Source organism: Triplophysa rosa, linkage group LG1 (assembly GCF_024868665.1).
Source record: "Triplophysa rosa linkage group LG1, Trosa_1v2, whole genome shotgun sequence".
NCBI classification, from domain to species: domain Eukaryota; kingdom Metazoa; phylum Chordata; class Actinopteri; order Cypriniformes; family Nemacheilidae; genus Triplophysa; species Triplophysa rosa.
Window position 1 is genome coordinate 11,288,727 of NC_079890.1, and position 144,179 is coordinate 11,432,905.

Here is a 144,179-nt window from a genome sequence, read left to right on the forward strand (position 1 = left end):
GCACACCGGCAGCAGGCGTATGGTCATCACGCCTTTCTACTGACGCACCCTGACCCCCTGATCTTCAATGACCTTCTTGCGGACAGGGTCCCTGTAGCAAGGTTCGTGTAGGGTGAGAAGGAAGAGATCGGGGTCAGGTTGACTACTGCAGAGAGAAGTAACGTTTATTCATACACATATGAAAGTTCAATGCTGACGCTGCGCGCCTCTGTTCCCAGTCTCAGTTTTCCACTGGAGCTGACGATCCTCTCGTGAAGCACTCCTCTCTCTCTCTCTCTCTCTCTCTCTCTCTCTCTCTCTCTCTCTCTCTCTGTCTCCGTCTCCACAGTAGTCTCTGCTGGCTCTCACACACCCGGCTTCTGTCTCCGAGCTGTTTATATGCGTCCCCACACCAATTACTGGAATAGAGGACAGCTGATCATCATTTGCACTTCGCACCCCATTTACTCACCGCCTTCTCTCAGCCTTCTCTCCCGCTGCAGACCTCGCTAAATCACACACCCCTTGCCACATACCCCCACCGCCCGACTCAGGCCGGGGAGCCCTCCGGCCTGCAGCCTCCCCTCTCCCCCTTCGCCTGGAGAGGAAATCGGCCACAGCCATCTGTGCCCCCGGCCTGTGGATCACCTTGAATTTGAACGGCTGTAAAGCCAGATACCAATGGGTGATCCGCGCGTTGGTATCTTTCATGCGGTGGAGCCATTGGAGGGGAGCGTGATCCGACCAGAGGGTGAAATCCCACCCCAGGAGATAATACCGGAGGGTGAGAACGGCCCACCGGATCGCCAGACACTCTTTCTCGATGGTGCTGTACTTCGCCTCCCTCTTTGAGAGCTTGCGGCTAATATACAGCACCGGCCGTTCCTCTCCCCCCATCTCCTGGGACAGGACAGCCCCCAGCCCTCTGTCAGAAGAATCGGTCTGCAGAAAAAAGGGAAGAGAAAAATTAGGCGAGTGTAGGAGCGGCCCGCCGCACAGGGCAGCCTTAACTTGGGTAAAAGCCTGCTGGCACTGCTCCGTCCACTGGACCGGATCTGGTGCCTTCTTTTTAGTGAGATCAGTCAGCGGGCTGGCAAGCTCCGAATAATTGGGCACAAACCTCCTGTAATATCCCGCCAGCCCCAGAAACTGTCTCACCTCCTTTTTGGTCTTAGGCCTCGGGCAGGTCGCAACCGCTGCCGTCTTGTTAATTTGGGGACGCACCTGCCCATGACCCAAGTGGAAGCCCAGATACCTGACCTCCACCCGCCCAACCGCACACTTCTTCGGGTTGGCCGTGAGCCCACCTGCCCATGACCCAAGTGGAAGCCCAGATACCTGACCTCCACCCGCCCAACCGCACACTTCTTCGGGTTGGCCGTGAGCCCGGTCTCCCTCAGCGTCCCCAGGACCGCCCTCAGATGCTCCATATGCCGCTGCCAGTCGTTGCTGTAGATAATAATATCATCGAGATAGGCAGCTGCATATGTCGCATGTGGCCGAAGGATGCGGTCCATAAGGCGCTGGAAGGTGGCCGGAGCTCCGAACAAACCGAACGGAAGGGTGACAAATTGGTGCAATCCGAACGGCGTGGTGAAGGCTGTCTTCTCTTTAGACACTGGAGAAAGGGGGATCTGCCAATATCCCTTCGTCAAATCCAGTGTCGAAAAAAAACGAGCGGTGCCTAGCCGATCTAACAACTCGTCAATCCTCGGCATGGGAATACGCGTCAAATTTCGACACGGCATTCACCTTGCGATAGTCTACACAGAACCGTATCGAGCCGTCCGTTTTAGGGACTAGAACTATCGGGCTCGCCCGGTCACTGTTAGACTCTTCTATTACTCCCAACTTCAACATCGCGTCCAATTCTGCCTGAACTACCTTTTTTTTGTGTTCAGGTAACCGGTAGGGTCTACTTTGTACCACTACCCCGGACTCGGTCTCAATGTGGTGCTGAATAAGGTTCGTGCGACCAGGCAGGGGGGAGAGCACATCCGCAAATTCCGCCTGCAGGCGGGCCACATCCGTGAGCTGCGAGGGTGAGAGGTGATCTCCCCCCGGGGCCAGGGCGAGAGATTGATGTTTAACATTCGCCTCCGGCCCGAGATCATCCTCTCCAGTTACCACCGTCGCCAGCATCACGGACTCGTCCTCACTCCATTTTTTTAGGAGGTTGAGGTGGTAAATTTGCCTTTGCCGTGCTCCCCGTCTGTCTGTTCGTACGACCTCATAATCGAGATCCCCTACCTGCCGTGTAACCTCAAAGGGTCCTTGCCACTTTGCAAGTAATTTTGAACTGGAAGTAGGGAGTAATACAAGTACCTTCTCTCCCGGAGTGAATTTTCACAAGTTGGTTCCCCTATTATACCCGCGGCTCTGCTTGTCCTGGGCCTGTAACAAATTCTCCATAGATAGCCGCCCCAGTGTATGGAGTTTTGTTCTCAGGTCCAGGACATATTGAATTTCACTTTTGCTCGTGGATGGTCCATCCTCCCAGGTTTCCTTCAATACGTCCAGCACCCCTCAAGGTTGCCGCCCGTAAAGAAGTTCAAACGGGGAAAACCCTGTGGAGGCTTGCGGGACCTCCCGTACCGCGAACAATAGGGGTTCCAACCACTTATCCCAATTTTTGGCGTCCTCGTGTACGAACTTACGAATCATGGTTTTTAATGTGCGATTAAACCGCTCCACCAGGCCGTCTGTTTGTGGGTGAAAGACGCTGGTACGGATCGATTTAATGCCCAATAATTCGTATAGTTCGCGCAGTGTGCGTGACATGAACGCCGTGCCTTGATCCGTGAGGACCTCGCCGGGGATCCCCACCCGGGAGATGATACGAAACAGAGCCTCCGCAACACACTTTGCCGAAATGTTGCGCAAGGCTACTGCCTCGGGATATCGGGTTGCATAGTCCACTACGACTAAAGCAAACCGATGTCTTCGTGCTGATCGTTCTAATGGCCTGATGAGGTCCATCCCAATTCGTTCGAAGGGGACCTGCATTAACGGAAGAGGGCGCAATGGCACTTTTGGAGTGGCCGGTGGATTCACCAACTGACATTCACGGCAAGACACGCACCACCTGCGCACGTTGTCGTGAATGCCCGGCCAAAAAAAACGGGCCATGAGACGATTTAATTTGTTAGTTTGCCCCAGATGTCCTGCCATTGGATTACAATGAGCCGCCTCAAAAAGCATTTCCCGGCGGCTCTTTGGAACTAATAATTGGGTTATATCCTCCTTGGTCTGAGTGTCTTGGGTCACTCAATATAACCGATTGTTCCGAAGCGCAAAATAGGGGTAGGCGAGGGGTCGGGCAGGCTGCACCGGCTGCCCGTCAATGGACGAGACATGCTCAAAAGCCCGTTTTAAGGTCTCGTCCTGGGCCTGCTCGAGGGGAAAGTCATCGCGGTCCGAGAGGATTAGCCTCTCGATCCCGCTTTCTCTTTCCCCGGAGTCAGACCCCTGCGAGCCGGGTTCCGCACTGCCCGCCTGCACGAGCCCTCGCCTTCCCCGGTTTCTCTTTCCCCAAGCAACATCCGTGCATAAAACCCTTAATAATTCTGGAAAAGCTGGCCAATTCGTCCCTAGAATTAACGGATGTCGGAGGTGCGGATTAACGGCCACCTCAACTCTATGCTTTTCCCCTTAAATTTTATTGGCAGCGACATGAGGGGATATTGAATCACGTCCCCGTGCACACACCGTACCTTAATCGTGCGGCCTTTATCCCATGCCACGGATCGAATCAGGCTTTGGTGGATCGAGGTCTGGTTACAACCGGAATCCACCAGAGCCCAATAGGTACCCCCCAATACTCACTGGTATCTGGTACCCGCCAGCCTGACTGGGGGCAGCCTGAGGTGCGTCCGGGACCCGGACCATTAGCCCCACATCCATCATGGGACATCGGTCGAGGAAATGGTCCGGGTCCCCGCAGCGCCAACAGGCCGGCCCAGGCCTACCCGCCGCCCGGGCGGCAGAAAATGGGGGCGGTGCTTGGCGTGGGGAGGGCGGAGACATGGGGTGGTGTTCCTCCAGCGCCGATCCACCGGAGAGTCCCTGCATCCCGCTGGATCCATCATCGGGCCGAGGAACAGTCCCACCTCGCCCCCGAGGCGGGAACCGCGGTGGACCCGGTGGCCGGGTTCGAGAAGCAGGCACTGGTCGACATAGAGGAGGTGTGGGGGTGTGTGAGAGCGAGGATGATGGAATTGCCTCCCCGACCCCGGGGCACGTGACCAAATGGTCCTCCGCCAGCTGGATGGCCGATTCCAGCGACGACAACCGGTGGCACTGGACCCACGCAGCTGTCTGCCGGGGAAGACGGGTGGCAAACTGCTCTAGCAACACCCGGTCGACGATCTTCTCCACGTCGCCTTCCTCGGCCCTCAGCCATCTGCGGCATGAGTCCCGGAGCTGTTGAGCGAGGGCGAAGGGTCTGCTGTAGAATGGCCCTCCTCAGCTCATCGTAAACCAGGAGGCTCTCTGGGGCAGTTGTTGTGCCGCCACCTGTGACTCTCCGGACAAGAGGGGGAGGAGCCGGATTGCCCACCTGTTCCTCGGTCAGCCGCTGGTCTCAGCGGCCTTCTCAAAAAGGCAGAGGAACGCCTCCGGCTCATCCTGGGGTCCCATCTTTGCCAGCCACAAGTGGGAACCCGATGCCGCCTCCGTACGGCCCCCAGCCTGAACCTCCTGGTCCACCCAGCTCCGGAATGCCTCGCGGTCCTCTTTCTGGGCCTGGAGGATAGCCTGGAAGCGGGCCTCCTGGTCTGCCCTCAGCTGCAGAAGCGCCTGGTGTTGCTCGCTGTGGAGGACCGCGAGGGACGAGATGACGTCCGCAAATGGCGTTGCCGGCGGAGTCTGTATCTGGCCACGGCTTCCTACTTCCTTCTCCCGGGTTTTGGCACCACTGTAGCAAGGTTCGTGTAGGGTGAGAAGGAAGAGATCGGGGTCAGGTTGACTACTGCAGAGAGAAGTAACGTTTATTCATACACATATGAAAGTATAATGCTGACGCTGCATGCCTCTGTTCCCAGTCTCAGTTTTCCACCGGAGCTGACGATCCTCTCGTGAAGCACTCCTCTCTCTCTCTCTCTCTCTCTCTCTCTGTCTCCGTCTCCGCAGTAGTCTCTGCTGGCTTTCACACACCCGGCTTCTGTCTCCGAGCTGTTTATATGCGTCCCCACACCAGTTACTGGAATAGAGGACAGCTGATCATCATTTGCACTTCGCACCCCATTTACTCACCGCTCTTCTCTCAGCCTTCTCTCCCGCTGCAGACCTCGCTAAATCACACCCCCCTTGCCACAGTCCCCCTAGGGCAGGTGTCAAGGCACATCGTGGTGACGACGGATGCCTCCCTGCAGGGTTGGGGTGCCATGTGCAACGGGCACGCAGTGTCTGGGCGGTGGACAGGCACCCGCCTGCGTTGCATATCAACTGCCTAGAGATGTTGGCCGTGATACTTGCACTGAAGAGGTTGCAACCTCTCGTGCAGGGCAAGCACGTGCTGGTCCGGTCAGGACAGCACAGCTGCCGTGGCGTATGTCAATTGCCAAGGTGGCATTCGCTCATGGCAGCTAACACGACTCACCCGACAACTCCTATTGCACGCTTTGGTACTCCCTGACCGAGGGACCCCTCGGCACGGATACTCTAGCGCACAGCTGGCCGCGGGGTAAGCGGAAGTACGCCTTCCCCCCAGTGAGCCTCATTGCACAGGTCTTGTGCAAGGCCAGGGAAGAGGAGCATCAAGTGGTACTAGTTGCGCCCTATTGGCCCAACTGGACTTGGTTCTCGGAGCTAAGGCTCTTGACAACAACTTCCCCCTGGCCAATCCCCCTGGCGAAGGACCTGCTTTCCCAGGGGAAGGGGCACGTTACGGCATCCCAGGCAGACCCCTGGAATTTCCATGTCTGGACGGGACGAGGATATCCTGGCATTGGGCGAGTCATGTTAACTGTCCGACTGGACCAGCACGTGCTTGTCCTGCACGAGAGGCTGCAGCCAGTACAGGGTCCTCTCCTTCGGTAGAGCACAGTAAGTAGCACAGCCAACAACTCTCCACCGCCCGTCCACCGCCCCGACACTGCGTGCCCTTTGCACACGGCACCCCAACCCTGCAGGGAGGCATCCGTTGTCACCACAACGTGCCTTGAGACCTGCCCTAGGGGGACTCCTGTCCGCAGAAAGGTCATTGAAGACCGATGAAGAGCGATGAGCGATGGTGGCCTCCACGACCTTCATGAAGACTCGTGGGGACAGGGACAGACCGATGGAGAGGACCCTGTACTGATATGCCCGCCCCTTGAAAGCAAACAGTAGGAACGGTCGATGACGAGGGAGAATCGAGACATGAAAGTACGCATCCTTCAGGTTGATTGCCATGAACCAATCCTGACATCTGACAGACACCAGGATGCGACTCTGTGTGAGCATCCTGAACGGCAGCTTGTGTAGGTGCCTGTTCAGGGTACGCAGATCTAGAATGGGGCACAACCCCCTCCCTTTCTTGGGAACAATGAAGTACGGGCTGTAAAACCCGCTGAACATCTCGGCCAGAGGGACGGGCTCGATTGCTTCCTTCGCAGGAAGGGTGGCGACCTCGGCCCGAAGCACGAAAAACTTGGGCGGGCGTCTGGCGAATTGGATCGATTAGTCAAGACGGATCGTCTTCCCTAGCCACTGTGATGGCCTGGGAAGCCGTAAACCAGGCTCCCAGGAACAGAGACAGGGGGACTAGGGGTTCGATCTGCTTCACCGTCACCCCGGGGGGTGGTTCGATGGCGGGCAGTGCGGATCCTTCACCGGGGAGGAGATCGGTTCTGCTGACTTACCTGCCCGGTGGACCTGCAGGATGGCCATGGCGTGGAAGGAGGAGGCAGCCTGACCCGCGGCAGCATAAGCCTTCGACACCAGAGATGCCGAAAACTTACACACCTTGGACGGGAGTCTAGGCCGACCCCTCCAGGTGGCGGCCGTCTGCGGGCACCAGGTGTACCGTGATGGCCCGTTCCACATGGGGGGTGTCGACATAGCCCCTGGCTGCCCCACCATCGAGGGAAGTGAGGGCGACAGAGCTAGTCTGATGGAAATGAGCCAAAAAGGGGGCGTTCCACGTCTTACTAAGCTCCTCATGCACTTCCGGAAAAAACGGGACCGAGGTTGGGCGCAGCTTGGAGTCGCACCCAGACCCGAGGTACCACGTACTGTATCCAGCCGCGAGCATTGGGGGAGAGGCGGTGCGGTGCACTGCAGCCCAATGCTCGCGGCGGCCCGGGAAAGCATGGTTGACATCTCGAAGTCCACCTCTTCCTGGGATCGACCCCCCGAGGGAGGGAGCTCCGAGGAATCATCGGGATCGGATGCCAAAAGGTCGCCCTCCGATGCTGCAAGCGACATCTCATCGTCGTCACGTACTTCCGAGTACGTGGTGGAGGAACAAGACAGGTTAGGACCGTCTCCTGGGGGACGGTCAGACGAGCGAGACAGGGCGTGAGCAGTCCGCGAGCCTGTGGCTGACGGTTTGCCGCTCACGGGGATCCCCATATCACCCCCGCCGCTCGCCGTCAGGGACGGCAGGGCCGTAGCCACTGCGGTCCTGGGACAGGAAGCTGACGAGGTGGCTGCTGCTTCCAAAAAGAACACAGCTACTCGTGACCGCAACGTCTGAATCGTCATCCGCCCGCAGTGCAACTCTGGTGGAGATAAACTTCATTTGTTCATATCCTCATACAGCGCAGACGCAGATAAATCCTCGACCATCACTCGTGTTGTATGTTAAAGGCCGAATATGTGAAGTGGCCGAATAAATTTTACCGAACATGACTCGTGATACGATCAAGCAGCAACTGATGTGGTAAAAGTCGATCTTGAAGTTCAAAAAATCTCTCAGACAAAGAAGGTTCAGGTGTCAAGGAGTTAACTTTATTTGATCAGGCCAAACAAAGTGAGATGTCCCAAGTCATCTGAAAACCAAGTGTTTTCCAGCCTACAGTTATAGTGAAACTTAGGAAAGGAGGTGCTTTCCTAAACCAATCAGGTAAATTCCCTTTATCTTTTATTTTTTATTATCCAATCATTCTTGTCTGCCACTATTATTTTCTAGGCAACAAGGTTTGTATCTAATGGTGGAATGTCGGCCTTCACTTGGTTTTTAAAAATAAGTTTTCCTGTTGGTACCAGTTTTCAGGCCACAAAGTGAACAACATGTTCGACCTTCTGAACTTTATCTAGGTCAGGCCTCAAACAGGCCTCAACGACATCACTGGATTTTATATTGCTGAAATATGTTCTATACTTAGTTAAAATGATTAAAAAATATACTTATAGTTCAAACAACACTCAATCATTGCTTAAGCATGCTGATTATATCATTAAATCATTAAATCATCTTCATATATTCACTTGTATAACAGTTATTGGTCTGATTATTAACACATCTATGGTAATATCATTCCTATGAATACTTCTTATAACTGGGGTGTACACAGAGCCCAAAAGTGCAATGTGCAAATACAACAATCAACAAAAATTATCAGAATTATCAAAAATGATCAGAATAATGCACAATACAACCAGCGCAGCTCTCTCTCTCTCTCTCTCTCTCTCTCTCTCTCTCTCTCTCTCTCTCTCTCTCTCTCTCTCTCTCTCTCTCTCTCTCTCTCTCTCTCTCTCTCTCTCTCTCTCTCTCTCTCTCTCTCTCTCTCTCTCAATTTCAATTTCTCTCACATCTTTAAATTGATCACAATGAAGGAGAAAGTGTGTCTCAGTCTCCACCTCACCAGTGTCATAGTGTGCACAGACTCGTTCTTCCTTTGGAAGCCATGTTTGTCTGTGTCTGCCTCTCTCTATGGCCAGACTGTGATCACTGAGTCTGTATTTGGTCAGGATCCGTCTCTGTTTCACATCTCCAACAGTGTAGAGATAATCTGCCAGATTGTATTTTCTGTTTAGGGTCCGATAGCATTCTAGTTTACTTTGGTTTTTACTTTCCTTTTCCCAATGATCTAAACATGACTTTTTACTTTCTTTGATCATTTGGTTTATTCTGATTTGGTTCTGTTCGTTTGTGCCGGTGTGACGTTTCAGAGCCAGCTGGCAGAAGGGACTGGCTTTAGGTCTCAGCTCTTGGGTTTTAAGTGCTTCATATTGAAGTGTGTTAGGAGGACTTGAGTTAAGGTGTGTCCAGAATTTGAGAGAACGTTTTTGGATGTGTATTATCAGGGGGTATCTGCCTAATTCAGCCCTGCATGCATTATTTGGTGTTCTTCTCTGTGTGTTTATCCCATTTGGAGTAATATGTCTCTCTCTCTCTCTCTCTCTCTCTCTCTCTCTCTCTCTCTCTGCGCTGGTTGCTGCTTGATCGTATCACGAGTCATGTTCGGTAAAATTTATTTGGCCACTTCACAAATTCGGCCGAACACCGCACTTGCGTTTTTTGCTATTTTCGGCAGAACATTTTCGGTGGCCAAACATTCGGTGCATCCCTAATGAAGGTGGAAAAAACATATCGGCCAAAAAATCAGCTTCATATATCGGCCATCGGCTGGCCTGATTTCTAAAAATCGTCATCGGCCAGAGAAAAACCCATATCGGTCGACCTTTAGTCATGAAACAACTTTGCTCTCCCCTCAAAATCATTTCACATAACATTCCTAAAGTGACAGTTTAGTTTAATTATGGGATTGTGGTGAAGAATGTTTTTTTAAGGCTGTTGACAAAAATTCCTTAGAACAACAAACAGCAGCCAAATTGTGCTCATGTTACATTCAGAGGAAAATTCTGTAGATGTCACAGTTGTCAGATTTTTTTATAGATGTCACAAATGTCATATACTGTAAATTATACTACACAAGCAGGTAACTACATAATTTTTTATCTAGCCTCTGTTCTAAGATTTTACAAAGTCAGATAAATAATATTTATTTTTTATCTACACAAAACAATAATTGCATCATACGCCTGTTCTGTTAATAAATTGTATTAGATCATGCATAAGCAGAGGTCTCAAACTTAGTTTATGAAAGGCCACTGTCCTGTAGATTTTAGATCCATCCTTAATTCTATGCCTGGTCCATCTTATCCGGGTCTTCAGGATTAACACAGGTGTTTTGGAGCGGTTTAGAGCTAAATTCTGTAAAACAGTGGCCCTCCTGCTACGACTTGATTCAATTCGATCACTGTTGCCAAATGAAAAAAATTAACATTGGACAGTCAAAATAAAAGCTTTTTTTAAATAAAAAATATTTTTTAGAGGGGCATGATTTGAAGGGGTTTTGATTTTGAAAATAAGTTTTGCTGCAGGCAGCAGAAGCAAAGCAAGGTGCACACACACACACACACACTGCCCTGCTGTACAATTCTTTCTAAAAACCACTGACATTCTTAAAGTGGCTGTAACTCAGACAGTTTCTGCATATCTCGTGTTAATCTTGAGTACTTACAGAATAGTATCGTACCCATCAAATATTCCGTAGAGTCTGTAGTTTGATCACATTTATAAAAGACAGATACAGCGGTACGATTATTTCCGAAAACATACAACGCGTGCGGGGGAGAGGGGGGAGGAAATAAAGCACGTGCGCACCCATGGCAAACAAAACACAGACATATGACTCAGTTTCACTTACCGCATGTGGTTCATGCCCGGTAGGGCGGGCTATTTCATTCGCCTTGCCATGGGTGTGCTTTTCCGGGAGAATTGCCCAATAAGGAACTAAGAAAAGTTGTTACGTAACCGTTTTTCATGTTCGAAAAAAACTTTCCAAAACCTATAAGAACCTTGGGGGAGTGAATCGAGCACAGAAATAATACATCCAACTCGTTTTTTGACAAGTTGACCATGTCAAGCATGAGAAGACAGCACGTTTAACATTGTAAAGAAGTTAGAATGCATGAAACACCGTTGCAGACGTGAACAGGTATGACAAAGCAAATTTAGGTATACAAATGTTTTGTCAGTGCAGTTCAGTGTCCACATGTAAAGTCTGAACTTTGTTTTTATCTTAATCTTTATTTTTCTATTTGGCTATAAAAGATAAATATAAGAAGTATAGAAGGATTCATAGACTTGAATCAGTCACACCAATAAAGCATGTGAATGAGTAATTAACTGTTAAGGTATGTAAACAAGAAGGTATGCAGCTCACTTTAAAGGCTGTTCATGTTAAATTCAGAAGAAACATTCTATAAATGTCAGATTAGCACAAGGCCGTAAACATGTCTTGAACATTGGGGGGACTAAACATTTTGGTTCCAGAAGGATATAAAATATACAGTTTTTCTACACACATCAAGTTTGTATGACACCTTCCAAACATCAAGTGTCCACGTGATTATATACCTCAGGCATGAAAACTCATGATTCTGTGTTTTAAAGTTTTAAACAATCTCAAAAAGTATGTGTTCGTTATTAACACATTGTTTGTGTTGTGATATTTAACGCGTATGTGTTATTTTAACACATTTTTTGTGAAATAAATGAAAGGAACAAACTGTCCCTCACACATGCAGCAAAATGTACTGTTTTATTAGCAGGATTTTCATCAGTGTTTGCTGCTTGACAGCTGGTTTTTTTTAAGTCTGATCTTTTTTATTTTTATGTTTTTTCTGACATTAAAAGGTGATTCTCATTTTTGTATATGATGCTTAGAAGAATTTTTCAAATTATGTGACCATGCCCTTTGATTTGACCTTACATCTTTTTTTATATGATTGGCCATCACATGGACAAGCAGTGCTGGGACACATCACCCTACTGAATTTAGCTTTTAAAACGTTCTTTCATCCCAGCAACATGCAGCAAAGCAGCAATAAAAAAATCTAATTTTGGGGGGACAATTTGGCCTTATATGAATATTGGAGTGTCTTGTCTTCCTCGATGTCAATGGTGGTTACAGCCCTGGATTAGCCATCTGTAACAAACCACAGATGATGAACTCAGGAATTACATCCAAACATCCCCGGACCAAAACAGTTAAACAGCAAAAACACCCACAGAGCAAAAACAGGGTAATCCAACGAGTAACTATCATCCACGGAAACATAGGGGTACGGCACTAGTAAACACGAATTTACAACTAGACCAGACAACATACAACAGGCGAGTGAAACATAAATAGTGTCCGGGTAATGGGGTGCAGGTGCAAGAGTCAATCAGAACTCGGGTAAGCGGGAACATGGGAGCGCTGATGCAGGGGGCGTGGTCGGCTGCGCAGACGTGGCTGTCACACCAGCAAACTGAGACTCGAGAAAAATATTTTTTTCTCTCCAGGGCAAACAAATGAATTAAATACAGTATGTTGCTACATGTCAAATACAGTTGATTACGTTTCAATCTGGGGCGACATAGTGATTATTTGTTGGGACTGTTTGGTTAATAGGATTTTACTATTACGATTTAACCTACAAAAGTGTACCTCGCTGTACGAGTATACAACACATAAAACGTTGTACCTTTTTTGGGTACATTATTACACCCTAAGGACCTATTGTGTACCAGTTAAATATTTGGGGTGCAGAACATTTTACTGTACCTTTGAAGGTACACAGTAGGTAGAGTCGATGTAGAGTTTGCATGTTCTGTGTGTTAATGTTTTGTTTCATATTATTATAGGCTTGGTAACCCCACTGCTAAAAAACAATACTTAACCCTAAAACAGTGAAAACCTACAATTGGTGTAAAAAATTGTTATACTGGATTCAGCAGTGAAAATTCCTCCCCTGCCATCGAAAAACCCTGCGGATGACGCTAACTCCACATCAACCATTCTAATTGCAGAACCTTGACTGGCATGAGCTTTTTTTCAGAATGTTATGCTACAAATGTTTTCCACCGAATAAATACCATGAATTTTTCATTTAAATAGGCGTAACTAGCCTGACCAGTTACTTTGAGAAGGTATTTAAAGTCAGCTACACCTGTGCCACTGTATGCATATACAGTACCAACAGGTTATCTCCATCCTTCTGCCTCTTCAGCGTGACTGAAAACAAATCTGTGTATCCTCAGGTAACAGCAGTTTTTGGGATTGCTGAATATGACGTTTTTTTATACATTTAGACACATTAAGCTTAAGTCTATTCTATTTATATTTGACTGAAGTATATTTGTTAAGTCATTTTTGTATTATATTTAATACTGAACATTATGCTTACTTATTTATCATTCTGTTTCCATGTGGGGGACATTGTAATACACAGCATGGCAAAGGCCAACCAATGGAACTCTGGACTCTTTGACTGTTGGGATAATAAGAAAGATTGTAAGTTGTTTTTTGAGTTAATTGTAATGACCTTTGATCATTCATATAACAACTTTTGCATTGGTTTCATACACTGACTGTCATATCATAATCTATAGGTTGCCTCTCATTCTGGTGCTTTCCTTTTTTCGCTTGTAAGACGTCTAAAAGGGTTGGCGAGAACTTTTTCTTGCCTGTGTTCGATTCATGCGGTGCCATTCCTGCAATGGCATTGTCCATGAGGGTATCCATGCGCCATCGTTACAACATACAGGTTTGGACAAATGTTTGTGTTTTTAAAGGCAATATCTAAAAGTTTTAGTTCATGATGTCCCACACTGTCACAAGACATTGAATGCATTTAAGACAAACATCTGAGCATCTGTGATGATGGATGACATTTTGAATCTCAGGGATATGTGTTTTTATTTTGTATTGTAAACCTTTAAACTTTTAATTCTAAAGTGTTAAGCTGAGAGCTTTACTTTTTCTTAAGTGCAGAGAGCAATTGAGAGAGCAAGATTTTATTTAAGATACACAGAAATGCGCTCAAGTGATATTTTACCACCGTGAAAGTAATAAACTAGTTACTGTATGTCTACCTCACAAACAGTCTTTCCTTGTTAAATTTACAGACATATTTTACTTTCTCCCTTAATTTCTAGGGTTCAATCTTTGATGACTGCATTCATACTGCCTGCTGTTGTCCCTGCATCTATTGTCAGATGTCTCGAGAAATGGACATTCGTGGGACTCCGTGACGATACTCACATTTTCCTTGTTACTTGTTGGTACAATATATTCCCATATATTAACACATTTTCTAGCATTATAGCATAATATTTTCTTGGTTTGTTTTATTCATTCTTAATGACATTAGATATTTTATGTTTGATGTAGTAATAAAAGGCAAATATTTAAACAAATGTTTTTAATAAACCTTACACCGTTTACCATAATATTGTACATTTAGATTCAATTTTAAGTATGTTTTCAGATAAAAGGTTATTCTTTGTATTGTGCAACTTTGTGAAACTGAAGAATTAATTAAGAAAGTGGTGTAACTAAGAAGTAATTAAATAACTTATAAATAAGTAATTGATATTGTTACTAACCTTATTGACTTTTTGTGAATGTACAGATGATGGTAGCAAAATAATAAGAAGAATAAAGTCACTTTGGGACAAAGACAAATCTGTATATTGTACATATTGTGTGCAGAAATAGAAGAAATTGACCAAATTACATTTTTAATTAAGAAATTGAAAAGTAATTATTTAATTATAATTCATATTTTAATTTAATGTAAGTTTCATTGTTTAAAGGGGTGGTGCAAATGTGTTCTTTACAATGTTAAACGTGCTGTCTTCTCATGCTTAATATGGTAAACTTGTCAAAAAAACGAGTTGATCGTATTATGTAGTCTGTACACTCCCCCAGCGATCAACAGGTTTCGGAAAGAATTTAACACCCAATAGAGTACCCACGAGTCAAATAAATTTGGGATTGTTTTGGAAGTAATTCAGTCTAATAAACATAGTACATAAAATGTACTTTTTGTTAACAGTAGTAAATGCATTAGCTAACATTAGCTAACAATGAACAATTTATTTTTTCAGAATTTATTAATCCTTGTTAATGTTAGCTATTGTTAACAGTTGTTCATATTAGTTCATGGTGCATTAACTAATGTTAACAGTGACAACGTTTGATTTTAAAAATGTTTTAGTAAATGCTGAAATTAACATATAATAAATTATGTGCCATGATACACAAACATATGTTGTGAAGATCAGACTTACAGTAAATAGAGCCCTGTTCTTTTAATAGAAGGGGCCCCCAAGTAAGATTTAGTATGGGGGCCTCCTGGGTTCACCAACTGACAATGAGACAAGGCTGGGCGATGCTCAGGAGGAATTTGTAAATTTTGTGCAATAAATGTGTTGCCCTTAATTAACACATCTTTTTTTCTTAGAGAACACATTTTGTGTTAGTTTTAACTAGTGCTGTCAATCGATTAAAAAAATTAATCGGATTAATCACACATTACAATAATATTTTAATAATTTCACATTTAATCTTCAAATTGATGTAGAATCAACATATTTATTTAACAGTGTCATTTCATGAATGAAAGAAAACATTTGGTATTAGTACTGTAACTGATGTCTCTATTAAATTGATTGTTTTAACATTAATTATAGCCATTCAACAATATAATTGAGAGCCATCATGAAATATACAGAAATTGAAGGAAGTTCTCAAACACTTTACAGTCTTTAATGCTAAATTATCAATTAAATGCAGAATAATTCTCACTAAAGCTATAAAATCACAGTGATTTCTTCTTTTATTTTGTTCTTTGATTAACATTAGTGACAGGAGTCACAGCAGCACGTTTAAGAACGCGGCCCCTTTAAGAGCTTACGCAGATCTGACCGTCACCGCACTCCCATTTTCACAACTCTTTGCATTCATTTAAGATTTTATTTTACACTTTGAAGTCTGTGCTTAAGAAAATGCTAGACAAAACGGGCTTTCTGACATAATGTTGTATGGTTTTATCCATTCAAGCACGAAAGAGAACTTAACACGGATGCGCTGTCTGACAGAGATTCACCGACGCAGCCTTTAGCCCATGACTGTTTACACCAGACTGGACCTCGCGTTGCGTTTTGCCGCGTCCCACAGTTTAGAAGCTGTCTATCTTCATTGAACGCCTCAAAGCAACTGTTTAAAATCGCGCTTAAGTGGTTTAAAAGCCTGTACACGAATAAGAGCGTGATTACATAATGTAACGCTAGACAAAGGATGTCAAAACAAACGGATGCTGCGTTAATTGCGTTAAATATTTTTCACGCGTTAATTTGATAAAATTAATCGCATGCGTTAACGCGTTACCGTTGACAGCCCTACTTTTAACTCAACTTGTCCCTTCCATTAGGGACAACAAAAAATCAAAACAACTACCAAACCCCAATCTTTCATTTCTCATTCCAGTAGGTGGCGGTATGCACCCAAACACATAGGCTATTGGTTTTGCAATTTACCATTAAATTCTGAAAGAGAGCACTGTTAATATGTTAATGTTAATGTTAATAGAAATGTTTCATACATTTAATTGGCTTCTCTTTGTCTATTTTCTAATAATCTGTTGATGTTTAGGTTATATTTATGCCAACGTTATATTTTAACGTTTAATATAAGAGCTTGACACAGGGGAGATACAAATGGCTCCACAATCAAGTACTAAAATGCTTGGCTGCAGCAGTAGAGACCAAGACCCAGGCCCACGCCCAGGCTAACTCACTAAAAAGACAACTGTTTATTCAGGAGGGGCAGAAAACACGCAAGCCCTTATCTCCAGATTCAGGTCTGCTGCGTATAGCCAGGGATTGGGAAATGCAAGTTGATTTAAACCACAGACTTACTTTCCCTTTGGAATCGCAGCGACCAACCTGCGGCCGGATATGGTTCTGTGTTCCAGCTCCAGTAGGACAGTCCACATCAGGGCCGACCCAAGCCTTTACGGGGCCTTAAGTAGAATTTAATTTGGGGGGCCCCCTGTGCCCCAGTACAATGACTATTGTCAATGTTTTGATTATTTGATTTCTATTAGTTGTACCTGTGTTTGGGATGTAGGAATGTCATAAAAACAAAAACACATAAACCTTGCATTACAAGTGTATTGTGATTGTCAAAACATTTGATAATTTCATTATTTCCAACTTTAGGTGAACTGTCCATTTAAATTATGAGCACAGACTATACAAAGGTTGTAGAATTTATTGTTCAATGCATTTAACAATTTGCAAAGATTTTATTTGAAAAATAATGTTTATTTTATTTTAACCACAACCAATAAACACCCTTTTAAAGCCACACAGCCCTTGAGGATAGATAATTATAAATTACATGAATCACATAAATTACATATTTTTTTACCAAATCAGCATTTTGTCGTTTGCTTCAGTGAATACTGTCTGATGTTCAACATTTCTATCGTTAAACACTAAACAATTTATTTTTTAGCCATTTACAGTATGTCATGTGTTGTAGTATGTCGATTTTCTTTGATTTGATTGGGCACTGCTCAGCTCTGTAACCAGTAACTCCCGCCTCCTTTCATTTGATTGGCCACCTCACTTATTTTGATATTGCATTGTTGCGTTTAGTCAGTAATTTCACAAATTTTCACACACACCACAGAAAAAATTGTGGCCCTGCGTGACAAAATGGATGTGTGTCGTGAATATATCACAAAAAAGCTGTACTGTACTTTTTTGTGCTCTTGGGGGCCCCCTAGTGGCCCTAAGCAGCCGCTTAGTTCACTTATAGGGAGGGCTGGCTCTGGTCCTCATACTTGAGTTGACTGTACCTTGGGAAGAGGCCATTAACGAAGCATTTGAAAGAAAGAATCTCTGGTATGCCAACTTGGCAGCGGAGGCTGAAGATCGGGGATGGACAGCAAAAGAGTTCCCGGTGGAAGTGGGCTGCACAGGGGCTTTGTTTCCAATTCCACTACAAGGCTGCTTAAGGAAGTGGGGATCAGAGGACAGGCCCAACGGACGGTAGTCAAAGAACTTGCCACTATTGCTGAGAGAAGCAGCCCCTGGCTGTGGTTAAAACGGAAGGACACAATATGGGCTGTCAAATGACCACGTAATAAAATGGTGTTGTGTGTTGGAATGTTATGCCATACGGAACCGAGGGCACTGAGCATGCATTAACGGTGCCAGTGGGGCCATAACAGCCTTAGGCCACGGGTTGGCATGTATGGTTACGTGGAGCAGTGGAGCAGAGGCGGACCTGGGCTGTGGTGCAGAGGCGGATCTGATGGAACTGGGGGCAGCGGCCAGGGTGGAATCAGCAGGGCAGAGTGTGGTACAGACAGGGCAGGATGCCAGGTCGGAGTTGGTAAGGCTGGAACAGAATGTATTATTTTGACGAGAAAATATGACAAACTCACAGATCAGTTTTCAACATGCCTTCTTTTACTTTTTTCTTCCGTAACCTATTTCATGCATACCCATGAACCCTCATATTCACTATTGCCCCCTAGTGCCCATATACAGGTATTACACACATATCACAGTTATACATTTATATTCAACAATTGAATGTTACACAGAAAGCGTAAACAGGTTAATAGCAGCTTTTGGGGCTGTAACAGTGCCTGCAGGGAAAACACAGACGGCCATCTTGACTGAGGCAGGGATCTCGGAAAGATCATTGGCGGCCATCTTGGACGAGGCAGGGATCGCGGGAAGATCATTGGTGGCCATCTTGGACGAGGCAGGGATCTCGGGAAGATCATCGGTGGCCATCTTGGACGAGGCAGGGAGCTCAGAAGCGGCCATCTTGGACGAGGCAGGGAACGCAGAAGCTGCCATCTTGGACGAGGCATGAAACTCAGAAGTGGCCATCTTGGACGAGGCAGGGAACGCAGAAGCTGCCATCTTGGACGAGGCAGGGAACGCAGAAGCTGCCATCTTGGACGAGGCAGGGAACGCAGAAGCTGCCATCTTGGACGAGGCAGGGAACTCGGTGGGTTCGGAAACAGCCTCTGGTGCAGACGAACAGCGCACAGCCCAGACACATAGCAGGGCAACAGCCACCACCAGCAGAGCAGACTCCAGGGGCAGAACCTCAGGAACGGGGATCACCGGACTTGGGACCACCGGAAGACCAGCCAACCACACAGACACCAGTGGAGTGTCTGCCAAACTAGAGACCAGACATTTGAACCTGGAACCAGCCATGTTGCCAACGGACTCTGGGCTGGCGGCCATCTTGCGAGTGGGCTCTGGACTGGCGGCCATGACGACTGGAGACGCTGGCTTGGCAGCCATGAGGACTGGAGATGCTGGCTTGGCGTTGGCGGCCATATGGCGAGCGGGCTCTGGATTGCCTCTCACAAAAAAATATTTAGGAGAACCAATTCCTTGAAGTTTAGGTGTGTCTGTTTGTTCACAGCATTTCAGTAATGGATGTTATATAAACAGTGGATATAACACTGGATTTGGAGATCATTTGAAACTGATAGATAGCGCAGTCCCAGTGCTAAAAGATGCCAGACATGAACTGCACGCGGTAAGTCAAATTTAGTCATACGTCTGTGTTTAGTTGGCAATCGGCGTGTACATGCATAATGTACAAAACACGAAGGGATTAATGTGTTGCTTGCTCGTGCTGTAGTTCCATCCCACTCTCCCCACTAATCCCACCTCTAGCATCTTGTGTTTTTCCGGAAATAATCTTACAGATGTATCTCTCTTTTATAAATTTGATCAAACTAAATACTCTTTGAAGATACGAAGTATGCAATACTACTGTATAGGCACTCAAGATTAATATGAGATTGTCAGAAACTGCGTGTGTTACGCGATCTTTAAGTATTAAAATGTAAAAAAGCAACATTTATTTTTGAAAGAGTAAAAAGTATGATATATGCTTTGTATAATTGTGAGGTTGTACAGCAGACGCAATAATACCAGACCGTGGCTGAACTCAGTAATTATTTATTCTTTTTCCTACCGTGTTTGTCGTGAACAACAGGGGAAGAACCCAATTGCAGGCAGGCGGGGTTGAAGGCGTTAACAAGACAGATTTTATTTCAACAAAAAACACAAAACAAAAACCCACGAGGGGGTGTAAACAAGACAGGATAATAATATGAGTAAAAAGGAACATAAACTAACTAAACATTAAACTAGACAACACCTTACATAGACTAAACTAAACACTTACTATGACAGGAAGACGGCAACATGGGGCACAGGCAACACGGAGGACATGAATACTGAATGTAGCACATACAGAACGCATACAAACAGAACTCAATCCACGAGCAACAAGACAATGAAACATGAGGACTATTTAAAGGGAAGACAAACGAGGGATAATCAATGAGGGGCAGGTGTGGAACATAAGACACGGCAGGGAGGCAATACATGAAATGAGAGGGGCGGGGCCAATGACAAGACACGAGAAAGCACATGAGATGTAAAACATAAACAACTCATGGCTTTCTCACATAAAACAAGGGATCCTGCTACAATATCAAGAAAGACATGACAAGATGGGGCAGAATCACGACAGTGTTCTCATGCATTACATACTCAGCTCCCTCTAGCGGCTTACCATAGACACCACATTTCCCTCTCTTTCAAGGAATTACATATCTACATACATCAACATATCTCAAAAGCCCGTACATTACAACAGTATCAGTAGGTTATGCATCCAATCTATTAGTGACATGCTATATTTGTAACATCAGTCACTTAACTCACAATCACAAGGTTATCTTGTTTCTTGGTTTCGTGTAGAAGGCAAGTGCATACCAGAAATGTTAAGCTTTGTGAACATGGATCGTCCATGCAGAAGTTCCGCCGGGCTGCACTGTGTTGTTGCGTGCGGTGTTGCACAATATGCCTGCAAAAAGTCTTTCGTAAAGTCCTTCCACTTTTTTCCTTCCAGTGATGCAGTTTGCAAGCTGTCCTTTAAGCTACGATTGAAGCGTTTCACTTCTCCATTGGCTCTTGGGTAATAAACAGATGATGTTCTGTGTATTATTCCTCTCTGTTGAAGAAACGACTTGAAGTCATTGGAAGTGAACTGTACCCCGAAATCAGATCTTTCGGGTTCCCCTCTGCTAAACAGAGTAGACAGAAAGCGTATCACTGACTGAGTAGAAGCATGTGAAACAAACGCAATTTCTGGCCATTTGCTGAAGTATTCAACCAATGTGATAACAAAGCGACAATCCACAAGCGCAGTGTCGAAAGGACCCATGATGTCAATGGCTACCTTTTCCCATGCCTCGGTGGGATATGGTACCGGTTGCAGTGGTGTGGTGTGAATGACAGCAGATTTGTCATGTAACTGACATGTGACGCAAGATTTGACAGCCATCTCCACCTGTGCATCCATGCCAGGCCACCAATAAAGTTCTCTCAGTTGCCTTTTCGTTTTCACAATGCCTTGATGTATGTCATATGCAAGCGAGATGAATTTAGCATGTAAGAATTCTGGAACAAGTAAGCGATTGGTTTCTCACACCACACAATCATCCTGTATTGAGAGTTCATGTCTTATTTGAAACTACGGACGGAACTGCAGCGGAGCGAAAGTATTCGAAGTCCGTAGTTTCAAACTGTATTTTCCCTCGGCGCCCTCTGCTTTGTTGTGATACCGCCTGCACTGTAGTTTCTGCGGCTGTTTATGGAATTCCAAAATTGACAATATTAAAAATAAATAAATACAAAAATAAATACATGAAGAAATGTAAAAAAGCACAAATAAATGAGTATTTGTGCTTTTATTTCCTTATTTATGTGTAATTATATTTTTTTCCACATTTATTTATTTTTTCATTTATTTATTTATACAATTATTTATTTCCACTTTTATTTATTTCCACATTTATTCATGTATATATGTATTTATTCCTACATTTATTTATTTTCACATTTATTTATTTCTACATTTATTTATTTATGTATTTATTTGTCTGTATGCTAATGAGTGGGGGCGTGTTTCACCTCGGACATTAGCAATCGATCTCAGAGCGGCGGTGCTGAAGCTTTGAGGCCACAGTGACACCGTGTGGTGTGACCAAACGAAACGAGTTTGGCTAAGTTGCATAGAGAAGGCAATCTAGTCATTTAATATCACCCTAACTGTATGTAGACAGGGTTACCACACATAGCCTACATATACTTTATTAGGGACATGGCCGTAAAAAATTATCCGGTGGAGATTTCTAAAATGTCTTGGCACACATGAACAGAAACTGCACAACAACAGGTCTGCTATGAGACACTTGGAAGAAGACACTTGGCAATGGAAGCGCGTGAAATTATCCAAATCACATTTAATGTAAATGCGCTGGATGGAGCTGATAAGAGCTTGAGTTGTTTGTCGATGAGACTCGCACCCACCAGCTCAGAACGCCGAGAGAAACCAGCGCATTTCACTGAAGTCTACGCAAGCATTATGATCCATGCGTTTGAAACGCGACTGCAAATACAGTTTACATTCGGGTTTCTTAATTTTGCAATGCATAACACGTGGCATTTCGAATGCTTAAAATATAACGCATATTTCATAGATGCTGCTCTTAGATACTGATTAATCAAAAGTCATCAATTGGATTTAGGGATCCGGGATTAAATCAAACAAAAGTGCATGCTCATGTTAATGCGGTGAGACACGCATCTCACGGCATGCGTGCACAGAACCATCATGCCCATTCAAACAGCACCGTTAGGTAGCCTATATTTACACAGACTGCTTAACCTTTACACTTTAGTTACAGTGGCATAAAATCCATTATGAGATTAATATTTTAAATGTAACATTCTGAATATATAAATATGAAATTGTGGAATCAATGAAATGATACTCGTTAAGAGGGTGACTTGCCGCCACCTACTGGCTGTTTTAGTTTCATATTTACACGTGAGTTGAATCATTGATTCAGCAAGATTCCTTAAAAGTACTGATTCGTTCAGCTGTGCAGCTGGAACTTAGGCGAAACAGCAATATATATATATATATATATATGTTTATAATATATAATATCTGATCTGTTTTATGATGTTTCTGATGACAAAAATTGTGTGTGTGTGTGGAAAATGAAACTACCCCGTGGCCTCCCCCTGGTGTTTTAATACTTATTTTTATACATTAAATGATAGCCTGCATTTATACTGATTTTTAAAAAATAGATTGATGTCTATTCATGATTCATGTCTATTTTTGCCTGTTACTTTATATAATTATCTACAATTCTTTGAATGCTATTAAACCACCTTCCTGTTTTCTCTTCCCATTGTTTCTGCCATTTATTCTTCCCGTGTTGTTTGATTGAAGACTTTATTTCATTCTTACTATACTTTATCTGCATTCCTATGTCTTTTTTGTGGCTTCCTTTAGCCTACATACTCAACTAAATTTCCTTTTACTCCAACATAAGCTGGTACCCAACAGAAAGACATTAATGCCCATCATCTAAATCCTGTTTAAAGAATCTTAATCAACATATCTGATCTGATTTCTGAATTACGTGTTTTTCCAGAGCGGAGAATGCACGTGCTCGAGCACACACATACAAACCCACTAAAGAAATACACGTGGATTTATGAGTGAATTTTCATTTCGCTTAACTAGTTTAGTATTTTCAGCAATTAAAGTGCACATTTATGATTTTCATTTGGTCAGTATAACGTGTTAATGTGATCTTATAATTTCTGTATTGCACGTCACTGACATTTACCAGACAATTGTTACCATTAAAAAATAACCAAAACTAACCATCAGGGAACATTATTCTCTGGTTGCAAAAAACAAAACCTGAAAAGAACATTCTTAAAACGTTATTTTTTGGTTTCCAAAAAATAACCAAAAGGGAACCAAAAACTAAAGTTAGGGGAACGTTCTGTGTTTGCTGGGAAGTTATGAAAAACACACACACATTCGTCACATTTTCATAATTTGCACGATCCCTTAGAAATTGCTCGTGAACTATAACAAATATTTCACTCTGAGGTCAGTTTATATGGCAGCATTTAAAGCGATGATGACCTTTGGATAAAAACAAATTTTCAGCTTATTTGTCCTTGTCTTAATTGTTCTGTACCTCCTGCCTATAGGCAGTAGTTCAAATAAAGAATGACTGGGGTGAGATGAGTTTTTTAGGATATTTCTTGCCTTCTTGAGACAGTGAGAACTGCAGAGTCTCTCCAGTGATGGGAGAGTGCAAACAATGATTCTCTGGGCTGTGGTAATGACCCTTTGGAGTGACTTCCTTTCCACAGCAGTGCAGCTGGCAAACCATACACCAATGCAGTATGTTAAAATGCTCTCTACGGAGCAGCAGTAGAAGGACACTAACAGTTCCTCACTCAGATTGTTCTTTTTAAGGAGTCTCAGGAAAACAGTCTCTGCTGGGCCTTCTTTACTAGTGCAGTGGAGTCCCAGGACAGGTCCTCTGCAATGTTAATGCCCAGGAATTTGAAGGCAGTCACCCTCTCCACACAGTCCCTGCTGATGTAGAGAGGCTGAATGTCCATTTTGTTCCTCCTGTAGTCCACAATTAGCTCATTGGTCTTTGTGGTGTCGAGGACAAGGTTGTTTGACATGTTAAATAAGGACAATAAGGATAAGTCAAAACCAAATGCTCAACATAACACATACATGTCTACATTGAAGACAATTATGGTTATGCTGGAATATTTTCTATGCTTTGAAAAAACATAGAAGTAGGTGTGACATACAGTGTCTCAGAATTTAATGTCAAAGTCAGTAAAAGAATAGTAAACAATTTGTCAATATTGTAGGGGATTTACAGTAAAAGACCCCGTAGACCAGTTATGATGAAAGAAGACTCAGAGTCAGGAATATAATTAATATAATTAAATTTAGTGAAGAAAAATAGTTTGTAGTTTTGCCAGCAGAAGTCAGCTTCAGCACTCAAGGAGTTCCACAGGCCGACCTGCCTTACATCCAAAATGCAGTATTTAAGCTAACAGAGTCAACTAACTACCTCATTACTTGGGTAAATTAAGCTCACATCAATAGATAAACAAGAACACAAAGCTCTCAAACACTTCTTGAGTCATGAGACAGGACATATAGTCCTATAGATTATCGAAGATGACAGGCATGTACTATAATATGAATCAAAACATGACGTTACGTCTGTCTCGTGATTTTCCACTCTTTCTCACTTTCCTGAAACAATAATATCACACATACACAACCTCCTCAAGGGTAGAGTGTGTGTTAACAGAAGATGTTTTTAAACATGATGATAAGAAGTCCCTTTGCACAGTCACACTGACCTAGCAGGAAGAGAGAGCCTAAGCATTCATTAGAGACTTAAACCATGAATTATTCTCTACTTTCTGTATCAGAAAAGGTTGGTGTTAATCGTGAATAATAATTGATTAATATTTATCAAAACCACATAAAAGTATTTATATTTGAAGTAAGGTGAAGCTACGGCACCGGTCCCTTCAATATAATGTACACTGGTGAAATGCGAGCAATTCTGCTGGCATTGCAGCATGTTGGAAGAACCCATTAAGGACACTTGTATGATCTGATCCAAGTTCATCTTTAATTACAATTAAAACACGTAATTCAGAAATCAGATCAGATATGTTGATTAAGATTCTTTAAACAGGATTTAGATGATGGGCATTAATGTCTTTCTGTTGGGTGCCAGCTTATGTTGGAGTAAAAGGAAATTTAGTTGAGTATGTAGGCTAAAGGAAGCCACAAAAAAGACATAGGAATGCATACAAAGTATAGTAAGAATGAAATAAAGTCTTCAATCAAACAACATGTGAAGAATAAATGGCAGAAACAATGGGAAGAGAAAACAGGAAGGTGGTTTAATAGCATTCAAAGAATTGTAGATAATTATATAAAGTAACAGGCAAAAATAGACATGAATCATGAATAGACATCAATCTATTTTTTAAAAATCAGTATAAATGCAGGCTATCATTTAATGTTTCAGCTGCACGTGCCGCCGAGCAACACGTGGTGTTTCCTAATGAACGAATCAGTACTTTTAAGGAATCTTGCTGAATCAATGATTCAACTCACTCGTTAAGAGGGTGACTTGCCGCCACCTACTGGCTGTTTTAGTTTCATATTTACACGTATCATTTCATTAATTCCACAATTTCATATTTATATATTAGGAATGTTACATTTAAAATATTAATCTCATAATGGCTTTTATGCCACTGTAACTAAAGTGTAAAGGTTAAGCAGTCTGTGTAAATATAGGCTACCTAACGGTGCTGTTTGAATGGGCATGATGGTTCTGTGCACGCATGCCGTGAGATGCGTGTCTCACCGCATTAACATGAGCATGCACTTTTGTTTGATTTAATCCCGGATCCCTAAATCCAATTGATGACTTTTGATTAATCAGTATCTAAGAGCAGCATCTATGAAATATGCGTTATATTTTAAGCATTCGAAAAGCCACGTGTTATGCATTGCAAAATTAAGAAACCCGAATGTAAACTGTATTTGCAGTCGCGTTTCAAACGCATGGATCATAATGCTTGCGTAGACTTCAGTGAAATGCGCTGGTTTCTCTCGGCGTTCTGAGCTGGTGGGTGCGAGTCTCATCGACAAACAACTCAAGCTCTTATCAGCTCCATCCAGCGCATTTACATTAAATGTGATTTGGATAATTTCACGCGCTTCCATTGCCAAGTGTCTTCTTCCAAGTGTCTCATAGCAGACCTGTTGTTGTGCAGTTTCTGTTCATGTGTGCCAAGACATTTTAGAAATCTCCACCGGATAATTTTTTACGGCCATGTCCCTAATAAAGTATATGTAGGCTATGTGTGGTAACCCTATCTACATACAGTTAGGGTGATATTTAATGACTAGATTGCCTTCTCTATGCAACTTAGCCAAACTCGTTTCGTTTGGTCACACCACAAGGTGTCACTGTGGCCTCAAAGCTTCAGCACCGCCGCTCTGAGATCGATTGCTAATGTCCGATGTGAAACACGCCCCCACTCATTAGCATACAGACAAAGAAATACATAAATAAATAAATGTAGAAATAAATAAATGTGAAAATAAATAAATGTAGGAATAAATACATATATACATGAATAAATGTGGAAAGAAATAAAAGTGGAAATAAATAATTGTATAAATAAATAAATGAAAAAATAAATAAACGTGGAAAAAAATATAATTACACATAAATAAGGAAATAAAAGCACAAATACTCATTTATTTGTGCTTTTTTACATTTCTTCATGGATTTATTTTTGTATTTATTTATTTTTAATATTGTCAATTTTGGAATTCCATAGCTGTTAGCATAGCTTTCGTCTCCGTTGCAGCAGTTTCGAGTTGGCGTGCGACCATCACAGCTTTCATTAGATCAAGTGGTACTTCCAGTAATAAGCGTTCTCTGATCCGTGCTGAATTGGTTTTCTCAACCAGCTGGTTGTGAATCAACTCATCCTCCATAGTGCAGAATTAGTAGTTCGAATAGTGCCATAGTGCCTCCACAGCGACATATTGATCTGTAGTCTCACCAGCACGGTGGCTCTGTTGTCGAAATCGATATCGTTCCGCCACCACGTTAACTTTAGGAACAAAGAAATCCTGAATCGCATCCAGAGCAGTAATATATGTATTATCTCCTCGCTCACTGACATTTAGGGTGTAGAACAGTCTTTGGCCTTCCGCTCCTAGACAATGTATAAGAAGAGCACGTCGTCTCGCATCAGAGAGCTCTTCTCCCAGCGCCAGCAAAAAGTTATCAAAAACTTTAATCCAAGCTTTGAACAGAACCGGAGGTTCACCCGGCATCTGCAAAAACGGAGTTGGCGGGCTCAAGCTCAGAGCCATCCTCGTCGCCAATATGTGAGGTTGTACAGCACAGGCATGTGCAGAGGGGGGTGGAGAGTGCTTGAGCACCTGCCTCTTTGGCCCATAATGCCGAAAGTGCCCTTTTGTCAAGGCAAAAAAATTTTTTTTTTTGTAATTTTGTGAAGGCCTGCTCAAGCTAACTATTAGTCAAATTAATTAATAATAATTTAACATTAAATAAATGACTCACGTGATGACCTTTCACCTGACGACCTCATCTGGGAGGACTCCTCACGTTCAGACGCCTTTAATAGATTAGCGCATTTCCAGGATCTACATACTCTTCGCTGCTGCCGGGAAAGTGGTGTTTTCAGGGGAGCGGTGTCCTTGTTTACTTATTAGTGTATTTATTATTATTATAAGTAGTAGTATTTCACAAGAACGCCGTGAAGAGAGCATGCATGCGTGTGTAGCCTGCTTTGACCTGACGTTGACGTTAGCTGCAGCTAATGTTACTTCTACACTAGTGCTGTAGACCGGACTCGAGGCGTTTTTTTATGGTCTCGGACTTGTCTTGGACTCGTTGGTATTTGAACTCGGACTTGTCTCGGACTTGGTCATTGGTCTCGCAAATGTTCTAGTCGGTCTCGTCCGAGTCCAGCGATATATGTTTTATTTTCTCCTTCAAAACAAAACATTGATAGACCAATATTCTTGTGATCCTAAAACCAATGATCCGAAAACTGTTGCCGACTCTCGACTCTAGAACGAGAGCTGCGCGTGCTCATAAGTTCTCTTTTCACACAGCAGTTCAGTTCAGTGTGTGCTGTTGTTGTAATTAAATAACTCCGGTATATTGGTTCAAGTCCGCGGGACTGTCATGCACGCCAGAAAGTGAATAACTGAATTAATTTGTGGATAATATTAAGTGTTTACGGGAGACGCTAAACGGGAACGATTCAGCTGAACTGGTTCGACCGGTTCACTAAAAAGAAAGAACCGGTTCGAATGAATGAATCGTCCGCGGCGCGAACCAGCATCAATCATTCATCAGGCACGATGTCAGCGAGCAGCGGCATAATACAGATTGGTTTTACAAACCATAATAAATGTATCGACAGTGCGCTTAAAAGGAAACTTTTTGCAACAAAACTTTCCCCGAAACATGTGGGACAACATCCAATTTNAAAGATAAAAGATCATTTATTTCATTGTGAGTGAACTGTATTTAGATGGCACCACTGCTTATAAACGACCGTGAGCCACTTGCCTTTCTAGCGGCTCCTCTATCGAAACCACTGCACGCAGGCGCACATCCGCACGCCCAGCCGCCACACGCACAAAAGTGTTCATTGCGCACAACCTTGCTTTAGGAGGGCTCCGATAAAACAGTCCTAAAAAGTAATTAAACAGTTACACTTCGGCTTGTGACTTGTGTCAAGTAAAAATAAATGTACCTTATTATCTGCTTTTTGATCATTACAAACAATAATAAAAATGATTATCATAGATAGAATATATGTGTCTCTTAGGAGTCAAAGTAGGGTCCCATATATTTGCAAACAAAAAAAATGTTTTGCAAAAAAAAAAAAAGTTTTGCAAACAAAAAAAATGTTTTGCAAAAAAAAAAAAGTTTTGCAAACAAAAAAAAGTTTTGCAAAAAATAAAAAAGTTTTGCAAACAAAAAAGCGTTTTGCAAACAAAAAAAAGTATTGCAAACAAAAAGAAAGTACTTTCCAAAGAAAAACTTTAGCAGCAATGATTTTGCAACACATCTTTTCCTTTGCAGTACCTACTAATTCATTTGCGCCGCCCCTTTAATTCTGCGTTTCAGCCACCAGTGCTTTTGCGACTCGGTTTTTCCTTTGCGCTTCACTTTACTTTGCGTTTGGCTTTGTGACCCTGTTTTGACGTGGGGGAGGAGTCAACGGATTGGGGCGTGTATAACGGGTCTGGGCATGCCTTCCTCGTTACGTCATCAGTGTGAGTCACAGTAGACAACAGTTGCAACGGATCGATCGTCATGGCAGAGCAGAGGAGGCAGATCTCAAGTATGTCTAGGTGATTGTTTTTACAATTAAATCTGTGTTTTGTTTCTGTTTGTTAACTAAAATGTATATTAACACGTTTGCTCAAGTTAAAGAACTTCGAGATCAATAAATGCGGGTTTTTTTTAAGCAGTATGAATGGCTGCTACATGTATTCTACAGGCCAACAGACAACGCAAGTGGTAATCAATCTGCCAAAAACGAAATGGTTATTACACTTTCACTGTATAAAATGCTGTATATATTTACCTGTTGTATTAGTTGTAGTACATATACCATGGTTAAACTATGGCTCCTGTAGTAAAACCATGGTAAATGGGTCGTATAACTTCACTCACTAGACTTATAAAATATACCTTGCTTTAACTTGCTGATTCTCTGTACTCAATGCACATCCTTGGCATTGTTGTGCATGTTTATATGAACTGTGTTATTTGCTCTTTACTCTGTGGCTCATATGCAGATGCCTCTGTTCAGACACAAGACACTTTACATAGCTTAGATATTACAGTAAGTATCTTTATGTTTAGAAAGGTTCCATGATTTGTGTAAACATGTTAATGCTCATATAAGGAGTAAATAATTCTGTTGTTTTTCCTTTGTTTTGGCTACAGGTGTTGTGCTCTGGAAGAAATGCAATGAAACATCCAAGGCTCAACTCACACGATCATTCTGTTGGATCATTTACATACACTGGATTCTTAATATACTGTATAATGTTACCTGATTGAGCATAAGTGAATGTTTGTATCTTTTGTAATAGTTGTTTATAAGTTTCTTAAAGTTCTTTACATCATACAGTCACTGTTTGAAAAGGCTTCAATTATTAGAACATTAGGCTGAAAGCTTACGCTGCTATTTTGCACAAATGATGGAACAAAATACAGTTGGATGACATGCTTTAGTTTAAATGTTTATTATTATTATGCATTTTTCCACATGTGTCTACACAGTAAGTAATCAACAGTCACGTTTTCAATATAAAAGTGAGATTAAAATGTGCTTTAAAAGTATCAAATGTGTTTGTTTTATTAACAATATAAATAAACAGTTAGTCAAGAATAAAACCGAAAGTTTTGTGATGGGGAATAGGCACATTAACATACTGTATCACTACAAGTAACCTTTAAACTGCTTTAAGATGATTTTACATTTCTGTTTTGATTCTGTTACAATTCTGCTAAAATCATATGATACCAAAAATTTTGTTGAGGTATAAAAGTTAAAATAAAATGATATGCTGTCTGAAAATGTGACCAAATGCTGGTTGTAGCAGATGTGTCCATCATACAGATATAGTTCAGACCAGGTAAATTGCAAACAAAAAGAAAGTACTTTCCAAAGAAAAACTTTAGCAGCAATGATTTTGCAACACATCTTTTCCTTTGCAGTACCTACTAATTCATTTGCGCCGCCCCTTTAATTCTGCGTTTCAGCCACCAGTGCTTTTGCGACTCGGTTTTTCCTTTGCGCTTCACTTTACTTTGCGTTTGGCTTTGTGACCCTGTTTTGACGTGGGGGAGGAGTCAACGGATTGGGGCGTGTATAACGGGTCTGGGCATGCCTTCCTCGTTACGTCATCAGTGTGAGTCACAGTAGACAACAGTTGCAACGGATCGATCGTCATGGCAGAGCAGAGGAGGCAGATCTCAAGTATGTCTAGGTGATTGTTTTTACAATTAAATCTGTGTTTTGTTTCTGTTTGTTAACTAAAATGTATATTAACACGTTTGCTCAAGTTAAAGAACTTCGAGATCAATAAATGCGGGTTTTTTTTAAGCAGTATGAATGGCTGCTACATGTATTCTACAGGCCAACAGACAACGCAAGTGGTAATCAATCTGCCAAAAACGAAATGGTTATTACACTTTCACTGTATAAAATGCTGTATATATTTACCTGTTGTATTAGTTGTAGTACATATACCATGGTTAAACTATGGCTCCTGTAGTAAAACCATGGTAAATGGGTCGTATAACTTCACTCACTAGACTTATAAAATATACCTTGCTTTAACTTGCTGATTCTCTGTACTCAATGCACATCCTTGGCATTGTTGTGCATGTTTATATGAACTGTGTTATTTGCTCTTTACTCTGTGGCTCATATGCAGATGCCTCTGTTCAGACACAAGACACTTTACATAGCTTAGATATTACAGTAAGTATCTTTATGTTTAGAAAGGTTCCATGATTTGTGTAAACATGTTAATGCTCATATAAGGAGTAAATAATTCTGTTGTTTTTCCTTTGTTTTGGCTACAGGTGTTGTGCTCTGGAAGAAATGCAATGAAACATCCAAGGCTCAACTCACACGATCATTCTGTTGGATCATTTACATACACTGGATTCTTAACCATGTTACTTGGACAATCAATGACTGTTTTTGTTTTGTGGTTGTTAAGAATAAGTACCTTGTTTGTCCTCAGCTGTTAACTACCCGCTGATCTTCAGAAAAATCATCCAGTTCTTGCACATTCTTTGCTTTACCAGCATCATATTATGATATATGGCTCAGCAAAATGTCTCCATACCGACGTTTACCTGGTCTGAACTATATCTGTATGATGGACACATCTGCTACAACCAGCATTTGGTCACATTTTCAGACAGCATATCATTTTATTTTAACTTTTATACCTCAACAAAATTTTTGGTATCATATGATTTTAGCAGAATTGTAACAGAATCAAAACAGAAATGTAAAATCATCTTAAAGCAGTTTAAAGGTTACTTGTAGTGATACAGTATGTTAATGTGCCTATTCCCCATCACAAAACTTTCGGTTTTATTCTTGACTAACTGTTTATTTATATTGTTAATAAAACAAACACATTTGATACTTTTAAAGCACATTTTAATCTCACTTTTATATTGAAAACGTGACTGTTGATTACTTACTGTGTAGACACATGTGGAAAAATGCATAATAATAATAAACATTTAAACTAAAGCATGTCATCCAACTGTATTTTGTTCCATCATTTGTGCAAAATAGCAGCGTAAGCTTTCAGCCTAATGTTCTAATAATTGAAGCCTTTTCAAACAGTGACTGTATGATGTAAAGAACTTTAAGAAACTTATAAACAACTATTACAAAAGATACAAACATTCACTTATGCTCAATCAGGTAACATTATACAGTATATTAAGAATCCAGTGTATGTAAATGATCCAACAGAATGATCGTGTGAGTTGAGCCTTGGATGTTTCATTGCATTTCTTCCAGAGCACAACACCTGTAGCCAAAACAAAGGAAAAACAACAGAATTATTTACTCCTTATATGAGCATTAACATGTTTACACAAATCATGGAACCTTTCTAAACATAAAGATACTTACTGTAATATCTAAGCTATGTAAAGTGTCTTGTGTCTGAACAGAGGCATCTGCATATGAGCCACAGAGTAAAGAGCAAATAACACAGTTCATATAAACATGCACAACAATGCCAAGGATGTGCATTGAGTACAGAGAATCAGCAAGTTAAAGCAAGGTATATTTTATAAGTCTAGTGAGTGAAGTTATACGACCCATTTACCATGGTTTTACTACAGGAGCCATAGTTTAACCATGGTATATGTACTACAACTAATACAACAGGTAAATATATACAGCATTTTATACAGTGAAAGTGTAATAACCATTTCGTTTTTGGCAGATTGATTACCACTTGCGTTGTCTGTTGGCCTGTAGAATACATGTAGCAGCCATTCATACTGCTTAAAAAAAACCCGCATTTATTGATCTCGAAGTTCTTTAACTTGAGCAAACGTGTTAATATACATTTTAGTTAACAAACAGAAACAAAACACAGATTTAATTGTAAAAACAATCACCTAGACATACTTGAGATCTGCCTCCTCTGCTCTGCCATGACGATCGATCCGTTGCAACTGTTGTCTACTGTGACTCACACTGATGACGTAACGAGGAAGGCATGCCCAGACCCGTTATACACGCCCCAATCCGTTGACTCCTCCCCCACGTCAAAACAGGGTCACAAAGCCAAACGCAAAGTAAAGTGAAGCGCAAAGGAAAAACCGAGTCGCAAAAGCACTGGTGGCTGAAACGCAGAATTAAAGGGGCGGCGCAAATGAATTAGTAGGTACTGCAAAGGAAAAGATGTGTTGCAAAATCATTGCTGCTAAAGTTTTTCTTTGGAAAGTACTTTCTTTTTGTTTGCAATACTTTTTTTTGTTTGCAAAACGCTTTTTTGTTTGCAAAACTTTTTTATTTTTTGCAAAACTTTTTTTTGTTTGCAAAACTTTTTTTTTTTTGCAAAACATTTTTTTTGTTTGCAAAACTTTTTTTTTTTTTGCAAAACATTTTTTTTGTTTGCAAATATATGGGACCCTACTTTGACTCCATAGTCTCTTGCATCACATAAATTATCAATAGTTAAGTATGTGGTCTTGTAGTCATGATTTTTTTCTGTCTCTCTTGACTGTCTCAATTGGACTCGGTCTTGACTTGGACTCGAACCTCTCTGGACTTGGGCTTGACTTGGACTCGAACCTCTTTGGACTCGGACTTGACTCGGTCTCGACTAGTCCTGGTCTTGGACTTGTCTTGGACTCGACAATGGTGGACTTGACTACAGCCCTATTCTACACACAGCAATATATAAACAAAGGTGCTTGTTAACTTCTTGAATCAATGTTTGCTGTTTGGGGGGGGGGGTTCATTTATAACCATTGCGTACGCACAAAACATGCCCTGAAAGAGGTGTACGCCACTTCCCACGCAAAAGATGGGATTTATAAAAACAAACTTGACGGAAAAATTTGCGCACCTGCACGCAAACTCTGACCCATGCGTACGGACATTTTGGAGACAGAGCAGTTTGGCGACACCGATGGTGAGTTAATGAACTCAAGTTAGATTACAGAAAGTAAGTGTGATAAAAACGACTATAAGCATTAATGCCTCACACACATCTAATTTTACCTTAAATATCATTATCACGAAGATTAAATCTGCAGAGTTATTTGCACTTGTATTGAGTGATACGTGTTTCATGCAGCTCTTGTCAAATCAAACTCAAATCTTAAATAAAAATTCAATCTAAATATTTAATCAGGGCTGTCTCACCATCACACAATGAGTGCATGAGGAGGAGATGATCCGACTGCATAGAATATAGGACAGCATCAAATAACTCGGTGTAAATAAATAGCTAAATATATTATCCTTACTGTGCATAATCATCGAATGTCAAAGTCTGGAAATACAGCCATTAAACTCTCGCACAATCGTTACTCTAAATGTCCTCGTTATCGGTTCTAACTAAGTTCATAAGAAAACCGGAATGAAGAAACATTCGTCTTTAACAATTATGTCTTCAAATTTTATCTCAGGTGGAGGACACCAGTAATTAATGATGTGATTTTAATGAGGTGTTCATGGTTGCTGTAAACATATAAATGCTAGAGAGACCTTCTTTGGCTTTAATATAATTATAATAATAATTATAACAATTATTAATATAGAAATCTCAGTGAATCTCATGTGTGGCCATTTGTGATTTCGTTATGGAGATAAAGGATGCATCGGGGGTTTTACACAAGTTTTTGTTATTTTTCTATGGCATCTGATAGAGGTTGAACCAGGAAACGGTATACGTCCATAATGGTGCGTGACGTCTGGCTTAACAAGCGGATTGGATGTCAGGCTTATTAATATACGAATAAGCATTCATGAGGTGCTTTGCATTGACTATTTATGGGTAAAAATGGGCATGTACAGGGCGGGATATGAGGCTGATTCACGTACGCACACTTGCAGGTGATCTGTGATTTATAAAGGGAAAATTGCGTGCAGGTGTGCGTGCGCAAGGTTTTATAAATCTAAGTTTTTGTTTGCGTACGCCCTTTTCAGCATTCTGGCGTACGTTCACTTTTAGGAAGGTTTCTATGCACAGTTTTATAAATGAAGCCCCAGGTACAGCAGACACAATAAAACCAGACCGTGGCTGAACTCAGTAATTATTTATTCTTCTTTCCTACCGTGTTCTCATGCATTACATACTCGGCTCCCTCTAGCGGCTTACCATAGACACCACAATAATGTACTGAAGTAAAAAGCATTCTAATAAAATACAGATAGGCTATTTAAAAAGGTACTTGAGAGTAAAAATACTTACAGTAAGTAATGTCCACCTCTGAGCAGTGATACATTCCTTCCCATGGCTTTGGTTAAGGCAGTTAGACAGTGGAGAGTACTGCTTTTTGAACATACTGCATGGGTTTCAATGGTTTTGGTTAAGTGATAAGGTAGGAGATGCATGCGCATAATTTCTGCATCCTAATTATTCACTATGGGGTGGAGACATGCATTGTTGTGGAAATGAAGGAATGCAGTCCTGACAATAATGATAGAATATCAGAAGTGAGAGATAGTCAAACATGAAATGAAAACTTAAGTTTTTGCTCGTATTGCTACTTTTGTTTCATCAGTGTATATTTTAAAGTATTTGTTTTAGTTTACTGACTGTTTGAGGAGATGTGCTGCATGTGCAGTATAAATATACCAAACACACATTTTAGCAAAATCAAAGAAATGAACATATCTTGCAGCAGCACCAGCCCAGCAGTCAGGACAGACAGTAGGGCGGAGCTTTCCATGTAGATTTTTTTCAAGGGTAGACCTACAATTCTTACTGGTAGTTGACTAATTCTTGACTCTTATCTTTCATCACATTGAGAGATAACTGCCATTCTGCAGTTTTAGATGTATGTTGCTACTAATAAAATAAGGTGACTATATTGCATTTATATTAGTAGTGCAGATTTGCCAAATCTTACATTTGAGGTGAGATAAACGAGATCAAGCTTTTGTCTGGCCCAGCCAAAGTGTAATGAATTCAGCATAGTCACAAATCTGGTTTATTATTTATTTTCCTTCTTTATTTATTTTATTCACTCATGGTGATACCATAAACAAAATGTTCTGGTGGCGGTTTTGTACTTAAACCTTATAGCCTAATTATTTAGGTGAGAATTGTGTTTCTTTGTTTGTTTTTTGTGTTACTTTATAAATCTCTCTTGACATCATTGTAGATGTGCATACTGTATACACAATGGCAAGGTTTGCAAAAGACAGGCAAAATTAAATATGTTTTATTTTTAAAAATGATCTAAATAAATGAGGTTCACCTTTTGAATTTAACTAAATCTATTGCCTTTGTGAAAAATGCAAGGTAATGCATTGATGCTATTTCATGATGCTATTTGTGAAGACCAGCAGCAACCTTAAAGGGATCATATGGCACGAATACGTGTTTTTGGTGTGTTATAAGTTGCCCATGCATGTATTAGATACGTAAAATTGCAAAAATGAAAGTGTCGGAACAAAAGATGCATTCTATCTAAAAGCGAATGCTCACCCAGACCTGCCTGAAACACCTCGTGTAACCACACCCCCACAAATCTACGTCAGTTCTTGGTATGATTTGACTAAGACCGCCCAAATGTATGCAAGTAAGGTGGGCGTACCCTTCAGTACAATTGCTTTGGAACCTGATGTTCCAAATATGGTAAGAGGTGTTACATTTCCATCACACGCTTGCAGTATTCGACCAATCACTACACACTGGCCAATCATAGCACACCTCGCTTTTCAGAGCGATGAGCTTTGTAAAAAATCAGCGCGTTTCAGAGAGGCGGGGCAAAGAGGAGATACAAACATGCACTGTATGTGGAAAATACAGCGTTTTTGAACCTTAAATCGTGTATACACATTGCATTACATCTAAAACAAATGACCCCTTTAACACATGAGTTTAAAAATCGGTTAAGGTCAAGATAAACAGATCATGGTAAGGGCATTTTACACTCATTTAAACGTGACCTTCCAGACATGCGACTTCGTGTGAAACCTCTGAACTGTTTTCAAAAATGCATTTTCCACATCATTTGAAATGTAATTTATAACAATAAAATATTATGGCTAGTTTTTTTTAAGGCACCTCACACAACACATTTTGCACAAACCTCCACAAAAACAGTGACGGTATGTAAAAAATAGAGAAAATTAGGGCTGTCTTGAAAGTGTTTTTTCTGACCTTCAGGTGGCTCTCACAGACTCTCGAGAATCCAACACTGTCGATTGTCAAAAACCACAAAGTTTGCAGTGCAGTTTGGCATAATAAACATTATGGAAATAAACCATTTTAGCCATTTGTATCACAGGAACAACTTGAAAAAATGAACGGTTACAAATGACTAAAACAAATGGGATAAAATCCATCATATCCATTATGTTCATATTTTTGCTGAATTTTCATAGTTTTTTATTAATAATGTATTGAACATTACACTGAAACCCTTGCTTGAAACTCTTGCTTGCTTGCGCTTGAAAAACATGCTTGAGGGGAATCGACTTCATTAGGTTTCACGTCAACAGAACTGTTAATCGCATAAAATCTATCGATAAAAAGAAAAGCATGTACCCAACTAACCTGCTCTGGAGCTGTGAAGAGGTTGTTTGATTGTTATCTACAGCTATTGTCTGTGTAAGTATGTATGTGTTTGCGTACGTGAGGACTCGCACTGTTTGGTCGGCGGCGGATCTGTAGAGGGTATGCAAGTGTCGTCACTTTCCCACCTGAACACGCTGGAACATGCCCGCTTGAGTGGTAAAACACTTGTCAAAATGAATGGTTACAATATCTGGAAACGCAAATCTGTGCATTATTTGAGTGTCCAAGAACACCTGATTCCCTTGTAAGTCGTAAGGTAGTCGTAAGGATCAACTTCGAGTCCAGCTGCTTGTAGTTTCAGCAAATAATTGTGTTTTACCACTCAAGAGAGCATGTCCCGGGGCGTGTCCCGGCATGTTCACGTGGGAAAGTGACGTCAATGCAAACGCTCTATGAAGACACGCGCTGTCACACCATCACTCATTCCTCTTCCATCTTCACACCTGTCTCTCTCTCTTCAGCCACGGTAAGAGCAGCCTAGTGCTAGAAGTGAAAGTCACTTTCACAATAAAACCTTGTCCTGTTTAGCTGAGATATGTTGCTTTTATTAGTTAAATAGGCCTATATGTTTTCAGAAGTGTCTTATAATTATTTATTGTTTTGTGTTTTATTTTAGACCACAACTCATCATGGCCACTAAGATGGTTATTCAGCAGCCTAAACCCTTGGTGGTGGCTCCTGGTGCTGATCAGTGGTCCTCCAGTATCTGTGAATGTGACAACGTCAATGACTGTGCGTGTGTTTATACTAATATGTCTTGAAAATCAGTTTGTTATTTATAAAATTGCTTATGGTAATAGAAACCTGAATGTGAATCTTGTATTTGTGCAGGTTGCTTTGCATGCTGGTGTTTCCCATGTTTCGCATGCATCACAGCCAGAGACCACGGAGAGTGTCTTTGCTTGCCTTTGCTGGACGGTTACGGCCTCATCCCACCCATCACCATGGCGATGAGAGTGTCTGTCCGACGTAGCTACGGCATTGAGGTAATGGCCTTTCCTGAAACTGTGTGTTTGACTTATTTATTACAGTAAAATGGATTACTGAGTTTGACTGCTGGATATGTAACTAGATGTGTTGAACCGAACTCAAATCAGCACTAATAATATCTCTGTTTAACAGGATTCCATTTGCAATGACTGTGTGTATTCCTTCTGCTGCGGGCCGTGCTCCTGGTGCCAGATTAGACGAGAGTTGAAAGCTCGCAACCATCCCATCACTCTGTTTTGCAACCGTGCAAAATAAAAAGTTTCTTCTTCATCATCATCATCAACTTTGTGATAGAATGAATGTCAGAGAAGCTTGGAAGTTTGGAATTCAGTTCTGTTTTGTGGGGGTGTGGAATTCAGTACTATAGTCGAACGAAGGCTGAAAACCTTTTGAAATGTATTTTAGTAAACATCATATCACTGTTTTGTTCCCGATATTTACTTGAGAGCGCATCCATTCTGAGATTATCACCTTGAATTGTAAGGTACTTGTTGATACTTATGTTTTAATTTGATTAATTATTTTAATATATTATAATGCCAACACATTTGTAAAAATGAAATAATTGTGATAAAAATAATTTATCCTGCATACTGTCCAGTTATGATTTATAACATTTTTCGAAGGTGATAGGGAGAAAATAAAAATCTGTAATTGAAACAAGCAGTCTGTTCACAAACATTGATCAGCACAGCTGAAACATACAGATGATGTGATGTGAGGCCAAGTATGGTGTTCCATACTCGGAATTTGTGCTCTGCATTTAACCCATTCAAGTGCACACAAACACCCAGAGCAGAGAGCAGCCATTGCCTTGCTCAAGGGTCTCATCTCAGCCGTGGTATTGAAGGTGGAGGAGAGCACTGATCATTCACTCCCCCCACCTACAATCCCTGCTGGTACTGAGGCTCAAACCGGCAACGTTTGGGTTACAAGTCCGAGTCTCTAACCATTAGGCCACGACTGATAACACAACAAATCACAACAACATCCCATAAATTCTAGAATTTAGATAAAAATTTGGTGATCATTTATTCACCTTCATGTTATTCGAAACCTGTGTAACACAAAAGAAGATATTTTGAAAAATGTCTCAATGGTTAGTCAATGGGCCACTGTTGTTTGGTTGCCAACATTCTTCAAAATATCTTCTGTTGTGTTTCCAGAAAAAAGTAATGACAGGAATGACATGAGGGTCAAAGAATGTTCATTTTTGGGTGAACTTCTTTAAGCAGTGTGCACGTACACAATCACTGTTAAGTATATGTATGTATAGCTTTCCTGTGGCTCAGTGGTTAGAGCATGGTGCTAGCAACACCAAGGACATAGGTTCGATCCCAGGGGATTGCACACAGTCAGAAACAAATGTATAGTACACTGCAATGTAAGTTGCTTTGGATAAAAGCGTCTGCCAAATGTAAGTGTTTTTTGCTAACTTTGTATGGGATAATGTATTTATTTGTCATCTTGGTTTTTAAAGGGATACTCCACCCAAAAATGAAAATTTTTGATATTTGGAAAAATGTCAAAAAATGTCGTGGCCTAATGGTTAGAGAGTCGGACTCGTGACCAGAAGGTTGCTGGTTCGATTCCCAGGGCCGGCAGGTAACAACTGAGGTGCCCTTAAGCAAGGCACCTTACCCCTACTTGCTTCCCGGGCGCTGCAGTGATAGCTGCCCACTGCTCCGGGTGTACGTGTGTTCACCACTTGCTGTGCGTGTGTTCACTACTCTCTGGATGGGTTAAATGCAGAGGTCACATTTCGGGTATGGGTCACCATATCTGACTAATAGGTCACTTTCACTTCACTTATTTATGTTTAACAGAACAAAAAATATTTTTCTCTACTATGGTTCTCAATGGTGCCCCGGTAATCTTGGTTGCTAACATTCTTCCAAATATCTTTCTTTGTGTACAACCAAACAATACAATTTATACAGGTTTTTCATGACAGAATTTTCATTTTTTGGGTGAACTATCCCTTTGTCATAGGTTTTGCAGCCAGTAAAGGTTTTAGAAGATTTTACCAGAAGGCAGTTCATCTATCGACATTCATTAATAAAATATTTGTAGTTTGTAAGATGTTTTTAGCACGCTATGCAAACTATACCTGTAAATTACCTTATAATACTGTACATTTCAAAGAATGGAGAAATGCAAATACTGAGACATGATGTAGCGTTAATAAATTCCTTATCTTTAACAAAACTTACTTAAAGTTACTTTGTTACTCTGTCCCATCAGCTGGGACTCAAACCCACATGTTTCTTGACATCTCACTGAGTGCGTTAAATGCTGGGTACTTTTTCAAAACCACAACGAGTCAAATTTAATATTAGAGATTGCAACACTTTAATGGTATGTTTACTATCACAGAAAAAGGCCCATATGTCTTGGAATTCCATGGCAATTTTCAAAATCTATGAATCTGGCATGCTTGTCATAACTGTCATTATCATCATGCTCCAGTCTGATGGGATAGAAACAAGCTGTTCTTTGATAAGAATCCAGCACTGTGTGCGTAAGTGTGTACGTGTGATGAGTGAAAATCTGTATGTAGACATTCCTGGCTTCCTCCCTCCCCTTGTAAATAAAATGACAGCATCATCCACTGGCAGCTTTCAGACACCTGCTCAACAAGACTCTGTCCAGGTAAGAGAAAATCCTCTACAGACGAAACGAACGCACATGTTAAGGATATTTAAACATCATTTTAGATAACTATGAGAAAGCAATGTATCAACTGTAGCAATGTAACAAATCTAATTAAACCAAATAGTCATTTAAAAGAACTGTTAGATTGTTGGAGACATCCTCAAAAACCCCAAAAATTTAAGTAGGGATGCACCGCAACCATTTTTTAAAGACCGAGTATGAGTACCGATATTTTTTCTGGTACTGGCCGATACCGATGCCTGTACCGATGCCTATACCTTTTCACAACGCAGTGAGACTAATAAAAATAGAATAGCTTCATAATTACAAACAACTCCACCTTTTTGTGAAAAAATAAATAATTTTATGTGCTTGTTGCAAACTTTCAAAGCAAATTTCACAACAAATTGCAGTCAGTTATGTCACATGAGTTATCGGTCTTTGGTATCGGTGCATTTTTACGAATACGAGTAGGCTACATTAGCTTATCGGGCCCGATACCGATACTGGTATCTGTGCTTCCCTAATTTAGGTAGGCTATTTAAAACTGTTATCAGTTCAAATCATATTGTTCATTTCAGATTCAATTTTGTGGAGTTTTACATCTGAGAAACATTCATCATGGCATCCAAGATGGTGATTCAGCAGCCCAAGCCTCTGGTAGTGGCTGCTGCCTCAGACCAGTGGAGCACCAGCATCTGTGAATGTGACAATGTTAATGAATGTGAGTTTAAGTGTGTTTTTCTATTTCTGTGTGTGTGTGTGCGTGTGTGTGTGCGTGCGTGCGTGCGTGCGTGACATTTTTTATTTTGAGGACATGACATATGTTCTTGTAAATCTAATGATTTTAATGGATTTAACTTTAAAAAAGCTTGTTTGTTACAACCCATGGTTGGGTAAAATATAGGTGTGCGTGTGTGTACACTAGGGAAAAAATCGATAGGGGGAAAAAATCGATATGGCGATTTATCGCGACATTTCAGCCCGCGAGACGTTATCGATACTCTGACACAAAGTATCGATTTTTTTTCAAATACAAAAGATCTAAATTCATACCTACACTGTGCTTACCAGAACGGCAGTACCCACATATTTCTTGTGGCGATGCTCCCAGATTACGGATGGTCAGATGAACGTAAATTGTAATACGCCCTTTTCACATGACGTCACGCATCTTCCGTTCTGCCGCGAAGCAGTGTATCATTACTTCCGCTAGCACTCCAGTTCATAAGGTGGCGATAATGCACCGATAAGCTGGTTTGCCAACTGCCAGTAAAACTCAAGAAGAAGAAGTTACTTCCGCTAGCGACTCGGAATGGAGTTTACCAAGTCCCTTGCACATCTGCCACAAATACGGCTAGATGATGTACAACGTTGTGACAAGCAGAGTGGGACGAGAGAGATGCTCGACAAGATCAAAGCTAGAAAAAGGATACAAATTCTTCGTTGAACAGTACCTATTTGATTATGAAGGTGTTTTCTTTTCTTTTTGTGTTAGCGAAGGTGCTAGGATAAGTAGGAATACGTGTTCTGTCAGTTTTTTTCTCACTATTGTTAAATTCCAGCACGACGGCAAAACGGAAGTTCTTCTTCTTGTTGTTGCTGTTTGTTGCAAGACGGATGTTATGATACACTGCTTTGCAAAAAGGCGGAAGTTAAGTGACGTCATCGTGAAAAGGGCTTATTCACAGCGGTGAAGAAATACGAGCATAATGGCGGACCAACAACAAATTAGAGATGCGCCAGCGTCTTTTAAATCAAAAGTTTGGGCGCACTTTGGATTTCGTAGTGAATGTAAATAAGTAGGTGTGGTAAACTCGGCGCTCTGCAAACTGGGAATACTCTTTTCACCTTCTTTCAGTCTGTAGTTTCGTGATTCGCTCCAGTCCGGCGCTTTCTCTCTCACCCGCACTGCTCGTGCAGGGGTGCAGGTATCTGCGCGTGCATATTAAAAAAGCTCATTCTCACATATTTCAGAAGTCAGATTGTTTTGTAAAGCTTTAATAGTTTTTATAAAGCTCAACTTTAGGCGAGCCGAGGCGAAACTTGCGTTGAAATCGGCGATGATCCTCATAGCGCGAGCGCTTTGACGTGACGCGCCGCAAACCCCCGTTTTGGGAGACGCGTGTGGAGTCACCAGAGACTCACAGTCCAAAGACAAGCGCAAGAATAAACAAACCTAAAGACAGAGAGTCGCAACACACTAAAAATGCTCATCTAATAGATCATTTTTTCCCTTCATTTACAGATGTCGTGATGTATTTTATAGAATTGCCAAGCGATATATCGATTGTCGCAGAATCGTCGCATTGTGATATTATCGGTATCGTGAGCCCTGTATCGCGTAAAGAATCGTATCGGGAGGTACCCTGCGATTCCCATCCCTAGTGTACACACAACTAATTTCATTAATAAAGGTCTTGCGCATACAGTCCGAAATTTTCGTATGCGTTTTTTCGTATTTGGCTCTCGTTTGTACGGTGTCTCTGAATTGTTATAAAAGGCCACTCAAAATGCTTGCTACGGATGCGAAAATGCAGAAAATCGAACCCGGCCCGTATTTTTTTTATGACGGACAAAAATATCGGAGGCAGTGAGTAAATGTGATTGACACAACGTGAGGTCGTATTTATTCTTTAACGTGGGGAAATTTCGGACGCAAATTTCGGACTCAATGTGCAATGGGCTTTACTCTGTCGTAGCTCTGCTGATTTACTGTGCGTGTTGTCTGTACTTCTGCAGGTTGTTTCTCCGTGTGGTGTTTCCCTTGCTTTGCCTGCATTACAGCCAGAGACCACGGAGAATGTCTATGTCTCCCCCTGCTGGACAGCTGTGGATTCATCCCTCCAATCACACTCTCCATGAGGGTGTCCACACGCAAACGCTACGGAATCAAGGTAAAGACACAAACATCTCTTTTATTCATTTATCAACTCAGTTTAACATAATATAATATACATAACCAAAGGTTAGATTAAACGGTGCTGTTAAATCCTGATGCTGAACAAATACTGTATTAAAGAGTTTAGTTGTTTAGTTGAAGCTGTTTTAGATATTTAGATTAGGGTTGTAGTCACACTCTGGACCCCTGGATCAGAAAGATGATCATAATCATTTACTTGATAGTATAGTATAACATACTAAAAATAAGTGATCAGTCAATCCTATTAAAAACTATATTGAGCACCATCACACATAAATAACAAAACAAAAAAATATAAAAGTTTATTTGAATTTTATACAACACAGAACCATTATATTTGACCTTTTCTTTTTTCCTTATGTAGGACTCTATTTGCAATGACTGTGTGTATGCTTTCTGCTGTGGACCTTGCTCATGGTGCCAGATCAGAAGGGAGATGAAGACAAGACTTCATCCTGTCACTCTGTTCAACAACAAGCCAACATAAAAGTACATCAACAAAATCATCATGCATTATCTTCATCACTACTTGTCATTGTCTTCCCCATCACCCTTGCCTTTGTTCGGATTCCTGTCATGTTAGTCATAAAGAAAGACTTGCTTGTTCTGCAGGTCAAATCTGGAGTTTTGATCTCCTCTTCCTCCCACACACACTGATCTGAGGTCTGTTTTTGCTGGGCCATTGTGGAATGTCCTGCAAATATTGTTGGCGTTCAGCTCTGATCTATGGGGAGTGTTATGGAGTGAAGAATACAGTCTTATTCACTTATAACCACTGGATCCTTCTGATAAAAAATTATTTGTAAATCTGAAACTTAATAGTAGGCTACACAGCACATTTTTGAGATCTATAGTCATGAAACCTATTTTTATTACTGATTGTTGTTTTCAAATTTTAATTGCTCAGCTTCTTTTATATTGTATATGTAGTATTTTTTAAATATCAGCTTAACAGTATTCTGCACACTGTAGTTGATTTAGTTATTTTTGAGACTATCATTTTGAAAAAAAGTTTTGTGTGAATGCTTTTTCACATCTTTATATGACTGAATGGATAAAAATGAATATGTTTGGAAACTCAATAAAGTTGTTTCAAAAGATAAGTGTCTGTCTTTTATGTAAAAATTAAACAACTTAATTAAATGTACATAACCTAAACCCAGTCTTTAACTGGTAACACCAATTACCTTAAATTTAACCCAGTTAGAAAAACATTTGAGCTTGTAAAAACATGCATGCTTTATAGAGACTAATTATTCACCAAACCAACACAAATCTCTACCTGTTTTCATTTCAACCATGCACATTTTACTGAATCTAAGAATGTTGCAGACGATTCCAGTGTAGATTTTTGTGATTTTGTTGTCTTAAAAATGCAACAGATAAAACAAGCACATTTAACAGTCATATTTATCATTTATCAGTCATAGAAGTCATAACTTAAAATGCTGTCAAGATAGTAGCATCACATATATACACATAATGTATAGAAAGGTCATATACCGTGGTGGCAAAAATGATTTCTAACTATGGAAATGTTTCTATTCACTATTCAAAATAAGATCTAGGCTTCTTAAACTGTGTTTTGAAAATGCTTGTGTTTCATACATGTGCCTGCATTGTCACAGTTATCCTGAGCTCAGCTTTAGGAATAATTTAAGGAGAAAAAACAACACATGTGCAACACATGCATATTTTTATGTATATAAAATACCCTGATCTGCTGTAGTTTGTATTTTTGCCAAATAATTCTGATCAATAAATACCTTTCAAATTAGGACTTTGTTTTTTGTCCATTTGGTACTACACCTCATATTGTGAAGCTTTTATCTAACACCCTGCGATGTGGCACGACGTGACACAATGCAACGCAACAAATGCCTTGTTCTTAAAGTCCCAGTGCAACGCCTTGGAATGCCCAGCATTATTTGATGTGTTGAAGTAGCCTAATTCAACTGAAAAATTTAGAGATTATTTATTTACGTTGGTGAGTGATTTTAATGTTAATGTTTACACTGTCTGGATCATCCTCTATATCCAATCTGATGCATCATGCATCTGTCATGATCCTGCCTCACCTTGTCATGATTTTCTAGTCTTGTGGCAGGGTCATGACAGTCCCACGTGTTTGGGTGGAAATGCATAATCATTGTTTGTTTATGATGGTCAAGCGTTCTCCAGGCTCGTATTTGACCCCGCCCCCCTCGTTTCCTCATTTAGCTTTCCATCAGTGTTTCATTCCGGACACCTGTCCCTTGTTAATTATCCCTTGTTAGTTTCCCCTATATAATTCTCTTGTGTTTGCTGTCTTGTGCTCATTTGTTGTGCTATTTGGTCTGTTACTCTGTATGGAGTCGAGTCGAGTCAGTTTTCGTGTATGTCAAGTATTGTTTTATTTTGTCTAGTCAATTATTTGTGTCCTGTTGAATCTGTTACCTTATCCCCCTGTTATGTTGTTTTCCCCCCTCATTGTTTTTTTGCTTTGTGTTTGTTCTATTAAAATCTTTGTTTCCATCATCGCTGCCTGCGCTTGGGTTCTGCCTCTCGATTCCTGACAGCATCAATGTCCATAATAAATGTGCCAACAAGTGGCTGATAGTCACTTCAGCAGCTCTCATAATGAAGGGGGCGGGACTCTTCGGATTCCAAAGCGGATTTGATTGGAAAAGAATTTTGACGAGAGGCTGAAGTGTAGCGTGATGTCATGGAATTTCTAGATTTGTTTGAGCGCACATGCCAGACTATCCGTCTTCTGAATGGGAATTTTGTCAGCGTGTAGGACCATATCAGTTTATTGATGTCCTTAAGGCTCACTCATTTTTAATAAAAGGAAAAAAAACTTTCATTTTGATTTCACTGGGACTTTGATGGGTTTGTAAGTGTGGACAACATTTCTAATTATAATGGGTTCTTTTGTCGCTCGCATGCGGTGTAGACAGGGTGTAACCTGAGGGGGTATTAGAAGCAAATATTGTATAAATATGCCCTCCGGATATTTGACTATATGGTATATGGGCAATTCTATGCAAATGTCAAAATTTTACCAAAGGTAAACCATACTGATAGGTCAGATGTCAATATTTGGTGGTTTAAATACCCATGTTAAATGCCCCTCACAAAAAACACTCACAAATATTTTTATATTTTATGTTCTATAAAGACACATTTTTTAATGGGTTCCTTCTTATATTCAAATAGGATTTGCTTGCGTTCTGTTGTACTGTGCATTGTGTAGCCATTGCCTTTCTGAGTGAGACGAAGCAGGTAAGCAGATTGATAAATATGTTCTATTCGATTTCTTTAGCTTGCCCATGAGACTTTTCAAAATTCTGTGACATTCCACCCTAAAGGGTGTAGATAACATCTAAAAAATCTATTTTAATCCTTTAATGCTAACTCTTTTTACTCTCCTTTGGACAATGACTGCCATAGCAAAAGATGATAGTTCAACAACCTCAGCTCAGACCTGTGGTACAATTGCAGTCTAACCAGTGGAGCACTGGAATCTGTGAATGCTTTGATGACTGCAGTGTCTGTGAGTATGAAGTCATATGATTTGTGCTCATGAGCTATGGTTTCATCAATTATTGATATTTGTCTTCTTTCTTTCAGGTTGCTTTGCCTCATGGTGCCCCTTCTGCTTCACCTGCACCACGGCATCAGATTTTGGGGAGTGTTTCTGTCTGCCTCTGATTGACCTCCCATGTTTTTTGTCCCTTGTCCTGGAGTCCCTACTATGTCAATGGCACTATGAGCTTCTGTGAGAAATAGGATTATTGTGTTTTAACTAATCTTTAGATTAGATTAGTGATTTAATATTCCATCTAACATCTTTTCAATCAAAATGAATAGTAAGATTTTACAGAACATAATAATAAACTTCCTTGGCTTATTATTGCATGCTACAGGGGGATTTGGCAGCCGACTGTTTGTATGTGACCTTTTGCAACCTGTGATCCTGGTGCCAAATAGCGAGCGAATTAAAGAATCGACGTACTAAATCTCATGGTTTTTAATGCTCAACCTGCTGTCATATAGGTTCCCCACCAATGGTAGTTCATCGCCCACAACCTATCATGACAACTCAGGTAACAACAGTGGGCCTTTAGCTGTTTCTCTCAATCAATTAAATCAAACTGGAGAGTTACTGGTAGATGTATTAAAATATCACCATATAAAGCAATTCCATCATCTTACAAGTTAATTACATCAGACATAAAATCTCACAGAGTTGACGTGTGACGGGGTTGACAAAAATGAATATTATGAATTAATTATCATTATTAAATGAATGCATGTTGTATAGTAAAGCCTTTTTTTTTATCCTTTGATAATGCTGTCTTGATAAACTAAAAGCCAAGAGTTACAAGTAAAAAATAACAGAGTTGACATGTTACAACTGTTACTGTAGAAATTCAAACATTGTTAATAATAAATGTATCATTTATAGGACCTCAAATATTATTTTTACTCTGGGACTAAGTCTTATGTGTGAAACTTGGCCTTAGTTTTGCAGTTTACCATTGTGACCTCATTCTGAGGACGTTACATTACGAAGTATACAATTAAAAGGTTCATACTGGAATGAAATTCCAATGTGAAAACAATGTGCACCAATTGTATGATTCATTCCTGTCAACTAAGAAAAAAATGTAATTGTTTTTTACTTTGCTGTTTGGTCAGGACAAAAATATGAGAAATCCTTAGGGTGACATTTGCCCTGAGTTCTGCATGGCCAACAACATTAGCCAGTATTCCCAAAGGCAGAATCTATTTGTACCAGGTAATATGAACTATAGAAAGTAACAGAGGGAAGAGGAAACTGTGGCTTTGTGATAAAGTCCATGAAGTGAGTCATAGCCTGGATTCAGTCACCAATTACACCTACTTCTGTTGTTTTTGGCAGCCCGAACTCTCTCACCACAGCAAACAAACCCCTTAAAATGTACGAGCACTTTTTGAGATAAAAACCCTATTTATTGCTTGTATTGTGTTATTATGAGGTGATCTGGAAGCTTGGCTATCTAACACTTCTGTTGATTTCGGTTTTCTTAACTACAGATCTGTTCTGAAAATAAGTTAAATCCATGAAACTGTTGCACTCTGTAGTTTTGAACTTAAAATATAATCTTAAACGGTGATTACCTTCAGTCGGTTCACTTCACTGGTTTCACATCAAAGTAAAACATCAATGTGTTCATATGAACTTTGAACAGCTATTAAACCCTCAGAGCAACACAAAGTTTTCAGAAAGTCACGGCAGTTGGCAGAAACAAGTAAGAGTTTCATAAATCTTGTAACATAATGGTTAATAGCACTTTGCAGTGTGAATATGTGTGTGTAATGGTGTTTAGACTAATGTTTTTAATTTAATTATGGTCCTGGCCGTGTATCTAATTTTTTCTTGTTTTGACACAATCTTAGTTAATGTTGTGAGCTTTATTTCTTTATTTTTTTTCATTTTCATTTCTGCAGGGTGCAACAACACGTGTGGGTGTTGGCAATACTGACTAGCCATCTATGGTTAAGTCCACTTCCTGGAAATTGCCAGAACAGCAGCAGAATTTTGGTGGTTCCTGTTGATGGCAGCCATTGGCTCAACATAGAAATAATCCTGAAGGAACTTCACAGTCAGGGTCATAACCTAACAGTGATGCGCTCCAACAGCAGTTGGTACATCCCAGAGAAATCCCTGTTTTACAGCACAATCTTCATGAGGTCCCTGCAGGATGAAATTGACCTTGACATCTATATTAAAATGCTTAGGGAAAACCTTGAGTACCGCAAAATGGCTTTGATCATCAGCACAGTCTACCAACAGTGATATCTTGCCAAACTATTTGCTAGCGGTCACTCTATACTTGCTAAAGAACTCATGTTAATGTTTGAAGATCATGCTTTCATGGCACGACTTAAAGAGGCTAAATATGATTTGATTCTCACTGATCCGGGAATTCCCACTGGAATTTTCTTTGGACACTACCTTAACCTGCCAATGGTATATAATGTATGGTGGATAAACACAGGGGATAGCCATTTCAAGTTTGCACCTTCTCCACTGTCCTATGTCCCAATGACCGGTTCTGAGCTTCACGATAGGATGAGCTTTATGCAACGGATTGAAAACACACTTCTTTACCTCAGTAGTGTATTGCAACAACACCTGATCATTAACCGTCCTTACAGGAAACTCCTTGATCGCTATTTTCAACCAGGCACCACCGTGATTTTCATGCAGCTTGCAGCAGACATGTGCTTAGTACGAGCAGACTTTGTCTTTGAGTTACCACGCCCCACCTTGCCTAATGTGGTCTACATTGGCGGCTTTCATTGTAAGCCTTCAAAGCCATTACCTGCTTATCTAGAGGAATTTGTCCAGGCCTCAGGAGAGCATGGGGTGGTCATAATGTCCTTGGGAACTTTAATCTCAGCTCTTCCACGGAAAGTTACCGAGTCCATTGCTGTTGCCTCAAATGGTGATCTGGAGGTATCTTGGTGAGAAACCCTCAACTCTTGGGAACAACACCTTGCTAGTTAAATGGCTTCCTCAGAATGATCTCCTTGGCCACTCAAAGACTCGTGCCTTTGTGGCTCATGGTGGCACTAATGGCGTGTATGAAGCCATTTACCATGGAATTCCTGTTTTGGGCTTGCCGCTTCTCTTTGACCAGTTTGACAACATTCTCTGCCTGAAGGTTCGAGGTGCAGCCCGAATGCTGGAGGTGGCCACTCTCACAAAGGATGACTTTCTGGAAGCCATAAAAGACATCCTTGAGAACCGTACTTACCATGAGAACATGCTAAATCTTTAGCATGTTGTTACATTGGGACAGCCTATAACTTCATTAGAAAGTGCCATTTTCTGGATAGAATACGTGATAAGGCACAAAGGAGCACCTCATTTACAGACTGAAGCATACAGAATGTCTTGGTATGCTTATTATAGCTTGGATGTGGCATGTTTTCTTTTGGCCATCTTGGCAAGTTGTCTCTGGATGTTTCTGTATCTCTGCAAGTTTCTCTTCCTCCACTTTTTTACAAAGAAGAACAAACAAGAGTAGAACTTGAGTAGATGATACAGGTCTCAAAACCACAAATGAACTTCAGTACATAAAAGAAAAAATAGTTTTGATTCTTATTATCTGAAAAAGGGTTAACAAAACCTTTATTTATCATTAGAGTGAGTTATACTACAATTGTGTACTGCCATTGTATTGAATTCAGCCAAAAGGATCATTATTTGTGTTCTATGCAGAAGAAAGGCATATGGGTATTTAATGACACGAGGGTGAGAAAATAATGACACAATTTGTATTTCTGTATCATAACTGCATGAAAATAACCACAAACCCTGTGTGCTGCCTTTTGCTTGGCACAACATAAATAAGTGCTTTTCCCTCCAAGAGTAACTGATCCAGGCTGTTTTCTGGCAACCCGAAACATGTGTGAGCTGAGTGTTGATAGCCCTCCTTCATTCTTTTCTGTTTGTGTGCCCCAGTTTTGCCCAGTACAAGAGACCTTCATACCTCAGTTTGGTTCTCAACAATGCAGAGAGAATGCACAGAGTTTGTTTTATGTCAACAACAAACAGAAAATCAATGAGTTTAAACAACATTTCTTTTCATGATTGAGAGTGGATTAAGCTGAACCGGCCACTTCAGGTCTCATGTTACAGAGAACATGAATCAGTCTTGACAATAAAATAGACAGCCTTTGCCTGATTCGTCACGTCTTAAACAATGTGGCTGGATATGATCATGTCTGTGTTGGAATCTTGCAAATAAGGCTTGGAAACCCAACGCTTGTTTTGGCAGCGTTCACATCAACTGGAGTGTCGACAGAATAGAAAGGTAAAGTTAACCTTTTTAAATCTTTACGTTCATCATGTTAACAGGAAATACAAAAGCCACTGCATATTTTTCCAAAATGTATGCAATAAAATTTGATTTATTGGTGATTATACAAACCCATGGATTGTTTGTTCTTATTTTTGTGAAGGATTAATGGAGTGTCTCACTGAATACAGATGTTTGTGCTAAAACTCCTCGGTGGTAGGGCAGATAGTTTGATAAAGCCAATGGGAGGAGCTAAACGGGATGTTGAGTTAAAGGCTTAGGGAAGTTAAGGAAGAGTAAAATTCTAACAGTTAGATCTTGGACATTGCGGATGACACAGATATCTGGCACTGAACATCGGAAAGCTACTAAAACGGTGCCATATTGTGCTGAATGCCGAAGAGCTGCAGAATATTTCTTGGTTTTTACCTCATGATTTCTTATAGTGAGATTAAGATCTTGGCATTGTTATCATTTTATCTGAAAGCACAAGCAGGTAATTTCAGTAGAGGAAAACATGCATGACAAGCACAAACCAATATTTCTTTACAACAAGCAGTGTTTTTTTCAGTGTGGTTTTATGAATAATCTCTTATGGTCACTGATTTGTTAATATTCTAATGGTAAATTAGAAAACATATTTATGTGGTCAGGACTAGAATTTAAAAATAAGTTTCTTAAGAAAAGCTTTGAGCGTTATACTTTAGTGCTTATTAATGTTTAAAATGGCAGTGTTTGTCTATTACAAGATGTGCAAATGTATAAAAATTATTTCACTCTCTGCATTTAGAGAAAAGACTTTCTTACGTACTTGCTAAATAATGAGATTTTCATTTTTATACCACCAATACTTACTCAAATAAAAATAAATGTTTTAGCTCTAAAACTGTTAACATCTCAAGTCTTCTGTGCTTTTTCAGTTATCTGAAGGATGGATGTGAGGTCAAAACAACTAGCTCCACTGACTTGTCTGCTCTTCATGGTCTGCTGTTGTCATGGTGGAAATGTCCTGGTGTTCCCTGAGGATGGAAGTCACTGGGTTAACATGCAGGTTATTCTTAGAAAGCTCCACACGCATGGCCATAGCATTACCGTGGTGCGATCATCTAAAAGCTGGTACATCCAAGAGAGTTCTTCAATCTACAGCACCATCACCATCAACCCCATGAAGACAGAAGATGTCGGACCCGATTTATTCAAGATGCTATTAGAGAGGTCGCTAGCATTGCAAAAAATGTCACCTCTCATTCGATTCATTGAACAGCAGAAAGATATAGCCAACATTTTAAAGGTTTTTCACAATGGAGCGCTTCGGATGATTTCTGCTATATTGGAAGATGCAGCTCTTGTTGAGCAGATGCATGATGCTAAATTTGACCTGCTGCTAACAGACCCTGCTTTTCCTGCTGGTGTCCTCTTAGCCAATTTTCTCCACCTCCCCATGGTTTACAATGTACGTTGGCTAAATGCAGGAGATGCTCACATGGCAATCGCTCCATCACCCCCATCCCACGTACCAATGTATAACTCATTGCTCGATGACCAAATGAACTTCCTGCAGAGAACTGAAAACTTCCTGCGTTATCTTTTCAGCCTTCTTCAGGAGCTTTGTATCATCATGCCAATTTACAGAGAGCTGCTTGAGCGTCACTTTCCCCCAGGCACAGATCTTCTGTCTTTGCAGCAATCTGCAGACATTTGGCTAATGAGAGTGGACTTTGTTTTTGAGTTTCCACGCCCCACCATGCCTAACGTGGTTTACATGGGCGGATTTCAATGTCGACCAGCTCAACCACTTCCTGTGGAGCTTGAAGACTTCCTGCAGAGCTCCGGGGAGCACGGAGTGGTAATCATGTCACTGGGAGCTACGGTTGGTGCGCTCCCTACAGAGGTCAATGGGGTCATTGCTTCTGCCTTCGCTAAGATCCCTCAGAAAGTTGTGTGGAGGTACCACGGAGATCCACCCTCGTCTCTCGGAAACAACACTCTTCTTCTACAATGGTTTCCCCAGAATGATCTCCTTGGCCATCCGAAGACTCGAATGTTTGTATCTCATGGGGGTACTAATGGTATCTATGAGGCTATTTATCATGGAGTCCCTGTCTTAGCTCTGCCACTCCTCTTTGACCAGTTTGACAATGTTATGCGACTGCAGGTTCGAGGTGCGGCCCGTGTGCTTCAAGTCGCAACTCTGACAGAAGTAGAATTTCTTGAAGCCCTCAAAGATGTCCTTGAAAACCATGCATACCAAAATAGCATGCAGAAACTGTCAGAGCTGCACCGTGATCTACCCTTGTCTCCTCTTGATACTGCTACTTTTTGGATTGAGTATGTTATGAGACACAAAGGGGCACCACACCTTCGCTCAAAGGGTATTAACATGGCTTGGTACTCTTACCACAGCCTTGATGTGATAGCATTTCTTCTGTTATTCCCGGTTATTGCACTTTGGGTTTCAATATATGTATGCAAGCTTTTGTGTTGCAGGAAGTCAATCAAAAAGAGGAAGATGGATTGAGTTAAGCTTCATTTATGAGTGTGAAAATGTTGCAGGTAAACTCAATTGTGCCTTTAAAGTGATAGTAATAGTCTGTCATCAGTCACTCTCTTGTCATTTAAAACCTGTATGACTTACTTTCTTCTGCAGAACATAAAAGAATATGTTTTGAAGAAAGTTGGTAATCGTGGTGGTACCCATTCACTTCTACTATATGGACACAAAACAGATCCAGGTCAATGGGTACCGCTGTTATTCGGTTACCAACATTCTTCAAAATATATTCTTTTGTGTTCTGAAGAAGAAAGAAAGTCATACAGGTGATGAATGAAGAGGGTGACTAAATGATGACAGAATTGTCGTTTTAGGGTGAACTATCCCTTTAACCTTTTGATGTTCCTGTGGCTCAATGGGTAGAGCATTGAACCCTGTTTTGATAATATATAATCCTGGAATGCATTGTAAATTGGTTTGGATAAAGTGATTGTAAAAAGCATATTTAATTATAATAATAATTACAATCAACACCTTTAAAGATAAAGTGTTTAAAATGTGCCAATGGTGTGGCAAAACATAACCATATTATTGATTAAAAAACTGACACACTTCATTTTTAAATAAGCATGCATAAACCTACAATAAATTCAGTTCTTTCAACAAGAATAGCTAGATAGCACCAGCAACATTTATGACACTCCCCGTTATCAGTTTTTTAGCTGTGCAAAATATTGTTTTAAATATTTGGTGTTATTTTCATTTAGTTTCTACAACTCCAAAGTAGAAATAACTATAGTTTTGAGTATGATTGTGACTACATAAATAATTATTTTGAATAATAATGCATAACTATCTTTGTATTTCTTCATTTCATTTGTATAAACTGTATGCAAAATCTATCATTTGTGTTATCTTAACCATCTTATCTTATCGAAGCCTACACACTGTATTTATTCTTATCAACATAGTCTAATGCCTGTAAAGAGGCCAAAAAGATTCATTTCCATTTTAGCCTTGACACTACTCCCACTGTGAATGTGTTTCCAATCATCATTAAAAGTTCAAATGGTAACTGCTTCACTTGTTTCAGTTCTAATCAACTTCCTGGTTTTTCTTATCTCAGGTCATGAATACTTTCCTCCTCTGCTTCATTTACCACATGTTCTCATCTGCTGCTCAAGGTTGTCCACTGTTCAGCAACATTCTTAGCAAACTGCACACACACATGAGTAAATATACATGTGAGAGAAGTATAATCTGGTGCTAGTAACACCAAGGTGGTCAGCCCTGTTGAAAGCTTACATGTCAAATGAGAATCGTACTGAATGTACTTTGGATCGCTTGAGATAAACGTGTCAATCAAATGCATGTAAGTGTAATGAATACCAGGTGTGCATCATAACCTAATATCTAAAACAATTGTGTAAATAATACCTAAGGTAACAAGCCTTATTTAGTGGCCTTCAAAGGTTTGTACTGTTTAGGCAACTTTGCTGTTACATTGTTTACAAACACTAAACGGTGTTCCAGAGCAAACCAGTTAGGGGGGTCATAAGGGTGTCACATGGGGACATGGAAACAACTGTAAGGGTGTTACAACTTGTCTCTCAGTGGCCCTTCCGTCTAAAAGAACAGCCTGGACTCGCTCATATCGCTCCCTCGCATAATGGGCATAAAGCAGGAGGGTGTTTTTGTTCTAGAGGAGAAAGACTTCAGGAAGTTGTGCTCAAAAGCAGTAGAAGTGGCTTCCTGCTGGGGGAAATGATCATACAGTCAGACAAGCCCCTACCATGAACAAGGCAGAAGTTTCCCAATTCATACACAGTAAAACTTACACACATGAGCTGGGCACGCAGAGCACAGAATCGAGATCTATTTGAGGTGAGTTGACAAGATGCTTTCTCTTTTAAAAACTACTATATTATATAGGTGCTTACTCTGTACTTTATGCAGGTTGATCGTTGTGCAGATTCTTTTATGGTTGCATCTTAAGGCACCAAATATTTTTAGAGTGTGACTCTCCTGTGTTTTGCCCAGGTTTGTTTAAAGTGCTTAATGTTTAATGGGGGGTTTGGATATTCAGATGTCAAGGACAGGTCCAAACCACAGACACCATGCTTCTGAGTAAGTTCCTCTGCATTATAGTCTAGAGATTGCCAGACTTGTTATGAACATTTACATTTTTGCATATTCTTATTTTCATTAGACCTGACCAATGGGAGCTGCCAAATACCTCTGGAAAATGACAGACTTGGTCTGACCTACATCTACAGCCTTGCTTTTTCAATTGGACTTCCAGCCAACCTGCTGTCCCTCTGGGGTCTGTATCAGTTAGGCCGGTCGGGTGGAGGTGGCTGCCAGCTGGTTTATATCCTCAACCTACTGCTTTCAGATCTTCTTCAGCTACTCACATTGCCACTGTGGATCCTTTACCTGCAGGGAGAGCACCGCTGGCCTTACGGCTCCGTGCCATGCCAGCTAGTGGGTTACGTTTTCTATGTTAACCTCTATGCTAGCGTCATATTTCTCTGCCTCATTGCCCTGGACCGGTGTCTAGCAATCGTCTACCCGTTAAGCAGTCGTGGCGTACGGAAGGTGCGGGTGGCCGCTATCTCTTGTGCGGTTGTCTGGACTTTGATATTTCTTTTCTGTCTGACTGGCCTCTATCCAACTGTGTTCGAACCCCAAAGACAATTATGTCTAGAGCAGTATCCCGTAAGCACCAGATATGCTTACTTTAAGATCGCCACTGTCGCTTTAGGCTTTCTGATGCCCTGCTCTATACTAGGGTAAGTGCATTTTTGCACCCACGTGTTGTTGTTTGCCATATAAAAAAGTTTAAACATCCCGTATTGTTGACTTTGTCGATGCCCATGAATTAACATACCAACGAAATGCCATTGCAAAGATGCAAAGATGACAAACACATAAAATGTCTGTCTCTTTAAAGGAACGTTACGGTAAACAAAAACCATAACTGTATCCGTTATAACCTGTTGGCCTTTCTCACCCCTTCAGGTATACCTCAGCCCGAATCGGCCGGACTCTACGGAACTCTCCTTCGGTCTCTGATCACGAACGCCGGAGAATTGTTGCGACCCTGGTCGTCATTACTGTTATCTTTATTGTCATTTTTGGTCCTTATCACCTGGTGGGCGGTTACAGATTTGTCACCCTGCTTCTCACAGAAAGTGAAGAAGACCAGTGTGCAGTTGAACTGTCCCTCTACCTTTACTATCGAATCTGCTACGGGCTCACCAGCCTCAACACCCTCCTCGACCCTCTTTTCTACATCTTTCTTTGCAATGACGCTCGCCAAGAGCTTCGGAAATCTCTTCTCTGCTCCTGCAGGGGCCAGAGAGTACAGCAAGGATCGCAAGTCACGAATGTTCCCAAAGCCAGCAGAACAAACGTGTAGCCATTTTGTTCAGATGCTAATCTGTGTTTGTACTGCATGTGCTCAAACCCTGTGGATATTCTCACACAGTATGTCAAAATGTCTTATCAGGCCGAGCTTTGAAAAACTGCCTGTTGCCACTGTGATGACATCAATAAAGTGTCAGAGGCATTACTGGTATGAGACATTAGCACGTCCACTGGGTCACTGTCAGTGAACTATGAGTTCCAGACAGATGACAGAGATGCCAATCAGCAGTAACTTAAATATTTTAAGATACCTCCGCTAGGTATTCAGCTGTATTTTTATGTCTAATGCATTTCTATTGAAACATCTATATAGATTTTATATTATAAACAACATTTATTGTGACAAAAGCGAGTAACAAGAAAAGAGGTGGAGCAAAGGTCTTCAGGATTTCAATGAGTTGCAAATCAAGGGTGACACCTTATGGAGGATAAATGCAAATGCAGGCACAAATTTTGGGCTAAATTTTCATTTTCACGTAAACTAAATGCAGTCAGATTAACCTTTAATATTTCTGATTCTGACATTAAAATAATATACATAATGAACGTACTTTCCCCCAGGCACAGATCTTCTGTCTTTGCAGCAATCTGCAGACATTTGGCTAATGAAAGTGGACTTTGTTTTTGAATTTCCACGCCCCACCATGCCTAACGTGGTTTACATGGGCGGATTTCAATGTCGACTATGTAGGCTACCTGTTTTGTGTACATTTGACCACCTGGGGGCAGTATGTTCACTGAAACCAGTATGTTGACGAGTTTAGATGTTTACTAATACTATTTCTGCAGTATACAATGTGGTTTTATCGGACGCACGCGCCTGGCCCGAAGTTAACTTCCAGTCTGTGTTTGGTTATAATATAACAATTTATTTTATATTTCATTTATATTTGTATTAATTAGCATAATATTAACAATTTATTGTATATTAATTGTGTTAAATTAAATGAAAACTACTCAACAGTTCTTTGTGGAGGTCTAAGTTCAGGCCACATAGTTTTTGTTTCAAAAACTTGGGTTAAAGATGTAACATAGTGAGATGATATAATGTCATGTCAATGTAACATTGGCTACTACACTTTATGAAATATTTAGGCATATCGCTGTACATTTGGTAACTATTCTTATTTTTATGGCACTGTACAGCATATCTTGTGCAGTATCGGTCCGGACTTTTATCAAATCCGTATTAATCACGACGTGAAACGGTCTGAATAGACTATGGCTGAATCCGAAATCGCATACTGCCATACCATGTAGTAGGCGAAAAGCAGTAGGCGAACGAATAGTATGTCCGAAACCTCGGTCTTCATAAAACAGTAGGTGAGAATTTCCTGGCTGGTGCACTATTTCTCGCGAGATTTGGACGTGTGTATACTACTGTTGCGTCCGAATACGCCTACTTACCTACTATATAGTATGAGAAAACAGAGTAGTATGTCCGAATCCTCAGTATTCATAAAAGAGTAGGTGAGAAATTCCCGGATGGCTTACTGGTTACGCCCACATTCTGAAGCACCCAGCGACAGATAGGCCCTGTCCCAAATGGTGCACTACGGTCTTGTGGACCTCCTCCGAGTCCACACTTGGTGACGTCAGGAAGTGCAGACCTATAGGGCACTAGGCACGAGTCCACAAGGGTACGTGGGAGTGCATTTTGGGACAGACTTGAGGTCATCACGCCGGAAAGAGCAAGCGGTGCTTTCTAATCTCTCTCGCGGTACTTTGTTGTCATTCGCTGATCAGTCTGCGCAGCGCCGCGTGAAGTCGGCCACTTGTTGTCCCATTGTTGTTATTTGGGAGAACTGGGACAGGAGCTGCCGGTTTTTGTTGTTCTGTATTTCATATGTTGATATACCACCCGAGCATTATGGGACACTCTACGGACATGTAGACTTGGCGAGAACGTGCAATTTAAGTCCACGAGACCGCCAGTGTGCCCACTTCATGTGGACTTGAGGTCTCGTGGACTTAAATTGCGCGTTCTCGCCAAGTCTACAAGTCCGTAGGGTGTCCCATATGTCTTTTTAGCGCTCAGAAGTCTGCTCGCGAGCGCCTCCTTTGTGCCCTCGATGCGGTCTTCGACGAAGCCCACATTGACGCAGACTCCATTAAAGTCCCCTACCCAGGAATCCTTGCGAGCGCCCAATCACAGAACGGATGGGAGGAGTGTCGTGATGTCAGACATATACGTAAACATGACGGATACATTTTTAAATGTATGTTTTGATAAAATTCAAAATTAATTTATTAATTAGTTACTTATTCATATTATTGCTTATTTACTTTCTATTAAGCCAGCTATTCAAGAATAAAAACTTTTAATGCAGTGCATTTTCTTACTTAAGGTAATAAGCCATGTTTTGTTGTAGATCTATATCTAGTTGTCTCTGGGCTCTGTAAAGCTAAACAACACAGCTTCTGTATTATAGAGAAATATTAAATAACAACATATATGCATATTAAGAAGTGTATACAGAAGAATAGTGTGTACAAATAAATACATATACATAAGAAGTTGCATTTACGTCATGACGAATGAATGCATTACAAACATAAGTATCTATTGTATAATGTTCGGGTGGCATATCAACATATGAACAATAAAAACTGGCAGCTCCTGTCCCAAATAACAACAATGGGATAACAAGTGGCCGACTTCACGCGGCACTGCGCAGACTGATCAGCGAATGACAACAAAGTACCGCGAGAGAGATTAGAAAGCACGGCTTGCTCTTTCCGGTGTAATGTCCTCAAGTCTGTCCCAAAATGCACTCCCATGTACCCTTGTGGACTCGTGCCTATAGTGCCCTATAGGTCTGCACTTTCTGACGTCATCAAGTGTGGACTCAGACGGGCCATACTTGGGATACTTATCTATCCCATGAGCCCACGGGACAGGATAAGTTCATACAGGAGCATTCTGCGAGGCAGGTGCTTTCAAAAGTGAGTATTACTAGCCAACATCGCGTTTATTTGCGTTGCAATCGCATTTGTTAAAGTGCTGTAGCGTAAAGTTAACCTGTAAGATGCTACATAGTAAAGTATATTTGTGATTTTGCTGTGAAAATGCAGTGTTTTAATATGTCTAGCTTAAAGGGGCGTTCCACGCACACACACGTCTTCTAAGTAGACTTAACGTTACATATATTAAAACCATACGCAAGTTAAAGACGCTTTTAATGTCTGTGTAACATGTGACCTGTCATTTTCTCGATAAGTATTGCAAATGAGCACATCACAACATGAAATACACATCACAATGTGGTGCAAAGCATTGTTCACTACTTGCATAGATACATATAAGTAATGTAAATAAACATATTTACTTAAGTAACTAAACATAATGTATGTATGTTATTTGTCCATTACTATTGTTGATGAATTCAGGAAATTGTGAGTTGAATAAACAGCGAGTTAACACATGTGTATGGAGGACTAAACCTGCAAAAATTATAAATAAATAAATGTATAAATAAATAAATATATAAACGAATAAATGTAGTAATATGAAAATAAATAAAGGAATGAATGGTTTGATAAAACAAAATAATTCGTTTTAGCTATTATTGATCTTAGCTTTAACTTTTCTTTTCATTTTTTAAATTGATTTATTATTTTTTGTGTCCATTTTTAATTATTTTTAATTATTATTATTTTTTATTTTTAGATTATTTTATTTATCATTTCCTTTTATTTTTACATTTATTTATTTATACGTTTATTTATTTTTATATTTATTTATTATCGCATGTATTTATTTCCACTTTTATTTATTTATTCTTGTATTTATTCTTACTTTTCTGTGTCTTGTATGATAATTAGATGGGTTGGTCTTGCCTACTATTGGTTCAGCGTAGATTGAAGCGTTTGATCGATTACTCTTGACTTGTTTTGGACTAACGTCACGTCACTCACTGATCGTTTGCTTCGTGTATAACGTTTATGGCGGGCGCACAATTAGCTAGAGAGTTACAGCATTTAGCCAATGAAGTCGATAACCATGCATCAAATGACTATGTGTCATTCAGATTAGATGCACTTATTGAGGATTTATTACAGATTGACGGAGAGATAAATGACAAAGTTCTTCAAAATCTGTGCGAGTCAGGGGGTGCTAAGGTGGTGACCAAGTTCCGGTTACAGGTCCTCTGCCAAAGAGGTGCATGAACGACCTCAGCAGATTCGTCGATTCTGAAAGCACAAGACGACTTGATATTAAGATGTCTAATAAACACAGACTTTCTTGTTACATGATTTTGACATTCTTGTTAAGATTGCAAATTATTGGTATGATCGCCCGTAACGGCTGAAGCGAGGTGAAAAAATAAATAAAGCGATTTGACACGGGATTCGTACCCATACAATAAAGCGAGGCAGCGTGTCACTACGGTAACAATCACACTAAGCTATTTCGCAATGCTAGCTGCTGCGGATCTTTGCAATAATATCAAGATGTCACACAACAATATGCAGCTGGATGAATCAAGGGAATATGCCCGTTTTAACTTGTGACCTCTGTGTTATTTATCTCTTATGGAATGTAGTTTACGAGTACCGTTTAGTAACCACGTCTTTTTAGAAGGAATGGTTTCCATTTGATGGCCCCTGTAGTGAAAGAACGATGCTCATTACTACCGTGTTAACTTGTGACTTAAGTTCACTATGTCTCAATTCATTTACATTATGTTACATCATGTTACATTAAATCTTTACGCTTTTTCTAACCGAAAGGCTGCTTATAACTATCACTTTGACAAAGCGTTAGCTTGCGACTTCGGTTTACAAGCTCATCTGTGTAGTTAAACCTTATTACATTTTGTGCTTTATGATTTTCACCAGTTGAACTGTAACACCACCATAGCACCCTCTGACTCGCACAGACTTTGAATGTGCTGCAAAGAGGCTAACAACCGAGGGAGAACTTTGTCATTTATCTCGCCGTCAATCTGTAATAAATCATCAATAAGTGCATCTAATCTGAATGACACATAGTCATTTGATGCATGGTTATCGACTTCATTGGCTAAATGCTGTAACTCTCTAGCTAATTGTGCGCACGCCATAGTTACTTAACGTTATACACGAAGCAAACGATCAGTGAGTGACGTGACGTTAGTCCAAAACAAGTCAAGAGTAATCGATCAAACGCTTCAATCTACGCTGAACCAATAGTAGGCAAGACCAACCCATCTAATTATCATACAAGACACAGAAAAGTAAGAATAAATTCAAGAATAAATAAATAAAAGTGGAAATAAATACATGCGATAATAAATAAATATAAAAATAAATAAACGTATAAATAAATAAATGTAAAAATAAAAGGAAATGATAAATAAAATAATCTAAAAATAAATAATAATAATAATTTAAAATAATTAAAAAATGGACACAAAAAATAATAAATCAATTTAAAAAATGAAAAGAAAAGTTAAAGCTAAGATCAATAATAGCTAAAACGAATTATTTTGTTTTATCAAACCATTCATTCCTTTATTTATTTTCATATTATTACATTTATTCGTTTATATATTTATTTATTTATACATTTATTTATTTATAATTTTTGCAGGTTTAGTCCTCCATACATGTGCAACTACCTCCACATTTAAATGCAGTATTGAGCACAAATCACAGAGGTCACTTGAATCTTGTTTGACTGTTACAGGGACAGATGAGCACACTCGTTAAAATCACGAAGGTGGCGACGGTGGTCCGCTGCGAGATGGCAGTGGTTCAACGCCTGTAAATACAGGATAATGTGTTACAACAATAAATTGAAATAAAGCTTTGATTTATGTGATGTTTACTTGTATATATAATAATATTTATTTAATTTATTTATTTCCTTACATCAAATGTACGTATTTTTTATTCATGTTTATTCTATAGTTTTCTGTAAATAAAACATGGTTATATAAAACATAATATTATTTATATTATAATATTATTTATGTTATATTATATTATTTATGTAAATAAAACATATTACTTCATGCATTATGTCATTGATTCACTGAAAACGTATGCATTCACACTTTGGTAGTCTGTATTAATGCATAGATGGCATATGGAAATACAATTACATTTAGTAGCCTATTTTAATATAATATATAATTTTCAGGAAAAAAATTATACGTATTGGTCAGCACTTAATAATATTGTGCACAAGTGTAGGTGTGGGCTAGCAATGCATTTCTAGGGTACACTTAATTTATAAGCAATAATACTTATATTCCTTGACAGTAAAATCAGCAGTGCTCTCCTAAGGCGAGATCGTCGAGCAGCTGCCCGGCTTCTCCTTTGTGAAGGCATTACAAACATGTTGCAAATGCTGGGTACAGCTATATGGGGAGTCTGCAGACCTGGAGCAGGCAGTTTTACGCCCCAAGCAGTTTTGCGCCCCAGGCAGTTTTACGCCCTGTTGTTCCTTATTTGTCCAGTAGGGGGAGTTGAACCACAAAATAAAATATTTGTAACCGAATCAAACTGTTAAACAAAAATGTAATTATGTATGTGTAAGATTAAAAGTAAATAAATAAACTAAACTTACTTTATGGTAAAAGTGTAGTAACCACGTTTTTTTGTTGTTGTATTGCTGATCTTACTACAGAAACCATGGCTTAACTAACGATATGCAGAACAGGTTTAAATATTTGCAGATATCTACTAACGGTCTTAATACATAGCTTACAGGAGACAATTGATTTGCAACTGCAATTTAGTGGTTTTGTGAATTGAAAAATTAATAATAATACAGTTGGATCATATGTACAGTACAACAATAATATATAATTTACTGTGGCCTAGTAATATACAAATATACAGAAGACTTGAGTGTTTGTTGTGAATATAGGCAAAGTTACATTGAAATATTAACCATATTTAGCCCATAAGACATTAAGTGCAACCATATGAAACATCAATTAAATATCTGCCCTGCATTTAGAACAGTGTCCTGCATACTATTTCATGAAGAAAAACAATTCACCGCTTTAAGAAATTTCTAATGTCTTTTATCTTCTAAGAAAAAAGTGACAAGTTTCTTGTGAACAACATTATTTATTAAGACCATTATCAAAAACAGGATTGATGATCATAGGATGGCTCGCGATAATGACTCCTATGGGGATAATGACTCACTCTTCTTCAAAATGTTCTTAATCCTCGGTCAAACTGCTCCCGCTCACTGATAAAAGAAAGTTTAAAGTTGTAGAGAAAATTGTTATTGGAAATAATGGCAGGATGTCATGCTTGAACATTTCTCCTTTATAGCATCCTTACATACCTTATGTCAATGACTTGTAGAAATTTCTCCTCAGCCTCCAGCATGGTGAGATTTTCCAAACCAGCAAGGGAACAGATGATGGACTATCAAAGAAAGAGTTAAATCAAGATGGGTCACACCCCAAACAAGTAGTATCATTTCAGTATCAAAATTATTTTTTTGTACAACAAAACTGAGTGTCCTTTCTACATTACCCAATCAAATCAAGCAATTACAAAATAAATCTGAGGAGCGCAGCTAACACAGGACCCACCTCTGGAAAAAGGACATCCATAATAAACTTGATCGTGTCACTGTGAGTCTGTGGGTGTCCTGTCCAGAAATGAAGTGAGGTGAAAGTAGGTCATCAGTTTGGTCCTGATTGTCAACGTGTCACGGTTCTCAGGGTGAGACACAGAGACAAGGACAGAGGACCCAAATGCAGACAGCGGGTAAGGGGTTAACACAAACTTTAATAATAACTAAAAATACAAAACAAGGACCCACGTGGGGGAACATAACAAAACATAGCAACACGGACAGGAACTAACTAGACTGAAAATAATAACATTTGACATGAACACTGTAAACTAAACTAACTACACAACAAGAACTCACCACGAAGACAAACACGACGCAACAGAACAATGATCCAGCACGAGACAGAAGACACAAGGGCATTATAAAGGGGACAAATCAAGAGGAAGCAGGTGCGGGGCATGAACTAATTAACAAACAATAACGAGGAGACGAAAGGGCGGGAACAGAGACGCCACACCGGAGAGTGGAAGACCAACAGGGACAAAACGTCACTCTCCACATAAAACAAGAGGTTCTATCATGGTTCTGCCACTAGGTCAAGAGAAGCAAGACAAGGTGGGGCAGAACCATGACACACGTACACAGGCACAAGCATGGTCTTGGCAGAAGGATTGCAAAATATGTCAAGCCACTTTGATTTCTTTTGGCCACTGATGATGGACTGTGCAAAGAAATTGATGAATGTCATTAAAACATTGCCACATATGTCTCTGTAAGTCATTTATGTATTTATTAGACAAGCTATTGGTTAAAGTGCAGTAAATATGTAAAATGCATTCTTGAACACATTTTTATTATTTCCAAGTATTATTACAGATGAGATCAATAACATCACAACATAATAGGCCTAATTAGCCAGCCAACAATTGCTATTAAGAAAACAAGAACACGATTAATTGAGCACTAACAATCACAAACATGATAAAACCCACATTAGGTGCACATAATTTTAATCAGGATCATTAAGCTATTTTAACAAAAATGTATTTTATATGTACATTACATAATATGATAATTTTTTTATTCCATATGGGAATAAAGTTTTCAATTTGAGTTGAACATGTTTGTGGTTGTTGGTGCTCGATTATTGATCTTTTGTTTTCTTAAAACACATTTAAGAAAATTGTTTGCTGGCTAATTATTATGTTGACTGTGATGTTCTCACCTGTGATTAATTGTTAGTTCTGAATATGGGGCTCTCCTTTTGTAGGAAGTTGTAACGACTTAAAATAATAAATAACTTAAGTATGTGTGCAGCTAAATTGAAATGGTTTACATATAAGCCTACTGTAGTAATGTATGTATTAATGCAAGTAAACAGGGTCACCCTTACGAAAATAAACCATGTTTTTTTTGTGGTACAAGTGTAGTAACCATGTTTTTTGGGCATGATTACTTACTATGGTTTTTACAAAAACATGGTTTTCAAAATGGTTATTTTGTGATAACCATTGTTTTACTACAGTAACCATGGTTTTTTGGTTTTAACTGTAGTAAAACCATGGTCAATTTTCGAAAGGGCAGAAGAATATGTTACCAGAAAAGGCCATCACATAGGCAGAGACAGACAACAAAATAAAATTAAAAAGAAAATAATTATGAAAACGAGTAAGAGATATCGAGTAAGCATACACGTGGTTAGCTAAGGTTGATCCAGACAGAACATCGACCTGGTCAATAAGTATACATTTTATTGTCTTTGAGTATAAATTACACATACCGTACATATCTTTTTAGATGTTGAAATAATTCATATCGATATCAATAAATCATTTAAAACTATACATGTTGGACGATTGCCTGAAAACGTTTATTTACCATAACTCGTGATGGACGATGAAGTTATCTGTTCTTAGGTCTGTTCTGGTGGTTCTTAATGTACAGTCCCCCTACTGGACAAATAAGTAAAAACAGGTGTGTAAAACTGCCTGGGGCGCAAAACGTCTCCGGTTACGGTCGTTAACCTCGGTTCCCTGAGAAGCGGGAACGAGACATTGTGGAAGCTGCTGCATATGGGAGCTCCTCCCTTCTCACCTCTCTTGAAGTCTTATTGGTTAACGCCAGTGAAACTGGCCAACTGTCGCGCTCGCAACCGAATGTAATTACTGGCGACCAGACAGTATAAATACAGTGCACAGCGACAATACATCAGAATCTGCGAAAGAACGCCTCCAAGGCTGACACGCGACGAACACGGCGGCTAGAGCAATGTCTCGTTCCCGCTTCTCAGGGAACCGAGGTTACGACAGTAACCGGAGACGTTCCCTATCGAGAGCGGTCTCTCGACATTGCGGAAGCTTCCGCATATGGGAACTGTATACAATCCCGCCGTGAGAGTAGCAAGACAGCCGTAACCGACCGCATACACTCACCAGTGTTAAGCACACAGATTAACCAATCGCGAAGTCGCCTTGAAGAGCCCGCATCTGATTGGCTGAGACAGACCAATGAGCTGCAAGAACGGTCTTCTACAAAATTTGCATATCTCAGCCAAAGAAATGAGCGGGCTGCACTGAGACAGGGCAGACACCACAATAGTAAAATTCAGCGCGGAATCCGGGCAGATATAATGCAAGTCCAGTAACACCAAGCACAGAGTTAACAGTAACACGGTAACAACTGCACAATATAGGAGATCAGCAACTAGGTAACATTGAGCTGTCCGTACTCACCGAGAGGACATGCGAGGCTAATGAGGATACATCCAGCCTGTAGAATCTGGCGAAGGTGTTCTGTGAAGACCAGCCAGGCGCACAACAGATGTCCTTAATAGAAACGCCTCTAGCCCAAGCCCACGAAGAGGCAACAGCCCTAGTTGAGTGAGCCCTGACGCCGAAAGGGCAGGCCTGCCCTTGACTCTCATACGCCAGGTTGATAGCGTCCACCACCCAGTGAGAGAGCCTCTGTTTAGAGACAGCCCGACCTTTAGTCCCCCCTGCCGTAGCACACGAAGAGCTGATCAGACAGCCGAAACCCGGCCGTACGATCAATGTAAGCCCTCAAAGCCCTAACCGGACACACAGCCCTCTGAGCGTCAGCATCACATGAGGCAGACGACTCGGAAGACAAAGCGGGCAACGAAATAACCTGCTCTCTGAACGGGGTAGACAGGAACTTAGGCACATAACCCGCCTTCGGCCATAGAGTGACGCTGCAGTCGCCGGCCCCAAAACGAATGAAATCCGCGCCGATAGAAAGCGCACATAAATCCCCAATGCGTTTTGCCGAAGCAAGAGCGAGAAGGAGAACGGCTTTAAGAGAGAGCTCCCTTATAGAAACAGCTTCCAACGGCTCGAACGGGGGCAGAGAGAGAGCCCTCAGCACCAGAGACAAATCCCACGGAGGTACTGAAGGAGATCGTGAGGGAAACAGCCTCCGAGCTCCTCTCAAAAATCTGACCACCAATGCATGCCTACCGATCGATTGCCCGTCAACCGGGAACGAAAAGAGGCGATAGCAGCCACATAAACCTTCAGCGTGGACGGGAGGCCACCATTATCCATCCTGTATTGTAGAAAGCGTAACACATCAGACACGGGACATGACACCGGGTCTATACCGCACTCAATACACCACTTCTTAAATACATCCCATTTCAGAGCATATAAGCGTCTAGTGGAAGGCGCCCGACACTCCGCAACAGTGTCAAGCACTCTCTGAGGGAGGGGTTCTAAGACCCCTGAAGCGGCCAGGCATGGAGGCTCCTCAAATCCGGGTTGGGGTGCCAAATCGAGCCGTTCGCCTGTGATAACAGGTCGCCCCTGATGGGAATCCGCCACGGAGAGGACACCAGTAACTCTCTCAGGTCCGGGAACCACGGCTGATTCGGCCAAAACGGAGCAAAACGAGGATCACCGACGCTCTCTCCTCTCTGATCTTGCCCAGCACAAGGGGCAGAATCTTCACAGGAGGAAAAGCGTAAAGCCGGGCGTCCGGCCAGCGCGTCGTCAGAGCGTCCGTCTCCCTGGGGGAGCGCGGCAGCGAGAAGAACAGCGGACAGTGTGCGTTCTCGCTCGTCGCGAACAGATCCACCTCCGCCTTCCCGAAGCGATCCCAGATCATCCGTACTGAGTCAGGGTGAAGTCTCCATTCCCCTTGGGAAAGACCTCCCGAGCATATCCGCTCCGCAGTTCAAATGACCGGGGATATGCGCTGCCCTGATGGAAAGCAGGTGCTGGTCTGCCCAAAGCAGCAGCCTCGCACAGCGGAAAAGGGCTCTGGAGTGGACCCCTCCTTGGCGATTGATGTACGAAACCACGGACGTGTTGTCGGTGCGAATCAATACATGACGCTGCATCACCTGAGGCCGAAAAGTCTGCAGAGCTAAGAACACCGCCATCAGCTCCAGCCGATTTATGTGCCAACTGCTCAGAGACGGCGACCACAGACCCAACGCCGGCCTGCCTTCACACACTGCACCCCAGCCAGAGGAAGAAGCATCCGTCGTTACCACCGTGCGCGTTGTCACAAGCCCCAGGGGAACGCCCTGGCTGAACATGCTCCAGTCGCGCCACGGTTCCAAAGCGCTGAGGCATCTGTGAGTTATCCTCACACGTGCACAACCCGAGGACCATGCTCTCCGCGGAACTTGAGTCTTTAGCCACAGCTGCAGAGGACGCATGTGCAAAAGACCCAGGTGGCAGACTGGTGATGCTGACGCCATCAGTCCCAGAAGTCCCTGAAATACCCTCAGCGGAACGGACCGGTTCAGGCTGAAGGCGTGCAGTGCGGCGGAGATGGACTCCAAACGCTCCTGAGAGAGGCGGGCGCGCATCTCCACTGAGTCGAAACATACCCCTAGATATGTTATGGACCGACTCGGCAGAAGCTTGCTCTTCGGCACGTTCACCCGCAGCCCCAGGGATGACAAGGGACGAAGCAGCGTCTGCGTATGACTGACAAGCACATCTCATGAATGGGCTAGAAGCAGCCAGTCGTCCAGATAGTTCAGAATGCGCATACCACTCGCTCTGAGAGGGGAAAGCGCTGCGTCCACGCATTTCGAGGACGTGCGTGGAGCCAATGCCAGTCCGAACGGCAGCACAGCAAACTGGAATGCCGCTCCGTCGAACGCGAACCGCAGGAAGCGCCGGTGGCTCTGGGCTATCTGAACGTGAAAGTATGCATCCTTCAGATCCACGGACGCAAACCAGTCCCCGGGACGAACTTGCGCCAGGATCTGTTTTAGCGTAATCATTCTGAACGCCCTCTTGTGAAGCGCTCGGTTGATGGGTCTCAAATCCAAAATAGGACGGAGTCCGCCATCTCTCTTGGGCACCACAAAATACCGGCTGTAGAAACCGCACTCTACCTCGCTTGGAAGAACCTGCTCTATCGCTCTTTTCCCGAGCAGGCTGTGAATCTCCTGTCTCAGCACCGGAGTGTTGCACGGCAATGTGAGTGACGGGACAACTCCGCTGATGCGGGGGGGCCTGCGTCTGAACTGAAGAGAATACCCGTGTTCTATCACATTTAGCAGCCACGGAGAGATACCCGGGAATGGCTTTCCACGCACTCAGAAACATGCATAGCGGCCGAATTACCTCGGGCGATACAGCTTGCTGATATTCCGGAGATGCGCTCTGCCCTCGCGAGGCTAATTGCAATGGCTGGGGAATGTGAAGCACGTGAGGCTCCGGCCACCGCTCGCCCACGGGAGCTACCGTGGGCGAGGGGATGCCAGTTATAACATATTCTAACTGTGGCTTCGCGCTGCACCGTGGCAGGGCAGGGGACACAGTGTGGTGTGATGGAAGGGGAGAGAGCTCCTTTTGTGAGGAGGTAAGTGCTTTTAATACATGTACACACACAACATTTTGAGCATTGCAACAATCGCCCGCAACAGCGGGGGAAACAAGATGCAAACTGCGCCGCTTGAGCACCGGTCCGCTCACGAACTCTCCCCTCTTCTCTGCAGACCCGTCAGGAAGGCGGCTTGGCAGCCGAAGACGATCCGCTATCGCCTCGATGACCTCTCTTCTGCCCGTACTTCTTCCTAGCTGGGGCAGACCACTGCTTAGGCCGGACGTCCGGCCCAGGGTCTCGGGGAGCCGAAGCCGTGGCAGCGGGCTGCTTAGCCGGCCTGTGGGAAGAGCGCGAAGCAGACGAGGATCTCGCTCTCGGCGCCGGCTGCAACGAACGGCGAGGAAGCACGTGGCTCATGGCTTTTGCGCGCTTCTGCGCCTCCGCGAAGCGTTCCGACACCGACTCCACGACATCCCCGAAGAGACCAGAGGGAGTAATGGGAGCGTTGAGCAGCGACGTCCGGTCAGCGTCCTTGAGGTCCGCCAGCGTCAGCCACAAATGGCGGTGAAGGACGACCATGAAGCCCATCGACCTGCCGATAGCCTGTGCAGTGCGCTTCGTCGCCATCAGCGCAAAGTCCGTCGCCGCCCTCAGGTCCTTCACAGCGTCCGCATCCAAGGCGCCCCCATCCAGCGCCTGCAGAATCTTCGCCTGAAAGACCTGTAGAACCGCCATCGAGTGCAGCGCGGAGGCTGCCTCCCCGGCGGAGGTGTACGCCTTGTTGGCGAGGTGGGCGGTAAACCTGCACGGCTTCGACAGCAGACCTTGTCCCGCGCTCAGCGAAGAGGAGGAGGGGCACAGATGTACAGCGAGGGTCTCCTCCACGGGCGGCATGCGGGTATAACAGTGGGCCTCCGCCCCGTCCACGTGGGCGAACATAGCCTGTGTGGCAGCGTGGACTCGCGCCGATTGAGGGGCCGTCCACGACTTAACCACGTGCTTGTGCACATCAGGGAAAAAAGGAGTACTCCTCTTCGGTGCAGCCTGGCGGCGGCCCGCTTGAAAGTACCAGGAATCGAGCTTACTTTTAGCTGGCTCCTCCGGGGCGCTCCAGCTAAGGTCGAGCTCCTTAACGGCCTTTTCCAGCACCCTCACGAACTCCTCCTGGAGGTCTGGGGTGTCTCCGATCGTTGCGGATGTGGAAAAGAAAGATATTCTGGAGTATTGTCGCTTTGCACTGTATTATTACCTGGTCGCTCAGTAATCATTCGTTGCAGAAGCGCGACAAGGCCAGTTCCACTGGCGTGAACCAATTAGACTTCAAGAGAGGAGAAAGGAAGTCCCCATAACTGCGGAGGCTGCCCAAGTCGAAGATCCGCTCACATATGGGAAACTCGCTTGGGCGAAAACCCTGCTCCAGGTCCAGACTCCCCGTTCTCGGTACGAGTACAAAACAGTACGTACCCATTAGCCCGTGATACTATCCCACTGCAAATTTAGATCACTATGGAATAAATGGAGTACCTACTCATTGAGTATCGATTTCGGACTCAGCCCATGTGCGCAATCTAGCGACAACTTCCGCTGTCTCCAGATATCTGAGTCAGTTTCCTATTCTCTACCCCAGAAACATGGCATGAGTATGTATTCTTCCGATACCCAAATTATGGGATCAGAATTGTTCATATTCTGAATAAATAAACTATGATCCGCAAATAAATATAGAGAGTTTCACAAACATTTTTTAAATCCACATATGCACAAAAAGCGAACCATAATATACATATGTTAGACGTTCCACAAAAAGAAATGGAATTCACAAATAAATACAACTGAGATTTGTCAAATAAAAAATATTTACAAATTTATTTAATGGCATTTAGTTTGTAGATCCTTTCTGCACATTTGTTGATCGCTTTCTGCACATTTGTGGATCGCTTTCTGTGCATTTGTGGATAGTGCACGCATTTGTGGATCAGTGCACGCATTTGTGGATGGCTCTCTGTGCATTTGTGGATTTTGAAACATTTATGAATTTAAATGGACCCAAAACTCACGCGCATGGAATCCGCGCGCGCACGCGCTATGCAAACGCGCATAATGATAACCACGCGCGGAAAGCTGCTCCGCGAGGGCGCATTTAAACTCCGCGAGCGAGCAGAACAGTATCCGCAAGCGGAAAAGAACCCTCGCGCGGGCGCATTTCTGCTCCGCGAGCAAAAACTCAGTCCGCGAGCAGAGGCTTTGACGAGCGAGCGCGCGCGCGATTCTCTCTATGCTCTCGCAACTGCTCAACACTTGCTCGCTCGTTGAGTTGACTTCTGAGACTTTGGAGGCGGGACAATGGCAGACTTTTCTGATCCTTTGATTGGTCACTTTTAACATGCACTCACCTACAGTCTCCGACATGTATCTTACCCGTTGTACAGACGTCTTAATTTGGCATAACACGATACTTTTTTCCGTTTTTAAACTTGGGTTACAGTGTTATGTATGCCCTTGGCTTTGGATTTACATATTTGGCATCTTGACAGGAAGTTAGAAATAAATAGTTTGGTATGTGTATTCATAATTGCTTTTGTATTGTTAATAATTTTCATGAAATTGTTATAAAATGAGAATTAATAAATGGCTACAACAGTATAACTCAAAGCACAAGTTATTATAAATTACAATATGATGTACTCTCTAAAATTAATTTAAATAATTTATTTGTTTTGCTTTATTTGTTTTGAAAATATTAAAACGGGCTATGCCAGTAAACAGATATTAGATAACTCAAATTTAATGACTACAGGAGACATTTAATTATATTATTATAGTATGTTTTAAATAGGTCATACATGTCATGTAAGTTTAACTGCTATATTATATAGCATAATTTTTGTTGACAGATGTAAGAAATCAAAATGTCACTTGTTAAAACACTAACACATAGCTAAGGCAAGGTAATACACTAATCATTCGGTAGTAAGATATGCAATCTGTAGGTGACTGCATGTAGGTGAGTGCATGTTAAAAGTTACCAATCAAATGCGCGGAGACCTCATTTGATTGGTAACTTTTAACATGCATTGTCCCGCCTCCAAAGTCTCAGAAGTCAACTCAACGAGCGAGCAAGTGTTGAGCAGTATCCTTTTCACATGACGTCACGCATCTTCCGTTCTGCCGCGAAGCAGTGTATCATTACTTCCGCTAGCACTCCAGTTCATAAGGTGGCGGTAATGCACCTATAAGCTGATTTGCCAACCGCCAGCAAAACTCAAGAAGAAGAAGTTACTTCCGCTAGCGCCTCAGAATGGAGTTTACCAAGTGGCTTGCACATCTGCCACAAATACGTCTAGATGATGTACAACGTCTTGCAGACAAATTTTCGCTAAGGACAAGATCAAAGCTAGAGAAAGGATACAAATTCTTCGTTGAACAGTACCTGTTTGATTATGTTTCCGCGTTAGAGCCTACTGGTGCTACCACGCAGAGCATGCAACCCTGTGCTACCCTACCCCGTAGGCCTGACGCGCACCTCTCCAAACCATGTAACAACGCGTCATACTCTTACAGCCGCAAGCCTTGAGGTCGTTCTCAGCATCTACTTCCCGATTCTACGCAATTCGTGCCATCTCTTCCGCAAGTTCCAGATCCACAATAAGAATCAACATGCGGCTATCGCACGCGCAATTAGGCTGAGTTCTTGCTTGTACCAGCTATTGAGGTGCAGAGAACCCAGATGCAGGCAGGCGGTGGGTAAGGGGTTAACAAAAATACTTTATTTTACAAAACAAAAAGACAAAGCAAACACCCACGATGGGGATATAAACAAGAAAACAAGATAACAGGAAGCAGACAAGACGTAGACTAACTAAGACTAAACTAAAATAAACAACACTGGACAAAAGCTAAACTAAAGACTTACTAAACTCAACTTGACAGGGGTTATCACAGACAACAGGAACACAGCACACATGGCAGATGAAAGGCACTCGACGAAACCATACACAACGCAATACTGAACAGAGTACAATCCAACAGCACAAGACAAAGAAACATGAGGGTATAAATAGGGAGAGACAAACAGGGATAACGACACGGGGCAGGTGTGGGTAATTAAACACTCAGGGAAAGATAACGAGGAAACGAGATGGCGGTAACAGAGACCAGACACTGGAGAGAATGTATATTATTGTCAAAAGGACAATAATATGTTTTTCTCCACACATAACCAAAGGCTTTGCCATGACTCTGCTACAGGACCAAGAAAAACATGACTAAATGAAGCAGACCCTTATGGACAGTCGTGATAGAAGAGTTCTATAGGTATACGACCGCACTCCTGTACACCCTCTTCGGCGGACTATAAAGACTGTCAGATGGCGGCGAATTCTTGGAGAGAGATTTCCTCTAACGTCGGTTTGGAAGAGTGTCAGCAAAAGACATGAAGAACTTCGCACTTTATAAACACTGTGCACGATCTTTTGCACTTTATTAGCTTTATAGTTTTATTTTTTGTTTTACCTTTTATTGTTACTAATTTTTTGAAAGTTTTATATTTGTGTTAATATTGCATTGTATACTCATCTATACATAGTTTGCACTTTTACATATTCTGTTCTTTGACTCTTTTGCAAATAAAGAACAAAATTGTAACACTTCCAGATCTTGGTTGCATTTCGTTTCATTTTTAACTAAACAAATTAATAGGGTGAGTTGTCCATGACAAAATGTGATATTCTATCAGGGTATCATTTAGGGCTGCAACTAACGATTATTTTGGTAATCGATTGGTTGGGTGATTATTTCTTTCGATTGATCGATTAATCGGATAAAAATGTAATTACATATTTTGCTTATAATAAGTAAATCAGATATGGGAAAAGTATACACAACTGAACTCATTTGCCTTCTCCCAAAATGTTGTGAATGTCTCCATAATTAACACACCTGGTGAGTTGATTCATGTGTGTCAGATTAGAAGCAACTGACAATAGTCTCTCCCAAATGTGGGAGCAAGGGGAGGGTCGGCCAAGGAAATATTATTTTTGTGCCATGAAAAGTGAGATATTTGTCATTCAAATGTAGTGAAGTACAGAAAAAAGTAAACAGAAAAAGTAATACTTAAGTACAAATACTCAAAAAGTGTACTTAAGTACAGTTCTCAAGTAAATGTACTTCGTTACCCACCTCTGAACTAAATAAACCACCAAATCAGGGTATTTAGCCTATTATGTACTTTGCAAAGTGCAAACGCCACAAATTGGGTTTTACTAATATAATCTTTAATTTTGTCATTTAAAACACCTCTTCCCTTCAAACTTTAAAACTGTGCAGCTTGAAGAGATGCATGCAAAACACGTCTGACTTTAAAACTGCGCACCTCGCGCTGCACGGAGAGACGCATGCACCGAGAGACACGTCTGACTTTAAAACTGCGCAACATGTGCTGCACGGAGAGACACACCAGACTTTAAAACTGCGCACCTCGCGCTGCACGGAGAGACGCATGCACCGAGAGACACGTCTGACTTTAAAACTGCACAACTTGTGCCGCACTTAGAGACGCATCCACGGAGAGACACGTGTGACTTTAAAACTGCGCACCTCGCGCTGCACTGAGAGACACGTGTGACTTTTAAACTGCGCATCTCGCGCTGCACGAAGAGACGCATCCACGGAGAACCACATCTGACTTTAAAACTGCGCACCTCGCGCTGCACTAAGAGACACGTGTGACTTTTAAACTGCGCATCTCGCGCTGCACGAAGAGACGCATCCACGGAGAACCACATCTGACTTTAAAACTGCGCACCTCGTGCTGCACTAAGAGACGCATACACGGAGAGGCACGTCTGACTTTAAAACTGCGCAGCTCATGCTGCATGGAGAGACACATCTAAAACGGTAATTTTAAAAGGGAAGAAGATGCGCTTGATTTATAACTGCACAGCTCGCAAGTGACGTCACAGACCAACTAATCGATAATGAAATTCGTTGACAACGAATTTCATTATCGATTATTATCGATTTTATCGATTAGTTGTTGCAGCCCTAGTATCATTTCAATACACAGTTTTGACATCTATGTATATACAGTGCTCTGCGTAAATGAGTACACCCCTTTGAAAAGTATACTTTTTTTCAACAATATCTAAATGAACACACATAAAAATCCAAAATGTGGACAAGACTAAGTTTAATATAACATCTGTTTAACTTCTGACATGAAAGTAAGGTTAATAATATAACGGATTACACATTTTTCTGTTTCGATCAGCTCCAACTCCCAACTCCATTAAGATGCGATCAGATTCCATTGTCGTTTGCATACACTAGCATACACACAAAACATCGGCGAAGAAGAGCAACCCCGTGAAAACACAAAGAGCCAACTAGCGTTTCGGCGGTGTAATTGCAGTACGACGCATACTCTCAACGCACAACCATAACGACGGCGACGCCTACGCAGAAGTAAAAATCGCACTTAAACCGACAGCTGCAGTGCGCATTGCAATGCAAACGCTGCGCACCTTGAAACTCCACACCACGCTGAGTGTGCGGCGCGAACTAGCTGCTTACTATGGAAGCCCGTTTCCGCCACGTGATAAAAAAAATCAGGCTCTAAAAAGTCATGATTATGAGATAAAAAGTCATGATTATGAGATAAAAAGTCATAATTATGAGATAAAAAGTCAAAATTATGACTTAACGTGCACATGCGCAGTGCAGCCAGGACACCGCACGCTGGTGACATCCGCTGGTTAGAATGGTGTAAATGCAACTCAGTGGTTTTACAAACCAGTTGCGATTGGTTATATATATACAGTATTTTAGTTATTTGTTTTCAGTTTTCAGTATTTTTTTAAGCTTCCAGTGCAGACATCCAAATGCATCAGCAGACACATAATAATAAAACAGAGTACAAAACATATACAAATATAAATAAAACACAACTGTAAATAGAAAGTTGTACAGAAGTAATATACTGTAAATAGATTGGAAATTTGCGAATATTCAAATTTATTAAAAGCAATATGTCCAGATGCTCTAGTACTCCTTCTGAAGCACCGGCCAGAGGGCAACAGTTCAAAGATGTTGTGTCCAGGGTGTATCAAGTCTGTAATGATTGCACTTTACAAGAGTGGGAAAGAAAGCACCAATGATCTTTTCAGCAATCTGGACTATCCGTTCTTGTCCACTTGTGATCAACTGAGTAGCCGAGGCAAACCTGACAGGGATTAAAGCACACAGAACAACCTTTGTTGGGCCCTATGTGGGTCTCCCACTTCAGGTCCTTTGAGATGGTTGAGCCCAGGAACCTGAAGGACTCCACAGTCAAACAATTACAAAATATTGTGTGTTTTGGGCCACATTCAATGTACAATGTATATGGAATCCTTTCAACAAAAGATCTATGAGCTACTGAAAAGTATTTCACTGGAGAACATGCCTGCTGAAGCCAACAAACTACCAGTAAAAACCCAGAGAGGTTTCTATTGTGAAACATACAGTAGTAGTAATATCATAGATTTGTGAAGCCATATCTTAAATGCATAATTTTTGATGTATGATTTTGGAGGGCAAAAAATACACTGCTGTTTAAAAGTTCTAAAACACTTGAATGTTTGACTGAAATGTTTCTCATGGTCTTAAAATCTTTTAATCTGAAGATGTACGTTTAAATGTTTGAAATGACTTTAGTAGACAAAAATATAATCGTGGCAACATATTCATTTATTTTATTAGACGACAAAAATTGAGGACCAAATAAAAAAAGCAGCCAAGAAATGAATAGATGAAATTTCTGCCAATACTATTGAAAAATCTTCCTACAAGGTGAAATTTCAAGAAGCTGCTCGATCATGCCAAGAGTACAATTTTGGAAAGGGTGGCTACTTTGAATATGCTATATATATTCTTTAGTCCTGCATATAGTTTTGATTTATTCTGGATGCTTTTAAACATAATTCCTAGATAAAGTTATGATGAGTACTATAATTCTAAAATGTGGCCTGTCAATTTGTAGTATTTTAGTAATTTTTCTGTTTGATGAGGCTTCTAAAATGGGACTTCGGATCAGTTCAAAACAAATGAATCAAATCGTATTAAGCAATGGATGTCGCAAGCGTGCAGTGTCTTGCCTCCACTGCGCATGTTAAATCATAATTTCAATTTTTTATGTCATAATTACGATTTTCAATCTCATAATTTCGTTTTTTTAATCTCATAATTATGATTTTCAATCTCATAATTTTGATTTTTTTATCTCATAATTTTGATTTTCAATCTCATAATTATGACTTTCAATCTCATAATTTCGACTTTTTATCTCATAATTATGACTTTTTATCTCATAATTTTGACTTTTTATCTCATAATTATGACTTTTTATGTCATAATTTTGACTTTTTATCTCATAATTATGACTTTTTAGAGTCTGATTTTTTTTATCACATGGCGGTACGGGCTTCCATAGCTTACCCATGCAGTATCGGGGAAACAGATTATATTTTATCGAATGCCAAAATCGGAATTTATCACTTTGGTACATAAAGACAATAAAACGGCTGGCTTGCAGCCGACCAAATCAGTCCCCAGTCACCGGGATTGTCCACCCCAGTCCGTGCACGCTGTTATCAAGTCATAAACATTTCAGTCGTTTGTTACTAACATATGGACAATGCATAGAAACGCAAGCAATCATTACTGAGTAGTATAAAGAAGAGGCCATTCACATTTCTTAGTATATCCCGCATTTTAGACCGCCACTAGCCGTTAGCTCCCTGAATCTTAGTGCAGAACAAAACGTGATTGGCTGAAGTTAGAACGTGCCCTATTGGACAACGAAAGCGGAAGTTACCCGATTGGCTTGCGTAGATAGTGGGCGGAGTCCACCTGTTTGTGGATTGTGCGCACGTCTTGACGTTAGAAATATTTCAAAATCCACAAATGCACAGAGAGCCATACACAAATGCGTGCACTGATCCACAAATGCGTGCAGCGATTCACAAATGCACAGAAAGCGATCCACAAATGTGCAGAAAGCGATCCACAAATGTGCAGAAAGTGATCTACAAATAAATGCCATTGAAATAAATTTGTAAATATTTTTCATTTGCAAATCTCATTGTATTTATTTGTGAATTCCATTTCTTTTTGTGGAACGTCTAACATATATTTATGGTTCGCTTTTGTGCATATGTGGATTTTAAAAAATGTTTGTGAAACTCTCTATATTTATTTGCGGATCATAGTTTATTTATTCAGAATATTGCAACAATATTGCACACCACATTAGATTAAACTACTTTTCCTCGTAGTTGTGGATATAACTCGATATATAGATCTTAAATCCAATTGTCCCGATTGCTTGTTGGAGCAGGCGACCATGCATCAACGATGCGGTGTACATCGTTAATGCTTATATTTGGCAGATCTTTAAAACATCTGGTAAACGCTGACATTTTGTGCGGTGCGAGAGCAAACCGGAAACTGACATCCCGACTTCTTGTGCACAGGGCGTTATGCTTTTTACCGAACTATGAGGGCACATTTGCACAACGTTGCCCTCTGTTGGCGGCTAGACTACACTTGCGTTTACTTTAGAATTAAGAATCCTCTCATAATAATAAAAAGCTTTTTGTTGGATTTTTGGTTTGCCATCACAGCGTAGGAAATATTCTATCGCATTTCCTGTCACAAACCTGTTCTGTCAGCAAACTACATTAGCACACAGGAAAAAGTAATAGGCCTACATTTTATATTAGAATGTTATATTAGAAAGACATTAGTTGTAAATATTTCCAATAGAGTTTTTTTAATTACTTCATTACATTAATGTCACATCCTATACAAACTCATGTTCAGGCATCATTCATGCTCTGATGTTTAACATATTTCCCAACAGCTGTTTTCTAACAGCTAAGCATGTCCTTAGCTGTCCCTCAGTTCTCCACCTTCACATTTGGTCACACGTTTGATGTGTCGTTCCTCACTCACCAGTAAATAATAAGCCAACATCCTGGAGTGATTTACACCTTCAACATTTGTTCTGTGTTCTGTATCATTTTTTGCCCCCATGCAATTTTAGTACTTTCTGTTGTTTTCGATATCCGTGCTGTCATGTCATAACCTCTGCAACAGGCATTAGAATTTTAGTTACAATAACATAATTATAATCGTTCATGACATAAGACATTTTGACGAAAGTAAGTTATCTGTAGAGAAGTAGAACAAACGGTATTATCATAATGTGTACATAATGTTTTCAATGGTCATTTAATTTGAAAAATACTGTAAGTTTGTCAAAAAACAATGGTATTACTTGCACTGTGCTGTAGTTTTAGGGAATATTTTAAGGTAATAACAGCTGTGGTGTTTGGGGGAGGGAAAAAGAAAAGCAGTCATTCAATCTGCAGAGTACAGTAAGATTGATCCTGAGATTGACTATAATTATTTACACAAAGTTTGCTTACATATTAATCAGTTGTGCCTGCTACACCAAACCCTTTATGCTGAAACCATTCAATTGTCCGGCTGTTGCATGATGCATTTGCTAAAGACCGCAAAACATTTAAAATCACTTAATGAGATTTCCAGTAGATCATAATAAAATAAAATATCTAGACCTGGAAACATGCACACTTTTCCCAAACGTATGTCAGTAAATTTAAGAGAAAGTCATTTTCTAAGGTTTGGTGTTGTTTACGAACATCACAAAAGTGTTTTCTGAATCCATGTTTATAGTAATAAACCGTCAACCAAATTTAGCAACTACAAAGCTGACGCCAATAGGACAAACACCAGCGAACCAGGAGCCGCGTGCACATGCGTCGCGTCGACCGGTCCCGGAATCTTAGCCAATCACAGCGAGCGGCTTCATGACTGACAATGCAATAGACCAGTCACGACCTGTAAACTCATTAAGGGCGGGGCGTATCGTAGAGAGGGGTGGGGATTCGGGGGTCATTCACAGTCTCGCTGCTCCACTCTGACGGCGTGTGTTGGAGAGGAAGGGTGAAATAGAACAGCACCACAGCCTCTTAAAAGAAGAAACGTCCTCATCATCAGCATTCGGAGACCGAGTTGAGGAGGACTCATTCTCAGACATCACGAAATTACTCCGACACACACAGGAAGCGTGAATTGAGGTTAAGTGATTGTTGATAAGCGGTTGCGCTAGCTGTTGTGCTAACACCTCGTTTACATCCAGCGTCATCTGGCAGCATCAGCCCTGTCCTCTCCAGACCAGAGCCGATCTAATCTGCTCCAGACCCGACACTAACTGCACTCTTGCGAGCTCGTGCGCTCAAATCAGGTGTTAAATAATTGTCTTACCCCGCCGGGAAGGGTGTCGAAGCTGAACCCCTCCTCGAGGCTCCTGTGCTCCCCTGTCACCTTTGCCCCCTCTCTCATCCGAAACACTGGACACACACAAGCTGCCGGAGAACGGCGAGAGGCCCGTGAAGCTGGGGGTGTTACCGGAATCGCACGCTGTCGGAGCGCCTAAAGAAAGGCACAGTCGTGGGGACGCTCCGACGAACATGGACGGGGTGGCGGTGGAGGTGCGTGGCTCTAACGGGGCCTTCTACAAGGTAACCGTATTAAAAACTAGGCTGCAAAAACAGAAGCACAATACATGCGAGATTAGACCGGGTTAAGCGTGCATCTCCATGTCGCGTCAGTTGATGTGATGCAAACGCACATTCTGATACGCCTCATTGAGTGTAGTATCACTTTCAAAGAGGCCTGAGATATTGTGGGGGGGGGCTGGCTGTAGATCGGCGGTACCGTGTCTGGTGTTATCGGGCAGGCTACTGGTCGCTTTAGCTAGTCAAAGGCCTGCTTTGGGGGGTTTTGTTTTGTAGCTTGTAAACTGGAGAATGACAAGTGCTGTTAGCAGGTTAGCTAAGAAGAAGCCAGTGGCTCCAATCTGGTGAACCACCTATCTAGACAGCATTTTATGTATCGACAGAGGATGGGAAGATCGCTGGGTTTTGTCGGGACAGTGCTTACAGACCGTGGCCGTGTATTTCTAACCTTAAACGAAAGTGGCAAGGTTATATTGCGTGTCCTAACGTGCAAAATGGGATATCTGCTGGGCGCTTGTGTGTTCACACGCCTGTCCTCTTTGTTTGGTCAGCTCGAGTTCAAGTAGATCGTGGGAAACGACTCGGTCCGGCTTTTAAAAACGAAAACACGGTGGTGTTTTTGAAGGGAGTGTTGTCTCCGCTAGATGGGCAGTTTCGACCCAAGACCCGTTTCCTGATGTAAACACGGTCCCCTTTCCGAACCGCTGTCGCCTATGAATGTGTTCAGATTTGGATCACTCAGTTTATTTGTGATGCAGTCGCTCCTCTGACCAGCCACATGGCTTTCGGTTTTGTTGCCAGTGTCTAACCGCAACAACAAAGTCGCACACATGTGTGATAAAGAGCTTGAAGAATGTTTTGCAAATGTTTGAAAGTATTCCCTACAGCTCTGTCGAAGCGTCAACTCTTTGACATGATTTAGTCGTGGTGTAGTTTTTTGTGAGTTGGCTGTGACGCCTGTCTCGAGCTGAGGGGCTGAAGCAGGTGTGGTGAGATGGAACAGGTGATCTTATTTGACACTTGACACTTCACAACCCCCAACCCAATACTGTTACTACAACCCTCTTATTTGGCCTTATCATATGCTCTCTTTATATTTTTTATGTTTTATTATTATTTTTATCTATTATGTTATAGATTTGTTTTTCTTAATGGCATAGCCCAACCAAAATAAACTTCTGCCATCATTTACTTAAATTTTATATTCTAAACCGTAAGAAATTCATTCAGGTTTGGTCCATCTCAAGGGTGAGTGAAGGACAGTGTCTTCAGTTGATTTGCTGTTGACATTGTCACATGAAATGTTGGCACATGCTTTAATTCACTACTCTCTGTCATTCTCCTTTATGTAAAACAGACTCTTTTTCATCAAAGGGATACTTCACCCAAAAATGAAGATTCTGTCATCATGTACTCAACTTCGAGTTGTTCCAAATCTGTATACATTTCTTTGTTCTGATGAACACAGAGAAAGATATTTGGAAGAATGCTTATAACCAGACAGATTTTGCACCCCCCCATTGACTACTATAGTTAGAAAAAATGCATTGGTAGTCAAAAGTGCCCCAGAACTGTTTGCTGTCCTACATTCTTCAAACAGAACAAAAAAATAAGGTAATTTTTCCTATTATGCTCTCTTTAGCCTCATAGCACATGGTGCCATCCACATGGTCCGGGATCTCTGTCACTTTTTGGTCATCTGCCCTCTCTTTTGGGTCGTGCTCCCTGTAGTGTCACATTCCCAGAACTGCAACAGTAACGTAAGGCACTAAGCTTCTCTTGGTTTAAACTGGTCAGGAGTTCATTTCGGCAAATGAAACCACAGCCGTATGTTTGAATGGTCTCCACACAGGATTTTGTATTACAACAAGGCACTGATGTATTGATGTTATGGTTAATGATTATGTGTTTAACGAGAGAATATTTCTTTTAGAATTATAGTACAATTGGTGATTCAAAGGAATCAGTACATACAGTAAGGATTATTTTGGATACTTCACCATTCTTGTCTGGAAACCCACATTATATAATTGTATTTTAATTCATGTCTGTCTGGTGACTCTAAACAGGCCTGTGTGTTAAACTTGTAAAAGATTTCCTAGGAGCAGTCATTCTCTTCCTAGCAGGTTACGTACTGAAGCTTACTTTTTTCTCAATTTCTTGCCACATTCTCTTCGTCCAAAATTAGGCAGTGTTTTTTGTATCAAGATTCTCTTGTGGTAGGGGTGGTGACCTGGGCTGACAACTTTTATGGCGGCTCTCGTAGATGTGTAGGAAGTGATTGATGATGAACAGATTTTAAGGAGGGACTTTGGTGCCTCCTCCCAACCCCTCAATTACATCTCACTTTCACCAGCTATAACATGCCGCTACACCTGTACCGTGATTGTACTCACGTTTGTCTTACACAGACATGATACTTTATGCGAGACCCAACTTGAATAAACATTTTCACTTTAATTTTTAGAAATCAGAAGTTGAATGAATGTGTGATTTCTATTTTTTTTGTGTCTTACTTTAGTTCTGTCATCAATTATTAGCGAAGGAGCTTCTAGCATGATTGTTTTCCTGAAACTGAACACATTTTCTCTCTCTTTTTTTTTTAGGGTTTCATCAAGGATGTGCATGAAGACTCGCTCACAATAGTCTTTGAAAACAAGTAAGTTGGCTGAGTGTCTTCTGTCCAAACTCATTCTAGAAGCTTCTGTTGGTTTTCTCATGATGATAGTTCACTCTCTGCCTCGGTTACGTACATTACTAATAAATAATGCATTTACCTTCAAGATTTTTACTCGGTTCTCTCAAACTATTTGTAATGCTAAAATATTACATCGGTTAGTACTTTTATAGTCAAATGCACATTCAATGGAAGAAGTTCTTGAATGCATTTCCCCAAACCTAGATACAATATATCGGAATACAATTTACTGCGATATACTTGAAAAATGTACATTGTACATTTAGTCATTTCTGCATGTTTACAAATATTACAAACGTCACAAGAAAACAAGGGGCCCGTTTCAATAAGGAGGTTCAACCAACACAGAGTTAAAATGTGAACTCTTGAGTTATTTAAAACCGAGATGCGAAACTTTGAGTTTTTGGTTTCAGAACAGCTGATTTGAGAGTTCTTTCAACTCTGGGTAGACTTACCTTGAGTTAAGCGCTTGCACCACAACTACGAAAAGCCATGAGCTCTGATATTAAGATTCACCATGTCAACGGCACCAAAAAAGCAACATGGCGGCAGAAAGCGCTTGAGAGCGGATTTACAGTGGATTTACTAATGTGTAAATGACTTAAGTTTAAATTGATAAAAAGATAAATGTACCAATAAACAAACAAATTAATCAGTAAATAAATAAATAAATGGATGAAACAACAGAAATAAATCCGAAAAAAAAAAAAAAACGTATGTTCTCACTCGTCGTGAGTACTCTAGTGAGGCTTGTGAGGCGTCATGGTGTATGGGACACTTGTTAGTCAAAGTCAGTGATCATCGGTTCAAACCCTGCTCGGAGCAGTTTTGGGTAGGAATGGCTGCACGTCTAAATTAATTGTTGATTACCTTTATCACTGCATTTGACTGTATTTATTAATTTCTTTATTCTTGCCCTTTATTTGCACACTTTATTAAGTCATTTCTTATCCTCCAGCTCTCATGTAATTCATAGCCACGGTGGCTGATGTTATTGATGTAAGGATGGATGATATATATGTTGATGTATCTAATTCACTGTAAAGAAAAATGGTACAGTTTGAATAAAAATGCACAGGGAAATGACAAAATTCCACTCGGGTCCTAAATTCCTCTCCTGAAATCAAAGAACATCCATATGAATGAATGCAGCACAGGACCCTCAATAAAAGCACATATGACATTTTAATCACTGAGATGGTCTCTGTGTGATCAAAATGTGTGCCATGAATGGCAGTATTGAATGAATGAATGAATGAGGTACACCACTTGCGCTTTAAAAAGGGGGAGGAGATTGAAAGAAACTCTGGGTTTACCAAAGAAAACCAGCTCCCAACCAGGTTAGGTTCACCGAGTAAGTTACTACGGTTACTGACTCTGAGTACAAGTTACCTCTCTTTTAGAAACGGGCTTGAGTTACCACGCTTTCTCGGGTTTGACATACCTCACATTCTGAAATGGAAAACCGAGTTTCCCTCATTTCAGGGTTAATATACTCAGTTTTCACTAAACCTCCTTTCTGAAACGGGCCCAAGGTGGCCAGTTTTGTTCTTGATATTACTCACTGACATCTGACTGATCTAGTAGTGCATGTTTTCATAGACTTCAAAATTCTGTTATCATTTACACGCTTCGGGTTGTTCCAAATCTGTATAAATGTCTTTGTTCTGATGAACACAGAGAAAGATATTTGGAAGAATGCTTATAACCAAACAGTTTTTGGACCCCATTAACTACCATAGTAGGATTTTTTTTTCTGTTGGACATAAAAATATATTTTGAAGAATGTAGGACAACAAACAGTTCTGGGGCACTTTTGACTACCATTGTCATTTTTTCTACTATGGTAGTCAATGGGGTCCAAGAACTGTTTGGTTACAAGCATTCGTAGAAAAATATCTTTCTCTGTGTTCAACCAAACAGAAATTTATACAGGTTTAGAACAACTAGAGAGTGAGTAATTCATGACAGAATTCTCATTTTTGGGTGAACTATCCCTTTCAGCCATTTGTCGATGGGCAGGGGGAGGAAGGCTGACTGGTCATTCACAGTGGGTTTTGTCTTTTGTCAATATAGCTTTGTTAGGTCTTATATAGAGTGTTGCACTTTTACATAATATGTAACGGATGTGATTGTGCTTATTTCTTTTGGGCTTAATTAATAGGTCACTTCCACTCTTCACTTAGCCATGTGCTCCCTCGCACCTGTGCAACTTCTACCAGGCAGCTGTCAGACAGCCCTTTATAGTTCTCCCCCTTTTTATAACTCATGACTCCCTCTTTCCCCCCTCTCTCGTACTCCTCCAGTCTTTATCTATCTTTCGCTCCCTCCCACACTCTGTTTCAGGCAAAAGGGAGGTCCATAAATAGCCCGGTGAGGTTTGCAGGCAGGGGAGAGTGGGACAGTGGCATTGCCATTCTTGGGATTGTTCTGCTGACCCACCAAAAACCAGTAGCACTATCACCTCTCTGAGACCATTTGCTGTACTTTATTGCATTTTATAAACCCTAGTGCATTATCTAATCTGAGTTCAGCTGTTGAGGTGGTCAAACAGATTTGAGATTTTTAAGGACAGTATATCAGGTGTTTGGCTTAATGAATAAACGATTAGTATTTCTGGAGCCTTGTGAGCTTTACGGCATATGTTTGTCAGACCATTTCAGCAGAGCTTCAGTCATATCTCAGTGTTGGCAGGCATCCGCGCACATTTACTGTTCCATCAGAACGCTCTTTGCCAATTGACACCGACATCTGTCAGACCTGCCGAGGAGAAAATGCGTCAGGTTTGATAGTCGAGTTCAAGTGGGAGGAGTTAATAAGTGAAATAAGTACACATTTTGTGATGCATCGTCCCCTGTGGTTAAAAAGTTAACTAACACCTGTGTGTGTGTTTTCCAAAGCTGGCAACCGGAGAGACAGCTGCCCTTCAGTGACGTGAGGTTGCCGCCCCCACCCGATTACCACAAGGACATTTGTGAGGGAGATGAGGTGGAGGTATGGGACATGTTTACTTCTGAAATTGCAGAGAACATACCTCAAGTCATCAGTCTCACATCTGAATCATCACCCCTCAAAAATACCCCGAATGCCCCTTTGAAGAGTGTTTTATTCCTTTTTTTATCTAGACCTCTTCTTCACAAATGCACCTCGTCTGTCTCACACGCACACGCACACACACACACACACACACACACACTCCTGCAAACATGCTCCCACTATCAGACGCTGTACTTATTCATTTCCTGTTTTCCTCTACACGCACACAAACACACCTGGCCATTCCTTTCAGTACTCTCATACCTGACCTGGTCTTTCTCCTGCAGGTTTACTCCAGAGCTAATGAGCAGGAGCCCTGCGGCTGGTGGATGGCGAGGGTGAGGATGATGAAGGGAGAGGTGAGTCGGGCCAGGTGTACGACTGGCCACCTTGCACCAATGCATTGTTGGGTTCATGGTCTGCTCTTCATTTTTTTGACTGTTATTACTCATTCAGCCTTGGCACGTCAGTCTAAATTGAATATTTGAATCTTGATAAGAGGAGGTTTCGGGACTCTAGTTCCACTCCAGTAGGCCAAGAACACACACATCTGCAGCAGTGACCCAGTTACCCATAAACACTGGAGTGATCTCATTTTTCAAGCCAAACTGAACTGCCTGCTGACCTAACAGCAGATGGCCTAAAACTGTAAAATATGTAGTTGGTATGTGTGAACGGGAACCATCAATGTAAGATGTCGATACAAATGTTCCATATCGATCAGCTTTAGAAGCTTCAGACTAAATAAATGTTGTGGGGTTAATAATATGTCTCTATGAACAGCATCTGTGGGATACAAATGTTGGTAATTTGTCCCAATTCTGGTGTTTGTAAAAAACTGACCTGTGAGCTTACTCGTGGAGAACAGAAAAGAAAATATTTTGAAGAACATTTATGACCAAATAACACTGGCCCCCATTGACTTACGTTGTATGGATCCAAAACCATAGTCTTTTCTCAAAATATCATCTTTTGTGTTCTACAGGGAAAAAAGTCACATGTTTTGAATGAGATGAGGGTGAATAAATGAGCATTTTTATTTTTGGTTGAACAATCCCTTAAAAACATTCCTATATACAGTATAATATTAATAATAATAAAATATTCCTTTTATGTTAAGTTTATGTAAAAAATAACATAATTGGCTCTAGTGAAAGCCGTGTAAAGCCTAAATAATTTCTGCCCAAATAACAAGAGCAAAAACATTTACATGCATTTTGCAATGCTTTTTATCCAAAGTGCATTTAAGGTATACTTTGTACCGGTATGTGTTCTCTAGGGAGGGAATCCACAACCTATGCACTGCTTGCACACTCGTGAGCGCTGCCTAATGCCTTCGAGCTTGTGCCTGCTGGCCAGAGTTTACCAGCACCAAGTCTCCTCAAGCCTGGCTAAATAGGTTAAGGCAGCATACGGGTTAACAGGCAAACTCTCATAGTGCTACATGAAGCACTAGGGAACTGTCTTCTCCCTCTTGCACACACTCGCTCTGATACTGGGCCAGTCGAATAATAGGACGAATTTAGACCTGACTCTTGACTGCATTCAAGGTCATTGAGCGTGGTGGCACGTTATCGCTGATATGAAATGCGACCGGTGTGTTTTATTATGGGGTAGCTTTTAGGTAGGAAGAACTGGGCCCAGATTATATCGATATTCCTCCCACAGCGTGTGCTGTATTCATCCCAACATGAATATAGATGGTAGTTGTTACTCTTTGTGCCTGTTTTAATGCATCTGCCTGTAAAGATGGTCTGTAAAGGCCGGTTTCATCACTGTGACTTAGTGGTGTGACACAACACAACTGTCTTTGAGCAGCTTTAGTCTGTTTGCTGTAGATTTAAAGTGTGGACACTGAAAGAGGCCATTGTGTCTTTCTACTGTCTTTTGTGTCTGGCCTGCCATTAGTTTCTGGGTTATTTTCTAGTGATCGGTTATGTAAGGGTCCATCACACATCTGTGCAGTCTTTTAAATTAAACTGTATGAAGTGTTTTATGTAAAGGTCGTGGAACATTTGTATTCTAATAAAATTGCCCATTGTAATACCAATTTTGCATTTTGTCATTTCAGTTCTATGTGATCGAGTATGCAGCCTGCGACGCCACATACAATGAAATCGTCACATCCGAACGAATACGGCCAGTCAATCCCAACAGCCCCTGTTCTCAAAACTCCTTCTACAAAGTTCCCATCGCTGTACCTGAAGACCTCCGAGAAATGTAAGTCACAGACACAAGAAGTGTTTACGGATTTCTCTATGCATTTTTTGATGATTGATTGTTGATATGATATGATTGTTGTTTATGAATTATGTCTTATCTTAAATGTGGCAGCTGTTTGACCGAGAACATCCACAAAGACTTCAGGAAAGCAATCGGAGCCAACTGTATCTTCTACAGTGCTTCAACACAACAACTTATTGTCCTGGTCAGTGATTTATTCTTCTTTTACTTTTTTATTCTTTTTTTCTAGTTACTTTGTAATGCAGTAATAAGCACTGTTGTGTGTGACTGTATCCGTATGTTTTTCTTCAGTCCACAAATGAGTCCACAGTGAAGCGAGCAGGCCTTCTGAGTGACATGCACTTCCGGAGTATTCGTACCAAACTCATGTTGATGTCCCGCAATGAGGAGGCCACCAAACACTTAGAGGTGTGTAAATACACAAGATAACACTCTCTGGATGTAAAAGGATGTTCCCTGCTCTGAATAAGTGCCAGACACAATCTAATGTTGTAAATGGTAAAAGCAGGTTCTACAGAAATTAACATAGGAACCATTTGCACTTTAACATGGCCCATGTTTGTATGTTAGCAACTTTTCAGTGTGATGGTACTCATTTTCCATGTAAATTTTGTAGTATAATATCTTCTTTTATAGATAGTCTTATACAAATATAGTTGAATTATAAGTAGGGCTGAAACAATTCCTCGAGTTACCTCGAATTTTTGTTGCCTCGAAGCTTTGTTTAATCCATTTAACTACAGTATACACGGAGCACTGCGTTTCCCCACGGACCGTTATTACTAACGCACAGCCCGCTAAACTCTATTCATGTTACAGGGCTCTCAAGTCTCACGCATTTTAGTCTGTTCACACGCTCACACGTGTTTCTCATGCTGATAAATAAGTGATAGCTTATTGAAATGGTGAACTGCTATTTTCAAGAAACTTGTTTTCCGGCTGCATTGAGTCCATCAAACTAGATGCGGACTTGTGGATGCCGAATCCTGTTATTTACACGTCACCTGGCTGTTCTGCGTGAATGAACTGCTCCGTTTAACGTGCTACACGCGTGATGCTCATGAATTGTCTGCGTCTGCGCTTTATGAGGACATGAACTTCATCTCCAGAGTTGCTCTGAGAGTTTATTTCACCAACATTTTATTGTTTGAGTGAAGAAACAGACATACTTAAAAATAAGAGTCTTCCGACAACCTGCCAAAATAAATGTCCAGTTAACTCTGTATTTTATGTGGACAAATGTATTACTATTTAATAGTAAAAAAAGAAACTAAAACTAATTTAGATGAACTAAATGCATCATGCATAAGCTAAAGTTAGTTGTTTACCCTTGAAATTAATCTTTCTATTTTTATTAATGTTTCTTATTTATACATTTGCATTATATTGCATTTTTAATGTAATGTGGCAATGTATGCAATTTCAGCAATACATTTTTTCTTTTTTCTAAAAAGGAAACAAATTAGTTGTTCATTTGTTCATTGTCTTATTTTCTCTTGTATATTTAGTATTTCTCTTTAATAAAGAAAAAGTACTTATTATCCGAATACCCGATTAATCGATGGAAAATCAGTAGAATACTTGATTACTATAATATGTATATACATACTATAATAATCGATAGCTGCAGCCCTAAGCGTTGTTTATATTTATTCTAAGAAATCTTTATACGTTTTTTAAGACTTGGTATGTAAAATTAATTTTAGCAATTTTGTACATATCTTGTCTACATGTGCCGTCATTCAATTTTAAACTGTAAGCTGTTGTACCTGCTGCTGTACCCGTCGGAAGACAAGACACATTACATGTGTTGATTCTGTCTGTGAAAGAGAGATGCTTTTGTTATGCGTTTTGGTCTCATTCTTGTCAAATATCCTGGTCGTGTCGGATTCCTCCTGTGGTTCAATCAAACAGAAAACCAAACATTTTGTGTGTGTCACAGACAAGTAAACAGCTGGCGTCTGCGTATCAGGAGGAAGTGAGGGTGCGTGAGGATCTAATGGGTCTCGCCATCGGTTCCCACGGTGCCAACATCCAGCAAGCCCGCAAAGTTCCCGGTGTGACTGCAATTGAGCTGGAAGAGGAGAGCTGCACATTCAGGATCTATGGAGAGGTCTGTGAAGCACAGTGACTCAAAATTACCAGTGCTTCGTTTTTGTTTCCTCTAAATCAGTGGTCACCAAACCTGTTCCTGGAGATCGACCGTCCTGCAGACTGCAGCTCCAACCCCGCTTGAGCACACCTGTCTGTAATTATCAAGCAAACCTGAACACCTTGATTAGATAGTTCAGGAGTGTTTGATTGGGGTTGGAGCTGAAATCTTCAGGACGGCCGATCTCCAGGAGCAGGGTTGGTGACCACTGCTCTAAAGGAAAGCTCACACGACATGACTTTTGGCAGAATTGTGCTGTCACAGACAGATTTCCGAGGTCTGCGACAAACCCCTAGACACGTGAATTTATGTGAATTCTGCCTCTTCCTCTTGACCAAAAGTTTTGTGGTTTGTGCACCTCATCAGTGTTGTGTATTTTGAACAATTCAGATAGTCTTACAGTCCTGATACCTGAAGCCGTATGTGTCTATGAGCCTTGATGTTGTTTTCCTCTGTGTGTTTTTTTTTTTTTTTAAGCGTATGAACTCTGGCATGTTGAAAATGGTGTGTAGATGAGTGTAAGATGTTTAAGTGACAGCAGTTATTTTTTTCTGAATGCTTGGTCTGACTGAATCAGACCCCAGAGGCAGTAAAACAGGCCAGAACATATTTGGAGTTTAAGGAGGATTCCTTCCAGGTACCCAGGAACCTCGTAGGTGAGTTGGATATCACATGAATTTCCTTCATGTTTTTCGATGCGTTTGATTGTGGCCAAATAATGGCACATTTTTTAAAACTTAAATCCAAACATTTCTTTCACAACAGGCAAAGTCATTGGCAAAAATGGGAAAATCATCCAGGAGATTGTGGACAAATCTGGTGTGGTTCGGGTCCGGATCGAAGGGGACAATGACAAAAAACTGCCCAGGGAGGATGTAGGCAGGCAGGGGGATGGCAGAAACAACACTGTCAGCGGCCAAGAGGTGAATGAGCCGCTAGAATGATACAACAAACCCAAACCCACTCACTGTCATAAAACCTCAGTGAGGAAATCAACATGTCAATATTTTCCTCTTCGTAAATTTAAAGTTTCTACCTGTATGTGGGAAGTTTTCAGCCTTTTAAATTAGCCGTGGTTTTGCTAACTGTCCTATCCCCTCTTCTTTCTCTTGTTTCAGGGAATGGTTCCCTTTATTTTTGTCGGAACCAAAGAGAACATCAGTAATGCTCAGGCCTTGCTGGAATACCATGTGGCCTACCTACAGGTTAGTCATAATAACTGCTTTATCTAAGGGTAACCGACTATAGTATTTATGAATGTGATTGTATTATACTTAAAAGGAGCTTTAATAATGAACGGCTGTCAGCTGATCTCCTTCATGGAAAGCTGTTGGTCACACTTAAGTACCAACTCACTCTAAAAATACACCTTTTGGGAGTAGAACGGGGGGAGGGGGGTGAAGTGTGGATTACATGCTATCTACCCAGGCGCCTCTCGAAATAGCCATTACCCCTCCACCTCATGGTCGCCCACATTGCCCCTCCTCTTTCCGTGTTCAGCTGCAGTTTCAAATGGGCAGCTGTCACATTCTGAGTTTCACCCCAATAAATGCTGGCTGTGTAGTTGAGATGTAAAGCTCAAGTTATACTCGTGCGTAGGGCGTAGCCTACGTACGTAGACGATGCCGTCGTGAACATTTATGGTTCTGCGTTGAGAGTATGCGTCGTACTGCAATTACACCGCCGAAACGCTAGTTCTCTCCAAGAATTCGCCGCCATCTGACAGTCTTTATAGTCCGCCGAAGAGGAGTCATACAGATGCGTGTATTTCCGAACCTCTTCAATCAGACGCTCAGTAACTTGGTCGATGTCGATGCTCGCCATGTTGTTCTTTTGTGGACTCTGAACTTGCCGGAAGAAGACGCCAAGAAGACGCCAGAAATGCGTAGAAGGAAGTACGATGCTGCCAAACCGACCAATCACAGCGCTTGCGGTCCGCGTAGGGTCCGCGTTGAGTTGACGCGTTGTTACATTTTTGGAGAGGTGCGCGTCAGGCTATGGTGTAGGGTACGCACAGGGTAAGCACAGGGTACGCGGCTCTGCGTAGGCTACGCCGAACCATAAATTGGCCTTTAGAGATGGCGTGAAGGACCATCACTCCCATTACATCAGCCTCCTACCTTAGAGGAGACATTTTTTAGAAGCAATGTTGTTGATATTTTTACATGAATAGTTTTCTTTTTAGATTGTCAAACATAAGCTAAATCTTATTAAAATAGTTTGGTTTTACCAAATACATCAACCAGTCATTTTTATCCAAACAGCTATTTTTATTTATGTTTGTCTTTTTTGTAACAAAAGGTTTTCATGGATCTTAAAGGAGCGATGAATTAAGACCTCAATTTTAACCCGAGCTTTTGTTATATAAGAGGGAATCGTATTCAAGCAAACATCCTGTAAGTGTCAGAACTGAAAACGCCCTTGTTTCTGAAATTACAACTGTTATTGACACCAGGCCCAGCGAACGCCAGGTCCTGGAATAGTTTGAACACCGCCTCCACAGAAGAATATCAACGACTACTAGCCCCGCCCACTGGTTCGCGCATGACAGTACTGAAATAACACAAGTTGCGCGGAACCAGATAGAGTGAGCAAGCAATAAACATGGCGTTAAAGATCGCAAAATATTGTGCAGTCAGTGCCTGGTTGTGGAAGAACACAGTCGCTGCATAACCTTTCTTCGGATTCCGACATTTGTAATGCGTGGTTGAAGTTTATTTTTAAATACGTTCCAGCTCACGTGGGTAAAACATTAACGCGGATTCCTTTGTGAACAAGGCACAGGTCGACGCTGGATTTGAGGAGAGACTAAAATTAAAAAGCAGTGCTGTGACGTCAATATTGGATCCGATAGGAACTTTTTTGTACTATGCGTCACTATTGCTTTGTTGGAGATCGCTTGATATGCCCTGAGCCCTATTCGCACGGGATTAGTATTACCTGGGGACCTCTAGTCGTTTGTAATAATTGCAGAGGTTGTCTGTGATCTTAATCCCATGCGAATCGGATTTCATTAAACACCATACAACTATAGGCTATACAAACTATATGCAAAGCCTTGCCATCACATCCAGGAAATAAATCAGTAAATTTGAGTAAAATCACAGGCTTCATTTATTCCGTGCGAATGTGCCACATGAAATACAGATGTGGTGAGGTAATTTATAAATCACACAAGGTCCCCAGATAATACTAATCCCGTGCGAATAGGGCGAATGTGTAACGTGTCTAACCAAATTCACATAAGGCTCCAACTAAGTTTACTACGCAAACTGCTATCCAATCATAGCAGTGGGCGTTTACTTCCAAGTCTTCAATGCGGAACGCCCATTAAAACCCAGCGTTTGTCGAGCCGGCCTCAAAACCCGGGTAGAAAATAGCCTATTACTTATTGATTTTGATGTTTTTGAATGTAAAAACCACGCAAACGTCATAAGTAGACCTCATACAACAGTATAAAACAATAAACAAGCCCAGTTCATGACACCTTTAACCTGTTTTTTCAACAAACATTTAAGGGACTAAAATGGACAAAAGCACTATTAAAGTAGTGTAGGAAACTTTTTCCTCGTCGAAGCAGAGACCAGGAGACGTTGGGATATCTTTATACAGAAGTTCTCTTTGAGGACTCGCTGTGCGTCGCTGTAGTCATCCAAGTCTGACTTTTAGTTCAGCACAGTAGAGTTTTATACCTTTCAAGGGGGCGGGATACATAGAGGTGGAGATGATTTACACAAAGCATGCAAATGCAATACAGGAATCAGCCCGTTACCGCAATTGACCCAGCCAAGGTCTCATCAGCATAACAGTGTCAGTCAAATGCATAGGTGCTAATCCAGTCAGCCTGACAGTATTGCCCATACCTTCACATTATCATAGAGATAAAGGCTTAGCTGTGCCTTGAGCTTAGCATTCACCTTTAACTTGGGACCCTGCCCAATGGTCAGGAAGTGCATAAAGACAAAAGGGTAATGTCTCAGACACCTGGGCTGCCTGACTTGATCTTCTTAGAATGTCATCATCTTTACCTCAAAATGTGAAACATAATGTACATAACTTTAACCTAGATATAACATTGTATAAATTTGTAATCCCACAGTAGTTTATAAGACATTTTCATGTCATCTCACAGTTTTTAAAGGGATACTTAACCCAAAAATGAAAATTCTGTCATCATTTACTCACCTTTGAGTTGTTCCAAATCTGTTTACATTTCTTTGTTCAGATGAACACCGAGAAAGATATTTGTAAGAATGCTTATAACCAGACAGATTTTGTCCCCCATTGACTACCATAGTAGTAAAAAATGACAATGGTAGTCAAAAGTGCCCCAGAATTGTTTGCTGTTTGTGTTCAACAGTCCAAAAAAATGATAAAGTATTTTTTCCTATTATGGGAGTCAGTGGGGGCAAGATCTGTTTGGTTATAAACATTCTTCCAAATATTTTACTCTGTGTTTATCAGAACAAAGACATTTATACAGACTTGGAACAACTCGAAGGTGAGTAAATGATGACAGAATTTTCATTTTTGGGTGAATTATCCCTTTAATGGTTTAACTGTAAACGTCAAATGATTAGTGTAGTATTGTCAATGTGAATTTTTTTCACCTTTTTATGCTTGAATTTGACTTATTTAAATACTTCTGTTACATTTTTATAGATCACCACGTGATCTTGCATATGTAATTTAATAACAATGCCCGGCACCTGTCTGTTTCTCTTTCTCATGCACAATCATATACTGTGGTTGACAGGAGGTGGAGCAATTGCGCCTTGAACGTCTACAGATAGATGAACAACTGCGTCAGATTGGGGTGGGATATCGTGCACCCCCCAGCCGCTCTGGTTCCGGGGTCGCTGGTGAGCGTGACAGAGGTTACCTTACAGACGAGAGCACCAACTCCCTGCAGACCACACGCACGTATGGAGTTAGAGGCCGTGGTCGCAAACCAAACAACGTGTACTCTGGTTATGGTAAGATTTCAACTGAAGTAAAACACCAGCTTAGTTTCCATACTACTCTATGAACCTGCTGCAATGCGATGCAACCCCTCTATAGTTTAACGAGTCAAACATTTTGCTCGCAACCTCAAAAGTCAGGGATTGAATTTAAAGGAAACACATACTGGATAAATGTGTTATTTGATGTGTAAATTGTGTATTTAAATACAGCTTGAAAAATCACTATGAAACCCTTGTTTTTACACTCATATGTAGATGCAATGCTTTGCTTTAGCATGTAAGATTTACATGTGCTTTACATTTGACAGTTCATTTACATCATTCAGAAAAAATCTGGCAGGTGTGTTGCCTGCGTAGCCTCATTTCTCTTTCTAATAAACCTTGCATGGGTTAGTCACTCAATTAATTCCACCCTTCTGAATTATGTTGCATTAATAAGGAGTTAGAATAAAAGACTGTTTAGTTGTGCTATCTTACAATCCGTATATAGCAACATGTAAGTTAAAGTGTCGCCAATGTAACCGATTAAAACGGGTCTTAAAATGTGTGGAAGAGTCTTAAAAAAGTTCTTAAGTATTAAATTTAGCTCCATAATTCCTGTATATACCCTGACACAGGCAAATAGGTGTCTAAGGCGGCTTTTCAGTCTATTATAGCGTACATGTCTGTCAACTGACCGTGCCACTTGGCACAGTTTTGTTTCGTGTCCAGCTTGTCTAGACTAACTCGCAATTGTTCTGGTTACACAAACATAAACATCTGAACAAACTAAGACACATGCAGGGAGGTCAATCTCAGCACAGAAACATTTCAAAGTCCGATAAATAAGACACAACAGAGAACAGTTTTTACATCTAAAACTGTATAAATGAAATCTCTTCATGTGGTCGTTCAACACTTCTGTTTATTTGAAACACAGGCCTTGTTGTGTTTGAATTTTTCTTCCCTGCAGGAACAAACTCTGAATTGTCCAATGCATCAGAGACGGAAGAGACAGCAGACAGAGATCCAAGGCCAAGAGGAGTTGAAAGAGATGATAGAGGTTCGAAGCGTGGGGGTCGTGGCCGTGGCTCCAGTGCTGCCAAGGGCCGGGGAGGACAGGGACCCAGAAACACTAACACTATCAGCTCAGGTAGGTACATCGTGTACAGGGTGTTTCTTTTACAAAATTCTCACGGGAATGGAAAGCCTAAAAGCACCTAATTCTCAGCTCTAAAATTTCATTGGCTTGAAATTCCTTATTGTGGTGCATTCTCCGTGAAGATGCGTTTAAACACTAACCTAGTAATAGCAAATGACTGAAAAAGTAATGGAAACTGATTGGTCAAAAGGTGGAATCCTGGTTTTAAGAACCAATAGTTTATAAGATAACATTTTATTGATTAAAATCATATGTAATGCCATGAACGCTGTGCATATTGTTGTTCTTCCCTAGTTAAGGTTTGTGTGTGTTACAGTGCTTAAAGATCCGGACAGTAACCCATACTCTCTGCTGGAGGGGGAGGGCGAGCTCACCGGTGATACTGATGCCAGCGAGAGCATGGGCGGGAATGACCACAGGAGACGTTCACGTCGTCGCCGTAACGACCAGGAACCCAGTGTGATGGACGCAACCGCCAACGAATCGGACAGCCAGGCAGCCGCCAGCGAGAACGGACTGGGTACAATAAAGTTTTTTTACATTACACTTGTTTTATTGTACGCTCATATTGTACACTCATTCGAAATCGCACTCTCTGGACCCTGAGTTTGCATCGGTATAAAAACTTGCTTGTAGCAGTCTTCTCTTAAATTGTTTATAAAATAAAAGTGTCTAATGCTATCAGTGGGAGGACAGACAACAGTGAGAATGCAGCTTCTAGCATCTCGCTTAATTTGTTCTCTTGTGGTCACTTAGCAGCATCTTGCTGTTAGCTCAGCTGTGTTGTGCATTTATATTTTTTCTTCACTTGTTTTAAAGAGAAGACAGTTTTGTTTGAGGACTAAGAAATAATGAATAGTTAATAATTAATCAAACATGCATTTTTAAGTTTACAGTGGAACATGACTTCTGGCGAATTGTGCATGGTGCGGCTTTTCACTGGTGGTTTAACGTTTTAAGTCACACCGATTTTTTGGCTTCCACAAAACCAAATTATTTGAAAACCTTTTTTGTTTTTTATGTCTATGATTAAATGTATATCCAGTTTTATCGTAGTTTCACTTTCGTGCTTTTTAGTTACTAAATATCATCTTATGGGTAATAAGCATATAAAGGTTTTGTATCCAAGCACACGTGACTTGAGACCAAATTTTGTGCAACAACCTTTTTTATCAGGAAACATGGGACAGTGTCTGAAATATGGATACGTGAACGCTTGAAAGAGCATCACCATGAATTATTGTCCACTTTAAGACAACCACTCAGTCGTAAACAAGTCGTAAAAGGAAACTTGTTTAATGGGAATTCGTAGAAGTGCCTCAGAAGATAAACTGAATGTAAATTGGTCCCCTGACATCTCATGCTCTTTTCCTCTCTCCCCCCTCTTTCTCTGACTCTCAGAAGAAGAGGGCAGGCCACAGCGCCGCAATCGAAGTCGCCGCCGCCGTAACCGTGGCAACCGCCCTGAGGGAGGCTCTGCCAGCCGTGACAGACAGCCAGGTGAGGGTAAGTGAAAAAGAAGGGGGTCGGAAGAGACATCAGTTTCTTTTTACCATGATATTCACATAATCGTGCGTGACGATAGTGTCAAAAGGAGGAAGACAAATAAACATTGTAGATAACATCCTCAGTCCCCCACATGAGCACAATGGCTTCAGCAGCGTTTGTTTTGGTGTTTTGTCCCTTAAGGGTATCTCAAGGTTTGTTTGCCTTTATGTAGTTCCAAAGTTTTTACATTTTTGATTTCCCAGCAATTTTGCTTAAAAAATGTCATAACTGTGAACCAAGCATCATACCTGCCTGGTTAGTCCATCCTACTTTCTTAATGTGTTTCCCTGTGCTTTGTGTTGATATAGTAACTGTTGCTGACTTCATCTCTCGTCCCGAATCCCAAAGCAGACAGAACCTCCCAGGAAAGGATGAGACACAGCATGCAACACATCCCAAGGTGAGCAAATAGAAAACAGCCCTTATCTCAAACTTTAGAGTTAGTGTAAATGGTTTTTGATTTCATTTGAATAACAAATTGATGGCTGTGTAGCAACTGAAGCAACATACAGTATGGCCCCTTTGGGCCACCAGAAAATATTTATTTTGATAGACATTTTTATGTAGCTTATTGGAACATTAGGCATTTTCAATTATTTTAAAATGTTCTCAACAGGAAAATGGGACTAGCGTGAGTAAGGACGACTCACCCTCTAAGCGTTCCCCCAGCAACGGCGTGGCTTCGCCTGGGGAGGCTCTGACCCTGGTGAATGGCGTTTCGTAAGAAGCCATCTCGCCCCGTCAAGACCCACGTCTAGAGCAAGACACCACGGCGAACTCTGTCCCTGCTTGCATTCACGTAAACCTTTAAACTGACGAATAAAAACGACTAAAATCCTTGAATTTATACAAGTTTACGAGAAGAAAAAGATACAAAAAATGACAAATGCATCTACTTTAAACCACACATAACAGTGTATGTTTATCTTATCTATCAGTACTTAGTGCTTATTTAAGACAAGCTTGCCAAAAAGGAGCTGATGGATATGACTCAAAATTCTGACATAAAACAGAAAACAGGACGTGACTATTTGGGATTTTTTCAATATTTTTTTTTGTTGTTGCTGTCGTTGTTGCTGTCATTATTTGTTTTTGTTTGTTCGTATTCACTGATGTGGGAATGTGGAAACACTCCCAAACAGACGCATCTCTGAAACAGTGTTAGCAAAACGAGGGAGGAGGAGCTAGCGGAGAGGCAATGGGATGAAGGCGGAGCCTCTCGTGAGTGACAGTTGAGTCTGAGGTACTCTGAAAATAAGGGCAAAAAGGGGTAAAGGAGAGACATTGTGCCTTGAATTTGAAAAACTTGAGTATTTTTTCCTTAATATTTACGTTGTTCATGGGATGAATTAAATGGTTACTGTTTTTTTGGTGTTTTTGTTTTGTCCAAGGAAATGCAAGGATTATGCCGAAAAAGAGCGTGGGGTTATGAATAAAAGGAAAATACCGAATTAAATGCCAAACGTGAAATTAGGACATTCGTCCACCATCAAGTCATTATTTGAAAGCTGTTAGTGTGTGTGTGTATGAGTGTTTGTCCGTTTGTACATGTGTAGTTGTGGGAGATGCAGTAGCAGCATTTCGATTTGGAGGAGCGTTACATGATCCAATAGACGGCCCGGTAGAATTCAGACTGAAGGGATTCTGTTTCTACAGTTGAATTGGTGGAAAGCAGTCTTCCCTGGGTCTCTGCTGTAGTGGAAGCAGCCTTACCAAACAGAACCAGAGAGAGGGATAAACAACAAACTGACAGGTTCAGAGAGGGTATTTTCACAGCCACCCACCAAAGGTTCTATTGGAGGGTCAGATTTGATGTGTGTTGTGTACACGTAGAAGGTTGCGTGCGCGCACACTATAGCTTCCGGTCCTTTGTTTACATCTGACTGGAGGGAGGGGTTGGCTCCTCACTGGCACCGTGGATGGTTGGTCTTTGGTCAAGAAGGCACTCTGGGAACAGTGCAACCTCATAAGACGAAAGCTAGATGCACTGAGACGGTTATTCACACACACACATCCGAACGCTTTGTCTTTGTAATACACTCCAGTTGTCTTCAAGAGTTTTGGCCTCTTCTGTCTGTGCCAGGGAGCTTTAATGTTGCACCAGAGAAACGTTGAAGGCGTTGGTGATGTCCCTGGTTGTCAAGGTTGATAAAAGTTAGGGACCCCACCCCCTTACTTTAATACTGTTGTCTTTGTTCCTGCGCTCAGTTTTTTTCTTTCCACATCATAAAAAACAGATTAAAATGGAAATGAAATAAATTATTTCTGGAATGACTCCATTGTTTGTGGTCCTTTTTCCTCTCCCATTTCAGTTTTTAAAGCTTAATACCTCATTAAAATATGAGTTAACTAAATAGGCTTTTCCTTCCAACAAAGATATTTGGTTTACACATGTATCCCAAAAACAAGCAGGCACGCATATGTAGGAGTATCTAATACATCCTTGCATACAATAAGCTTTTAAATATAAATGTGTTTTGCTTCAGTCTATTTGCTAAACTAACAATACAAGTTGGTCTTGGGTTCATATGCCACAGTCAACTGAAACCTTGTTATGGCAGTTCACTTAAATCCTATAATCGGTGTGCGTTTCTAATTTAGATTTAGATTTAGATTCAATTTATTGTCATTGCACATGTACATGGCAACGAAATGTGACCTCTGCATTTAACCCATCCAGAGAGTAGTGAACACACGTACCCCCGGAGCAGTGGGCAGCTATCACTGCAGCGCCCGGGGAGCAAGTAGGGGTAAGGTGCCTTGCTCAAGGGCACCTCAGTTGTTACCCGCCGGCCCTGGGAATCGAACCGGCAACCTTCTGGTTATGAGTCCGACTCTCTAACCATTAGGCCACAACTGCCCCACCACCATGGATGTTGTATTTGATGTTGTGTTGACGCTTTATTCCACACTGTGCCCACATACTGGTTTTGTTCCAGGATGTTGCATAAGAGGTTATGAACTAGAAATCAATAGCATACATGTTATCACGCTATTTGATCCTTTATAAACTGTAAACTAAAAAATAATGGGTCATGGCAACATACGCTCATTAAAATAATTACTCATTAATACTCATTAAAATAAATGTTTTGTTACATGCTTAGTAATTATGGTCTAATTGCAAATTAAGATCATTAAATAAATAATTTAATTTTAAGTACTGACTTCCTACCACTGACAGGTGGAAGCTGAACATAGATTGATTCGCGCATATAGATTTAATATTTGTCTCCTTTCCGCGTTTCTAAGAAATCTTCAACCAGTCTAAATTAAGACGTTTTTAATATATGTAGGCCCGGTTTAGCTTAAGCCAGGACTATGCCTTAGTTGAATTAAGATATTCATGTCGCTTTTATAAAAATGCCTTAGAAGAATACATTACTGGTGTGCATCTCAAGACAAAACAATGGCACTGATATATTTTAAGATATTTCTGGGCAAGTTATATAGGGTTAAGACAGGTCACACGTTCATTTTAGTCTTGGACAAGCCTTCAGCCTTGTCTTTGAAACCGGGCCGTAGAGTTCCTAATGCAACACTAAACATGGATCAACAGCGGATGAGTACCTGAACCGAAGAGAGCGCACGTCAGTCCTCTCTTCATTAAGTTACATTGGCTCCCTATAGTCGCTCCATTCAAATTCAAGACTGCTCCTGGCCTACAAGACCACCACTGATTTGGCACCCCCTTACCTTCACTCGCTAATGCAGACTTGTATACCCGCCAGATCCCTACGCTCTGCAAACGTACAACGTCTTGTGGTGCCATCCCAAAAAGGTAAAAGATCTCTCTCACGTACCTTCTCTGGATCGGTTCCACATTTATGGAATGACCTGCCCGCTGCTACAAGATCAACAGATTCTTTAGCCATCTTTAAGAATCGGCTGAAAACACACCTCTTCCATCAACACCTGACCGATCAGTTCTGACTTCTATCTCTTTTCTACTCTTTCTAAAAAAATAAATAAAAACATAACTCATACTGTGGTAGGCTATATGAGACCAGTTTTTTTTTTTTATTGCACTTATGCTTTTTGTTGTCCTTATGTTGTTCCAATTGCTTCCATTGTTTCCCTCATCTGTAAGTCGCTTTGGATAAAAGCGTCTGCTAAATGTAATGTAAATGTATCTCATATGTGATGAACAACTCATTAACGTGACAAGAGATGCAGTCAGCCAGGTTGGCAGAAAAACATAGCTGTGCAGACCGGTCGACACATAGCATCAAATTACTGCGAAAGCGATTTCAAAGCATACTGAGCAGTCACTCTCGAATCGCTCTCGCGGTACTTTGATGATGTTTGATCTGCGCAAGGCCATCTGAACAGAGATACTCTTATTATAGGGAGTTGGAAGGGTCTGTAATACTTCCAATTGGAGAAACCGTAATGGCTTAAACCCATTGACATCCATTAAAAAAATACCATCTGAACTCCCTGCGTTCCGCTGAAGCCAGGGCGTTAGCATTACGCCCCCTTCACATTACAAGCGACTTTGTCACTGCAAGTCACCAGGGGTAGACGATTAGGTCACTAGTGGGCGTTCCCACTACTGGTGACGCTCACAGCGTGAGCTGAGAGAAGAATCACGTTAGCTCCCATCTTCACTCCTATTGGCTGTCGCTCCCAAAAGTCGCTCCTCATTTGAGGAGTTACACCCCATTCAGACAGCCAGAGACTTTGTCGCTGTGTGTCGCTTGTCTCTTGCTATGAGATCGTTGTCCTAGTAAAGTTTGAACAAGGTGTCGGTACACGATCCGGGATGCCTGCACGATCCGTCCGCGCATGCGCATAATGACGTAGTAGAAAACGCGCATGCGCAAATGATAATTCTGTTTTGCGAAGATTTACGACACTGCACGATCTGTTCCACGCTTGCGCACCTTTGTACCGCGACTTTCACTACTGTCCACCTCTGGTCTCATGTCACTTGTGTGTGCAAACTATGCGTTCTTTCAAGTCATTTCCATTGTCATTTTGAAATACTCTTTAACATTTCCCCAGACTTGTTTGTAGTTCTTTCTTCATGTAAGTGCAGATAGTCTAGGCAGAAATGCATATTATGTTCCTTATTGTCTTCTGTAAACACCATTGAAGGGATTATTGTCCTCATTTAGATTATATAGATAGATATATTAGCCTATATAGACCCATACTAATACAAAATTACTCAATTTAAAGTTAACTAATATTAGCAGCTTTTATAAAAAAACGACACAAACCGTCTTTGACAATACTACGACCTCAGATCGAAACACAGCAAGTTAAGTAGGCCTAATGCCATACAGCAATGAATCGCAAAGGGGAGTATGGAGGAAACTGAAGGTTTGCAGTGACAGACTCTCAAGACTCAGACTTTATTCCACATGTAACCAAAATCGTGTATGTTCATGTAACAACTCCTTTATTATTTTGGATTGGCAACCACGTAAACACATCGTAATGCATAGCGTAAGCTACATTTAAAAACATCAAAATAGACCGCCTGAACTGTTAAATGAAAAACACAATGTAGCCAACAAAAATATGCCCCAGTTGTGCGCCTGGCGTCAAGTGTTTCATCCATGCTGATACCAATAGTGTAGGGCAGTGTTCAACATGGGGTCGCACCCCTTAGGGGGCGCCAGAGTTCACATGAGGGGCGGGAGCTGACATGCTTTGAGGTTAAATTACACTGGGTTCCAAATTATTATGCAAATGATATCTTTCTCTGGTTTTCCTAATTTGTCGATGCAAATGACAGTCAGTATAATTTTCAAGTAATCAACAGTTAGGGTACATTTGGAATTTTATTGAACAAACCTCCCACTGACAACAGTATTTATTTAAAAAATGAAAAACTCAAAATGCACTGTTCCAAATTATTATGCACAACAGAGTTTGAAAACATTTCATAGGTTGTAAAAAACTGAAAATGGTCATTTGTTGAATTTGCAGCATTAGGAGGTCATATTTACTGAAATCAAAAGCTATTTCAATCAAAAACATCCTAACAGGGCAAGTTACATGTTAACATAGGACCCCTTCTTTGATATCACCTTCACAATTCTTGCATCCATTGAACTTGTGAGTTTTTGGATAGTTTCTGATTGAATTTCTTTGCAGGATGTCAGAATAGCCTCCCAGAGCTGCTGTTTTGATGCTAACTGCCTCCCACCATCATAGATCTTTCGCTTGAGGATGCTCCAAAGGTTCTCAATAGGGTTGAGGTCAGGGGAGGATGGTGGCCACACCATGAGTTTCTCTCCTTTTATGCCCATAGCAGCCAATGACACAGAGGTATTCTTTGCAGCATGAGATGGTGCATTGTCATGCATGAAGATGATTTTGCTACGGAAGGCATGGTTCTTCTTTTTGTACCATGGAAGAAAGTGCTCAGTCAGAAACTCTACATACCTTGCAGAGTTCATTTTCACACCTTCAGGGACCCTAAAGGGGCCCACCAGCTGTCTCCCCATGATTCCAGCCCAAAACATGACTCCGCCACCTCCTTGCTGACGTCGCAGCCTTGTTGGGACATGGTGGCCATCCACCAACCATCCACTACTCCATCCATCTGGACCATCCAGGGTTGCACGGCACTCATCAGTAAACAAGACTGTTTGAAAATTAGTCTTCATGTATGTGTGGGCCCACTGCAACCGTTTCTGCTTGTGAGCATTGGTTAGGGGTGGCCGAATAGTAGGTTTATGCACAACTGCAAGCATCTGGAGGATCCTACACCTTGAGGTTTTCGGGACTCCCGAGGCACCAGCAGCTTCAAATACCTGTTTGCTGCTTTGCAATGGCATTTTTGCAGCTGCTCTCTTAATCCGATGAATTTGTCTGGAAGAAACCTTCCTCATTCTGCCTTTATCTGCACGAACCCTTCTGTGCTCTGAATCAGCCACAAATCTCTTCACAGTACGATGATCTCGCTTAAGTTTTCGTGAAATATCTAATGTTTTCATACCTTGTCCAAGACATTGCACTATTTGACGCTTTTCGGCAGCAGAAAGATCCTTTTTCTTTCCCATATTGCTTGAAACCTGTGGCCTGCTTAATAATGTGGAAAGTCCTTCTTAAGTAGTTTTCCTTTAATTGGGCTCACCTGGCAAACTACTTATCACAGGTGTCTGAGATTGATTTCAGTGATCCAAAGAGCACTGAGACACAATACCATCCATAAGTTTAATTGAACAATATAAAATTAAATGTTTACGACACTTAAATCCAATTTGCATAATAATTTGGAACGCAGTGTAAAGCTGCATAAATGTTCCACTAATCATTTTAAATACAAATATTTTTGTATGTTTAAAAAAAATCATGTGCTTACAATGCCAAGATAATGCAGTCAAAAATAGTTGTATCTTGTATAAAATAATTATTTCAATTTTTCCTGCTCCATCGGCAGACATTCACACGGGGCTTCACGGTAGCCGGAAGCACTAGCCGGGTTTCCATCCAAAGTTGCGAATTTAGTTAATGCGCAAAATTGGAATATCGCATAAAACATTTGCGAATAAGCACCGTTTCCATCCAACTAGTCAACCGTCACTTCCTAATAAACTGCCACTAAATGTCAGTAAGAGAAGCCACTGAATATAATAATTTTCATAATACTTGCGCAAGCAGACGATTACGAAACACAATAAATGCGGTGCTTTTGTGGATGCCTGCTGTTTGAGAAACACAGTCGTGATAGTTCTAAGAGGCAATTACAGAAATACTTTTGACGACTTTGCTCAGGCATTTAAGAATGACCATAACAACATTTCTGATGCTGTGTAACAAGATCAGTACTCTGGTTAGTCAGGTTACGCCGTCTCATAGTACAGTTACACTACTCTTTGGAGGAATTTATTCGGCAAATGCGTTTCCATCTCCCATTATTCGCATTAACCCTTTTTCGCAAAAATGAAAAACCATCTGAAGCAAGCGTAAAAACTTTTTTGCGAATTAAGTGTTTTTAATTCGAAATTTGCCGTTTCCATCACTCGTTTCTGATGCGAAACTTCAAAATGCGAATAAAACCAGATTGATGGAAACCCGCGCTGTTCTCGCTATGAGACTCACATGAGAAACATCCTGTCAGGCGTCAACGTTCGTGTTAACATAAAAATCAAAAGGAAAAATAGCAGAGAAACGTAAATGCGGTGATTCTTCGTCAGAAATAAAGGAAAAAGTTTAGACGCTATGACAAAATCTACATAAATTTAGGTTTTATTGAAGGACAAGACAAGTCTCGGCCAGAATGTGTGTTCTGTGGTGAAAAATTCCTAAACGACAGCATGAAACCAAGCAAAATGAAAAGACACCTGGTAAAAATAAGCAGTAATTGACAGTAGCCTGCATCTCTTTATGCAAGTACAGCAACGTTAATGTTTAACAGTTCTTTCATAATGTTCAGTATACTCTGTATGTTCATACAATAACATGAAAATAGACTGAAACAACCTGAAATATAACCTGAAAATTTATTTGAGTATTCAAGTAAAAATGTCATTGATATCTTTTACAGTATATTACTCATATTTAACCATTTAATTTATTATTCAATTATTTCATTTAATTTATTAATATTTACTATCTATATATGTGTGTTTGAGTAGCAATTATGTGTGTATACACACACACACACACACACATATATGAGGGTTGGGGGGGGCTCCGATTGTCATATATGTATGTGGGGGGCCCCAAGGAAAAAAGGTTGGGAACCACTGGTGTAGGGAAACCGTGACGTGGTTTACTACGTAATTACGCGCATGCGCAGAACGGATCGTGCAGGCATCCCGGATCGTGTACCCGTACCCGGTACACTGTACCGACACGTTAGGCTTGTTCGACTTGATGCGGCGCCGCAAGATCCGACAGGCAGATGACATCAAAGTACCGCGAGAGCGACTCGAAAGCAAACTTTTTATCGTTTTTCGAATCGCTCTGGCGGTACTTTGATGTCATCCGCCTGTCGGATCTTGCGGCGCCGCATCAAGTCGAACAAGCCTAAACCCTCCAGTAACTGACGAGAGACGGATGACGTGAGCTCCACTGCTTTACTCCTATTGGTAGTCGCTCGCTAAAGTTGCTCATCATTTGCATAAAGTTAAAATTTTCTCAACTTTTGTCGCTTCACTCCCGTCGCTGGACACGCCCACTTCCTGTCGCCAACGGTCAGTGTCGCTCGTGTTGCTGGAAGTCGCCAGCTCTGCATTGAAATAAATAACATTAAGTCGCTTGGAAGTGATAAAAACTGACTAAAACATCAGAAAACATCTTTGGAAAAAACTTATTTGAAGTGTAATTGGATTTTCTAGTTTGGATCCTGTCCCATTTGTTTACATGGAGAGGGCGGGTTTATGACCTATACTGCAGCCATCCACCAGGAGGCGATTATAGAGCCCACAGCTTCACTTTTCAGGACATGTAAGGCATACCCGGTTTCTACTGGTTGTGTCGTCGGAAGTTGCCATCTCTCCAATGAAATAAACGGGATCGTGTCACTTTGTCGCTTGTAATGTGAAAGGGGCATTAGCCGTTACGCTTTTTTGGCTAAAGGTTGTAGGCTTTCCATGTAGTGGCTTTGGTATTTAGTCAAACACAAAGCACCTACTGCTCATGGTTTTGCCAAAAACATGGTTGCTTCACAAAAACACTGTTTGTATTGAAACCATGGTTAATTTTTATAAGATACAGTTAATGTTAAAGGGGAGGTAACACACGCAGTTTCTGCCAATCTCATATTAATCTTGACTACCTATAGAGTAGTATTGCATACTTCATATCTTCAAAGAGAATTTAGTTTGATCACATTTATAAAAGACAGATACAGCCGTATAATTATTTCCGAAAACAGTCGACCTCCTGGAGGCGTGCAGTGGGCGGAACTAAAGCACGAGCACACAATACATCATCGCATTATCCCTGCATACATGTAACTGTTGATTCACTATAAGTTTGTGTTGTTTACATAATGAACGTACACGCCGATTGCCAACAAAACAGACATATGATGCATACGGTTCATGTTCTGCATCTTTTAGCGCGGGGACCGCTCCATCTATCAGTTTCAAACCATCTGCAAATCCAGTGTTACATCCACCGTTTATATAACATTCATCACAGAAAAGCAGTAAAGAAACAAACACAGCTGAATTTACGTAACCCGAACGAAGCACATTGATGGGCATGCGCTTTCTCTCACTCTCGCTGGTTGACGTGTGGGCATGCTTTTCCGGGAGAATTGTCCAATAAGAGACTAAGAACCCTTGCTATGAAACAGGAATTCATGTTCGGAAAAAAAATCTGAAATCTGTACGAACCCTGGCGGAGTGTAACGAGCACAGAAATACTATGTCATACGTCCAACTCATTTTTCGTCAAGTTGACCATGTTAAAAGCATGAGAATCCAGCAAGTTTAACAGTGTAAAGTCGTCAGAATGCATGAAATAGCAGTGACTGATGTGCTACCGGAGAACTCTGTGGTTCTGTGTCCAAACAATGGAAGTCAATGGGCTAATGGTTTTTGGTTCCCAGTGTTCTTGAAAATGACTATGTAATGAAATAGTGCAACATCATGGATTTAGATGAGGTAGCAGCAAAAGACAATATTTACACTTTGCAAGTTAGAGATCAGTAGATGTATAATAATGAAACTTGAATGTATATTGTACAGCATTACCCCTGGTGTGGTTATCTACTCACAACTCAATAACCTCACACCACAATCATCTCAACATGTCACTCAGCATTTCTGTTCTACATGATTCAGACTAAACTAACAAGCACTCAAGAAACTGAAGATCCACAAATCCAGTTTTGCATGTATGCGGATATTCATGTGAGTTTAGAATTTCTATGTTTCCTTTGTTGTGGTCCAGGGAATAATGTTATACAGTATGACAATTGGCTTCAAGTCCATAATCAAAATAAAAATGCACCTGCTTATTGTGGTGCACAATGGTGATGGGAAGATGCTGAGTTTCGTTTCAGAGCAAACATACGCTGTGACGTCTTTCTTGCACTCCCTTGTGCTCACGCTGACTGATTGCTCCACCTAGAACTTGGTGCCTTTTGTTCCACGCCCCTGTAAACACCAGACTCGCTCAAGACCAGGCTTCAGGCAGGTTGGTGTTAGTTTGTATCAGTTGTTTTCTGTAATATTGTTTAATGAATGAATAAAATCAACACATTTTTCTGATTTTAATAATCCTGTTTCAGTCATTCTAAATTGTTCAAATTATTGAGCCATTCTAAACTAAGTTTATCATGTTTAACTCATTTAAGTAAAAAAAACCTTAAAAGTTAACTTGGCTATTTTGTTTTGGGACTACGTGTGCTTTAATGCCAGTACGGGGACCAGTCTCCTACTTGCTCATCATATATGTTTTATATAATAATAAGCATGTTAAAGGAAGTCATTGCAATTTTTTTTTTCAATTCTTCCAAGCATAGTTGTGTTAAGATGCCATAATTTAATTGATATTTAGTTGATATACTGTAATAATTTTACAGTGTATGCTCTGATTTTACCATGTTTGTAAATGTGCTTTTGTAACGTTCTTCTACTGTATGTGTCTAAAGCTGACAAGTTGAATTGGCAGTTATATTAGTACACATATGTGGCCTCCCAATTCGCCTACTTATACTATGCACTAAAAGTATGTACTGTTTTTGTTATGACAAAATATTTACATTTTTGTGCGGTCACAAAACTAAATCACTAAATCAATGCACGTCACTAAACTCCGCCCTCTCACGTTGCCTTGTGGTTAATATCAGCTGTTTGAGTCTCCATGGATCAACACTTCGAATTTTCACCGTTAACATTGGACCATCTGGGTACTTTGAGAATACTAATTTCATCATACTATGATTTGGGACGTACTAATTCTAATTCGAATACTACGGTGGATAGTATGCGAATTGGGACGCACTGATATTATTTTTGAAGCATGTCCATAGAGAAGAGACAACGGTTATACTGTAGCTGAGATATCTGAGTTTTTTGTTTGTTTCACTATTCACTATGCTGTAAATCCGATCTTGGATGAAAATCACTTTCCTTTTTTTCTGAACATTAACCACATTGTCAAATACATTATGGTTAATGTTTTCCACCTGTGTAATATGAGAAGATGAATTCCTCATTTACAAGTAAAATGAAGGGGGGATATGAAAACCAGTTTTCCGACACCAATAATCTGCTTTCGTCAAATGTTTTTCTGTGGTCAACCAAACAGGGTAAATTCTTCTATTCTTTTCCATCTTTTCTATTTTCTCTGTCTTTTCTATTCTCTATTCTCTATGTTCTGTCACTCTTCAACAGAGAAATAGGTGTGGATTCTGCATTGTATTTCCACTAGCGCTGCGGGTGGGGAAGGGAGTTTTCTTTTGAGCTAGCTCAAATTTCACCTTTGAGCTAGCTGTTTATAGTGGAAATTTTAGATTGTGTCAGGTTGACATATAAAAGCTATGGCAATATTAATCCTGCAGGTCTTCTCTGTGTCATTTTAATGCGATGTAATGTATAGAGGCACTGACCTAAAAATACTCATTGACCTGGTCTTTAAAGTAGTATACATTGTATAATTTAAAAAATGCTCTTTAGGACATACAAAGTACGTAAAAACGTTGTTTTCTTAAATAAAGGCTTTATAACACTGTCATGAGCGGGACTGTGAAGTATCTCATTGAATGTCTGTGAGTGACTCTTGTGCTGTGGATTTTCAGGTCACCGATGATCATGATGGCACATTCAGTTGTAAGCGTGCAGCCAGCAATGGTGGTGACCAGTGAGAGTGCGAAGATTGGCCAGTGGAGCAGTGGAGTGTGTGACTGTTGTGAAGATATGAGCGTCTGTAAGTGTTTTTGGTTGGCAGGAGATGGAGTTTTAATACTACACGTAGGGCTGCACAATTATGACAAAAAATCATAATTGTCGATTATTCACCTTGATATTGTAATTGCAATTAATACTTTCGATTAATAGATTTTACTTGGAAGTTACTTTGATGTAATTGTTTCACCTTGTAATCCCGATTAATTTTTCGATTAATTGTGCAGGGGACCCGCGGTGTATGTAGATAGAAATAGCTCATTCTAAGGTAATAAAAACATAACGCTTCATTATGTAGGCCTTATACACTATCTCAACACATAGTTATGCATATTATATAGCATTTCTGGCAATGGAACCCTTTCAAAAAATTACACATTGGACCTTTAATGGTCAATGTAACCAATTTGCATGCATTTGATTAGTGACCAGGAAATACTGCCAATAGGGGTGTGACGAGACACTTATCCCACGAGACGAGACGAGACACGAGACTGAGTTCACGAGAACAAGACGAGATTTTTAGACTTTTTTTCCTCAATGATGAAATATATATAGGGGGAAGTATAGTCTCTTCACCTTAAAAACACAAAATGCAAAAAATGTAGGCATATTAAAATCTACTTGTACTTTATGAAACAAATTAAACTTCTATTTTAATTAATTATATTATGCAGTAATAAACAATATGTAAATACTGCAACATTTTGTCACAAACTCAGCTGACAGGAAGTAATTGCACAAAAATTATGCTTTGTTTCCTTAACAGGTGCAGCAGGTTGTTTTCTCTATATGCTTTTGCATAGTGCTCGTGTTAGCAGAGGTGGTGATCATATCACACTGTCAATCCTCCTTTCTCCACTGACTGAACCCTCATAGCCTTCAGAGAAACAGTTAAAACTACATAAACACATCATTATGCTTACATTGCACATATGTAAGAGACAGATGATTCAGTTTTTAAGAAGTTTTCTGTGGTTGTATTTAAAATTACATAATGTGAACTTGCAATTGCTATACTGTACTTGTGGTACAGTCCGCTGCTGTTCAGCAGTGCGCTGCCAAAGAGCTGCTGACAGCACGAACCGCCATAAACACTAGGGCTGTTATGACCTCATCGCGATGGTTTCAGATCATCGCAATTATTGCACATCTCTATAGAAGACACTAGGGACAGCTGTAGTGCCTGTGTAACCGGCTCCACTCGCCCACCTCTGCGTGGGCCTCGAACCGACGACGGTCCGGATGGGAGACGGGCACTCTAACGAGGAGGCTAAAGACCGCAGTCTCTAGCTAGAGCGTCTCTGTTGGTCGGGGAGTGAGGTTTACACACTGCACAGCTCTTCACTAGCTGGCCTCCGTTACACTCACCCCCCTAAACCTCACTCCCATCCGGGTCACGGCACCAATGTAACCGGTCCCACTTGCACCGCTCTGCACGGGCCTTGAACCGGCGACGGTCCAGATGGGAGACCGGCGCTCTAACGAGCCTCCGTTACACCTGCATATTGCATATTTTTGTGTATTTTAATGTAACTAAAGCATGGTAATACTTGCAAAATGTACAACCACAACACAATCACTTTGAAAAGAACTAAAGCATATACCATAAAAATAACCTGCAGTACAATTTAATATTATTTAAGATAATCTCAGTGTGAAAACCAATCTACCAAAATTTCATTAACATAGAAGTAAAACTTTAGTCTTTAGTCTTGCAAGTGAGACAAAAAACAGTCTTCTATTCAGAACAATATGGTAGTTTCAAAGCTGAATCAAAAATGTATGAGAATTAAATGTCAAAGCTCTAAAACAGACAATTAATTTTCATAATCGTCAAAGCCCTAAAACTAACCGCAATGATTTATTAGACAATTAATCGTCAGCCAAATTTCATAATTGTGACAGCCCTAGTAAACACTAGTGCTATGCGCGTGTTGAAACCGTCCGTCTAGCACGTGTTTACATAGAGAAATGTTGGGAAAGTAGCACTGTGGGATGGAAAATCACCTTGTCTTTATGAATGGGTGTGCCAGTCACTGTGGCTCACAGCCCCCACATACTTTGTGCAGTTATTAGTGTGTTCTGTACAGTAATGAAAACAGGTCGCACCACAACAAAATGTGCACTCACACAAATGCTTCCAAATACATTTTGAGGTCACACAGGTAAAATATAGGGAGCATATGCAACTAAAATGGTCGCAATTTCGAGCCCAGCACTCCATCATGCCAATTACGTGAGGATATTGTGTTCTCGCGAGACCAATCGGATCTCGTCACACCCCTAACTGCCAACTCCTAAAATGTTTTCAAGCATTCATAACTTCTTAAATATCAAAAGCAGATTTAAATTAGATCTGGAATCCCTAATTCTGAATGTGGACATTCAAAACAAAAATACTAATTACGATTAAAAATGTATGTGTGTATCCTGTGAAGATATACTTTCCATCTTACCCTGACTACATCAAATAAATACCAGTATTTCCAAATATCATAATGCCATGTCTCAAACATCTGACATCTTTTGTACTGTGTATCTGGCAGGTTGCTTTGGTTTCTGGTGTCCTTACTGCCTGATGTGTAGGACCAGTGAGAATTTTGGAGAGTGTCTCTGTCTCCCTCTGTTGGAGATTTGCTTTGGAGGCATGTTACATCCTATCACCCTTGCTATGAGGAGTACTATGAGAGAGCGGTACAACATTAAGGTACATACTGTGGCACGGCAAGTCTTCTTGGCCTTCATTTGGGTATTCATTTCAGGTTCCATTATCACATTAAGTTATTCTGTTGAAAACATTTTCTCTTACGAAGGGTTCAATACAAGATGACTGCTGTGTGGTGACCTGTTGCACTTTGTGTGTCTGGTGTCAAATGGCGAGAGAGCTAAAGACTCGACGCCGCTCCCTTGTGGTCATTAACCCTGCCATTAATCCGGCACACCAGCAGCCACAAGCTTTCAACCAGCCAAACCAACCCATCTATCACTCCCAAATCCCCATGCATTCTCCTTATTAATCCCTACAGGCACATGTGTACATGTGCAATTCTGCAATTCTATGTTCACCTTAAAGCCTTTCAGCTGGCATTTTGTAGCAATCAAGAAATCTTGATTTTTATATTTAAAAATATTTAAACTAATGCATGTAAAAGTGCCTTTACTGTATATGTATTGAACAACAATATTTAATGACAACATTTTAGCACTTTCTTCTATAGAAATATTGCCAAATGTAGTTCTTTGTATAATTCATATTAAGCAATGATTGAGAAAACATTCAATTTTAAGAAATAAAGAATATTTTTCTTCAACTTTTGTGTCTTGTATATTTATTTACATAACTCAATTACTAATGTGGAAACTAACACACGCGAACCACCCGCATTAACATGCTCAGATACTTTAACAACTCTGATGTACAGTACACTTGTGGGTTTTTTGATCTGCATCTGTGGTTGGGCTGTTCCATACAGTCTGTAAACAGACGCCAGTTTTGCTAATCTACAGAAAAACGGCAATAGAGTCATTCTGTGTCAAATCAACGAAATTTTTAAAATTTCCCCGGCTCAAATGTTGATTTTCTTTACAGAAACAAGATCAACTTCAGTAGTGATGAAAGCCAACATAATAAAATGCCACCGATGAATAGTAATTAAGTAATCAATTATTTTGTAGGGAGGTAAAAATGTACATTTTCAGTTGAAATTTGGAGCAATATTAGGGAGGATAAAAATGACATGAGAAATATATCAGCATCAAAATTTTATTTTTACACAGAGATCGGTATATCTGTTAGTAAAGCTGTTAAATTTCGCAATCCTTGATGCATTTTATGCCAATGATGACACCTCAAGAATGGAGAAAGGGCATTTTTTTGTGTTCTTTTTACACAATTTGCATGCCAGTAACTCCAGAACAGTTAGAGATACCTTAAAGGTGCCGTGAATTAAAATCACAATTTTAACCCGAGCTTTTGTTATATAAGAGGGAATCGTATTCACGCGAACATCATGTAAGTGTCAGAACTGAAAACGCCCTTGTTACTGAGATTACATCTGTTATTGACACCAGGCCCAGCGAACGGCAGGTTCTGGAATGCACCATATCTATGACGACATTGATAGGTTGAACCCTACCTCCAAAAGAAAAATATCAACCACTACTTCTATAGCACCGCCCACTGGTTCGCGCATGACAGAACCAGTGGCGCAGAACCAGATAGAGCCAGCAAGCAATAAACAAACATGTCGTTAAAGATCGCTAAATATTGTGCCATGGTTGTGGAAGAACACAGTCGCTGCATAACCTTCCTTCGGATTCCGATATTAGGAATGTGGGAAAACATGGAGCGTTTGTTCATTTAATTTCTCAGAGGATTCCTTCGTGAACAAGGCACAGATGGAATTAAAAAGCAGTGCTGTCAGTGCCGTCAATATTGGATCCGATAGGAATGGCACAGCAATCTTATGTGAGTAAAACATATTTGTCACTATTGCTTTGTTAGAGATCGCTTGATATGCACTGATAGTATTACCTGGGGACCTCTAGTCATTTGTAATAATTGTAATCGGCATCTCTGTGATTTGGTGGGTTCATATATCATTTTTCAAGGTTTTATCTACCGTTTGTGAATAATGGAGGCTGTTTTGAAGTGTTTTGGTATTATTTTGGGTGCTGGGTCATATCCATAAGTTACCGGGAGTCTCACGTTTGTTTATTTATCATGGAAACTCATAACATTTGAGACCCGTGATCGCGGTGATCTTTTGTCCGGTTCGCGATCACCGGTCTCATATGCTGACAGGTACGGTCATATATCATTAAACACCATACAACTATAGGCTATACAAACTATACGCAAAGCATCACATCTGGGAAATAAGTCCGTAAATTTGAGTAAAATCATCCTGTGCAAATGCGTCACATGAAATACTGATGTGGGGAAGTAATTTATATATCACACGAGGTCCCCTGATAATGCTAATCTCGTGCGAATGGTGCCAGTGTGTAAACTAACGTTACGTCTCTAACCAAATTTACAGAAGGCTCCAACTAAGTTTACTAGGCAAACTGTTATCCAATCATAGCAGTGGGCTTTACTTCCAAGCCTTCATTGCGGAATGCCCATTCAAACCGAGCATTTGCAGAGCTGGCCTCAAAACCCGGGTAGAAAATAGCCTATTACTTATTGATTTTGATTATTTTGAATGTAAAAATCACGCGAACGTCATAAGTAGACCTCGTACAACAGTATAAAACAATAAACAACACCACATCACCGCACCTTTAATGTCCTTTTAGATTGTCGTACTTGACCATCCTTTCTTTTGGGAACTACATTTTTAAGGCCCAACAAGGTTCATTCCTAGATAAGTCTGCCTCATCTTGGTAATTCTGCCTCATCTTGTCATGTCTTTCTTGGTCTTGTGGCAGGATCATGGCAGAACCTCTTGTTTTGTGTGGAGAGAGGCATGTTATTGTTGATTGACATAGCATGCGCTCTCTCCGGTCTCGTCTTTGTCCCTGCCTTCTCGTTTCCTCATTATTGATTGTTTATTATTTCATGCCCCGCACCTGTTCCCCTCTTGATTTGGTTCCCTTTATAATGCCCTTGTGTTTGCTGTCTTATGCTGGTTTGTTTTGCGTGTATGGAATGCATGACGTTTCATCATTTCTTGGACTGTGATAATTCGGTCAAGTCAAGCCTAGTTGAGTCTTAGTAAGTGTATGTTTATAGTTCGTGTCAAGTGTTGTTTTAGTTTTGGTTCAGTTTTCAGTTAATCTATGTTCTGTCGAGTTTTGATTATCATTTCTCCTGTTACTGTCGTTCGCACCCTGGTGGGTTTTGTTTTGTGTTTATTTGTAATAAAGTTCCTGTGTCCATCCTTCTGCCTGCGCTTGGGTTCTGGCATCCTCTACCCCCACCCTGACAATAAGAGGATCTAAATATGGCTTTATGAGAAAACTGTTAAAATGTACACATTTTCAGTCATCAAAAACCAAATGTGGGTCATTTTTCAAAAATCTGGTACTTATACTTATCTGGAACAAATAATGTTGAAACTAGAAATGTATATTTTTTTCTTCTATCAAAACAACTGCATTAAACATAATCATTTCAGTGTCCTTTTGGCACTTTTGAATTATCGGGTTGATGCACATTAACATGCTCTTAATAGTTTATTGATAAGATTCTATAATTATTTGAGTTATAGAGAAATTTGGATAAAGGAATGATGTAAACTATGGCCCGAGCACCGATGATATGAGGAATTGCTCCATTTGTTATAATCTTCAAAATGAATCACATTTTTGAGAGCCTAAACATGCTCGAAACCTCATGAAAATTTACATCTATATTTATGCATTTGGCAGACGCTTTTATCCAAAACGACGTACATTGCATTATATTATACATTTGTTTCTGAGTATGTGCAATCCCTGGGTTTGCATTGCTAGCGGCATGCACTAACCACTGCTGTGTGGGCCATTTACATCTGATATGGGTTTCAGAAAGAAGTGTGCCAAAATGGCTCTATAGCGCCAACTACAAAATTTTAATAAAGCAGTCCTCGCGCTGTGTGGGCCAGTGGTGGTTGACAGCACTCATTAGCATGTCCTAGCCACTCAAATAATTTTGAAAAATTGCTGAAAATATTCTTTCAAGATTGAGATTGATGAATATAATCCATAGCAGTGGAAACTGTTTAGTATGTCTGGCTGTGCTTCACATATTGAAAGCATGGAAAGTTATAACAATTACACAGTAGGGATGCACAATAAATTATCGACCATATCGGTATCGGCCGATAATGGTCATTTTTAATGTTATCGTATTGGATAATAAAATTTAGGCCAATATATTATAGCCAATAAATCATAAATAATTTCAGCTGCACGCTGCTCACAGTTAAAACCCAGTACTAGGGGTATGACGAGATCCGACTGGTCTCGTGAGAACACAATCTCCTTACGCAATTGGCATGATGGAGTGCAGGGCTCGAAATTGTGACTATTTTAGTCGCATATGCTCCCTTAATTTTACTTGTGCAACCTCAAAATATATTTGGAACCATTTGTGTGAGTGCACATTTTGTTGTGGTGCGACCTGTTTTCATTACTGTACAGAACACGCTAATAACTGCACAAAGTATGTGCGTGCTGTGAGCTACAGTGACCGGCCCGGCCATTCATAGACTATGTGATCTTTCATCCCACGGCGCTACTTTCCCACCATTTTTTTATGTAAACACACGCTAGACGGACAGGTTTCAACATTCGCACATAAGCACTAGTTTACGGCGGTTCGAGCTGCCAGCAGAGCGCAGCTGAACAGCAGCTGAGCTGGCAAGTTTACATGGCGTTATCTTGTCACAGGTGGTGAGGAAAAACCCAGATGCAGGCAGGCGGTGGTGAAGGGGTTAACAGAAACTTTTATTAAATAATAAACACGATAAATAGGAAACCAAAAAACCCACAATGGGGAAAAAACGGACACGGTAACAAAACAAGGATACAAACAAAAGACTTCCCACGATGGGGAAAAACTAGAAAATAACAAAACAAACTCACGACACAACGTCCAGGGGCAGGGAAAGGAAAACCAAAAAAGCAAACAAGACAAGGTAACTACTAAACACGGTAAACGCACAAAGGCACAAGGCACATGGGACAAAAAAACATGAGGACTTATATAGGGCAAGACAAACGAGGGATAATGACACAGGGCAGGTGGGAAACATTAGACACGGCAGGGAGGCAATACATCAAACGAGAGGGGCGGGGCCAATAACAAGACACGAGAAAGCACATGACATGTCAAAACATAAACAACTCATGGCTTTCTCACATAAAACCTAAGGCTTTGTCATGGCTCTGCCACAGGACCAAGAAAACATGACTAATAGAGGCAGAGCCATGACATATCTTAAATACAATCACAGAAAACCTCTTCAAAAACGGATCATCTGTCTCTTACATATGTGCAATGTAGGCATAAAACATGATGTGTTTATGTAGTTTTAAATGTTTCTCTGAAGGCTGTGAGGGTTCAGTCAGTGGAGGACACGAGCACTATGCAAAAGCATATAGAGAAAACAATCACAGCTCTTTACTAAAAGCTTTGCCTGTTAAGAAAACAAAGCATACATTTACTGCCTGTCATTTAGGTTTGTGACAAAACATTTTGCAGTATTTACATATTGTTTATTACTGCATAATAATTCATTAAAATAGAAGTTTAATGTGTTTCATAAAGTACAAGTTGATTTTATAATGCCTACATTTTTTGCATTTTGTGTTAAGGTGTATATATTTCATCACTGAGGATTTCTTTAAAAAAGTCTAAAAATCTCGTCTCGTTCTCGTGAACCTAGTCTCGTGTCTCGTCTCGTCTCGTCTCGTGAGATAAGTGTCTCGTCACACCCCTACTCAGTACGGTACTGTCTTTCTGTCGTGATTATTCACGTCTGCTATAAGCAAAACATTGTTGATGTAGGTACAGTATGTAGATACAGTATTTATGAATGTGTAAATTATACGAACAAAAGCATATTATTTGAATCAGACTGCTGTCTGAAAGCTTTGTGTCTTGAGACCTGTTAGGTCAATGTGTCATTTTTTCTGGGTTGCTCTGGAAGAACATCTATAATTTGTTTATTAAATAAAAAATATACCAGAAATGTCTGAAGCTTAAAGTATCATTAACTAGTGTAAAGTAAGCTTGGTACATGATTTTCAGGGGAAAAAAGAGAACTAATGGTTACCTAGTTTTCTGCAGTGAATGTTTTCAAAAATAAAAGCAGTTGTCCACTTTTTGCCCTGTTTCAGTCTTAGGGAATTTTATATTAATATTTAGATCATGTATATCGGTCAATATATCAGTTATCGGCTTCCAATGTTAAAGAATTATCGGTTATCGGACAAAATGTATGTATCAAATCTTGGTTTATCAAATAAGCTTGTGTAAAGAGACCTACTACACTGCCATGAAACAGGCATTGTCATGGCTCTGCTTCATTTAGTCATGTTTTTCTTGGTCCTGTAGTAGAGCCATGACAAAGTCTTTGGTTATGTGTGGAGAGAAACATATTATTTTCCTTTTGACAATAATATACGTTCTCAGTGTCTCGTCATTGGCCCCGCTCCTCGTTTCCTTGTTATCATTCCCTGAGTGTTTGATTACCCACACCTGCCCCGTGTCATTATCCCTCGTTTGTCTCTCCCTATATATACCCTCATGTTTCTTTGTCTTGGTACTCGTGGATTGTTCTGTGCATGTGGTTATACCTGGTCCTGTCTGTTCCAGTGGTCTGTTGCTATGAAAGCCCAAGTCTAGCCGAGTTTCTGTAAATTTGTTTCTTAGCGTTTGTATAGAGTGGTTCTGTTAATCCAGCCTTAGTTTATATTTGTCCTGTCTGCTGTATTATATAGTTTTCTTGGTTTTCCCCATCGCGGGTGTTGTGTTTTTTTAATTATTAAAACTTCCCTGTGTTAACCCCTTCCCGTTGCCTGCATCTGGGTTCTTCCGCCGCGACTTTCGTGACAGGCATGAAACCTAGCTATGATACTGCATATTTAGACTCATTGTAGCTTCAGAAGCAATTCAAATTAAAGCTGCAAGCAACATTTAACAGGCCCTCACATCTTGGTGCACATTGGGGCTACTGGTGTGAAGTTTGAACATCCCTTACCTCACAACAAGTTCTTCATGTTTCATGGCAAAACATCAAACTTTTTCAGGGCCACTATAGACACGCCATTGAACAAAAACCCAAAGGCGTTGCAATTAAATGGCAAAAGCCTGTAGATTAGACTGAACAAATATGACCTTCATATAATGAAATCTCTAGAAATCTCAACACCTGGAAAAGGTAAAAACTACAAACTGCAGATAAAATTTAAACTAGCAGACTTCCTGTTGGGTTTAGAATACTGTTGTAAGAGACTTTTTGTAGCTGTTGGAATGTTACATGAGCCTACCAAATTTCATACATTTACATGAAACGTAGCACGGGGGCTGCTTTAATGAAATTTTGTGGGTGGCGCTATAGACCCATTTTGCAACACTTCATTCTGAAACCCATATCAGATGTAAATTTTCACCTCTGACTTGTATGCAAACTTTCTTGAGTTTTAGAGCATGTTTAGGCTCTCAAAAATGTGATTAATTTACAAGATTATAACAAACGGAGCAATTAACCTATCGGTAAGTCCCGCCCCCCTTAGGCACTGTTGCTAACTCGGACAAGCAACAGGAGTTCCTAATGTCTTTCAATAGCAGCTGTCAGTGTTGTTTTTTAGTACATTTTGGACACACTCTGTCATCAAGCAGAATTCAAGTGGGACTTAAATATGCCATGGAAGGATATATAAACGATTTTAAAATAAATATGGTGGATAAAAAAATTATTTGGAAGGGAGTGTTTACAGATCACAATGCAAGTGTGAAAAGCCTCATGTTACGGTCGTCACGATCGCAGATGACAACATCTAGGATGAACTGTTCATGTACCGCAGGGTAAGCTCAAAATAATTTACATTTAACCACTTTAATATGGAGAGACACTGAAATGTAGACCTTCGTTTATGACCTACAATGTACACGCTGTGAGAACAGTTAGCTATTTAGGTTTGTACGTTAGCATGGACTCACTAACTTAACTAGATTCAGCCAGAGATACTATACTGAAGCACAAGATGACATTAACAATCTGCAGATGGAAACTATAACTTAGTGACAGTATGACAACCAGAAAATAAACGTTTTTGTCTTCACTGGGATTGGAGTTGAATCGGGTTACTGCGCCCACAATTTGCTCTTTTTGTGTGGGTTTAGGAAATTGAATCCTCCCAGGACACCTGGAATCAGTGTTACAAGTACTCCAGGCAGATCGTTTTATAATTTTTATAGCATAAAACCGATGAGAGCTTCGGACCTTACAAGTTCAGGTCCCCGTGCAACTCATATTCAACTGCCATTGGCTCATGTCATGACGCACACAGACGGGCAGACTCAGATGCGGAGTTAACAGGGTCTTTATTGAAAACAGTGAGGCAAGAGCAAAGCAAATAGTCCAAGACATCAATGGCAGCAAAACAGTCCTCGGGGAATTAATCGACCCGTAAGATTCCATTAGAGAAGTTGTACCCGTCAGGGAGAAGCTGCTGAACTGGCAAACTGGCGAGAGCTCAGATGCCGTGAGAATTGAGGTCCGGGCGGCCAATAACAGCTGCGCGGCAGAGAGCAAAAAATAAAAGAAACTGGGGCAGACAAGAAGCGAAAAATAAACAAGCTTCGAGGAGCAAAACTTGGCAAGGCTAAGACGAGGTACAGGACTAAGGACAGAACTAGACTCGCTAGAACTGGGCAGTCAGAGCTGGCAAAACAACAAGCACGGTCTGACACAGGACAGGAGAACAAAGGGAAATAAATAGGAAAGCTAACTAAGGATGACAACAGGCGGGAGAGATAATAGATAACGGGCGCTAATCAAGGGGAATACGCTACAGGTGAAAGAGTGCGAAGACGGTGAGTGGAGAAATACCAAAAGGGAGACACGGGGCGGGGTGAGTGATGCAGACAATGAGCACAGGGCGAGCTGTCAAAACAGAGGCGCCACGAGCTCGATACACAACAGAACACACACAGGCAGGACATGGGAACCCGAATGACCGAGATCATGACAGGCTCATCTGCGTTCGAAGGGAGGGGCTTACCGATAGGCCAATTTCTCAAATCAGTGCTCGGGCCATAATTTACAATATCCCTCTTTCCAAATTTCCCTATAATTCAAAGAAATAATGAAACTTATAAATAAACTATTAAGTTAATGTGCCTCAACCCGATAACTTTCAACAGTAACTCATAAGAAATGATTATGTTTAATGCAGTTGTTTTGATAGAAGAAAAGACGATACATTTCTAGTTTCAACTTAATTTTTTATTCAGACATTCCTCTTTAAAAGAAATTAAGTACCAGGTTTTTGAAAAATTACCCACATTTGGTTTTTGATGACTAAAAATGTGTACATTTTAACAGTTTTCTCATGAAGCCGGTAAGGTCGGTGCCAAGATGTCCTGACCAGGGACATTATTCTTCTCCTGAGAAACAAAGAACGTTTCTAAGCACAGTGGGGAGCCCAGGCCAAAAGGGTGCCCCTTCCTGAAAAAACAACGTACTCACTCCTGATCAAAGATCATCTTCTCGAGAAAGGACAGAGAACATCTCTCAGTACAGTGGGAGACCTGAACCAAAAGGACACCTTCTTTTGAGAAACAACAGACTTCCTCCAGTACAGCAAACTCCCTACTGAGATAGCATCTACATCTCAAATGACGCATACCAGTGGATCACAGATGCACACCTCACCCTGCGCCCTCAACTGTTCCTTTATTCCCCTCTCACTCAACGCAGGACACCCAAAAGCTCACCTCACCTTGTTTACACACAAGTAAAGAACACATCACATATACACAAAACATACACATGTTTGGTATCATCCAAAAGGTCTCAGTGCAACTGGTACAATGGTCTCACTCCCAGAACGACAGAATAATAATAATAATAATAAAGTTTTGTAAGAAATTAGCAAACTTCACTCTGGAACAAGTGCTGGAACATGTTTCCCACATTTGGTAACTTTCACCAATCACCTACTCTATGCAGATGAAGTACAGCCCCTGGGGCCACAAGACCCAATCTTAGCCAAATTCCTAATTTTAAAGAATATTCCCATAATGCTTTGTTCTGTCTGGGTTCTTAAGTAAGGTTGGCAAAAATATCAGGGAATCTGTAGTCAGATCTCCCGCACAAATTGCTGTGTCGTCTCTTTTGCAATGTATGCAACATTGAAATTCTCTTTACTCAATCTCCTATGATTTTCTATAATTTGTTATTGAATTACATTGATTGACTTTTGATTATTGCATTGAATCTTGAATTGGATTTTTAATTATGTTTTCTTTACCTGGCTAATAAATTATTATGTTTTAAATTGTTCTGCAGTATTCCGAATTTATTAATAAAATCTCATATAATCAATATAAGTAGATCCCATTATATCCTTGTTACCGCAAATCCCCGTTCAGGTTAGTGACAGACTAGAATCATGTCTAGGTGGAGCATAGAAACACACCAGCTGATAATTTTAGAGATCCTGCTAACAATTTGGCATTAGTTTAAGTGTACTTAGACCGTGAAGGCTAATAATGTGAATTTTTGTTTAGAACAACAAAAGTGTTGTCTGACCAATCTAAATGGGGTAAGCCTCAACCTCTGATTATTGTAATATTATTACTAAGGTACATAGGAAACTATGGCATGATTATATAAAGCTGCCATTAGAGAAGGTAATGTTGGTCTATTTATCTCTGTGGAGTGGTCCTGACCACCGGTAGTAATAATTATTACTCTAAATATAGCTGCAAGCAGCAATTCCGGGGTCAAGCCCTACAAGGGCACAAAGGGAAATACATGTGGACATTTCTGAAGATTAGTTTCTGCATAGCAGATATGTCAGATATTTCGTGTCAATACACAAAAGTGTCGCGAAGATACAGCCACATGACCTTTTGGTGTGCTCGCCTTGATTTAATTGAGGCTGTATATGAAAACCATTTGATCGATCAAAAAGCTTTTATTAACTTTTATTAAGGGGTGTCCCTAGAAGCTAGACACAAAATTATTTCTTGTGGCTCAGTGGTAAGAGCATGGCGCTAGCAACGCAAAGGTCATGGGTTCGATCCCAGGGATTGCACATACTCTGATACAAATGTATAGTATAATGCAATGTAAGCCGCTTTGGATAAAAAGGGTCGGCCAAATTCATAAATGTAATGTAAAATTCAGTGCAAATCAGATTGCTTTTGTAGGAGGAGTTCAAAAAAGTATGTTATTTATATAATTCAATATGACAGACAGGAAGTATTGTGGAATATGACAACTTTGATATCAATAACTCGGCTTGAGCCAACAAATATACTAATGTGAATCGAATAACGTTATTTTGATTTCCTCGTATGTTACAAGCAGATTAATACATTTCGTTATATCTCTTGGCCTATAACTTTACAGGTCCTCTCAGAACATGACCTTAATGAACCATACAAGGGCTGCAACGACGCGTCAACGTCGTCGATTATGTCGACTACTAAAATGCGTCGACGCATCGTATTATTTACGTTTATCTGCTGTAACGTTTTATCTATCTAATGGCAGTTTCTGTTCCCGGGCGTGTGTAAGTTAATAAGCAGAACAAGAGAACCTATAATACACCCGACAAACAGCGATCGCGAGCCTCGGACACAGTAAGTTGTGGACGTAGAAGGGCACGTAGATGTAGACTTTCATAATAAATTACTTTATTTTAACTAGGGATGCTCATTTTGGTTAATTTCCCTAACCGAGAACCGACACTCGTTATCCGAACATTAACCATTAACCGATAAGATTCTAATAATAAATTGGAATTTAAAAAATACATGCTGCATCTTATTTCGAAGGCTGCGTCCTCCGGAGGTCGCGTTTGTCCGCCGCATACGCCTTCGCATGCGACATCCGGAGGACACAGCCTTCGAAATGAGACACAGCTACAGTTGACGAGGGTCTGTGACAATTTAAATATACAAACATTTTTTTCACAGATTTATTTTAACATGCAAATAGCAGCATAACGAATACATCAACAACAGCACCTGCATTCACATATTATCTAATTTTCACGAACCTGCGGCGTTTTGGACAATGGAGAAAAACTAAAATAATATATAAATCCAAAGCATAAAATAAACAGGCAAGAAAAAAAATGAATTAATTAACAAAATATGACAAAACGAAAACACAGAAGAACCGGCAAAGTTTATATCCGTTTTTTCAAGTTTTTTCATCAAATAAAAATAGCAGGCCTACCTCAATCCAAAGATTGGAGTTTTTATTTAATAAAGTAACATGTTTACGTGTTGTGGTGACAGTCTGGAGCTTGTTGACAATTAGACCCGTGGCAGAAAACACCCTTTCAGATGGCACGGATGTCCCGGGAATGAAGAGATAACGCCTCGGGAAGCGCGTCACATTTGCTTTCGGTGGGTTGTGTATTTTTAATCCAAGAAGTCTAGGCTACATTTTGTCATGACACAGGGAGAGATCAGGAACCCACTCGGGGGAAGCTGGACCAGTAGCGGAGATCTGGGTGCGGGGAGAGACCTCAACTCGATGAAACTCACGACGAGAGGAGAGCTGTACCCACTCGGGGAGAACTTGACCGGCAGTGGAGATCTGGGAGCGGGGAGTAATCTCGACCCGATGAAACTCACAAGGAGAGAAGAGATGTAGTGCATGCTCTGCCAGAGATGAGATGCATGCATATGATGAAACGGAGAGGTCCGGAGCGCCAGCGGGAACTGCAGGACAGATAAAAAATAACGGCGAGGCACGGAGACTAAAACCAAAAGTAGAAAAAAGGTCTAAATTTCGACAAGAACTGTGGCTAAGGCTATGGCTATGGCTATGGCAAAGAAAACAGAACTAGACACGCTAGGCTGTGGCAGTCAGTAGTAGGGATGTAACGATTCACTCAGCTCACGATGCGATGCGATTCACGATTCTGATCTCACGATGCGATTTATTCACGATTTACTCACGATTTATTTTTACAAAATGAGTTGAAATTAGAAATGAACAATTTCCCTTGCATTATTTCTTAAATGCTTCACGTTTCTTTGTATAATAAAATTATCTTTTATTTTAAATAACAAAACTAAACTGCAATTTTATAACAAATTAATAATAGAAAAAGTCTCTTTAATATAAACAAACTAATACTGTCTGTGCTTTTCTTGGATTTTTTGCATTTAAGAAATATCAGCATGTCCACGTGTAGGTTTGCAGTGAACATGGTGGCCCCTGCTGTTCAAAAAATGTATCGTGATTCAGTTCACATTATAATCGATTTTCAACCGGCTAATACAAGCAATGGTCTGACACAAGACGAGAGGACAAGAGGGATTAAATAGGGAAAACCTAACGAGTGGCAGGTGAATGGGCGAAAGGTAATTAATCAAATCATGACCGGGATGATCTACAGGTGAACTGAGTGATGAGAAACCGGTGAGGGGAAAAGTCTGACGGGGAGACACGAGGCGGGGTAGATGACGCAGACACCGAGCGCATGGTGAACTGTCAAAGCAACGAGCACATGCGCTCGACAAAAACAAACACACACCCGTGCCAGCTAAAACCTAGACGTGACCGGGATCACGACAGTACCCCCCAGAAGCGTCACCGGGCGCTTAGGGAGGGGGCTCACCTCGTCTCCGGTGGAAGTCCATGATCAACAACCGATCCAGGATGTCACGAGACGGCACCCAGCACCTCTCCTCTGTGCCATAGCCCTCCCAGTCCACCAAGTACTGAAAACCCCTGCCGCGGCGACGTACATCCACCAGTCTCCTGACGGTGTATGCCGGAGACCCGTCGACAAGGAGCGGGGGAAGGGGGAAGGGGGGCGGGTTCGGCTGCTGGCAGGGTTGAGACGGGATGTGATGGCAGGCTTAACCCTGGAAACATGGAACACAGGGTGAACTCGACCGAGACTAGGAGGAAGTTTGAGCCGGACAGCCACTGGGTTAACCATCTTGGTGATGCGGTATGGTCCAATAAACCTGGGCGCCAGCTTACGAGAAGGCACCCGGAGAGGAAGGTCATTGGTGGAGAGAGGACCGGAGACAGGACAGGAGAAGAGGACCGGAGGCGATCAGCTGCTGTCTTGGTCTTCTGCGAGGTTCGTGCCAGAACCTCTCTGGCTTTCGCCCAGGTGTGGCGACAGCGCCGGACGAATTCCAGAGCAGAGGGAACCGCAGCGTCGAGTTCCTTCGAGGGAAACAGAGGAGGTTGATAACCCATAGAACATTGGGGTTCATACCTGACGAGGAGACCGGGACGGAGTTGTGGGCGTACTCAACCCAAGAGAGATGTTGGCTCCAGGAGCTGGGATTATGAGACGTCAGACAGCGGAGTCTCTGTTCGAGATCCTGGTTGACTCGCTCACATTGCCCATTGGTCTGAGGGTGAACTCAGGGCCTGAAGACAGACTCACAGAGGCCCCGATGTGTCTACAGAACTCTTTCCAGAACCGGGAGGTGAACTGAGGACCCCTATCAGACACGACGTCGACCGGAAGACCGTGGAGACGGAAGACGTGGTCCACCAACAGCTGAGACATCTCCCGGGCGGAGGGAAGCTTAGGAAATGGAATGAAATGGACCGCCTTAGAGAATCGGTCCACCACCGGGAGGATAACGGTGTTGCTGCCGGAGGGGGGAAGGCCAGTGACGAAGTCTAAGGCGATGTGTGACCATGGGCGGGAGGGGATGGGGAGTGGGCAAAGCAGACCAGCCGGCGGACGATGGGACGGCTTACATTGGGCACAGACAGGGCAAGCCAACACAAACTGTCTGACGTCAGTGGCGAAGGAAGGCCACCAGAACCGCTGACGAACGGAAGCCAGGGTTCCCCGAATCCCTGGATGGCCAACCAACCTGGATGCGTGACACCACTGAAGGACGTCAGGGCACAGCGCAGCTGGCACGAACAACCTGCCCGCCGGACACTCTTCGGGCACTTGCACATCTTGACCGGCCTCCGCCACTCGCCGTTCGAGGTCCCAGGTAATAGCCCCAACCACCACCTCCTTGGGGAGAATAGCATCGGCCGAAAGCTCCTCCCCGGGAGCCTCAAACCGGCGAGAAAGTGCGTCAGGCTTGACGTTATTAGAACCAGGCCGGTACGAGATAGTGAAGTTAAACCGGCCAAAGAAGAGTGCCCAACGGGTCTGCCGCGAGCTCAACCTCTTGGCCGAACTGACATATTCTAGATTTTTATGATCCGTCCAGACCAAGAAGGGCTGCGCTGACCCCTCCAAACAATGACGCCACTCGCCCAAGGCCAGACGAACCGCCAACAGCTCTCTGTTACAGATATCGTAGTTTCGTTCTGCAGGGCTGAGGCGGTGAGAGTAGAAAGCGCAGGGGTGCACTTTCTCATCACGGCTGGAGCGCTGAGACAAAACCGCGCCTATCCGGACATCAGAAGCATCGACCTCAACAATAAACTGTCATTCAGGATCTGGAAAACAAAGCACAGGTGCAGAGACAAAATGGGACTTGAGATTATCAAAGGCTACCTGAGGTAGGGAATTCCATTTGAACAAAACCTTGGTGGAGGTCAATGCCGTAAGCCGCGCGGCCACCTGGCCAAAACCCCGGATAAATCGCCGGTAAAAATTGGCGAAACCCAGGAACCGCTGTAAGGTTTTACGAGAGTCAGGAGTGGGCCACTCGGCGACAGCTTTGATCTTGACGGGATCTGGTTCGATGCCCCTGGGAGAAATTATATGGCCAAGGAACGAAACAGTATCGGCATGCAATTCACACTTCTACGCCTTGACAAATAGCTTATTTTGCAGTAAACACTGGAGAACCTCACGAACATTTCGGGTGTGTTCCTGGAGAGATGGGGAAAAGATAAGGATGTCATCCAGGTAAACAAAGACAAAACGGTTAATCATGTCCCCCAGAACGTCATTGACAAGGCCCTGGAAGACGGCAGGAGCATTGGTCAAGCCAAATGGGAGTACCAAATACTCACAGTGTCCTCCACTCGTCCCCCTCGCGGATACGGACCAGGTGATAGGCGTTGCATAGGTCTAGTTTAGTAAAGACCCGGGCTCCCTGTAAAAGTTCAAAGGCAGAAGACATGAGCGGTAAAGGGTATTTATTCTTAACCGTGATCTCATTCAAACCTCGATAGTCAATACAGGGGCGCAGGGAGCCATCCTTCTTTTGAACAAAGAAGATGCCCGCACCGGCCGGCGAGGAGGAGGGGCGGATGAGTCCAGCTTGCAAAGAGTTGCGAATATATTTTCCATGGCCTCTCTTTCGGGAGCAGATAACGAATACAACCGACCCGTAGGCGGAGAAGTGCCCGGGAGGAGATCTATGGCACAGTCGTAGGGGCGATGCGGAGGAAGGGAGGTGGCCCGTGACTTGCTGAACACGGACCGAAGATCATGGTACTCCTCCGGGACCCCAGTCAAATCGCCGGCTTTGACCTGAAACACAGGAGACACAGAGACAGGAGAGGGAGCAGGACCAAGACAAGACAAGTGACAAAAAGGGCTCCAAGCTAAAACAGAATTATTAGCCCAATTCATGTGAGGATTATGCTGTGACAACCAGGGATGCCTTAATATGATGGGAGTATTGGGGGAATTGAGGATGTACAGCTTTAATCGCTCACAATGGTTACCAGAAAGAAAAAGGCTTACGTGAGGGGTGACGTGAGTGATGGAGGTGAAGGGATGCCCCGCTAGTGTCCAGACCGAGATGGGTTGGGGAAGAGGTATGGCCGGGATCTTCCATTTACGAGCCCTGGAGACATCGATGAAGTTCCCCTCAGCGCCGGAATCCACAAAGGCGAGACCGGTGTGGGTGACTCCATCGACGAACAGCCGAAATGGCAGCTGGGTGCAGGAAGCCGGAGAGAAAAAGGGAATTGCGCCCACTCGAACTCTCCGTTCTACGGGTGGGCGGAGGCTTTTAGTGGACACTGTAATCTCGACCCGATGAAACTCACAAGGAGAGAAGAGATGTAAGTGCGTGCTCCGCCAGAGATGAGATGCCTGGATATGATGAAACGGAGAGGTCCGGAGCGCCAGCGGGAACTGCGGGATAGATCAAAAAATAACAGGGCGAGGCACAACTAAAACCAAAAGCAAAAGTAGAAAAAAGGGCTAAACTTTGACAAGAACTGTGGCTAAGGCTATGGCTATGGCTATGGCAAAGAAAACAGAACTAGACACGCTAGTCTGTGGCAGTCAGTAGTGAGCTAATACGAGCAACGGTCTGACACAAGACGAGAGGACAAGAGGGATTAAATAGGGAAAACCTAACGAGTGGCAGGTGAATGGGCGAAGGATAATTAATAAAATCATGACCGGGATGATCTACAGGTGAACTGAGTGATGAGGTGATTAGCTCGACAAAAACAAACACACACCCGTGCCAGCCAAAACCTAGACGTGACAGGGATCATGACACATTTAAATTCCAGATTCATATTTAAGTGACCTATTAGTCAGATATGGTGACCCATACCCGAAATGTGAATGCTTTTAACCCATCCAGAGAGTAGTGAACACACGCACAGCAAGTGGGCAGCTATCACTGCAGTGCCCGGGGAGCAAGTAGGGGTAAGGTGCCTTGATCAAGCCGGCCTGGGAATCGAACCGGCAACCTTCTGGTCACGAAGCAGACTCTCTAACCAGTAATCTCTAATTTCAACTTTTTTTAGAGGTAAGCTCCTCCTGAGATAAGAGACATAGATTTGAGTGTCTCTATCTAATCTAAGGATTCTAGGAAATGTTTTCTGTAAATATGTTTCAGTAGTTTTTAAAAAAGGCAATGAAACTGACCCCCTTTTCTGACTTACACTGGGGCAAACTGCAAATCAGTTTCAAAGCAAATTCCTTGTTTTTTGTATTATTTGTGTAGTATTCCTAGCACCCAACTAAAGCGTTACACATGGTTGAAAAGTGAATTATTGTTCATTTAAATTGAATGAATTTTTAATTTAATGAAAACTAAATTTTGAAAATGTAGGCAAATGCAAACACACTGAATGTGTCATAGACATCACTTCGTCCCTGGGTGGGCTCGAACCACCAACCTTTCGGTTAACAGCCGAACGCGCTAACCGATTGCGCCACAGAGACAGTTGCTGCACTATGTCACAGACTGACATCATAAAGCGCCACGTCATCTAAACACAATTGGCAAACGTCTATTTTTAAAATGTGACCTTACAAAGTCCTCGAACATAAAAACACCTTAAAAACAATGTGCATTTAGATAAATTAATCATTTAAAAACACCATAAATGTTTATCTTGCTTATTATCATCATATAAAATTATTCTCCAACCCAAAATAAAATACAAGAATATAAGGGTTAAAACAGATTCAACAAAAAGTTTGCCTCTGAGTACAACAGTTAAACAGTGGAATTAGTAGAAACTTCCATTTGAATGATTTTAGTTCCATCTAAATGTAACTTAAATACTGAATATTTCAGAGAAGTAGGTCTGAAAATAACACGGACGGTTTGTGTGTATGGAGGACTAAACCTGCAAAAATTATAAATAAATAAATGTATAAATAAATAAATATATAAACGAATAAATGTAATAATATGAAAATAAATAAAGGAATGAATGGTTTGATAAAACAAAATAATTCGTTTTTAGCTATTATTGATCTTAGCTTTAACTTTTCTTTTCATTTTTTAAATTGATTTATTATTTTTTGTGTCCATTATTAATTATTTTTTATTATTTTTATTTTTTATTTTTAGATTATTTTATTTATCATTTCCTTTTATTTTTACATTTATTTATTTATACGTTTATTTATTTTTATATTTATTTATTATCGCATGTATTTATTTCCACTTTTATTTATTTATTCTTGAATTTATTATTACTTTTCTGTGTCTTGTATGATAATTAGATGGGTTGGTCTTGCCTACTATTGGTTCAGCGTAGATTGAAGCGTTTGATCGATTGCTCTTGACTTGTTTTGGACTAACGTCACGTCACTCACTGATCGTTTGCTTCGTGTATAACGTTAAGTAACTATAAATCATCAATAAGTGCATCTAATCTGAATGACACACAGTCATTTGATGCATGGTTATCGACTTCATTGGCTAATCTGTAACTCTCTAGCTATTGTGCGCCCGCCATAGATTACTTAACGTTATACACGAAGCAAACGATCAGTGAGTGACGTTAGTCCAAAACAAGTCAAGAGTAATCGATCAAACGCTTCAATCTACGCTGAACCAATAGTAGGCAAGACCAACCCATCTAATTATCATACAAGACACAGAAAAGTAAGAATAAATTCAAGAATAAATAAATAAAAGTGGAAATAAATACATGCGATAATAAATAAATATAAAAATAAATAAACGTATAAATAAATAAATGTAAAAATAAAAGGAAATGATAAATAAAATAATCTAAAAATAAATAATAATAATAACAAAAAATAATTAAAAAATGGACACAAAAAATAATAAATCAATTAAAAAAATTTAAAGAAAAGTTAAAGCTAAGATCAATAATAGCTAAAACGAATTATTTTGTTTTATCAAACCATTCATTCCTTTATTTATTTTCATATTATTACATTTATTCGTTTATATATTTCTTTATTTATAATTTTTGCAGGTTTAGTCCTCCATATGTGTGTGCTAATGTAGACTTTATAGACCTCTTTACGGCCGACGTCACGAATACGTCACGGTACTAGCTGGAGGCAAAACAAAGGGAAAACTGGAGGTGGCCAATACAAACCAGCACAGATTCGGCTACATAAGGAGTTTAAAATATCATCTTGTTGTGTTGTTTAGTGCCACAATCGATAAAATACAGTCTCCAATTTGATATTTTAACACATACCTGCTGCCATTGCCAAACAAAAACACTGACGACAGCTGCAGTTAAACACAATAAAACGAGCAGACCAGTAGAAATTATCATCAAAAATGCTGGCTTTATATACACTTTATATCACTTAAAGTTAAATAAACTCCTGTCTTTTGTTGGTATGGATTATGGTTTGGGTATGTGTCTAAGCTTATCATTTTTGCCCACCTAATCACAACAATGGGGGAACAAGTTAAGTTATTTTCCTGTATTAGCGCATATACTGTATAACAACTTTGTTTGCAGTTAGCCAACGACCGGAGACTAAACATAAAGGAAACTGGTCCGTGTACGTTTTATTCATTTGATATCCTATTTGAAATCACATAACGAGAAATTGAAAAATGACCAGTTTCTCGTTTTTTCGTTTAGTTCACCAAACGGATATTTCGTTTTTGGCCCGATATTTTATTTTTCGTTTGCCGTTTAATTGCCGGCATTCGTACATGTGGGCGGTGCTGTAACGCCTCTTTCACCCGATTGGACAAATCGCTCACCATTCTGTACGGATTTAATTCTGCCCGGCAGAATAAGAGGCACCGCCAGTCCTTCAGTTTAATACAAGTTATTGTCGCAACGCGAACCACTGCTTGCTGTGAACTGTGCGTGATATTTAAGCAGAAATATGTGTTGCAATGTACGCCATGCAGTGTGCTGTATACAGTATAACTTCCACATTTAACACCCCTTTCACAGACGTTGATCCCAGAAAATTGCTGTAAAACTGCTAGAGAGGGCTTTCAGTGGGATTGATCAAGAAAGGTACCTATTATTAGTAGTAGTAGGCCCTAGTAGTATTAATGACGTTGCCTGCATCAGAAAGCGCCCTGTGTGAACAAAAGGCAGGAACAATGCCGTAAGTGGTCCGTATTGTGATGATAAATAAAGTGGCTATAAAAACAAGCGAGTAATTTATGTTCGTCAATTAGAACTATTCTAAAAAAATACAAGAATAACGTTGTCTGCGGCTAAACGCAGTTTTAAATTTTGAAATTACTTTAAAATTAATTAATACAAAGCGCTTCAAAGCTTGATCGCTTCAACCTTTAAAGCACGGCTTTATCTGCGTGTAAGCTATGTCGACACATAGGCTACTGTTAACAAACTCGACTTTTTAGATGTGCTTGTTTTTTCAACAAAAACATTGTAAACGCCATGATGTTCATATAAAAAATATCATATACATATCACTTATATCATATAAAGTGTTTATGTGTGGTCCTTTAATCTGCTTTATTAATGAATTCTTCATTCGGTCTGCATGAGCTTATTCAGAAATTGTTAAAAAAAATCTAAATAATAAAACTATATATATATATATATACACACTGCCCGTACAAAAAAGTCACACACTCCAATATTTCGAAGGACCGCCTTTAGCTTTGATTACGGCACGCATTCGCTGTGGCATCGTTTCGATAAGGTTCTGCAATGTCCAGAATGTCCATTTATTCCCGTCCAGAGTTGCATTAATTTTTCTCCAAGATATTGTATTGATGATGGGAGAGTCGGACCGCTGCGCAGTCTTCTCCAGCACATCCCAAAGATTCTCAATGGGGTTAAGGTGTGGACTCTGTGGTGGCCAGTCCATGTGTGAAAATGATGTCTCGTGCTACCTGAACCACTCTTTCACAATTTGAGCCCGATGAATCCTGGCATTGTCATCTTGGAATATGCCAGTTCCACCAGGGAAGAAAAAAAAACTCATTAATGGAACACCAGGGGGGGCTGATGTATAAACGACGCGTACGCACAAAATGGGCATAGAAATGTGCGTACGCTGTTTTCCACGCACGTATCCGGATTTATTAAAAATATATATTGGCGTAAATATGTACGGATGTGTACGGATGCTCTTGACTGTGCGTACGCACTCTTTTTCCTTGAGTGAAAAAAGTAATGAAGTAAAAAAAGGATTTTATACTAGGCTATAGTATTGCTTTGGTGCTAATAAATAAATGTTTGTTTAAGGATCGGCTGTTTCCGAGGCAATTTTTATAATTATTGTCATTGTGCATTTATTTCAACAATTTATACTTATTCCGTTGTTTCAACCAATAAGAAAACATAAAAATGTTATCAACAAAAGCCATCATAAAACTGCAGCAGCATGACGGTTTATTCCTGTTTAATGCTGCTCAAATATGCCATATTTACACCAGTACTATATAATGTGATAGATTAATGTAATTTAAAGAGTATACAATAAATATAAATGATAAAAAAGACAAAAACAAAGTTTAAGGCTGATGATCATGTCTTTGAGTTGAGTTAGAGGAGTACATCACATGTCATATAAACAACTGCAAGATTTAAACAATGTTATTATTGCTCTTGATATTAATCATGATAGTTCATGTCAAATAATACATTAACATTTGCGTGTCATATTCTTTTAGACTATGCAGACAAAGTATTTATGGGTTATTATGCTCTGGTTTAAAAATATATATAATCTGAATTGTATTGGTGGGCCGTAAAACGCTTTGCGAGTCTGTTGCCTTGCGTGCATGGAAGCAACGGGAGAATTTTATCAGATGCACGCGCATCAAAACAACATTTAATTCGTTCATTGAGTTTTCGTGGTGAAAACATATTTTATTCGTTTGTTATATATGTTTTATATTTCGTCAATATAGAAATATCAACAAGATGTAGTGTCATTTCATTACATGGTCGATCTGTAGTCACGATTTAGCCCTAAATCGGATGGGCTGTTTATTTATGAAATGCAATTACAAACTCCACCGCTAGATGGATGAGACATGGTAGCAGGTTGTCACTCCTCAGGTAACGCGACCCCGCTGCAGAATTAAGTCAGAATTAAGTCCGTACAGCAGGGGTCTTCAACTACTTTTCTTTGAGGGCCAGATTCCAAAAGTATAAATAGGATGCGGGCCAGTTTTTTACCATATTCTCATTTCTTCTGTTATTTTGTTTTTCTGTTATTTATTGCGTTTTGTTCCTTTTATACTGTTTTTGTTGCTGTTACTTATAGGCCATATATTAAAACATGCACACAAATATTGCATCCAGTATTTGTGCCTTTTCCTGATATTAAATTAAAAGGGATATTGTCTTTTTAATTGTATTTTATATTCCTTAATGCGTTACTTTACCCAAAAATTGCTACTAATTTACTCACCCACAGTCCTCCAGTACATCGAGATGTTGGTGGCATTGTTTTTTCAAGAAGATATTTCTGAAGATATTTGGTTGCATTAAAGTTAAATCAATAAATGTAAAAAACGCAAATACATTCAACACAAAAGTAATCCCTGCCCCTTGTGACGTTAAATTCGCGTCTTATAAAGCGAGTCAATTGATCTGTGCAAGAAACTGAACGCTATTATCACATCTTCGGGTGAAATCCGATCGCATTCATGCGCCCCACGCACTTATAGGGCAGATCCTTTGTATAGTGCGAGTTCTGGGGGGAGATGAACAGCTGTTTTTCGTAAATATAGCCGTTATACATAATGAATGCAGTAATAAAAACAACACCGTTTTCCCCTTATCTGAGACAACCGTTCACGTGGTGTACCCTTCCTACAATTAGCCTACTTTCAAGGGCACAAAACGCGTTTTAGAACACGACCTATCGCGTGCGCAAACCGATTGCCTGTGGCTGTGCAATGCATTGCTGATAACATTGTAAATAACATTAAGTTTCTTGGACTGACCGATCAAATCGCTTTATAAAACGTCAATCATTATGAGCCGCGGGAATTACTTGCGTTTTGAATGTAGCAGCGTTTTGGACTTTTAAAGATGTGGCGTCTCAGGAGGACGTGCATTTAAAGCACACCGTTCTTAAAGTCTCTCCACTTATTTGAAATGTTAAGGCGGGCCAGGAAAAGATGATTGGCGGGCCGCCAGTTGACTAGCCCTGCCGTACAGAATGGTGAGCTATTTGACCAATCGGGTGAAAGAGGCGTTACAGCACCGCCCACATGTACGAATGCCATATTGAGGCCAAAATTTGTTTTTTAAACGGCAAACGAAAAATAAAATATCGGGCCAAAAACGAAATTTCCGTTTGGTGAACTATACGAAAAAACGAGAAACTAGTCATTTTTCAATTTCTCGTTATTTGATTTCGAATAGGATATCAAATGAATAAAACGTACACGGACCGAAACTGTTTGCCGTTGCTGTTTCTACTCAACTCAACTCAACTTTATTTATATAGCGCTTTTACAATTTTCATTGTTACAAAGCAGCTGTACATGAGACATATTGACTATAAGCAAAATAATTAAAGTTGTACCTGCAAAAACAAGAAAAGTTTGAAAACACAGAAGACAGACATACCCATATACAAAACACTCCACACACACAATATGCACACGTACTAACACACATAGACATAGAGACACACACACACACACGGATGCGCACGCACACACACACAACACACACACACACACGTACGTACACAGACAAGTACGCACGCGCACACACACACACACGCGAGAGCACACATTTAGGATAAAGGAGAGAGAAGCACAGGTCAAATATAACAGACTATAAATTCCTATATGCAATATTAATTAAGTAAAAACTTTAAATTGTCAGTTTTCATAAGTGCATTAGTAGAATTGGGGAGAGAAAAGTGAGTATGTTCATGTTATGTGTCAAGTGGGTCCGTGTACGTATCAAATGAATAAAACGTACACGGACCCAAGTGTGTTAAGTAGTTGCATTTGGTACCGTTTGCCACTGTGAGTACATATAAGCATCTAAAGATGTATACACTCTCAGTTTCTCTTTACTATACACGATTGGTTTCTTTATCTGGCTTGGAAGGTAATCCTGACAGTTCGTCTATCTATTGAATGAGTGTATACAGGTTGGCCAATCTGGTTTCTTCCGTTAAAGTTTACATTTTCAACAACAGTCACAGTCAACAGTACGTCTCAGGCAGTTACGTACATATTCAAATTAAATCAGATTTTCTCCAGTCACTGTCAAAAAAACAAGCTATCAAAACATGCTTGCTAGCGTTAGTAAAGCAGCCAGGGGAATCTTTCTGCCTCCACCTATGCTCCGCCCACAAAAAAGCGTCACAATATTTACTAATAAAAAAGGGGCCTATAGGCAATTTTTAAGACAGAACCACAATTGCCCGGCTAGCTCAGTCGGTAGAGCATGAGACTCTTAATCTCAGGGTCGTGGGTTCGAGCCCCACGTTGGGCGTCTGTTTTTGGAATTGGCCTGTGTGTAGTTGCTTGATATGAAGAAGGAATGTGGATAATTTTATAGGATCTTTTGCACCGGACAATTTCAGAAACAAAGTTCCGGAACCAGTAAGGAGGGCTGTCATTTGTGAACTAAGTTTTCTCTCTTTACCAGGTTGCATTCACACGAGCATTAGGACCTCTGAAGTTTGTAAGAGATTTCAACTTTGATAGAAAGAGCAAAAAGGAAGACTAATAAGAAATATTCTATGACAATTTAAAGTGCTATCACAGAGAAAAAACAACGCACAGACAAAGACAACAGGTAAATGCAGTTAGCTTTCTGTATTTTTTTGTCTTGTAACAGTTTAAAATACTGTTCTGTGACATGCGTTCATCCAGTCAACACACTTGCGTCACTGGCCTTTCCTTTTCACAAAGAAAATGTCTTTTGTTTTTTTTTCCGTTTGTCATGGAACGCAAAGAAAAAAAATCAAGCCCTACTTGTTTTTAATTTAAAATTTAAATAGATGCTTTGTAAATGCACTTTTTTTTGGAAATGTTTTTTTATTTTGTTCCCTAAGGTGTAACTATAATAATACTCAAGTTTTTTGCCGAAAAAAGCATTCAAAGTTAGGTTATTTATGACCTTTTCCAGCCTGTTTTTAATTCATTTGCTAAAAATATATAATTTTTGTAAATCACCAGCCATCACAGGCAAAGTAACAGCATGTCATTTTTACTCTTTTAAATGGTACTCTTTAAAATGGCTTCCTAAATAGAGCACTTATTGCAAAAACAACTATTCAACTGTTTCTCACTTTTGTCTGGCACAATATAATCACTGATCTATATAAAGCATTTGATTGGCATAGAATGTTAATCCACTGGCAGGAGGTGAAGCCACTGAAAGCGTTCAAGCAGCCATGTTGGGCTGCCCAACCGACAGAATAGAATGTCAGAGTAATGTATAGAAATTAGGAAAACACAATATTATCGGCATGCAGATATTATCGGCCGATATTGGCTTATATAACGTTAATAGTTTGCGCGAGGAGTGCAAATCAGAACATGTACATTCATAACAACGCTTCATTCCTTTATTCCTTCATTCCTGATACTGTGTCACTCCAATCCAGATGAGCCCACACTGCTACAACCTCCATGTCGAACATCCACAATATAACATCCATTCGCACTTTTAGAGCATATTTACACCTGGTCACTTCATGCATTTTCTTTGATCGGACAGCTATCCGATCGTGAAAAGACCAGATGTAAATGCCCTCTGAAACGCATTCGAGACGGATTTAAATCTGATCGCTCAAACCACTTCAGGAGGTGGTATGGGACGCATCCCAGTCAAAACTGAACAAGTCTAAATGCATCTGGTTGTTGAGACCACATACGTCAGCGCTTTACTCCTCCCAAATGGAAGTATGTTGCTAGCAAGCTAGCCGCGCCTGAGGCAAATAAACCGATAAAACAGCCGGGAATGGAGTCGTCGCGAAACGCAGACACTCATTGCAACGCGCTGGGGCTGTTTACATGTTGTGTGGTCGTAGACGTGGTTTAGGGTGAGAACGCTGAGATCTCGCCGTCCTGGAGAACACAACTTGTGGTTATTTTGTAAAAGCATTGTTAGATTTAATTTCCGCATAAATGAATACAAGCCCGCAAAATAAAGAATTGTGAAGTTGTTAAGCTCACTGAATACATGGCTGGCTATATAGTAGGAGGAAGGAATTCCTTCTGGCTATTCATGGGAGGAGGGGATTCCTTCTAAGCTAAACATTCTTTGTCTGATCTGCTATACCTTATTTGGTCATTCTGTGAACCCCTGGACATATGAAACCTGCCAGATGTCTTTTGGCACTGTATATAAAGACGTGTAGTTTCTAAAATAAATGAGTTCAAAAGCTTGATGCCTCTCTGTGTCTTGTTTTTGTGCTCCCAGATCTGCAGAAGAATTCTCTCACAACATCCAACCTATTTATGATTTGATTAGAAGGGTGATTCCAAAACACAGAAAGAAACTTAGTGTTCGAAAGGAACTAGAAGTTTTACGGGCATGATGCCACGAGGGCACAAGCTCACGACCACTTTGGAAGAGAAAACGTTACGATCTGAGTTTTTCATGCCTCATTAGACACGACAGCATTTGCAGAGTAAATAAAGCAAAACAACAGTGCTTGGCATTTCAATTCGGTGGAAATAAAGAGTTAAAATTTGCATTTTGCGCGCGAATAGAAGATCGGATTCATATCCGTTCAGCTGAGACGCATTTATGTGGCCAAGTGTAAATCCATCGGTTTAAATAAATCAGACAGCTATCCGATCAGAGAAATTCCGTGTCACCCATCACTGTAAATACAAGAGTCATTTACACTGGTGCTAAGCTATAGCTACAGTTATTTGCCGTCAAAACAGGTGATTTCTCTTATGATATCACAATGATTCTCAATAAGTCTGTATGTA

The 144,179-nt window shown here is 40.9% G+C and overlaps 7 protein-coding genes, 1 long non-coding RNA gene, 2 other non-coding genes and 2 pseudogenes across 15 annotated transcripts; 9 read left to right on the forward strand and 3 right to left on the reverse strand.

Annotated features, from left to right (window-relative positions):
- The first annotated feature begins 12,888 nt into the window (after nt 1–12,888).
- Nucleotides 12,889–14,159, forward strand: LOC130562672 (uncharacterized). The gene is made up of 4 exons (XR_008964000.1): nt 12,889–12,997; nt 13,189–13,250; nt 13,349–13,503; nt 13,895–14,159. It is a non-coding gene; the product is annotated as an uncharacterized LOC130562672 (long non-coding RNA).
- Nucleotides 14,160–38,459: 24,300 nt separating this feature from the next.
- LOC130561130 (cornifelin homolog B-like) lies at nt 38,460–39,384 on the forward strand. The gene is made up of 4 exons (XM_057345317.1): nt 38,460–38,592; nt 38,743–38,858; nt 38,958–39,112; nt 39,249–39,384. The coding sequence occupies exons 1-4, from the start codon at nt 38,519–38,521 to the stop codon at nt 39,369–39,371; spliced, it is 468 nt and encodes a 155-aa protein (XP_057201300.1). The 5' UTR covers nt 38,460–38,518; the 3' UTR covers nt 39,372–39,384.
- A 2,260-nt stretch (nt 39,385–41,644) lies between these two features.
- On the forward strand, nt 41,645–45,785 carry LOC130561211 (cornifelin homolog B-like). The gene is made up of 4 exons (XM_057345430.1): nt 41,645–41,768; nt 42,353–42,495; nt 44,514–44,668; nt 45,059–45,785. The coding sequence occupies exons 2-4, from the start codon at nt 42,393–42,395 to the stop codon at nt 45,179–45,181; spliced, it is 381 nt and encodes a 126-aa protein (XP_057201413.1). The 5' UTR covers nt 41,645–41,768; nt 42,353–42,392; the 3' UTR covers nt 45,182–45,785.
- A 2,328-nt stretch (nt 45,786–48,113) lies between these two features.
- On the forward strand, nt 48,114–51,755 carry LOC130546947 (UDP-glucuronosyltransferase 2C1-like; annotated as a pseudogene).
- Nucleotides 51,756–52,240: 485 nt separating this feature from the next.
- Nucleotides 52,241–56,086, forward strand: LOC130560119 (UDP-glucuronosyltransferase 2A1-like). Of its 2 annotated transcripts, none has more exons than XM_057343756.1 (2): nt 52,241–52,544; nt 53,450–56,086. In XM_057343756.1, the coding sequence occupies exon 2, from the start codon at nt 53,461–53,463 to the stop codon at nt 55,045–55,047; it is 1,587 nt and encodes a 528-aa protein (XP_057199739.1). In that variant the 5' UTR covers nt 52,241–52,544; nt 53,450–53,460; the 3' UTR covers nt 55,048–56,086. The 2 variants fall into 2 exon arrangements, with proteins under 2 accessions (XP_057199739.1, XP_057199649.1); XM_057343666.1 differs by lacking the exon at nt 52,241–52,544 and adding an exon at nt 52,839–53,025.
- A 648-nt stretch (nt 56,087–56,734) lies between these two features.
- On the forward strand, nt 56,735–59,487 carry si:dkey-165a24.9 (probable G-protein coupled receptor 132). Its single transcript, XM_057344526.1, has 4 exons — nt 56,735–56,904; nt 57,061–57,147; nt 57,230–57,812; nt 58,042–59,487. The coding sequence occupies exons 2-4, from the start codon at nt 57,138–57,140 to the stop codon at nt 58,439–58,441; spliced, it is 993 nt and encodes a 330-aa protein (XP_057200509.1). The 5' UTR covers nt 56,735–56,904; nt 57,061–57,137; the 3' UTR covers nt 58,442–59,487.
- Nucleotides 59,488–65,562: 6,075 nt separating this feature from the next.
- LOC130561283 (PWWP domain-containing DNA repair factor 3A-like) lies at nt 65,563–66,605 on the reverse strand. Its single transcript, XM_057345531.1, has 4 exons — nt 66,338–66,605; nt 65,994–66,052; nt 65,741–65,823; nt 65,563–65,641 (listed from the first exon to the last, which is right to left on the reverse strand). Exons 1-4 carry the CDS (start codon nt 66,438–66,440, stop codon nt 65,602–65,604), a joined length of 285 nt encoding a protein of 94 aa, XP_057201514.1. The 5' UTR covers nt 66,441–66,605; the 3' UTR covers nt 65,563–65,601.
- A 16,135-nt stretch (nt 66,606–82,740) lies between these two features.
- Nucleotides 82,741–103,424, forward strand: fxr2 (FMR1 autosomal homolog 2). 3 transcript variants are annotated; one of them, XM_057343249.1, is made up of 17 exons: nt 82,741–83,370; nt 85,974–86,026; nt 88,966–89,059; nt 89,389–89,460; nt 91,173–91,321; nt 91,436–91,529; nt 91,637–91,753; nt 93,288–93,458; nt 94,075–94,153; nt 94,263–94,420; nt 94,616–94,702; nt 98,254–98,473; nt 99,414–99,593; nt 99,919–100,122; nt 101,007–101,108; nt 101,459–101,550; nt 101,767–103,424. In XM_057343249.1, the coding sequence occupies exons 1-17, from the start codon at nt 83,320–83,322 to the stop codon at nt 101,872–101,874; spliced, it is 2,031 nt and encodes a 676-aa protein (XP_057199232.1). In that variant the 5' UTR covers nt 82,741–83,319; the 3' UTR covers nt 101,875–103,424. The 3 variants fall into 3 exon arrangements, with proteins under 3 accessions (XP_057199232.1, XP_057199149.1, XP_057199321.1); XM_057343166.1 differs by having other exon boundaries at nt 82,742–83,370; nt 101,004–101,108; XM_057343338.1 differs by having other exon boundaries at nt 82,742–83,370; nt 101,004–101,102.
- An 8,816-nt stretch (nt 103,425–112,240) lies between these two features.
- On the forward strand, nt 112,241–117,224 carry ponzr6 (plac8 onzin related protein 6). Of its 3 annotated transcripts, none has more exons than XM_057345025.1 (4): nt 112,241–112,262; nt 113,869–113,996; nt 116,524–116,684; nt 116,791–117,223. In XM_057345025.1, exons 2-4 carry the CDS (start codon nt 113,876–113,878, stop codon nt 116,992–116,994), a joined length of 486 nt encoding a protein of 161 aa, XP_057201008.1. In that variant the 5' UTR covers nt 112,241–112,262; nt 113,869–113,875; the 3' UTR covers nt 116,995–117,223. The 3 variants fall into 3 exon arrangements, with proteins under 3 accessions (XP_057201008.1, XP_057201098.1, XP_057201183.1); XM_057345115.1 differs by lacking the exon at nt 112,241–112,262 and adding an exon at nt 112,938–112,977 and having other exon boundaries at nt 116,791–117,224; XM_057345200.1 differs by lacking the exon at nt 112,241–112,262 and adding an exon at nt 113,311–113,379 and having other exon boundaries at nt 116,791–117,224.
- Nucleotides 117,225–132,138: 14,914 nt separating this feature from the next.
- On the reverse strand, nt 132,139–137,021 carry LOC130547013 (uncharacterized; annotated as a pseudogene).
- trnan-guu (transfer RNA asparagine (anticodon GUU)) lies at nt 134,673–134,746 on the reverse strand. The gene has a single exon. It is a non-coding gene; the product is annotated as a tRNA-Asn (tRNA).
- Nucleotides 137,022–141,647: 4,626 nt separating the features above from the next.
- Nucleotides 141,648–141,720, forward strand: trnak-cuu (transfer RNA lysine (anticodon CUU)). The gene has a single exon. It is a non-coding gene; the product is annotated as a tRNA-Lys (tRNA).
- Nucleotides 141,721–144,179: the final 2,459 nt, after the last annotated feature.

Coding starts and splice junctions, on each gene's coding strand:
- LOC130561283 (XM_057345531.1), bottom strand. CDS start 66,440: ATGCCCCGCACCTGCTTCCTCTTGATTTGTCCCCTTTATAATGCCCTT. Junction 65,824..65,993: donor TGGATGTCCTTTTTCCAGAG/GTGGGTCCTGTG, acceptor TTTCTTTGATAG/TCCATCATCTGTTCCCTTGC. Junction 65,642..65,740: donor CTACAAGTCATTGACATAAG/GTATGTAAGGAT, acceptor TTCTTTTATCAG/TGAGCGGGAGCAGTTTGACC.
- fxr2 (XM_057343166.1), top strand. CDS start 83,320: ATGGACGGGGTGGCGGTGGAGGTGCGTGGCTCTAACGGGGCCTTCTAC. Junction 86,027..88,965: donor ACAATAGTCTTTGAAAACAA/GTAAGTTGGCTG, acceptor TGTTTTCCAAAG/CTGGCAACCGGAGAGACAGC. Junction 101,551..101,766: donor AGCATGCAACACATCCCAAG/GTGAGCAAATAG, acceptor TGTTCTCAACAG/GAAAATGGGACTAGCGTGAG.
- si:dkey-165a24.9 (XM_057344526.1), top strand. Junction 57,813..58,041: donor ATGCCCTGCTCTATACTAGG/GTAAGTGCATTT, acceptor TCACCCCTTCAG/GTATACCTCAGCCCGAATCG.
- LOC130561211 (XM_057345430.1), top strand. CDS start 42,393: ATGGCATCCAAGATGGTGATTCAGCAGCCCAAGCCTCTGGTAGTGGCT. Junction 42,496..44,513: donor ATGTGACAATGTTAATGAAT/GTGAGTTTAAGT, acceptor GTACTTCTGCAG/GTTGTTTCTCCGTGTGGTGT. Junction 44,669..45,058: donor GCAAACGCTACGGAATCAAG/GTAAAGACACAA, acceptor TTCCTTATGTAG/GACTCTATTTGCAATGACTG.
- LOC130560119 (XM_057343756.1), top strand. CDS start 53,461: ATGGATGTGAGGTCAAAACAACTAGCTCCACTGACTTGTCTGCTCTTC.
- ponzr6 (XM_057345025.1), top strand. CDS start 113,876: ATGATCATGATGGCACATTCAGTTGTAAGCGTGCAGCCAGCAATGGTG. Junction 113,997..116,523: donor TTGTGAAGATATGAGCGTCT/GTAAGTGTTTTT, acceptor TGTATCTGGCAG/GTTGCTTTGGTTTCTGGTGT. Junction 116,685..116,790: donor GAGAGCGGTACAACATTAAG/GTACATACTGTG, acceptor TCTCTTACGAAG/GGTTCAATACAAGATGACTG.
- LOC130561130 (XM_057345317.1), top strand. CDS start 38,519: ATGAAGACACGCGCTGTCACACCATCACTCATTCCTCTTCCATCTTCA. Junction 38,593..38,742: donor TCTCTCTCTCTTCAGCCACG/GTAAGAGCAGCC, acceptor GTTTTATTTTAG/ACCACAACTCATCATGGCCA. Junction 39,113..39,248: donor GACGTAGCTACGGCATTGAG/GTAATGGCCTTT, acceptor TCTGTTTAACAG/GATTCCATTTGCAATGACTG.